We start from the raw sequence: 144,179 nt of genomic DNA, 5'->3' as shown, positions 1-144,179 counted from the left end.
TTACAGTGTCAGAGAGATAGTGTTTTTTGGTCTGTTTTTTGAGTACACCAGAGCCATTTTACAAAGGAGACTCTGCCAAAATTTATGCAGAATCTGAAGCTTTCTTGGTTCATTTGATAGGTTGATATTGGTTCAGAGGTCAGTTTACAGGGGAAACTGTGCCGAATTTTTCCCAGGAAAGTAAACCATTGTGAAGCGTAGCTATGGCTGGATCACAGGACACTGCTCTTTACAATATCAAGAAGTTGGATAGAACCAATTTCCCATTGTGGAAGCAGCAGATTTGGCACGTGTTGGTACAAAAGAAGCAGATAAAACCTATAAAGCTCAAGGGGATAAAACCACAAGATATGGACGAAGATGAATGGAGCGAAATGGATGAATTGGCACTTTCTACCATTATACTGACTTTGGCAGAAAGCGTTTACTTCAATGTAGCAGACGAGATGTCGGCTTATGAAGCATGAACAAAGCTGAGTGATGTTTATGAGAAGCAGAGTGCAGCTTCACAGGTATACTGGCTTAAGAAGCTTGTTGACTTGAAGATGAAAGAAGGGACACCTATGTCCAATCATCTGAATGAATTCAACACCATCTACAGTCAGTTGTCAGCTCAAGGTGTCAAGTTTGATGAACCTGTTAGAGCTATGTTCCTGTTGATCACATTGCCGGAAAGTTGGGACACTTTTTGCACAGCTTTGAGTAATTCTTCACCTCCAGATGGTTTGAACATAGCAGGTGTAGAAGGAAGTCTGCTTACTGAAGAAACCAATAGAAAGACAATGGACAAAGGCAAAGGAATAGCCTTAGTTGTCAGAGGAAGGACCAAAGAAAAGTACAAAGGTGGAAAGAGGAATCAGTCTTGTAGCAAGTCCCGTAGTGCTAAAGGCAAGAGTGACATAGAATGCTACCATTGTGGAAAGAAGGGTCACATGAAAAGAGACTGCAGAGAATGGAAAGCAGAAAAAGGCAAAGAGAAAGCTGAAGACCATGGTGAGAAGAACAAGTCCTCAGTGAAGATTCAAGAAATAAATGTGACAAACACTGTTGCAGAGGATGACAGTCTAGTGTCAGGAGACATCTACTTCTTGTAGAATACAATGGACTCAGCTCTTCTTACAGCATCTGATGGAAATGCATTGAGTGACTGGATTATAGACTCAGGAGCATCACTTCATGTGTCTCCAAACAAGGAGTGGTTTACCTCTTATGTGACCACTAAAGATCATGTTCGGCTAGGCAATGGGCAGACATGTGAGATCTTAGCTGTTGGAGATGTTCAATTGAAGTTTCAGAATGGCTCTTCTTTCACGCAGAAGAATGTGAGACATGTGCCCGCAATTACAAAGAGCTTGATTAGCACAGGTTTACTTGATGATGCTGGCTACGTCACCACTTTTGGACAGAACATGTGGAAGATATCCAAGGGTTCTATGACAGTAGCACATGGAGTAAAATCTGGAGGACTTTACATGATTTATGTATCAAATGTCTCTAAAAATGTAATCAATGTAACCGAGCAGCCGAACGTTTCTTTGTGGCATAGCCGGTTAGGACATATGTCCAAGAAGGGAATGGAAATCTTGTCTCGTTCTGGTTATTTGCCTGGCTTTTCATTTAATGATTTTGAATTCTGTGAACATTGTCTGTATGGTAAGCAAACACAGCAGCCACATAAGCATAGAAGCAGTAGAAGAGATACACAGTTGGCACTTGTTCATAGTGATTTGTGTGGACCTATGCCTAACCTATCTCTAGGGGGAGCCTCTTACTTTATGACATTTATAGATGATTACTCGAGGAAAGTATGGGTTTACTTTCTCAAGCACAAGGATGAAGCGTTTAGTTCTTTCAAAACGTTTGTGACACTTGTGGAGAAATAGAGTGGCAAGAAGCTTAAATGATTACGCACTGACAATGGTGGAGAGTATGTTTCAAAGGCCTTTCAGGACTTTTGTGAGTCAAAAGGTATAAAACGTGAACTTACTGCTCCTTACAATCCTCCTCAAAATGTTGTTGCTGAGAGGATGAATAGGACCATACAAGCGAAGGTCAGAAGTATGTTGTCTAATGCACAGCTGCCTAATGGGTTTTGGGCTGAAGCTGTATCAACAGTTGTTCATCTTGTAAATAGATCTCCTGGCAAGGTTTTGCAGAAGGATTCAGTGCCAGAGATGGTATGGTTAGGCAAAATGCCCTCATACAAGCATCTCAGAGTCTTTGGCTGTGAGGCATATACTCACGTTCCAAAGGAATTTAGGAACAAACTTGAGCCAAAGAGTAGAAAGTGCATCTTTCTAGGCTATGGTAATTCTGGTGAGATGGGGTACAGACTTTGGGATCGCGAATCCAGAAAGGTTGTCCGCAGCAATGATGTTCACTTTAATGAATCCAAATATCATTCTAAACCAGAGAGGGTTGAGGAGATTAGAAGAGTTGTCTTCCAAGAAGATGGACCTGCACGTGCAAGACAAAATGTCAGAGCTCAAGAGGAGCAAGGATAGGATAGAGTGGAACCACAGGTTGTGGCTGAGCCTGAGCCACCTATTGTGCGTAGATCTGGACGTGTCATGCGACCTCCTGATAGGTTTGTTCCATCTATGAACTATGTCATGTTGACTGATTGCAATGAGCCTTCATGTTACAAGGAAGCATTGCAAATGAAGGACTCCGGGAATTGGCAATTGGCCATGCAGTCAGAGATGACAGCTCTGCATAAAAACAAGACATGGAAGCTAGTTAAATTACCACGGGGCAAAAAGGATCTACCTTGTAAATGGGTTTACAGGTATAAGATCACCGCTCATGATAGTCAGCCAAAGTACAAAGCAAGGCTTGTTGCCAAGGGATTTAAGCAAGAACAAGGCATTGACTTTGATGAAGTCTTCTCTCCGGTGGTCAAGATGACTACATTGAGATGCTTTCTTGCATTGGTTGCCATATTAGATTTGGTGTTGCACCAAATGGATGTCAAGACAGCGTTCTTGCATGGTGATTTAGATGTGGAAATTTACATGCAGCAGCCAGAAGGGTTTGTTGAGAAAGGCAAGGAAGATTGAGTATGCCAGTTGTTAAAGAGTCTTTATGGCTTAAAACAATCACCGAGGGCATGGTACCATAAATTCCACAAGTTTATGCTTTCTCAAGGCTACAAACGTAGTGAGTTCGATCACTGTCTATATACAAAGAAGGCTAAGGATGGTAGTTGGCTGATCCTTATTTTGTATGTGGATGACATGTTGATTGCTGGCAAGCACTTGGAAGAAATTTCAGCTTTGAAGTCAAAGATGGCAAAATCGTTTGACATGAAAGACATGGGTGAGGCAAGTCAGATACTTGGTATGCGCATTGAGAGAGACAGATCAAAAAAGTTGATTTGGTTATCTCAAACAGAGTATATTGACAAGGTTTTGCAACGTTTCAATATGGAGAAGGGAAAGGCATTGAATGTTCCATTGCCACCATATGTGAAACTTAGCAAACAAGGTTGTCCTGTGTTTGAGGAAGAACAGGCTGAAATGGATAAGATTCCATATGCGTCTGCAGTGGGTAGTTTGATGTATGGAATGATTGCTACTCGCCCAGAAATTGCATTTGTAGTGGGAGTAGTAAGTCGATACATGTCAAACCCAGGCAAGAAACATTGGGAGGCAGTGAAAGGAATATTGAGATACCTGAAAGCTACAAAGAGTATGCGTATATGCTATGGGAGTTAGGAGCTAAGTGTAAAGGGTTTTACAGACTCAGATTATGCAGGTGACTTAAACAACCGAAGGTCTACGTCAGGGTATGTCTTTACATTGGCTGGTGGAGCAGTATCATGGCGTTCTAGATTACAAGATTGTGTTACTCAGTCTACTCTAGAGGCTGAATATGTTGCAGCATCAGAGGCATGCAAAGAATCAATTTGGCTTAATCGACTAGTAACAGATTTGGGAATCAAAGAAGAGATGCATGTGTTATATTGTGATAGTCAAAGTGCTATACAATTGGCTCGCAATCCAGTTTATCACTCAAAGAAAAAGCATGTGGATGTGAAGTATCATTTCATCAGGGAAATGCTCGAGGATAAGCAACTTCAGCTTGTCAAAGTTCACACCACAGACAATCCTGCTGATCTACTTACAAAAGGACTTCCCTCAGAGATCTTTGCGCATTTTGGCAAGCAGTTAGGTGTAGGGTAGTACATCACTTCTCTACATCTCTTGTATATTAGCTTGTATAGTAGCTTCTCTCACACTTAAAGTACCACATTGGACTTTAAGTGGGAGGTTGTTGGGGTATAAAGCCCAATGTGGTCGCCCAGGTAAGTGGGCGGGCCGCCAAGTATGTACACATATTCTTTTGTAAAAACCTAATAAGAACTCACTATGCTCTACACATTACAGTAGAGCGAGTTCACCATATCCTCGTGCTCTTCTTCTCGCACTCTCTCTCGTGTCGCACTTTCGCTCGTACTCCTTCACTCTCAACACTTGAAATAGTACTTGACCTTTCCCTTGGTGTCCACTCTCCTCATGGAATTGCTCGAGTACCAAGTTAATTTCTTCTTTATAGAGCACTCTCCTTAGCACCCCGTCTCTGCCGTAAGTCATTAGGTCTTCACCTACTAGCGTAAATTTGCGAGCTTTCTGAACTATCCTCCTCCTTTGCAGTTTAGACAAACCTTGAGGACATTGCCCGGTACTCAGAAAATCTTCCACCTCCTTTAATGACTCCCTACCTGTGTATGTGGCCGGGGTCACATATATACCTGCTACATGTACTTGCACCTTACTGCTTGCTAGCTGGTCTGCCTCTTGGTTGTGCTCTCTCTTCACATGCTTGAACTGGATTTCTCTAAAGAACTTCAACAACTTCTTGATGGCAAAGAACCAATGTTTTAAGGAATCTCGCTTTACTTGCCATTGGCCTAGCAGTTGCTTGATGACCAATAACGCATCACCTTTAACCACCAACCTGGAAATGCTGAACTCGATGCATTGTTTCAAACCTAGATGGATGGCGAGATATTCAGCTTCATTGTTGGTATGAACATCCTCCAAATCATAGGCTTTTGAGAAGATTACCTTTTCGTGTGGATCGTGTATCACCACACCTCCACCAGCTTTCTTTATCACCCTTCTATATGCACCATCAAACCACATGGTAAAAGCTCCCATCAGGTCGGGCTCCTCTTTGGCTTCATCTCGCACCACTCTTGGATAAATTGGCAAATCCACCGCCTTGCTGACCAAAATGGCCACCAAATGGGACGGACTTGTATGGTCAATCTTGAACTCAAACTCGAATTCCTCCAACTCTATCACCCACTTCATGATCGGCTTCCCTCACTTCAAGTGTAGTACTATTTCCGGCAATAGATTATTAGCCGTCAACACATAAAACTTATGCACAATGAGGTGCACTTTGAACTTTCTACAAGCAAAAACCAATGCCATGACCCACTGCTCCGCTTCAGTGTAAGCTGCCTCTCGAAGACTTATTACCGTGCTTTCAATGTAGATAGGCTTATAGCTCCTTCCTACCTTCTACAGTAACACCGCCCCAATAGCCACGGTACCTACCATCATTGACAAATAGAAATCATCCTCTTGGCTTGGAGGGCACGCAACTGGCAGCTGACACAAAATTTCTTTCACTCTGTCAAAAGCTTCTTGAGCATCTTCATCCCATTCGAAATCATGCACCTATTGAGCTCTCTTTTGGAGAGGATACACATACTGTGATAGCATCCATAAAAAACGCGACAAGTACTTTAGCTTATGTACAAAGGAGGCCAAGACTTGCACACTAGAGGGAGGCTCCATTAAGACTAGCGCCTTGACCTTTTTCGGATCTCCCTCAATTCCATTTTGTGACACCACATGTCCTAGCAATTGCACACGCGGTTGTGCTAGCTTGCACTTCTTAGGGTTTAATTGACCTCCTTCTTCATCCAGCCTTTGAAAACATAGCCGGAGCTTTGACAAATGATCCGCCCTTGAGCTATAACATCCAATGTCATCCATGAAAACTCTAATGAACCTGCCCAAGTAGGGACCAGACACCCTATTCATCCAGTCTTGGAAGGTGGAGTAGGCATTCACTAAACCAAATGGCATCCTGCGATAGACAAAGCACCCCCATGGAGAGATAAATGTCGTCTTCAACTGATCTTCAAGAGCAATCCCTATTTGAAAGTAAAATGAAATTCCATCCATAATAGAGTACCTCTCATGACCGGCCACCTGATTTAAGATTTCATCTTCGAACAGTAGCGGGTAGTGATTTCTCTTGGTTGCCGCATTCAATGGATTGTAATTGACACACACCCGCCATTTTCAATTCTTCTTAGGGGTGATAACCACTAGAGAAACCCACTCGGACTCCTTCACGGGGTATATGATAATTGCATCTAACAATTGGTTAATCTCCTGCCAAAGAGCCTCCTTCTGAATTTCCCCTAACCTCCTTAACTTCTGTGCCTTTGGTTTGCACCCTTCTTTGAGAACTATCTTGTGCTCTACACCCTTCGCTCCTCGTAAATCCTTGTACTTCGTTGCAAATAAATTCGGAAAAGAGGAACACAACTCAACATAGCCTTCTCTCTCTTTCTTGGTCAAATCTTCGCTTAGCATAACAGTTACTACCTCCACCCCTATGCCATGAACCTGTGGTAGCACCACCCCTTTTTCATGGGAGCCTTCAACAGTGACCCCAAACAAGCTGGCATCTATCTCTAGCATATCATCCTCGCTTTCCTCTTCTTCAGTATCTGTGTAGCCCTCATCATAGCCTATCTCGGTCTCATACTCATAGCTTGTCGTATCATCTTTGTCTTTTTTTGTCACAGGGTGAAAACGGCTCTCTTTGGTCTTCAAATCAAGCACCACCTGTCTCCCTCTCTCCTTGTCAGGCAAGGTGAACACTCTGCTCCCCCAATCCTGCTTAGCCCCTATTGCAAGTATCCATGGCCTACCCAAGATGATTGGATAAGCATTATCACGTGCTTTCATAACAAAGAAATCGATTAGGCACTCAATGCCCATCACTTTCACTCTTACGTCTTGAGCCACACCCAAGCACCTGGCCTTGGTATGGTTAGCCATCCTCATGGGTACATTTGATTTAGGTACTTCTTTGATCCTTGGTTCCTTCATAGAAGCCTCCGTCATGACGCAAACTTGTGCTCCACCATCTATATAAGCATGAACCTGCATCCTCTTTTCAATGACCGCATCCACTAGAGGAAGGACATCTGTCGGGCTACCCACTCTCAATGCCATGTTTTGTATTGCATGCACATTCCCCTTAGCCTTTGGCAGCCTCGTGCTGACACTTGTAGACCACTGTCTTCGTAGCTTGGGATTTAAAAGCCAACAAATGACCAAATTTTATGTTAGCCTTCTGATTTTGAACATCGCTTACCAAGTCATATTCTGGGTAGACGCGTCCTAGCTAAAAGTCTGCTTGCTTGATTTTGCGACGCCTCCTCTTCTTGCTGGTTTCCGGCTGCTCCTTGCCTTCGTACACTTTCTCCTTACCTTTACGGGCCCTCGTCTGCCGCTTGGTTTCTGTCTCTCTTTCCATCCTTGATCTTTTGTTGGCCAAAACTTCAACATCCTGCTTATCCACTCCGATGATATTCACCCTAGGGACTTCACCACCATCCTGAGGAGCTGGCTGCACCTGATTCTCGACCACCTGCTCTCTCGGGCCATTGAACTCTGCTTGGCCTCTACCTCTGCCAAACACTCGATAAATACTGCCTCTTTCTCTTAGCGGATGAGGGAAATCTGGCGCATAGTGTCCTTCTTTATCGCAATTGTAACACCGGCCAGGCAGTGGCCTTGCCCTGCCTCTTTCTCCTCTAGGTTGACCTCTATCCATCACGCTTAGCCACAATTCCTGCATTTTCTCAGAAAAATCCCAATTTTGTGGCACAACGGCTACACCTCGATTTGCCTAGTTTTCATCATGAACAACATCCCTCAGACCACCCTTAGGTTGGACCACCGTTGCGTAACCCGACACGCCTTGTTCAATCTTCTATTTTATTTTCTTGCTTCTTGCCTTTGCGATGGCCACTGTACCATTATAGTTTTCTAGGCTCTCAAAATCCACTTTCTCCCTCACTTTAGGATGCACGCATGCCATGAATTTATCGAGCTTAAAGTACTTGCCATTGGCCAATTGCATGGCACCCACTAACTTTGCCCAGCACACTTCAAAACGATGCAAAAACAAACTGAACTCTTCATATCCTGTTTGAGTGGCTTTAGCTTGGCATCCATCTCCACTGGGGACGTCTCTTTGCGGAAGTCATATAGAAAACGCGCCCGCCACAGAGCCCGCCAAGCATGCCTTGACTCACCTTCCAAAGCTTCGTACCATATCTTTGCTTTCCCGCGCATCACCAAAGGAAATGTCTGCATCTTGATGTTCTTGTTCTTCATGCGCAACGACAACATATACAGCTCAAAGTCTGCAACCCACTCATCAGGATTCTCTTCACCTGTAAAAATCGGCCCATAGCTTCGAGACGCCATGTCGACCAACACCAGAAACTGCTTTTCTTCACTTAATTGGGAGCAATGAGTGTGCTCCTCAGTGGGGGCACCAGAAGATGGAGAGGGGAAATGGGGAACACACTCGACACACAAACAGCTGCCCCTATATAGCTCAGGGTATTCACAGCACCACTGTCCTCTCGAAAACACCTTCAAAAAAGACGATTTACACTAACAAGGCCTCGCCTGCACTTCGCCCAATGCACACATGCTTTGAACAATCCTCCGAAAGCGATCACACTGATCTTGCTTGCTTCTAGCTTTTTAACAACTCGACACCTCTCTCTCTTACTCTCTCACACACACAGGGGGCACGGGGAGGCGCATACGCTCATACACATCGGCACCACACACCTTGGAGACGAGCAAAGAAGAAAGAGGGGAAAGACGACGCCAAAATCGACAATCATAGCTTCTTCTTCAAAACAAAAACACTTGTACAGGATCCATATGGTCTACTCATGGTCGCATTATAGCCATCACGGCTTCATACAGAGGGACACAGACCTCCCTCTTAGTTCGACTTCATCGGCACACGCCTCGACAAAAAATCTAACTCTCACTTCGCTTCGACAACACCTTGTCCTCTTGATCGCCTTCACTCACTACCTCTTGTGCAAGCCCTTCGCTCTTTCAAGCCGCTTTGTGGACCACGCATGCCGGCCTCGACCTTTCATCGTGAGCGCACGAAGCCTGTTTGTTTTTTTTCCTTCCCCAATTCTCTTTCTGAATGCCCCAAGCCCAAGAAAAACTCCTCCTCTTTCCTCGAAAACGGCTGCCCTTCTCTCACCTCTTTCTCTTCTTTTTTGTAAGGCCAAGAAAGAGTTTCCTTTTTTGGCAAAGGCGTCCGGTGCCACTGCCCTCTCCTCAAGCCTTCCCTTCCTTTTATTTTTTTGGCCCTCCTCCTTATGTTCTTGTGAGCTTACCCTTTTTGCCCTTTCTCCAAGTCCAGCTTTCCTTTTTTTCCCCTTGAATTTACAAACAAGGGGCTCTTAGCACCTAATTTGCGCATCATCTGTGCTCCATGCACTCGAATCCGCCAAAATGGGATTTCCTGGTCACATTTCATGGGAACTTCACTATAGCGATTCCACATTTCCGCTCTCATCCACCACTCAATGCCACTCTAGCCCCAGACAATGCGTCTGAAAATGAAAAAAAACTTTTGATCTTTTCTTATCACGATTGCCTGCCACCCGGATGTGTGTATCGTGATGCCCATGAATCTGATCGGTGATCCACAAGTTTGGACTGACGCCCCATGTTGCATGTGATTTTCTAGAACCCGATTGAGCTCAAAAATATCCTTGTCAGCATGCCTATCAACGCCGCTCGATGAGCACTTACCCGATCCCCGACAAATATTCCACAGGCCATAACTTGCCCGTTTGAGCTCCGAATGGCAAACCAAAAAGACTGGCATGATCGACAGCTTGAGCTTTACACGTGTATCCATTGATCCCAATTTTTGCCACCTGTCTGTACCTGCTTTGCACGTTGGGACCTATGAAGCCTTCTAACTTCGGAATGGCATATCTTTCACACCGAAGCCCCGTTTGACGAGCAGTCTGGACAAGCTTCTACAGCATCTGGAGCACCACATTTCGGGACACATTTTCCGCATTTTGAACACCTTGACTTTCCGTCATCATTATCTCACTTTGGAGGGCCCCCTGGCATAAAAAACCCCTTTAAGCACGCATTTCCGTTGCCACTGTCCTACTGAGGTCTCCCACACTGGCTTTAGCCCTCTACCATGCACCTGTTAGCACCCTTTGCACTACATAGCACACTTTATAGCGCGGACCAACATTGGCTACACCAACGTTGTACGAGATGTTCCTTTTATCCTTACATGTGATATTGAAAAAAATGACCAATTAAGGTCTAATTTTTTTTTTTGTTGAAAAAATGATAAATTTAGCTTTAAAATATTTTGCTCGTCAAATTCATAAATTTAGATTCATTTTCTCACCAAAAACTTGAGTAATATTTCAAGATCGGCGTCCAAAAAAAACACTACTTTTATGCCATAGCTAACTATTCTAATCATGATAATAATTTTAGGGAGGGGACGATTTTGTGCAGTATTTTTGCACATTGTTATGACTTATGAAGATTTTTTGGTTGAGCTTTCTCACGGTCTTTTTTGGGCCTGAGCTCTGAAATCTGTGTCAAGTTGTACATTCATTTTAGTTACATAGAATTTTGTACAGTATTGAGAGTTGGAATATCATAGTTTTTATGCAAAAAATTTATAGAGGCTAATTATTCAAAAAATTGGATTTTCTTGAGGTTGAAAGAGAATAGCGTTTTGGGCGGTCGTTTGGATCCACATACATGTCTCTTTTGAAAAAAATTCTGCACATTTGGTGAAGTATTGGTTTTTGGCTTTGTGCTATAAATATTGGTACTGATATATAATTAAAGTGAACTCATGATGGTATTTATGGCATATTGGTACCGATAAAATGTTTGCAGGGGGTTCTTGTGGATTGGGATGATTGGGGTTTGGAATATTGAGTCTCACTAAACAACTTGAAAAAACATATCGATTGGTTATACTTGCTATGCATAATTGTTAGCTTTAGCAATTTGAATTGAAATTTAGCTTGATGGTTTTTGACGTGAACATAACACATTTATGGCTTTTTACTTTTGAATATTTTAGCTTTCGATTGGTTGCTAGAAGCCTTAAACATCATATGAGGGTCTCAAGAGAGATGGCATCAAATGGATATTTGAGAATTTGTCCATGTTACAAAGGAAATGATGTCCAAATTTCTACTTTTTAGAGATCAGTAAACTAGACGATGTAATAAGACATAAATGTTAGTAAGTTCTTTACATATGATTGGTGTGGGGATCTTTGCTTATAAGGAAACCTCATAACATAGAAGTAAGAAGAGTTTTGTTGATTTTAAATAGAAATTGATAAACATACACAATCTTGAAAAACATCCAAACTGTGGTTCCCTTTTTCTTGTCATAAATATAATCTCTACTTGGCTGTTAGTTTCTTTGTAATTTTGGACACCGATAACAAGGGGAAGGGGTCATTTAAATCTGCTTTCCCAAGAAATGCTAGTAATGACATGCTTGTGTTCTTGGATGGTGGCAGGTAAGAGGTTCCTTCCTTGGGATTATGAATGGAACTCGAGTAATAGTTGGAGATCATCCACTATTTGGTTTTGGACTTGTAAACACTTCTTTGATAAATATATATATGCATTACATCCAATCTAAAATGTTTTCATTTGTACAATCTTGTCTCTGTCGTTTTTTGTTATAAAGACGTATTTTATGTATTCATGTAATGCTTGTTTGGTCTCTATTCCCAAATGTATGGTTCAATAGTTTGTTAAATCAAACTATTGTTAGATAATCAATCATAAACACACACACATCGACACAAAGATGACAATGAAATAAAATATTATGGTGATGTGCTCAAAATAGTAGATCCATGTAACCATAGAAATAGATAGATAGAGAGAGAGAGAGAGAGAGAGAGAGAGAGAGAGAGAGAGAGAAAGGATGTTAAAAGATGAAGATAAAAAGAAGCCAGCGAGAGAGAGAGATAGAGAAAGACTTCAAGCTTTTTTATTGTTCATTAAATAATTGAATCATTTATTCAATTCAATTTAATGGAGAGAAAGAGAGAGAGAGAGAGAGAGAGAGAGAGAGAGAGGAGAAAGGAAAGAAAAGACTTGAACTTGAATGCCATAAAAAAGTGGACACCCACACACTATACACATTGAGTCTATGAGGCTACATCCAAAAGACTCCACAAAGAAATAAGAACTGCACACACACATACACACAGAAAGAGAGAGAGAGACTTTATTATCGTCCTCGGAGGTCAAATATGACCTATGGGACCAAAGTTACATGCGATATGTGTATGCCTCATGAGTGACTCTTGATGCTTCAAAATTGTGGTGATGAGAGTCGCATTGGAGAGCCCACATTGTGGCTGGGAGAGGAAAGTGTGTAGCTCAAAGTCATGGCTGAAAATGTGAGAGAAGCAAGTTCGGATGTGACCAAAATCTGAGCACTCTAGTAGTGTGTGGTACTTAAACTCTTGAACTTGCAGTGAGCATAGTGTGCATAGCCGATTGGACTCTTCTCCATTGCCCTAATGCCTTGTCTCGCATCGAAGGGAATGGGAGCTAAGTCAAATGGATGCAATAGTGCGTATTACCAACAAGAGATAGGCTCAAGCATGTAAGTGTCAGTACGGTTTCCTTTTTTAGTGAAAGAACATGGTTTTGTAGTTGGGGGAAATATGGGTGGTGTAATGTATGAAGCGTGAACAATCATTTTTCTCCCAAGCCGTAATACATTGGCATTGTAGAAAAGATTTATTCACTTGTTGAAGCATCATGTAGCTAGTGTAATGCATCCCATCTCCCATCTTGCATCCATCCGGTGCTCAAGATCTTGCTTTTATGCGTCTTTTGAACTTTTTTGCTTTCTTCCCATGCAATTGTAGGAAGTCGATGTGAGGGGTTTTGATGCATCTTTATTATGTCAACAACCATTTCCATGCCCATAACCTCAACTAGAAGAGATCCCGACTCAAGAAGTAGGAGAATATATGGTGTTTGTGTCTTAACTTGGAGAAATTTTGTAAGAAAATGCTTTTGGAAATTGTCAAACTCTTGCCAAGTAGACTTTAAGATGCTCCCACCTCACACTTCAACTCCATAAAAAAGAACAAATTCTTCAATCCTTCTCCACAAGCTGTTACGTGGAATCATATCAAAGACTTTCTTAAAGACCACAAAACAACAATACAATTGCTTGCCTTTCAATCGACTTTCCTCCATGAGAACACGAAGAGTGACAAGATGATCAATGGTGCTATGGCATCAATGAAAACCCGCTTGTCCTTTTGCACGCTTGTCATTCTCTTCAGCCTAGTCACTCAATTTCAACTCCATTATACACCCAAACAACTTTGCCATAAGAGACCCGATCATTATAGTCCAGTAGTTGTTTAGATTCTTTATATCCCCTCCTTTATGCTACAAAGGCTTAACAATTAGTACTCCAATCATAAGGCATAATATTTTGAAGTGCAAGGTTGAAAATATCACACATCCACTCATGGGTAAAATCTCCCATCCATTTGATCATCTCCGGCTTGATACCTTGAAGATCTCCCGCTTTGCGAGTGGCCAGCTTTTCAAGCCCACCGGATACATCCTCAATAGTAAAAAAAAGAGGACATACATGGGAGTGAACCATAAAGTGGCATTTTTTTCAGCATTTGGTTGCTCATATAATTGCTTACAGTGTGTATACATATCCACAAGACTCAAGCTACCAGAATTATCAACCCGCGTGCCCCTCAAGTTTCTCCAAAGTCTTCCACATGCACGTGCCTTTTCTTGGACTTGAGAAAGTTAATGCTTTACTTCCTATCTTCTTCTCTTCTTTTGGACCAATGCCTTGTATGTATGCAAATGAATTTGATATTTCTCTTTGTCCATAGTTGCATCAAGCTTCATCAAGGACTTTCGAGCATCTTGAAATTCTTCATCAAACCACCTTTTGCATAATCTATCTTTGTTGATACGATGGAGATGCTTTATGGCAAAGCATTCTTCGGCAGAAGAACAAATATCTTTCTTGAAATCTTCCCATTTAGTTTCCAATGGTGCATCATATTGAAGCTTTTTCATCCATAACTTCTGCTCAACCATTTTAGTGTACATTGGTGCCCGTTTGAAATCCATACATAGTGATAACTTCTCTTCCCTTTGGTTGAGATTATCATGCTTAGATGATTCTCCACATGCAAGGTCAATACATAAGGTCCGATGGTCTGATTCCGGGGTCCATTGGTCAAACATAAAACTCTTTATGTGATACACGATGGCTTTGGAGAGTAGCATATAGTCAATCACACTATCCCCATTATGTTTTATACATGTAAATCCATTGGTTCCACTCCACAAAGATACACCATGGGCAATAAGTATACCCGTGCTATTACACATGTGTAAAAGTAACTTTCCATAGTGATCTAGCTCTTTCTTATCCATTGAAGTACGATCATACACGTGAACTTTCTCCAACTCCGTTGAAATTTATGGCATATCAAATTGTTGAGTATCATGTGGCAATGTTTTTGTGCGAGCATTCATATCCCCAAATACAATAACATCACCTTCGTCTTTGAAATAAGCAATGTCCTCTTCTAAATCAAAAAATCGATGATCTCTATCCATGCAAGAATAAAAGGGGGAATAATGATGAGGAATGTAGCAACAGGCTACAAAAATGGATGCTCTTTTTGGTGTCATAATTTCTCAACCATACATAACATTTGTACTTGTCATCTTTCACAATTGATACAATATCTTCCAATCCTTACTTAACCATACATGCTACCCCTCCTTGCTCTTTTTGTTTCTTGAGATTCTTTGACCACATCAATGAATGTACATTGTAGTCCTCCAAGCCGTTAATCTTTTGTGTATCATGCTCCCAAGTTTCAACAAGAAGTACAACATTGTCTTTGCCTGTTAGTCCATCAATGCCAACCCCCACATTCTATGAATATCCATTGCAATTTCAAAAGCATAATTTCAACTGTAACTCGGACTCATAGGTCCCGCATCCCTATTTGCTTGAGGGACTTTCCTGCTCCTTGGACACATTTTCTTCGCGAGAGATCTCCTTGTTTTTCTTATTCTTTTCCTCATACGCCTTGCGACCCATGTTTTGTTGCTTAATAGTGCAATAGCGATATTCACATACAAAACATTTTGTATCCCTTAAATAGATCCAACATTATCAAGGATAATCTTTTGTTTGGTCTCCTCCGGCATGGTGCATACAATTGGCCATTCTCTCAAGCGAGGAGCTCCTTGCTTACCCACTCTATGTGCTCCATAGACCATAACTCCAAACATGCCAAATTGGGTTTTGAAGAAATCTTCGATAACAATGCAAGAGAAGGAGGCGTGTCTAACTTCTCTTTGGGAATTCCACGAATAAAAATGTTCTTGGAACGTCGCTTCCGTTCCTTCAACTCCTCCACATCCACATTCTGAACATTCTTTGTTTGAGCCATAGCTTGCATGAGTGAGGAATTAGGAACCACATTGTTACCACATACATCAGCCCAAGACTTTTTTGTGCATACATTTTTCATGGCGCATACATCCCGGCTCATGGTGTCAAATTTATTCTCTTTCAATATATGGTCATGCTCTACTTTGCTCATGCACTCCTTCAAAGCATTCAAGTCCACAAGAGAGCGTGTTAGCATGCAAAAATGTATCAAAAATGTGGGGAAAGTCATAGCTTCAGAATCCAGGGATAAGATTTGCAATGCAGTAACGGTCATCAAGGAGGTAGCTATGCAGGCCAGCCTCGGTGCATTGTGTCATCGGGATGTGGTCAGATACAAGAATGCTAGAGATGTAATCAAAAATGAGGAAATAATGCAGGCCACTAAAGCTCGTTTCTTATGCAGGCAACATGCTTTGAAAGATTGTAATGACATGTCTAAAATATTCTTTCAGAAACTTAAAAGTAAGGGCAGAAGGGAATGTATGGCAGTAGTGCATACTGACAGCGGACAAAAATTGGAGCAAAGTAAGGATATTATGGAGCATGTTGTAGTCAATTTCACAAAAATTCTTCACCAAGATGCAGATAATACTGAGGCCAAAATGAAGGCAACTAGTGACATTATTGACACGGTGGACTCATGCATTGAGCAGACTAATGCAGAGAGACTGGAGCAACAATTTACTGAGGGAGAACTAAAATTTTCTCTATCCAAACTACCTAATGAAAAAAACCCAGGCATGTGTGGGCTCTCTAAGGAGTTCTTGATAGAATATTGGGATCAACTTAAGAGCATTATTGTGCCCTGGCTCAATGCCTCGTGGATTGCTCAATGCTTGGATCCATGCCTCAAATAGGGTATTAAAAACTGTTTCCCAAAATGTTATTCCCAAAGACTATGGGCAATTGGAGGCCTATTACCATGATGGGAATCATATACAAACTGTTGGCCAAGGCCATTTCATTGAGGCTTACACCCTTCTTCCAAAATCATATACACAAGGCTCAATCTGGGTTTATAGTAGGACAATCTATCTACCACAACATTCTCACTATGAATTTGGGCATTGAACATGCAATCAAAAGTGGGCAAGATGTAGTATTATTTCAGATTGATTTTGCCAAGGCTTTTGACATAGTGCTCTGGGATTTTGTGAAGATGGTGCTTAAAAAACTAGTATTTGGTCCTCGAATGTGTGCATGTATCTACTTGTTAGGACAAGATGCATGGTCCAGAATTTTTATTAATGGTATCCTCTCAGACAAAGTACCTTTCTCAAGGTCTGTTAGACAAGGGTGCCCCCTTAGCCCCCTACTATTTGCTGTGATTACACACCCATTGTTCACATACGTGGATTGACTGGTACACCAAAATAAGATATAGGGCTTGCATTTGGGCAATGAGCAACTAGTTGGTCAGGGGTTTGCTGACGACACTATCTTGTTCTTGAAAACCAATAATGTTAACATTGCTAGATGTATGGATTTTCTGTCTACCTTCTCCCTTGCAGCAGGGTTGCACATAAATCTCGCAAAATGAACACTGATAGACGTTACTGCCAGAAATTTTCATGCGCTTGTCTGGAATGGTAAGAGGCTACCAAAAGGACATATATTTCGACATCTAGGCTACCTAGTTGGAGTGGAAGTGTCCATGAAATCTCTTCAAGAATGGGTTCTTGAGAGAGTATTGATGAAGGTAGCCTCTTGGCACTACGAAGAGTGGCCATTACATGTAAGACTGCAGATTATCCAGGCTATCCTCTTGCCATGTATATTGTACTATATACCTCTCCTAGATTGGACAGAGAAATCCCTACAGCCTTTCAAATCTGGCCTGGTTCGATTCTTGTGGGGAAAGAAAAAAGTGTCTGCTACTCCTATTGCCTGGGACCGCCTCACCATGCCTATGAATCATGGAAGATGGGCATACTGAATCTTACAACACATGCACATGCTAGGAGGGGGCCTCTCATGCAACATAAGGTACAAAGAGATACCTACTAGTCCCTATGCTTATGGTACCTCATCGACTGCTCCGTGGTATATTTTCATGGGACTTGGAATGTTACATCATGGGATAAGCTTTTTACTGTAGCACCCATTAAAACTGGGTTCATTGTGTCGCAAATGCTGATTACATCTTGGAATATTATTGCCTCTAAACTCCAGTGGAATGGTTGACAACGATATACAGGGAACTCGTTAGGAGCTGAGAGTGTCTTTTGGAGCTATGTATTTCAGACACCACCAACAATGCTCATTGGAAAAAAATCCCTTTCTTTGTTCAAAAAAGGCATAGTACAAATTAGCTAGATTGTGGATGCTAGTCAAATTCCAAAAGATTTTCTTGTAGAAAGAAGGGAATTTAGACTCAACAATGGGCTTAGGATAGCTTGGAACCATTTATGCGCGTTGGTTCACCCCTTACCTCATATCGCTTTGGTCAATGCAGAGGATAGACACAAAGACTAGCAGCTACCCTCTTCGCATGCAATTTGGTGGTCATGCAAAACAGATAAGTTTTATGCTGCTCTCCATATTGAGGTTGATGTAGCCATTAGGTGCAATCAAACATGGTCTATGTCACAAACTAATGACTGGTGGATTAAAGTATTTGCAAGCTTGTGGACGCTTCAATCGCCATTTAACCTTAAGGTATTTATGTGGAGGCTAGTGATGGGAGCTATCCCCTCAGCCATGCTTATGCTAAAAAATGGAACTGGAACAGGAGCCTGCAGTGTATGTCATAGAAACAAAATAGTGAGACACATCTTTTGGGATTGCAGTCAAGTCACGGAATGGTGGCAATGGTTCAAGTTTGGGTGGAATCAAGCTTGGGGAATCAAGTTCACAAAGTTCACATGCATGTTTGGATTCTTCAAAACATAGGACTCAACAATGCTTTTTTGCCTGCATTCTTTCCGGCTTTGGTACGTATGGTACATCTGGAACATGAGGAATAAGTTTCTATGATCATGTACATGTATCGAGCACTAGGATTCCATCACAAGAAATCAAAATAGGGTGCTCGAAGATGTCATGACCCTCGGAGATTAGGAACTCCAGCAGCGATGTATGCTCATATTGAGCAAACTATAAACTGTAAACTAACATTGTAATATAAGAACCTTTCTTTCAGAGAGAGAGAGAGAGAGAGAGAGAGAGAGAGAGAGAGAGAGAGAGAGAGAGAGAGAGAGAGAGAGAGAGAGAGAGAGAGAGAGAGAGAGAGAGAGAGAGAGAGAGAGAGAGAGAGAGAGAGAGAGAGATGGGCTCCTGCACCAAGCCTCCTTAGGGTTTGGTTTTGGGCTATGCAACATCTTCTCGACCACAACCCCTAGTGAGCATCCTATTTGTAGCATCTAGGACCTGCTCTGCAACCGGAAGGGAAATAGCAGTCGGCCGTGGCTCTTCTCGACATCGGCTGTTTCCCCATATAAGAAATTTTCAAGTCCTTATTTGACTCCTTTGCACAATGACTCTCCCCACAATGTTTTGCCTCAACCCTTGTGAAGCCTCAATGTTGCATGTGGTGTCTGATACTGATGTACTGTCTGTTGGGGATCTTACTAACTGTCTCACTGATGCTTTAACTTCTGATCCACTGATTAAGGGAGCGCATAAGGTCACTATCCCTACTGGAACTATGGTGTCACAAGTGTTTGCCTTCAAGGCACGTCACTATTGTGCTCTATTTCACTTGTAAATTGCCATCTCTGAATGAAATTGCTGGCTTTTTAGATCAAGGCTTCAAAAAGGTTGTAGTAGATAAAATTTTTTTAATGGATTGAGGCTATATGATGTTTTTTTTTTTTGCTGAAGATCAAAGGGCATTTCAAACTGCCTCTACCATTATTCTTTGTGGACAGGTTGTCCATGTTTTTCCATGGCAACGTCTCAAGTAAATCAAAGAAGAGTTTCTATCCAACTGTCCTGTTTGGGTTTATTTTATTGATCTGCCTGCTTTCTTATGGCCTTGCATCAAGGATGTAGCTACTTCTCTTGGCAAAGTGTTGTTCTCCCCCACCATTAACTGCCCTAATAGAAATAGGGCTTGTGTGATGTGGAATACTGACAAGGCTATGTCAGAAACCATGGAAATAGAACTAGAATCTATTGGAAGACTGGTTATTTATCCAAGTGGGGCAATCCCTCACGATCCTGCTGCCATTGTGGACACTTGGGCCATTTGTCCAGAAATTGCCCCACTCTAGCCAAAGAAATAGTGGACCTCATCCCCTCCTATGTAGCTAGTAAGCATATGGTGCCCAAAGAGAAAATATTTGGCAAATCTTCTCCAGCTAACTTGGAAAGGTCTCCTCAACCTCCACCTCAAGGACGAACCCCTGAGTATGCTGCTCCTCCTAGGAGATATAAAGCTGCTCTCCCAAACACAAGGGGGAAAAACTGCTCCCATGAAGGGAACCAAGCATCTTCAATACCTTCTTCTTCCAAAAATGCTAAACAATCAGAAAAAGGGAAAAGGGTTGTAGATAATGAGGGATTTCAGCTCTCCAAGAGGACCTTCAGAACTTGAACAGGGAAAACTGGTTATGCTTCTCCAAATGTCTTTGATGTCATGGAGGACATCCCTTCACCAGACACCTTGGCTGTAATTGATTCAGTGATACTTCAGCACTCAGCTACAAAAGATGATGTCCCCTACATAGGGAAATCTCATGTTAACATAGAGGTGCATATGACAGATAGCACTAGTGATGAGGAGACTCAAACTGTCATGGACACCCCTGCATCCTAGATGAAGATAGCAGCCTTTAATGCTGAAGGGTTGAGCCACCCTTCAAGGCTTCTAGCTTTCCACAACTTGCTATTGTAAGATGATCTTGATATTTGCTTGGTCCAAGAACCTAAAATGCATGCTAAAGCAGGTCTAACTATGCATTTTAAGGAGTACACACTGTTCCTTGGAGGGAAACCAGGAGATTACTCAGGTACCCTGACTATGTAAGAAACTCCATGCATCCTCACTGGCTTCTGGATCATCAATCAGGTAGGTGCTCCATTATTCAGGCTACCACTGACCTTGGGCCCTTGCAAATTGCAAATGTATATACTCCTAATGACTCTGCTCAAAGGATACCTATCTGGGATTGGCTAGCTAATATTCAATGGGCCCATGGGGTTCTAGGAGGAGACTTTAACATGGTGCAACATGCTAACCAGTCCACAAATATTTCTCCTATTATGTCTGCAATAGAGGGCATTACTTGGGACTTACTTCAAAATTCTGTTGCTCTGACTGATGCTTGGACTGCTGCTACTAGACCTTCTCCTGGTTTTACTTTTCACTCTCTGTCTCATTAGGGATCCTAGTCTAGATTAGATAGAATTTAGTTTGTTGGGTCAGATCGGTTTCCCAATTCAGAGAAAATGCAGTTGGACCTCTCCACTACCCTTTTAGATTATTTCCCTGTTGTTCTGCACTTGTTCAACTCTGATTTAGATAGTATGCATGAATTTGGACACTCCAAGCCATTAATGATAAATAACTCTTTGCTTGCTCATAAAGTTCTCAGACAGCAGGTTTTGAATGTCATAAATGATGCTATTGTCACATTTGATAATCCTTTGTCTCCCTGGCTTTGCATTGTATCTGGCATGCAACAATGTATCAAGGATGTAGGGAAGTTTGTGGCTAAGCAAGGTAAGGGACAATTTCTTCACGCAACCAATATTGCCAGAGAATTAGTTCTGAAAGTTGGTAACAAATTTGTTGTCCTGAGTCAAACTGAACTACACAAACTGGCTCAAGGCAGAGGGGAAATTTTGGAATGGGAGATAGCTAAAAACAAAAAGCAGAGATACTTATTTAGACAGTGGGTGATTATTGATGGTAAGGATGTATCCAAGGGATTTAAAAAGAAATTGAAGCACTAAAAAAAAGGCAGATCCTGACAATGTTTCATCTTGGGGATGTTCCTCCAGTGTGTAAGGGATCTTACGTTATAGAAGCAACAATAAATTATTATGATGGTCTCCTGAATGTTGGGCTTGATGTATCACAAGAAAGGGCTAATGCAATTTAGACTTTGCTACAAGTGGTTGATCCATGCATTGAGAAGTCAACAGCATTGAGACTGGAGCAGCCACTCAATGAGGCTGAGATTCTATATTCACTGAAGAAGTTTCCCAATGCAAAATGCCCTGGCATATGTGGTCTCTCTAAAGAGCTCGTGGTTTCCTTCTGGCCAGATCTGAACAAAACAATCTATTCATTGCTCAATGCTATCTGGCTCTCTCAATGCATGGATCTTGCATTGAAGCAAGGCATAATTAGATTGATCCCCAAAACTATGTTCCCCAGGACCTTAACAGATTGGAGGCCCATCACTATGATGGGAATATTGTACAAGCTTATGGCCAAGGTCATTGCCATTAGGGTGGCCCCTGAATTGAGAAAATGCATACACCCAGTTCAAACTGGCTTTGTGTGTGGTAGATCTATCTATGACAACATCTTGACTATCCAATTGGGAATTGAACATGCTATCAACTCTAAAAAAGATATGGTGATGTTTCAAATAGATTTTTTGAAGGCTTTTGACACAGCACAATGGGACTTTGTTACCAGCATTCTAAAGAAAATTGGATTTGGGCTTAGAGTCAGTGGATTCATAAACTTGCTAGGCAGTGGGGCTTTCTCTAGAGTGGTGATCAATGGCAGGCTGTCTGACAAAATTCATACTGCTAGATCAGCGAGGTAGGGCTGCCCAATTAGTCCTCTTTTTTTTCGTAGTTGCTACCCACCCTTTATATGCATATTTGGATTCTCTGTCTTCATCTGGATTCTTGCAAACTCTGCAGTTAGGGTCTAAACATATTGCAGCGAAGGGTTTTGCAGATGATACTTTCCTCTTTTTGAAAGCTCACAATGTCAATATTTTGAGATGCAATAAAACCTTAGACTTGTTTTCTCTTGCTGTTGGTCTGAACATCAATTTAGCAAAATCAGACTTGATTGACATCTCTGCAAGCGAATGTGATGCCCTTATTTGGTCAGGTAAAAGGTACCCTAAAGGGTACATCTTCAGGCACTTGGGCTATACAATAAGAGTGGAAGTCACTCAAAGACAGGTCCAACAGTGGGTATTTGAGAAAGTGCAGGTTAAAATAGCAGCCTGGCATTGTACGAAATGGCCCATTCATGTTAGATTAAGATTTTTTCAATTTGTTTTTGTGCATTACATGCTTTTCTATCTGCCTCTCTTAGAGTGGTCTGACAAAATGTTGCAGAAGTGTGTGTCTTTGATGACTAAGTTTTTGTGGAATGCCTCTTCAGGTGCTACAGCTATGGTTGCCTGGCATACAATTGCACAGCCTTATTCTAAGGGGAGGCTGCACATCATGGATTTCAAGATACATGCACATGCTAGAAGGGAATGTTTGATAAAACTTATGCTTGAAGCTCACATTGATTGATCTATTTGCTTGTGGAAACTGATAGATTCTGCTATGGTTTACTTTCATGGCACTTGGCACATGTCTAGCTGGGACAAATTGTTTACTGCTGCTCCAATTAAAACTGGTTTTAATATGTCTACTATGCTTGTGAGATCTAGGAAAAAGACTTGCTCTGTTTTGTTATGGAAAGGAAGGATCAGGTACACAAGAAATTCATTAGAAGCTGAAAATGTATTTTGGAGCTTTGTTTTTAAATCTCCACCTGCCAAATTAATGGGGAAGTCTTCACTTTCCCTTCTAAAAAATTGGATAGTGCAAATCAATCAAGTGTTGGACTCTAACTTGCAGTTGAAACTGTATTCTATTGCCAGGAGACAATTTAGGCTGACCAATCATCGAAGAGGATTATGGCATCAGCTTGTAGCCCATGTATACAACTTGGAAGTGCTGGGACAACCAAATGTTCAAGACGGGCATAGGGAGTGGTTATTGCCTGGTTATGCAACTAACTGGTGGAACTCCCCATCCTCAGTATTCTATGTAGCAACCCTGCCAAGTTCATGTATATCGAAAAGATGTATTAAATAATGGTCCTTACATATGCAAGAAAAATGGTGGGACAAAGTGTTATTTGCTATTTGGTCCATTCCTAACCAATTCAAGTTTAAGTTCTTCTTATGGAGAGTCTGTATTGGGGTGCTCCCCATTGCCTTGAATCTGTCTAAGAAGGGTTTCACCAATGGTAAATGTAATGTATATAACAAAGATGAGTCGGTCAGACATGTATTTTGGCATTGCAAACTTGTATCGGAATGGTGGGAATGGTTAGCAAGTATGTGGTCAGATGCTTGGGGGGTACAGGTCACAAACTTGAAATTGATTTTCTCCAAAGTTAATAGTCACCAGGACTCTGCCTTGGAATTTTCCATCTTTGCCATCCAATCCTTCAAAGTTTGGTTTCTGTGGTTCATGGTCTATGAGAAATGCACAGGTCTTTCAGGATGTCTCTAAGTTCAATCATACATTTCCTTTGTCTGTCATCAGGGATAGGATGGCAGAGGATGTACTAGTACTCCATGACAAAAGCCTGAGAGAAAGAGTGCTTCAGATTATTGGGAAGTTGAAGGTTTAGCATTTTCAACATGATATTGTAAATATGTCATATAAAACTTCCCCGAGAGAGAGAGAGAGAGAGAGAGAGAGAGAGAGAGAGAGAGAGAGAGAGAGAGAGAGAGAGAGAGAGAGAGAGAGAGAGAGAGAGAAAGAGAGAGAGAGTTCAAGATTTTCTTTAATTGTTCAGGGAGAGAGAGGTGGGAGGAAAGATAAAAGAGAGAGAGTGGTAAAAGGAAAGAAAATATTGAAGTTGAATGCCATAAAAATGGACACCCACACACTGTACACATTGAGGCTATGAGGCTACATGCAAAAAAATCCACATAGAAATAAGAGCGCAGAGAGAGAGAGAGAGAGAGAGAGAGAGAGAGAGAGAGAGAGAGAGAGAGAGAGAGAGAGAGAGAGAGAGAGAGAGAGAGAGAGAGAGAGAGAGAGAGAGAGAGATATTGAACTAAAATTTTATATGAACATTGCGTATGGGAGCAGACCTTATAAGTTCACTTAGGGTGTTTGAGTCCTCGCACAATTTTTTTTCAAAACGTATACATATACATAGGTGTAAATTTTAGTGTCATAGAAATGGTTTTCAGAGATCTCGGGCTCAATGTAAATTCCTAGAGAAATCCTAGTAGACCTTAGAATCTTTGAGTAGTCTTGAAAATTAAGGCATGATACTCAATACGCAATCCCAAGAGAGCATTGCCTAGTAGACCTTAGAAATCTTTGAGTAGTCTTGAAAATCAAGGCATGATACTCAATACGCAATCCCAAGAGAGCATTGCCTATCAGAGAAAACCTTATAAGTTCGCTTAGGGTGTTCGAGTCTCGCACAATTACATTCCAAAATGTATACATATACATAGGCATATATTTTAATGTCATAGGAATGGTTTTCAGAGATCTTGGTCTTGATGTAAATTCCTAGAGCAATCCTAGTAGACCTTAGAAATCTTCAAGTAGTCTTGAAAATCAAGGCATAATAGTCAAAAGCCAAGAGAGCATGGTATTGAACCAAAAGGCCTTGCATATCTACTGTATGGGCCTTGAATTCAATATTTTCTTCAAGACGGTACTCAAATATTCAAAATAGCAGTACAATGTACTACAATTGGGTGCCTGTAAATTTAGTGAAAATAATAATTCAAGGAACCTAACATGGGGTTGGTAGTGTTCTCCCTAATAAGGATCTTAAAAGACCTCCTCATGCAGTAGAAAGGAAGAGGTTTTCAGTGTCCTATCTACGGAAGTATTGGAAGAACTATCTAATGATAGGGCTCGAAATCTAGCTATGCTATCCAAGTGACAATTAACATAACCAATATACCACACATACACACTCACTCGGACATGAGAAGGTATGGTTGTCTCTCTCATACGAATAGTTTCAAAAGATCCCAAGGATGTAAGAGCCATGAAGGTAGCACTAATTCCATTAGTCATGGAGGACTCTAATGAGTTTTGAAATAAAGGGATGATGCTCAAGAGAGCATTGCAATAGTCAACCTCCTATTCTTGACAATAAGCTGGCACACCTTGGTGTTCTGTCCACTTGGGATTGAAATTAAAAGCCTAAAACAATCCAATAAATCTAAAAGTTGTATTGGGTTTGATGAATTTTACCTCATGAAGAGAGTTTCAAGCTCACAAGGAGATGATACTAGCACCATAGAACTAGTCCTAAGAGACCTTGCATATCTATTTTATGAGTCTTGAACTCAACCTGTTACTCTAAAGTGTTTTGATTGTGGAATATGTCCAATAGGGACAAGACCAACAAGCTCTAGGTTGTTTTTCATAGCATGCAAAGTGAGGGCATCTCTCCAGATGCAATTACCAAAGACACATGCATTATAGTTTAAAAAAACCCGTAGGTTGATCACTAAAAGGGGACCACATGGATAGAGAACTTACAAAACCAAGAGAGAGATTTAAAAAAGGGTTAGATAGAGAGAAGAACATGTGTGATTGAAATATCTTATGTTGCTTTTGAACCCTACAAATTTCAAAAGGCCACTCTCCAAAACGCTTAGTGACATATGATGGAAAATGAAGAGAAAAAGACTCACAAATATAGATATATAAATATATAGATAGATAAATAGATAGATAGATAGATGGATAGATAGATAGAGAGAGAGAGAGAGAGAGAGAGAGAGAGAGAGAGAGAGAGAGAGAGAGAGAGAGAGAGTAGAAGCCGTGGACAATCCCACCTGGAGGGAACTATCTCTTGGAAGGACGAACAGTGGAATAGTCACACATCAACAATTACCGCAATTAGTTACTACAGTAACTCCTGGGAGCTATAAATTTGACCCATCATATTGTAATCGGGCTTCTTGCTTCTTAGTTCTCTTGGCTTAGTTGCTAATCATTTTGCCTCTAGCTTCACTTTGTAATCATTACTGTTGTAATCATTTGAGCTTCAATCCATTACACATTGTACTGGTAGTCCTTGAACTATGAATCTGAAACTGCAAATACTTTTCTAGTCGTGCAGTATGTCTCTCATCCCAGTATACTATTTCAGTTCAGTTAACTATTTCAGTCCAATCTCAGTTCTCTATTCTAGCTTCACTAATTGTACTCGACCTACCAGTAGCTTTAAATTCTAACATTGAAATCAGTCATCTGAAGAGATCAGCTCCAGTTTCATTTTGGATAGCTATCTGAAGCCGAGCCGATTTCTTCAGATAGCTGTCCAAAATGGAATTGGAGCTGATCTCTTCAGATAGCTGATTCCAGTGGTAGAATGTAAAGCTACTGGTAGGTCGCCCGTTCAATTAGTGAAGCTAGAATAGAGAACTGAGACTGGATTGAAATAGTTAACTAAACTGAAATAGTATACTGAGATGAGAGACATACTAGATGACTGGAAAAATATTTGTAGTTTCATGTTCATAGTTCAAGGACAACCAGTACAATGTGTAATGGGTTGAGGCTCAAATGATTACAACAATAATGATTATAGAGTGAAGCTAGAGGTGAACATATTGTAACTCAAAAATACTTGGAAGCTAAAGCCAAAAGATAAGCAACTAAGCCAAGAGAACTAAGAAGCAAGAAGCCCAATTACAATGTAATGGGTCCTATTTATAGTTTTCAGGGGTTATTGTAGTAACTGCCTACAGTAATTATTGATGTGTGATTGTTCCATTGTTTGGCCTTCAATAAGATAGTTCCCACCTACTGGGATTGTCTACGCCTTCTAGATCCTTCCCTCCTTTCTTGAATTTTGGTATAAATTCAATTTTTTTTGAAAAAATAAATAAAATCCACCACCTCATTCTGATTGATTGTGTTAAGGAAACCATTCGGTCTTTTGGTTAGTCAAACCCTAAACCCTAAACCCTGCCGATGACTGGTTTGGCTGATGTTTCTCGTGGTATGGCCGATGTTCCTCATGTCAATACTCTTTTGCTACTGCTAGCTTTATACCATACTTCATGGTTGTTGAGTGCTTGACACCCCTATAGTTGTAACTCCAAGGGTGCCCAACCAAAGAAATTCTAGTGCCTCACTAAGAAAATCCACCATCTGATTCTAAGATGGAACTACTCAGTATCCTTCCACTGAACCCGCTTCCTCTTGCCCTTTTTCTGCGTCGGTGCCTCAGAAGGCCTAGTGCCAACATTCAAGTCCAAGGATCAAAATTCACATAGAAAAAAACACTAAAAATAGCAAAAATTAAATAGTTTTTTCTTAACAAATATGTGCTATTTTTTGCACATTATTGACCCATTTTGACAAAATTTAGGGCAAGCCATTTTTTTTGAAAATTTATCAAAATTTTATATAGAAATTATTTTTGCACACAAAATTCTAAGAGGAGGTGGAAGAATCCAAAGTATGAAAATATGAACGTGGGGATTTGGTCTCTTTTGGGACTGTTGAAGAGGAAAATTAATGTAACAAACTCCTTGCCCACTCACTTGCCCTTCTACCCAATTTGCCTTCCATTCCTACATTCAGTAAGCCATACTATGCCGTTTTGAGCCTCGTAAAACTCTTGTTAAACCTTAGGAAAATTATTCATGAACTTCTAAGGTGGCATTCATCTTTTGGCACTTCTTTAGCCATCTCATTGTCTATTAACATATACTTTCTTGTGTTTTCTCTGTCTAGTATAGTCGTTTTGGTTTGATGAAAATGCATTTGAATCATTAGAAGATCTCCTACTCAATTAATTCTAAAGGTAATGTTAACCTTTTGGAACCACAAAGTCCTATGGTGAACCTTTTTGCCATAATTTGGACCCTAGCTCTTCCACTCAATCTTAATTTCTAGTACTAACATGAAAATTCTAGTGAGAGAATTCATTTAAGTAGATCAAAATTCAAATTTTATGGAAATCACTTATCTCCTACAAGGCATAAATGCTCCATTGTATATCCTTATACGGCCTCAAATATTCTATAGCCTCAAATATTCTATAGCCTCATCAATGTTGCACATGAAACCCTATCAAATGCTTCACTATGGAGATCTACAAAGCAATGATAAAAGCAACAATATACACTCAATGATTAACTTCAATATAAAGATAAGTTAGCATGGTGGACCATGATCTCAAACCAATCTCACCAGCTGATCTATGTCATGCATCTCTGCCCAGCTACTCAAAGGATCCTCAATGATAGAGCCATTTATTTTTCCAAGAGAGAGCCAATTATGATAGTCCTCTTGTTGCTAGGACTTATATGATTGTTGCTCTGATATAGAGGTACAATTGTATGGTATGCCACCTCATTTGAAATGTTCACAAATTGTACCACTAAAAATGCATGCCTAACTTGGTGCCAATATCTCACGTCCATGTGCAAAATGCTCCGCCACCAAACGAGGAATCACACCTTTCAAGCAAGCGAATTTACATAGATTTTAAGAAAACAAAATGAGACGAGCATTAAAAAAGCTTAAATTTGTAAGATTTATGATCTTTTCTAGACCAGGTATATTAATGGCCTATAAATTTTCCTAAGTTGCTTCAATTTATTAAGTTTTTTTGTTAATGTTCATAGTGGAGGTTTGTTAGCATGCTTACCACTTCTCTTTGCAAGTGCCTATGTTGAAAGGATCAGGTTGAAGCATTGAAAAAGTATTAAGATTTTAAGGTTTATGGATTTTCATAGTGCAGGTATGTTAGTGACAAATCCACTTCCCAAAGTGCTTCATTCTTTTTTGATCAATTTTCATAATGTTGGTCTATTACTAGCCTATCCACTGCTCTTCAAAACTACCTGTGTCAACACAGTCGGTTTGGAGCATTGAAAAAGATTTAAATTTTTAAAATTTATGAATTTTCCTAGACCAGGTCTAATAGTGGTCTATCCACTTTCCTAAGTAGCTTCAAAGTTTTCATTTTTTTGTAAATTTTCATAGTGGAGGTTTGTTAGGGTCCTTACCACTTTCTTTGAAAGTTCCCACGTCAACACGGTCAGGTTGAAGCATTGAAAAGGTATTAAATGTTTAAGATTTATGAATTTTTATAGTGTAGGCATGTTAGTGGTAGATCCGCTTTTTGAAGTGCTTCAATTTTGTTGTTTGGTCAATTTTCATAATGATGGTCTGTTATTGGCCCATCCTCTTCTCTTTGAAGCTGCCCATATCCACAATTAGTTTGAAGCATTGAAATATATTTAAATTTTTAGACTTTATGTGTCACGAGAAGGGTCCTACGGGGCAAGGCCCAACCTAGGGGGTCAGGGGCCTAGGCCAAGGGCCTGGACTAGACTAGTGCGTACTGTGGATCCTCTTAGGGCAAGAGCTAGGAGCTAGGCCTATATAAGGGGTGGTAGGGAGGAGGATCCTATGTTCAGTTACTCTAGGTCTTATATTGGTATCAGAGCTCAGGGGGGAGAAGCCATGGAGGAAGGGGGAAGGAGTTCGATGGAGTTCGATCGATTGCATAGGCATGGTTTCTTTCTCTCTCTCTCTCTCTCTCTCTCTCTCTCTCTCTCTCTCTCTCTCTCTCTCTCTCTCTCTCTCTCTCTCTCTCTCTCTCTCTCTCTCAGCAGTCTGGGAACTCATGGAAACCATGGACATGACCTCTTGAGGATACGAAGTTGAAGAGGACGAAGTCGACGTCGACACGGAGCTGTGGGAGCAATTGATTGCACACGGCTGTGGGAGGGCATGCTTGCAATAGAGTAGGAACCTGGAGATGCCAAGCAACGTGAGCATGAGCCCTTACACGTAGGAAGGAGTCGAAGTCGACCTGCACGAAATTGCACCGCTATGGGCTGGTTGGGTTCGCCTTGGGCCACGGAGGATAAGTCGTCACGTCGCCAGGGGCTGAAAAGCCCTATAACGCCCGCCATCGCCCTCAGGCTCTCGGCACAGTCGGCCCGCCATTGTTGCCGCTTCATGCCACTATTTTTGGGAGTAGGCACCCTATTTTGGGCCCCCCTACTTTATTTTAAGCCTGTACTCCCACGGAGGAAAAGGCCCGCATTGCACGTGTAAGGGTTCCCAAGGGACAAAAGGATATGAAGGCATCGTAACGGTGGTCTCCTCTTGCTTTGTCACATCGCAGTCGACCATAGCCGCTGCAGCAAAACATAAAGTCGGATGTTGGCATTGAGGAGATAGATTTTTCTCAACATAGTCAACCACATTTGGGGGTCTCAATCTCTCACACCGCGACAAAAACCAAGACCATGGCAAATCAACCTGACTATGAGTCAACATGGTAGGACCATGGCTCCAAAGAATCTTGCAATGAGAATCTTGGCATGCAGCAGGTCTATGTAGCTATAAGCATCCATATACAATTCACGAGCAAGCACGATATATTCATGAAAGCTCTCACTACCCGCAATTAGTCGACAAGGTCACAGGTATGAAACTTTCTTTACAACTTATTTGATTTTGAGTTTATTTTGTAGAACCATTCTACGAATTTGCAAAAGATAGCACAATTTGAGACTCTTCCTTATGATAGAAGGGGAGCTAGTTTCCAGGTATATTTATCACAGATAAATACCAGGCTGTTCAAGCAGGACCTATGGCATACCAGTACAGGCAAGAATCAATGCAGCAAGGCATGCATTATACAAATGATGCAAATGATAAGTATTTATTGAATGTTTGCGTTTACTATGATGCTACTGGCATACATTTTTGACATAGCGATTAGACTCACGCATGGCTTGAGTCTCTATCGCCTTGACTTGAAGCACAACTCATCAGTAGTTCAAGGTTGAAGCAGCTGTGAACCTTGATTCCAACTCGTTCGATTCTTACAACGGCCATTTCAACGGTAGGCGTACTTCATGAGGTAAGCAATTGGTATTTATTTATTGCACATATCATTTTGTTTTTCCAGCAAATCTACAAGTAGACAAGTCCAATTTTTTGTGCATGAACGACAAGGTCGTCTCCCTTTGCTATGACATCTGTCGTCAATAGCATTTGTTGGCAATGAGGCCAGATAGAGTTCTACGAAGTAAAGCTTCCATTTCTACATCTTGCATTGAAGCTGGTCCAGTTTGGCATATGCTATGAGAATACACAATGGGGAAGGAATATGCAAGGTGTTTGTAGGTGGATTCAATTTTGCAGGTTATGGCCTTATGTACTAGACGGGTGTATAGGACATACGAGGGCGTCTGTGCGATATGGCTATGGACCGTTTTGCAATGAGTTTTTCTCCCAACTTTCATTACAACTGGTTGCAACAACAGCGACCAGGTTAGCCAAGTTTAAGTTTTCTGTTTCTTCCTGTTTTCACTTTACTTGGCAATTACTATCATTGTGCAAAGCAAAGTGCTTTGGCAATTCTATAGGAAGCCGGCTTCAGGGAATTGGAAAAATAGGGGATATCAGGTCATAGAATCCCTACTAGTCTAAATTGTGCAAGGTACTTACAATTTTGGTTCTCATGGTGGAGGCCATCACTCTGCGCAAGGGCTTACCATTTTTTATGCAAGGCATGCTAGTGACGTGAATTCAATTCTGCTGCTTCATGCATTACGCTTTCGCTAACACACTCGCAACTCTGTCACGGACAGAGTACGGATGGATTGTTGGTTGCTATCAACACTCAACAATACTCAAAAGAACCTAAAATTTTGACTAGATTCACCGGCAAGGTACCACTTTCAAGTCATCCTCATACAGTCACGACCCTACACGGTAGATGGTCAAGATTTAACTTGTGTTTCCTGTTGCCTCTCTCGATGAGAGCGTCATACAGATAGATTGTGGAATGCTTATAGGATAAGCTGCCAGTCAGGCATAAGATGTCTAAGAGCACACATTCTGGGCACACTCACACTAGAAATTTAAGGAAAGTTCCTCAGCCCAGCATGCTCTTCTTTTCGTTCTCTATCTCTCTCTCTCAGAAAAAAATAAAAATCTTCTAAGAAGCTTTTGATACATGTTTTTCTCATGAGTCAGCTTGAGCCAAGTGCTCTAACTCACAGCTAGCACGTGGCTAAGATGCTACTCGAATTAGTCTTCATCAGTTTGTCGATTGAACACTATTTTGCATAAGGAATATGAGCCAAATAGGCTAAGAGCCGTTGTCAGGCCAAGGGTAAGACCCACCTATGGTCACGTATTGTAAATTCCCAACTTATTTTAATCCATTGCAATATTTTAATGTGTTACAGGCTCAATGGGAGTTCCAATTTGTAAGGAATATGTCAGTAACTGTGCTTGGGTTGCAGATTCAGTAAGTCGTGGAGCCCTAAAGGCCTTGGGCGCCCGGACATTGCATATTTTTACCCTACGTATATAAGGCAGTGTGTAAAAGAAATTAGGGTTCTCAAGCTCATTTGTTGAGAGCACTCTTTGGTGAGAGCTCTTAAGGTGTGTGGCTATGGAGTCCTTGAGCTTCTCCTTGATCATCAGACTTGATTAACACTAATCAATGATTCATTCTCTCTCACTATGCCTCTCTCTTACCTCTTATGATTGCCTATGATGCTTAGATTAACTAGATATTTACTAATTAGCGGTGAATCCCTCTCTAATCTTATGTGATTTCTCTCTTTTGCTTGTGTGTGCATGTAGGTTTGATTGGAGTGTGGTGCTCGATAGATCTATGTGTGTGTGCTTGCGATTAGTGTGCTGCATGATAGGATTAGTGTTGTGTGTGTCTTGCAATTGTAGTGTGTGTGATTGGGTTGATTAGAGGTGAAGAGAAGTGGATATGGAGGTTTCCCTTCATTGCGGCTTAGCTCCTCCATAGGTCGATAAGCTCACCTCATAGAGTTAACCATTGTGTTGCCAGGATTAGCTCACTACCCATGTGAGTGTTTCCATGCCGTAGCCGGGTAGCTCATCCCTCCCGATTGATAATTTTGTTGGTCATTGGAGCTATTGCAATGATGGGACGCCCAACAAGATTTTCTGTGTAATGATTAACTTCTGCGTTTTTGTGCTCAAAACAGTGATTTACACACTCTAATTGCAACAATTTTTGACCTAATTTTGTCGGTAATTTTTACTGGTTTAATTGCCTAGTTTTGATTTTATTGATAAAATTAATGGCAACTGAATTGATGTGATTTGTGTGATTTTTATTTGGTTGCACCATTTCCCAATGTGTGGAGAATTTGTAGAAAATTTTTGGGTATTTTTTAGATAATTTTGTAAATTTTTGGCAATTTTTTGGCTAATTTTTGCATTAATTTTCGAGTAATTTCATAAAAACTATTTTTGCAATCTTTACGAACTATTTTGTGTGTGCATAATTACGGCATCATTTTGTTCGCATTTGTGCCTTTCATGGTCAAGTTTTGAGTGTTTTGCTATTTTCGGGGCCGAGTGGATAATTTTGTCGAAATTGGCGTTTTCGATAAAAACTACTCTTTTCGGTGTGCTTTTGCGTGTTGTAAATGCTCGATTGTGAAGTCGGTGATTTTCTAAGATTCCTATATTTTTTTGGGAATTTTTTGGACTTTTCTGACAAATTTTGGGACTTTTTGGTGATTTTTTAAAAATTCGACTAATTATCGACCCATTTTTGGCATTTCTTGGAAATTTGAAAATAAAAAATAAAAAATAAATAAAAGAAAGCGGGTTTCGGGCTTCGGCACCGTGCCTTGCGGCGCATAAAATACTTCTCTTCTTCTTCTTCCCACTCCGTGTGAACCAACCCCACACCCTTACTCTCTCTCTCTCTTCGTGTCAAACTTCCCCTCGTTCTCGCTGCAGCGTGTGACCAACGTTAGAAAAAAAAAACCGAGGTTTAGTGTATTTTAACTGATCGAAATCATAAAATCTCGGTTAGATTTTGAGCTTGCCTTGAAGAAAACTGGGCAAATTTACACGTTTGTGTGTAAATATCGCAAAAGCTTCAAATTTTGACCTTAAAAAACAGGTAGAATTCTAGTTGCCCATATTTTCTTCGGTTAGAAAAATGTATTTTTCTACCCCTGCCTCTCTCTCTCTCTCTCTTCCCCTCTATCTTTAACTTTCTCTCTCTTTCTATCATACTCTTGCATTCTCTCCTCTCTACTGCCACCGCACGCATGCACCTCTCCCTCTCTCTCTCTCTCTCTAGCTTTGTCTTACACTCTCTCTCCCCTCTTGTATGCGCAGCGAGCTGTCTACCCTCCCTTGTCTTTTAGCCAGTCACGTCACCTGGGTCCTGCTCCCTTTCACGCATGCGCGCACTAAGAGGGCCCTGTTCCCCGCCTTGCTTTTGTCACGCTGTCCCGTCCTCTGTCGCATGCTGCGCGCCATAGGGTACTGCCCACGGGCGCTGCTTCTTGCCTTGCTGTTACACGCTACGACGCGCCGCCACGTCAATTGCAGTTGCTGCCTCTATCCAGGTGACCCGCAAGGTAGGTTAGCATACGTTAGGTTAGTTTTAGTTAGTTAGGGTTAGTTTAAAACAAACGTTTTAATTTAAAAATTTTAAAAAAAGAGAAATAAAAATCTAAAAATCCATAATACAATTTAAAAAATTAAAAAATAAAACAATATATATATTTTTTTAAAAAAATAAAAAAAATAAAAAAAGGGCTTTTAAAAAATCACAAAAAACATTAAAAAACCATAAAAAAATAAAAAACTCATAAAAAAACAAAATTGATAAAAAATCACAAAAAGAGTAAAAAACTCAAAAAATTCACAGAAAAATAGAAAAACATAGAAAATTCACAAAAAAAAAACCTCATAAAAAATTCAAAAAAAAAACACAGATAAATTTTTAAAAATCATAAACAATTCAAAAAAGTCACAAAAAATCCTAAACTGATCAAAATTTTAAAATAAATCACAAAAAATTCATAAAAACCATAAAAAATAGAAAATTTCACCAAGTTTTTTTATTAAAAAAATCCTAAAAATCAAATCCTTTTGAAAAAAATCCTAAAAAGACTAAAAAATTAAGAAAATTCAAAATTTCACAAATAATTAGAAAAAAAAAGAAAGTCGTCGAAAGTACCTGAAAAAGACAAAAAAGCCATAAAAAAGCCAGAAAGCGTTAGAAAAGCACAAAGCAAAGCCGGAAAGAACACCGCACACCGGGTAAACTGCTCAAAAGTGAATCAGAGATCAACAAAGAAAAAAGGAGCAAAAAGACCAACTCCAAGCAGTGGAACGTTAGGCAAATAAATTTCAAGAATTGTGCATGCTAGAAATTGACTGGTGCAAATAATTACGCTGCAAATTGAGCTTCCAATTGGGCAAACACAGACATAGCACACATGCGATTGCAGATTAGCTTAGTACGAGCAACAAAAATTCTGCTAATCAACACCAGAATCTGCTAGGAGATAGTTTTTACAGATGAAGCCAACATGGACTCAAGTCAAGCCAATAGTTCAAGTACAACAGAGCAAGCCAATAGCAGTGGCAGCACAAGTGCAACTGCAACCGACCAATTTTACAGCCATAAATACTTGGTGAGCAGTAAAAGAAACACAGGAGCCAAGATCTTGTTGATCAGAGTAAAGACAAATTTAGAGAACTCCCAGATGGTCACTGACTTTATTGGAGCCAGGTATTGCAAGCTCAAAGATGAAGTGCAAAAAATTGACCAAAGTGTTTATCTAGAAATCTGCACAAGTCCGCAAAACATCCATTTAGTGCATAAGCAATCAGGGTCATTGTACATGGATTACAGTGGTCAGATCTTTAGTCAAGAACCAGAATTTCATGATCCAACAGATCAACCAATAGAAGACAATATAATTGGAGAACCAAGCCAAAGACAATACAAAGGTCAAGATGGAGCAGTCTACAGCTTGATGCTTAGTGTTTTAAAAGAAGATGCCGACAACTTCGTCAGCATAGAAGTTGGATCGGAACTTCTCAACTAGAGCTTAACATGACAGAACCAAATGAAATACCACCAGTCATGGCGTGTTGCTCAGATTGTGGACGAAAAGGTGGACACTTTTCTGAAGATTGCCCAAGAAATCCTAACAACAGGGATACATCAATTGCCAAGCAAGGTATAGATCAAATTGGAAATGCGAATCTCGATGAAAGTGCAATTGAATTGTCCCTTTTAATCCAATTATATGATTCTGCATTACCATTATAAGCACCAGTAAAAGCATTGCGAGTTCAAAATCAGCATAAAGATGCACATGCACCTGAAAAGCTTAAGATTGATTCTTCGAACAACAAATTCTTGCATGAATTCAGTAAAGGTGTCGAGATATCAGCAAAGGTTGAAAAGACTGTTAGGTTTGCCTATGATTTTGCATCCACTGTCACAAGTGTGTAATCATTCAAGAGTCTAAGGGACACATGATATAGAATGATGTTAGCGCATTACAAGCCATTGCATAACATCCCAGTCATATAATAACATCACCATTGCTGAAGTCATGAACCATATACTTGGCATTCACAAAATGTACATGAAGACCCGAAGAGGCAATGGTAGGAACCGACAGCAAGCTCTTCTTTATGCCTGGCACATACAAGGCATTCTTGAGAGTCACAACACCCCCATTTGCAGCCATAAGCTTTATGTTCCCAACTACAATGATGGGGTAAGAGGCATTATTTGCGCATACAACATGCCCCCCCTTTGGTGCATCTTGCAAGGACACAAAAAACTTCTTACATGATGTTATGTGCTTGGAAGCACCACTATCAAAGTACCAATCAAGATCAACCTCACGCATTGTCATACATGTAGAATGTAATGAATAATCATATGTGCATGTAACAACACAAGCCCAGACATCTTGAGCAAGATTAGCTTCATCATCCTTTACATTACTCATGCTCTCAATGATAGACATGCCCGATTGCTTCTTCTTATCATTATGCTTTGCAAGCTTTCTACATTCCTCAATGGTATGTCCCGACTTACGACAATACTTGCATCTCTTCCTTTTTTGTGAATCACCATCACTAGAAGAATTAGTGGAACAGGGAGTTTGGGGCTTTGGTTTTGATGTTCCCAAAGCTGGTCCGGGTTTGATTTTACCTCTTTGAGAGATAGCAAGTGCTTGAGTTCCCTCAATCAAACCACTTCCATTCATTCTAGATTGCTCTTCTTGTAAGAGAAGTGACACAACTTCATCAAAAGCATAAATGTTGGGATTTCCTTTTGCAACCAAGCAAAGAGTAGTAGAAAAGCTTTGAAAAGAATCTAGCAACCCTTTAGGCAAAGTGGAGATGAGAGAATTGTCCGAGATAATCTCATCTATGTTTGCCAATTGCTCTTTCAAATCCTTAATCTTTGTAACATACACATCAACGGACTCACCTTCAGCCATATGCATTTCCTCAAGTTGCTTCCTTAAGTAAGCCACAGGGGCTTCATTGCGCCCGGCATACAAATAAGCAAGTACATCCCAAGATTTCTTGGATGAAGTGCAAGACCAAATGTGCAGAACAATATGACGCTTCATGGAAAGAGCAATCAAATAATATTCTTGGGCATCCTTTCCATCGTATCTAAGCTGATCCTGTGTAGGTGGAGAAGATGAAGAAACAAGTGTTGAAGAGCTACTTGCATTTGTAATAGTAGAAGTAGAAATGCCAGGTCTCTTGTCTACATCCGCCACAATGTTCCATAGTTTCTTTGAACAAGAACATATTTCATCATGTAAGACCACATTGGATAATTGGTCCCATGAAGCTTATCCTGAGCTTTAAGCATGCCAAACAAGCCATTGTTGCTTGCCATAGCACCCACGAACAATAAATTGGCGAGAAATGCACTCCCGACAAAACGTGCCGACCTATAAATGTTGTTACAGCAAAGCCTTAATGTGTCTAGAAATGCTGATTCATGGTATTGTTGCGTAGTACTCATTCTTAGCTTTGTTTTGAGTCCAAGGTTGAGCAAAACAAACACCCAGAGCACCCGTGGCGAGCAAAACGGTGACTACCTGTCCCGAGGCTACACCTCCTGCAAAACCTAATAGGAGGTATGGAGGAAGGAGAATTATTGTGGGAGCTAAAGAGCCTACTCTGATACCATTGCTGGGTGAAGAAGGGAGTGAGGGAAGCTATAGACATGCACACACACCTGTAGATACACACACACACAGCAAGAAGCTTGATAGCTTGAAGCTGCCTCACTTTGTTATGAGAAGTTCAAGTGTGAGTATGAGAGAAAGATACGAGTCTCCCTGAGTACAACGTACGACCATACATGCATATAGTGCGTATATGTGATTACACGGGGAAAAAACCTCTAGATAGCACTAGAGTAAAAAGTGCCCGTGTATAGGGAAATGGTTCACATCAAAACTACCCGAGGGGCATGTGAGTGTAACAAATATGAGATCAAAGGAAAGGGATATGGCCACCCAAAGACTAGCCAATGGCTGCCCACTATTGCAAAAAGACTGCCTATAGTAAATAGGAAGAGGCTTAAATGTGAATGAGGGGAGAAAACCAAAGGCCATGGCGTGCAAGCAGTGAACACGAGAGCAGGGGAGAGAGAATGCACTCGTAGCATGCAGTAGAGAGTTCGAATGAGTTTTGTACTAAAGCATGAAATGCTCAACATGGCAAGGCACCCCCTTTTGACACTATCTGCTAGAAAAATTGTACAACTTCCTTGCCTTGTTGCCACATCATCAAGGATCAAATTCGGCGGTCCCTAGAAAATGATGACATTGTCGTTTCTTAGGGGAGGGATGCCATTTATAGAAAACAAATTTTTTTTTGGCATGCAATAAAAGAAGAGGAATGTGAAGGGCAAGGAAATATATAGTGATGCAAGTAGGATGAGAAGGAGATATAGCAAGCTGAGAAAGAAGAAGGAATGGGAAGGGCTAAAGGTAGTTCCAATCTCTCTTTTGCTCTCTCTCTTTCTTGACTATGCTCTCTCTTCTTCTCGACTAAGCAAGGGAAAGAGTTCAGAAAAAGAATGTGAAGGCCAAGGAGCCAATCTCTCTTTTGCTCTGTGTGTGTGTGTGTGTGTGTGTGTGTGTGTGTGTGTGTGTGTGTGTGTGTGTGTGTGTGTGTATTTTAAGGCATATTTCTCTCTTTATAGGAGAGGAAATTGAGGGCAATATAGGAGGGCTTGAAGCTAATGCGTTCATGGAGTGTGACAGAGTAAACTTTGCCATCATCTTTATCATCATCAAGGAGAAGGACGAGACTAAGGGAAGAGCTTTGAGAGTTCTCGATAGCAAAGGAAGCATAGGTGAAGCTTCGCCATTGTTTTCTTCTTTGACATCATTAAAAGAATTACAATTATCAACATTGAGCATCGACGAACGCTTGTAATTAGTGCAGGCTAAATTAATTTGGTGTCGCTTTTGTAAAGGGATCTTAAACTCTTTAATCTATTATTAATTGAGTTTATGGTGCTCTCAACACAACTACTTGACAAACGTGTGTTGATTCTTGAAGGTGTTAGCCAATTTGATTGGTTTTGTATTCCATCTGCATTTCGAAGAAATAATTACTTTATTGTGCAGTGTGGTATACCCATTCTCTCTCTTTTCCCGCAGCTAGCAGCCCAACACTGATCCGGCTCACCTTTCAAACCCAACAACCCTCGACATCGTCATGCCAACTCTATGCAACCCTCCCTTTGTTACAATGGCATGCATAATAATGCTTTAAATAGGGTGCAAAAGCTTTCTAGTTTAGAGAGATCTGAGTGTAGCCACGTGGATGCATTGAGAGAGCACATTTTTTGAAATCAATTATGTGCCAACAAAGTAACGAGTCTATCTCGTGTTCATTTGACATATCAAATGAATCTACCTAGCATGTATCTATGCATCCTCTTTTGTGCTTGAAGACTCACAATCCTACCAACATTCCTCAAAGACGACTTATAATTACTAAAGAACTTGCCAACTGATTCCAAAAATTTGCTTCGCTTTTTTTGGCTCATGCCAAGCCTCTTTGAGAGTTGTTTTGACCTTTTCATAGGCCTCATCCATATTCTTCAACTTCAACGATAATATGTTTAATGTGCAAAATTGGAAAAAGTGTTGCCTCCCTTTCACAATGTTGAAAGGCGACTTGGAGTGGTTTTTGCTTTAAATTTTTTGACTTTTATTTATTTTTTTGCAAATCTCTCAATATGTGAGGTTTTATATTAAAATGAGAAAACCCATTACATCTTCACCATGCTCAATCTTGACCATGGCCACATATATTCCATTGTAGACTAATAGTCAACCCTCAAAATGTCGTGGACCTGATGCATCAAGAGTTATAGTTTTGAATGTTCTCAACGCATTAAAGTAATGGAACTCTAATATTAATTAAGTACATTGCATCACTTATGAGGGTTATGCAACATGCCTAACTTGCATTAATTTAAATAAAACCTTTTTAATTTACTCCATTCCAACTAAATCACATAAAAGCCATTGCCCTATTGCACGTTAAAGATTATCGCCAAATGAAACTTCTATAAAACAAGACCATGGAGCCGGCTATCAAGCACAAACACCCAAGAGATAGAAACTCTCTACCATTATTTATATTTGACAGATACCTTATCTATTATTGTCGGCTATGGTAGTGATGTGTGAGTGTGTGCCTGTGTACGTGCATGTGTTATCCTCATCACATTGTGCTACAAACAAAGGCACGGAAGGCCCCCTGCAACATATTGAAAAAAACAACATACTTCACGGCACACAAAATTGGATCTACATACTTGGACAACCACACAAGCACATAATCACGTATGGGACTCTAAATATGGTCCTTAGAAGTGAATTTGGATAACCCATCTATTGAATCTGGCAATAAAAAGGAATTTTTAACTACTCTCTCTCTCTCTCTCTCTCTCTCTCTCTCTCTCTCTCTCTCTAGGAGAAGATGCTTATTCGTATTACTTGAGAATCTCTAAAAATGTCCAAATGGTGACAAATTTGAGTGCAAAAAAGCAACAAGTTGGTAATGTGAGAACTAAGTACAACTAGCCACATGTGCAAATTGAAAAAACTGAAAAGTAGAAGAAAAGCCTCTCCTAACTATAGTAAAATATACCATGGTAAGGTAAAATGAAGAGAGAATGACAACCTTTGAAAGATATGCACTTTCACCAGAACCACACTTAAAAAAAACTCGTTAAGGGAGGAGTTGAGTGCACACAATTCTTTGGTGGAACTTTTCGCTTCACTAATCAGTGTTGGATTCAAGCTCTAAAGCTTCTCTATTCAAGCTTCTGCATAGTCTACAAAAGTTATATGCATTGTACAATATTTAATGTGTTGTTCACCTAAGTCTACAAGCATTATCAAGTTCTAAATCTCATGCATGCACAGGGAAGGAAGACTCCACTATATCTATGATATCACTTGTGATTGCACGTGCAATGCATGCAAAGTGCAAGTGTGGGTGAGGGATAAAACGGGTGCACACAATTCTTTGGTAGATCTATACTTGAGGATTAATCCCTCACCTCTACTTATTGCTCTATATGATCAAAAGAATAGATAAGGTTAGTACGATCAATGTGATGGATGTCCAACTAGCTGGCTTGAATGTTAACAAAGTGGACTCTGTCATTGACCGTACTTGCATCAATTGACTTTGACATTCTTTGATGAGCAATTTTTGGTAAATTTTATAATATATATTCAAAAATTATGCATCCTATTTCCCTAGGGCCATAGGTAACAAATGATATGGCCATAGGGCCATTGTGTCTGTGCTCTCTAAACACATTATGTAGTACTTTTACAAAGAGAGCTTCTATGTTAGGAAATAAGACGTAGCTAAATAGATAATTGAGTAGATTACTTAATGGAGAGAGACAGGTTTATATACACGAGATTATAGAGTAGAGAGAGAGAGAGAGAGAGTACACACGATATACGTGGTTCACCCAATGTGGGCTACGTCCACGGGAAAGCAGCCACTCAATGGCTTTAGTACTTCAAAACAAAAATTAGTTTACAAAAGGATTATACCCTTAATGGAGCTCCCGCCTTGCTTCACTCTCACCACCTCACACTCACCTTGTTGCATCAACTTCACACTATGAAATCTGTGTAGAAATGGCCTCCTTTTATAGGCCAAAAGGGCTGCCCTCTCTTATGAGAGACACCCATGTGTAACCGCCCTTGTGCGAATAAGTCCAAATCAGACCCTCCAATCCGCCCATGTGTGGCCGCCCTTGAGAAGACAAGTCCGCTTTTGAATTCGGCCACCGGCCACCGGCCATCGGCCATTGACTACCGGCCACCGGCCAACCGACCGGTTGTTTTCCGACCACTTTCCGGCCGTCGTCCGGCCATAATATTCCGGCGAAAAAGAATATTCCGGCCTTTAAAGTTGCCCCTGATTCTTGTCCGTGAAAATTTTGGTTTCCGGTGAGTGATTTTCCTTCACGCACGATGGCTTCTCCTCATAATGGGGGCCTTACAAATGTGCGCTTTTACCACAGAAAATTACAAGGGTAAATCAGGCTCCATACTTAACAATCTCCCACTTGGAGACTGATCTCCAAACCAAACCTGTGACTGCTTTCCATTCTGGCTTCTTATCCTTGAATGCCGATTGAAGATGAGCAAAAGCTCAACTTCTCCTTGCTGACCACCTTTGTAAACATGTCTACAGGATTTTCACTTGTATGCACCTTTCCTAGATTTAGTTGTCCCTCTTCCAAAAGAGTGCGTATGAAGTGATTTCTCACCTCAATGTGCTTTGTCCTTGAATGAAAGGCTGAGTTCTTTGCAAGATGGATAGCGCTTTGGCTATCTCTGTACAAGACACAATTGTCTTGTTTGAATCCAAGCTCTTCTAAGAATCTGTGAAGCCACAGAATTTCTTTGCTTGCCTCCGTCATTACTACATACTCTACTTCCGTGGTAGAAAGTGAAACCACTTTCTACAGCTTTGAAGCCCAGCTTACTGCTGTGCCTCCAACCGTGAACACATAGCCAGTAGTGCTCCTTCGAGTATCTTTGTCACCTGCCATATCTGCATCAGCATACCCTTCTAGAAAAATATCAGTTCATCCAAAATACAAAGCATTTGTTGTTGTCCCTTTTAGATACCTATGTATCCACTTCACAGCTTGCCAATGCTCTTTACCTGGGTTTTCCATGAACCTACTCACAACTCCCACTGCATGTGCAATGTCTGGCCTTGTCCAGACCATAGCATACATTAGAGAACCTACCGCTGCAGCATATGGAACTTTAGACATATAGGCTATCTCCTCTTGTGTCTTTGGACACATATCCTTCGTTAGTTTAAAATGACCAGCCAAAGGTGTAGAAACTGGTTTTGTATTTTGCATTGCAACCCTTTCTAGTACCTTCTTTATGTAATCTTCTTGAGATAGCTTTATTGTCTTCTTCGTCCTGTCCCTTGATATTTTCATACCAAGTATCCTCTTTGCAGCACCTAAATCTTTCATTGAAAAAGATTTGGACAGCTCCTCTTTTAGGTCTTTGATGTCCTGCATGTTAGCACTTGCAATCAACATGTCATCAACATACAACATTAGGATGATGAATTTCCCATCTCCCAAATTCTCCGTGTAGACGCAGTGATCCGAGTTGCATCTTGTGAATCCATGATCTAACATCCATCGATCAAACTTCAAGTACCATTGTCCTGATGCTTGCTTTAAACCATACAAGCTCTTCTTTAATCTGCAAACTATTTTCTCCTTACCTTTTACTTCATACCCCTTTGTTTGAAGCATGTAGATTTCCTCCTCTAAGTCACCGTGAGGGAATGCCGTATTTACATTCATTTGCTCAAGATTTAGATCATGAGCAGCCACAAGGCTTAAGACAAGCCTAATTGAGTTCATTTTTACAACAGGAGAAAATATTTCATTGAAGTCAATACCTTTCTTTTGAGAAAAACCTTTTACAAGAAGCCTAGACTTGTACCTTTTCTTCCCACCTTCTTCTTCCTTTAGCTTGTACACCCATTTGTTTTGAAGTGCCCGCTTACCTTTAGGCAACTCAACCAACTCCCATGTTTGGTTGCGATGTAGTGAGTCCATCTCCACTTGCATGCTCTTTGTACATTCTTCTTTGGATTCATGTTGCATAGCTTCTTCATATGATTCCGGCTGTCCAGAATCTGAGATCAAGAGATGGTTGAAGGAAGGAACAAACCTTTCTGGAGGTCTACTTGCTCTTGTAGATCTTCGGGGAATAGGTTGAGGCTCCTCATTTGGTTGACGTTGTTGCACATTGTCACCGTTTGCAGTCCTTGAGTCTTCACCGTCCTCAAGCTCCATGTACTCATCACCTGTTTCTTTTGTTTGTTTTCTTTCCAAGTAATCTTTGTACATATTTTGTTCGTTAAAAATTACATCCCTACTCCTTAAGATTTTACCATCTTCACGATTCCATAGGCGATACCCAAAGTCTCCTTCTCCATAGCCAATGAAGAAACACTTTTTGAACTTTGCATCTAACTTTGATCTTAGGCTTCTATCTATGTGCATGAAAGCCTCACACCCAAACACTTTGAGAAATGCATAATTCACCGGTTTACCTGTCCATGCCTCTTCTGGAACTCCCCCATCCAATGCCGTTGAGGGTGACCGATTGATTAAGTACACAGATGTACTTACAGCTTCCGCCCAAAGCTCAAGCGGTAGGCCTGCATGTAGCCGCATGCTTCGTGCTCGTTCCATGATTGTCCTGTTCATCCTTTCCGAAATCCCATTTTGTTGAGGTGTCCTTGGGGCTGTCCTTTGCCTTCGAATGCCATTGCTAGCACAAAAGCTTTCAAAAGCTTGGCTGCAATATTCGCCTCCATTGTCGGATCTGAGGCATTTAACCTTGGTACCTGTTTCATTCTCCACAAAGGCTTTCCACCTTTGAAATATGGAAAATACATCGGATTTATTTTTCATGACATAAAGCCATGTTTTTCTAGTCGCATCGTCTATGAATGTTACATAGTACAATGAGCCACCAAGTGATGGTGTACTTGCAAGACCCCAAACATCAGAATGAACCAACTCAAGTTTTTTATTTTTTCTTTCATTTCCTGGTTTTTGAAATTTTACCCTCTTTTGTTTACCATAAACACAATCTTCATAGAACTCTAAGTCCACTTCTTTCAAACCTGGTAGAAGCTTCTTTGTTTGAAGGATTTGCATTCCTTTGGCACTCATATGCCCAAGTCGGTAGTGCCACACCGCACTGTCAACTTCTGTAGTTGCTGCACAAGCTGAAGGTTGCGTGCTAACAGTACACAAGTAAAGTGTACCAACTTTTTCACCCTTGGCAACCACCAAAGATCCCTTTGAGATCTTCCACCGTTTGTTTCCGAATGCAATGTTGTGACATTCATCGTCCAATTGTCCTGTAGAGATCAAATTTTTGCGAAGAGAAGGAACATGCCTAACATCTTTAAGCTTCTATTCATTTCTGTTAGCAGTTTTGACAGAAAATGTACCTTTGCCGACAATCTCACAAGCTTCATCATCTCCCAAGTATACATACCCAAAATTACCTTTGGTGTAGTCTTGGAAATGTTGCTTGTGTGGTGTCACATGGAATGAAGCCCCGGAATCTACTATCCAAGAATTAGACACATTGTCTAATGAGAGAATTAGAGCATCTTGCTCTACTTTACCTGCCACATTGGCCTCCGATGTTGGCTTGTTGTCTTGAGACTCTATTTCCTTCTTCTTCTTAGACCAGCAATCCTTCTTGACGTGGCCCTTCTTGTCGCAGTTCCAACATTCAAGAACTGACTTTGTGCGTGACTTGCTCCGCCTTGAGCGATCACGACCCTTTTGGTTTTTGAACCTCTCCTTAAGCCTTCCTCTTGTTTCCATTGATAATGCAACACTTGATGATTCTCCTGTGCTTCTCCTTCGCATTTCCTCGCTTAGGAGAACACCCACAACATCATCAAACTTAAGAGTATTTGTGCCAGAGATATAATTACTTACAGCCATCACAAGGCTGTACCAACTATCCGGTAGAGATGATAGTATAAGGAGAGCTCGCACTTCGTCATCGAAATTGATTTTCACTGATCGAAGTTGACTTATGTTTGTGTTAAAGTCATTTAGGTGTTCTGCAACTGAACCATTCTCTGCCATCTTTAGATTGAACAAGCGCTTCATAAGAAATACCTTATTGGATGCCGATGGTTTCTCGTAGAAGTCGTCAAGTGACTTCATCAAGTCCTCCGTGGTCTTCATCTCCGAAACATTGAAGGCCACCGTTGACGCCAAGCTTAACCGGATTGTTCCTAGTGCCTTTCGATCAAGGACAATCCATGCTTCCTCTGCCATTGTTGCGGGCTTCTTCGCAAGACCGCCTAGTGGCAAATAGAGGTCCTTCTGGTAGAGATAGTCTTCAATCTACATCTTCCAATGTTGGTAGTTTTTGCCGTTGAACTTCTCAATCTTGAGCTTCCCTTCCTCCGCCATAACTCCCACTCAATTCAAGGAATCCATTCCTTGAGATAATTTAGCTACGAGCAAACCTTGCTCTGATACCAGTTGTTAGGAAATAAGACGTAGCTAAATAGATAATTGAGTAGATTACTTAATGGAGAGAGACAGATTTATATACACGAGATTATAGAGTAGAGAGAGAGAGAGAGAGTACACACGATATACGTGGTTCACCCAAAGTGGGCTACGTCCACGGGAAAGCAGCCACTCAATGGCTTTAGTACTTCAAAACAAGAAGTAGTTTACAAAGGGATTATACCCTTAATGGAGCTCCCGCCTTGCTTCACTCTCACCACCTCACACTCACCTTGTTGCATCAACTTCACACTATGAAATGTGTGTAGAAATGGCCTCCTTTTATAAGGGTTGCCCTCTCTTATGAGAGACAGCCATGTGTAGCCGCCGTTGTGCGAATAAGTCCAAATCGGACCCTCCAATCCGCCCATGTGTGGCCGCCCTTGAGAAGACAAGTCCGCTTTTGAATTCGGCCACCGGCCACCGGCCATCGGCCATTGACTACTGGCCACTGGCCAACCGACCGGTTGTTTTCCGACCACTTTCCAGCCGCCGTCCGGCCTTTAAAGTTGCCCCTGATTCTTGTCCGTGAAAATTTTGGTTTCCGGTGAGTGATTTTCCTTCACGCACGATGGCTTCTCCTCATAATGGGGGCCTTACAAATGTGCGCTTTTACCACAGAAAATTACAAGGGTAAATCAGGCTCCATACTTAACATTCTAATGGCCATTAGATGGCCTAGGTGTCATTCTAGAGCCTCTATATTGGCATCCTACGGCCCTAGGGAAATAGGCTACCCTCTATTAGGGCCATAAGGTGTCCAAGGGACCCTCTAAGCGTATTAGGTCGTACCTTGAGAAAACAAAGCATGTAATAGACCATGGTTATTGGGTGTCTTAGGTGGCCTTGTAGAGAATTTTTGCTAACATCATATGACCTAGATCCATAGTGTATCCACTTTTCTAGTGAGGAACCCTGTGGACTTAAGTCCATAGAGTGGTCAAGGTGCCCTCTATGGGTATTATGTAGTATCTCTATAGTAAAGCACCTAATTGTTTCAAGGACATTGGGTGGTTTAAAGGCCCATTGGAATATGTTGGCACCCTATGGGCCTAGGACCCCATGGTGATCTCTACACTAGTATGGTGGACAAGGTGCTCTTATAGGTGCCCTTGGGTTAGTTTATAGCTTCTCTTATAGGTGCCCTTGTTAAGTCTCAGTCCATCAAAACTCAGTGACATGACTTAAGCAATCATGACTTACCCATCCCATCAGAACTTGGTCACATGACTTAACTAGTCATGACTCTTCTCAAACGACTTAACCAGTCATACAATTTATTTGAAGAAAAACAACTCAATCAAATGACTTAACCAGTCAAAAATATTTTGAAGCAAAACATTACTATTCATAACTCATCAAAAATCCATAAAAAGGGTCTACAAAAGATCTCTCCATGGGAATATATAATAGAGGTTTGAATCATAACTATGATACACATCAACTGAAATATCGCAATGTCTCAGTGGGTTTTGTAATGGATATAAACAACCATACACACAATGAATCCCGATGTAGCTACTAAAGCCTTTTAACCTAAGGCTCTGATACCAATTGTGAGGTCCCCAACCCCGAGAAGATTGGGGCGACTTGATAGATGGCCTTCCTTTATTCTCCTCTTTCATTGACGACACCCTACTATGTTTCCACAAAGTAGAGATACCAGCAACAGAAGAGAGGAAGTCCTCTATCCATCGTTTATGTGGTTATAAGGTTCATACACCACAAGCCAGGTCGATAACTCTAGGATTCTAATGAAGTTGTTTCCTAACATAAAGATGAAATCCCATTGACATATTTAGAATCCATAAACAATGCCTTTTTCCTCACGTTTATGAGGTATGGACACCATCCATAAACCATAAATATGATATGAGACTTAGTCTAAATTAAATAGTAATCTTGTGTGACGTAGATTTGGGACATCTCCACTCTTGGCACAATGAGTCTCTAATTTCACATCTCTTACTAAGAGGGAGTAGAGAGTTTATGGACTAATCGAGACCACCCATCCTTGAATGGAAACCTGAGCCAGCCCCCCCCACTTTCCATCCTACACGCACACTTTTTAGCTTGTCCTCTAATTACTACCACATTGTTCCATATACACAAACAATATTCTTTTCTTAATTCCAAGCACAGGTTCTTTCATCCAGCCCTTCAAACATCACCAAAACATTTCTTTTTCAAACATGGTCTACTGAAGACAATTCTATATTTCAACAAAAATGAATTTTTTAATTGTTCTTAAGAGTTTGCCGCTACCTGTGGACTTTCTCTGTCTAGCCAACATAGCGTTTGCACAGGATTTACTTGTTTGCTAACTGCAAAATACGCATACTTTTCCAGTTGCTAACTGCAAGGGGGCATCTCGCTAACCGCAAGGCATCCTACTAACCACAAGGTATTTTGCTAACTGTAAGAGATAGAAAGAGAGCTGATAATCTCAACTTAATCTTCGCTAATCGCGGAATCACCTCACTAACTGCTAGTTTCATCTAGAAACAAGATATTCTTTCAGCAATTGTTTTCTTTATGTGATTTCTCAAACAAGATTAACTAACTTCTAATATCAAACAGAGATCGTTTATCAAACAATAATCATAAATTAAACAATTCCTTCTCTACTCTATGAAATCATATGCTTGTTTCTTGTGATATAATCACGTTTTTTGGACAGTTTAAGGGAATTCTTAGACTTGACTTATCGATAACAATGCAGAATTAAAAATTCATCTTACCGGATTAGCAACACGTTTGACTACCTCTCGTGGTTGAGGTTGGACGGCTTTAACTTTTTCGGCAACCAATACCTCCCCTTGAGCAACCTTTGGAGTAGTTGATGCCTTCCTCTACACCTTTCTCGGAGGTAGAGCAACATGAGCGTCCTTCAAGCTTCAAGTCACTCGCTTCGGGGCCATCGTATTGATGTAGAGAAGAGGGAAAGAGAGAACGAGAACTCAAGAATTCCAAAGGCAATACGACGATGGTAGAGAAAGAATTGGAGATGGAGATGGATTGAAGGTAAGAGCTCAAGGCAGAGAGGTTGGGGGAGAGAATGTAACTTCGACGTCAAGGAAAGAGAGCTTCCGCTTTGGAAAGTGTGTTTGTGTCAAAGTGGAGGGAGAGGGGTCTTTATATAGTCTCTCAAGGTCAGCTAAGAATAGAGAGAAGCAAGGAGAGATAAGCTCGTGCATGTTGGCGTCTTTTTTTTTGGGACACGGATTTCAATGTGTGATTTTGAACCTCTTAGATGAAACTTGGCTTCCAAGAAAAGAGCTCTAAACTAAGCTCCTCCTCTCTTTCTTTCCTAAAAGTACTCCTCCTACTCCTCCTCTAAAATTACTCCTCCTTTCCTAAAATTACTCTCTCTTTCGATTCAACTCTTATCTTTAGATACAATCTTGAGGCTTAAGTTTCCCATCAATCTTATTGTTTCAAGTGAATAAGGCTCATAATTAATAGTCTAAAGTCCAATTTTTAATCCTATAACTACATGCTTACCACATATGTGTATTTTTTAACAAGTCTTTGTGCATTTCATGCGAAAAGTATTTGTTCATGTTTTAGCTAGTTAAGAGTTTAAGAAGTGATATCTGAGAAGTTTGAGTAATCTATGCACACAATGGCACTATAGTTATTATGTATATCAAACTATAAGTATTAAAATTATATTGAAATAAACAAATACGATATGAGTAACTTGCAAACAAGATGAATATCATTGGATGTATTGACCACCATCTTTATTCATTCGCTGGGATTTTAGTTCACTTTAAGAATCTCGCTTGACACACGATAAGACCCCCATCAAACCATCATGATGGTGTGATCTTCCACTTTTTAGCCTTAATATAGCACGTTTCATTGTCTTCTTTGCAAAAAAGACCTAGAGATTGACAGAGAGGGCATAAGATCTTGTAAGGCTAGAGAAAGAGGCGATATAGTAAAAACAAAAAAACATGCTATGTATTGATAAATTAGGATATCTGTACATCATATAATGTGAAGGCTTTCCATGCAAGTTTTCCCATGCAAACTCCAGAGTTAGGATTAGTTCTCCTCAGATAACCAATAGGGCCCATATGGGCTAGAAAACATTGACAAGGGCTTGAACCCAATAAAGAACACCATCTTCACTCGCCGCCATCAACAGGGCCTATGTGATGAGTGCTTGTCGATTATCATTGATGGGCATTGAAGGTGTGAATAAGCTCTAGATTAAAGCCAAATGGGATCAAATAAGGCAAACAATTTAAAGCAATATGATTTTTTTTTTTATAAAAGGAGCTTTTGTAATCAACAACAATGCAGCAATGACAACACAAACGATGTTTTTCTCCATAGCGGCAAGTAGAAGCAGAATTGTAAGATGCCTCAATGTGGAAGGTTGTGTTTTAGGCCATGGAAAATCTTGTGGTGGTGGTTATGATCAAAATCATGAACATCGACAAAGGCCAGTCTCCTCTACAAGCGACAATTCCCACGAAGCTCTTCAAGCACATGACCTCGAGATTGAAACCTAAGGCTCTGATATTAGTTGTAAGGCTTGGAAGGCCATGGTGGGTGCGAGCGATGGGGAGCCATGGTGAATTGGGAGCATGCAAAAGAGAGAAGGAAACAAGAAAGAGTCGACATAGTAAAACCAAAAAAACACGCTATGTATTGATAAATTAAGAAACCTATACAACATATTATGTGAAGGCTTACCATGCAAGTTTTCCCATACAAACTCCAAACTTAGGAGTAGTTCTCCTTAGTTAACCAACAAGGCTTGATCTCATATGGGCCAAAAAACATTGACAAGGGCTTGAAGTCAACCGATCTTGGTTTGGATCATCATGAAGTATATCATTATATCCATGCCAAACATTAGGAAAGGTTGGGTCCAATAAGACCTCATCCATAACCTCTTTCTATCTCGTCCTAAAAACACTTCTAAAAAGTGTTTGGATATGTATAGCAAGTGCAACTTCACGCTACACGCATACTCTTATCTCTCTGCACAATTATTATACCAGCCATTTTGTGAGGCAATACTTCATTGTTGTGTAGTAGATGACACGATCTGTAGGAAAGTATAATCCATTGAATAATGCAATCTTATTGACTTGTTATTTGTGATCTCATCCAATGATGTTTGTAAATCTAGCCAAGTGAGCCACCCTAAGCTGTATCACACATCTGAAGTTTCCTTTGTGGATTTATATCAAGAAAATTGAGATAAATGTGACTCTCGGCAAAGCCCACATGGTAATGTGAATGTCCAAAAATCATGTTTTGTGGTTATATTTAATTTTAATGTTTGAAATATCAAACCTTAGAATCCTTGACTTCTCCTAGTTTGTATTATTTTTGTGCCTTTGTAAACTTTCCTTGTTGATGCAATCAAGTATCCTATTCTGCTCACTCCCATTTTTAGTGTTGCAGCATTTGTAACCATCTATCCATAGCTAGTTTTTATTTTTAAAAAGGGAGAATAAAGTAGTCTTCACTAAATGAGGTATAACTCGCTCATCTAAGGTCAAATTGCAACAAAAGTATTTTTATCAAATTCAGCTCTTTACAAGGTCTACAACTTGTAGAAGAAGTCAAAATCTAATTCTAAGATTACATAGGTCACTTGATGGGATTATTAGAGACTATCTGAAAAGTTTCAAGAAGCTCCAATAGTATTCTATATACTACTATGATATGGAGCTTCTTCTTATCAAGCTCATAACCAAAGTCCTAGGGATTCTACTCCTTTTCTTTGCAATTTTATTGTGTTGATTATTCATTGATGCTTTGAAGAAGAGGAGAATGATATACTATTATCAAGGAAGCTGTTAAGTTTCTTGTGTCACAGAGATCTTAGCCTCCATGGTCCTATGTATGCTCAAGCTTATCTTTGTTGCTAAGAGCTCCAAGAGCATGACTAATGGAAATCCTTTTAGGGGGGTTATAGAATTTAGTCTCAATCTTGTGTCATCTCATACTAATAATCTTATCCTTAAATTTGGCTATAAGCATGCTTGGTTATGCATTAAAAAACGTAGCATTTGTTGAGGTGATTCTATGCCTAAAGAAATCTAAATCATAATTAAAGTGTCATTACCCAAGATGGCTCGTTCTTCCATGAAGAAACCCAATCTAAGAGACTTTGGGCCATTGCAACACTAGATTCAAAAATTTCAAAGGATTGTCTCCCTCTCAATCAAGATATGATTTGAGATTATAAAGAAGAAGATTCTAAATTTTGTTTATTATACTGAAGTAAATAAAGGAAAAAGTTGCATGTTTTCACGAATCTCTTCCCAAAAAGAGCATCCATTTACCTATTTGAATGTTGTACATAAGCAATTAAAGACAAGAGTAGCAACATAAACACCAAGAGAATGAAATATGAATTATCCATAGTCACAAGATGTAATCCAAAAAACAAAAACTCTAAGCACCAACTTGAGCATCTCATGAAGGAATTTCTCACAAAGACTTGAAAGTTCTCTATCCATGAATATTAAAATCAAAGAGACAATTCAAGAAATCATATTTTCTCTTCTTTTTCAATACGGAAGAGTTTTTGAAAAATATTTTCTTCCATTAGAAAATATATGCTCTTTTTTTCAATCATGTATTTGGTTTTTCCATGTTGCTTACATTTTGGGCAAGCAAAGCTATGTAAATTATGATTTATCATCATGCACAAGGATCCAACTTATTTCAGTAACATATCTCAATGGCTACCTAATGATAATAAATCATGCTACTACTATAGTTGATACACAAGGTTTTGTGCCACATGAATGATGAGAAACAAGATTGTGCTTAAATTCCATGTTTCTCTTGCTAAAGGACACTATGGCATGTAAGCCCCATTTAATGTTATGATGACATGTTTTAAACTTACAACATTTGGGAACAAGACATATTGTCAAATATGTTTCTCAATATTTGAAGTTTCGCAAAGGAAAAACATGCTGTTGAGAGTGAATATCAATAGTATCTCTTTTCTTTGTTTCAAACACAAAAGAATCACATAATATGATAATAGGTTTATTTGGCCTTTAAATTTTTTAAGAAAGTGTTTTTTAAGGTTCATAAAAGAAGTTAATATATTTAGTAGACCAAGTATATCATTGCTATGAAGTGTTGTTTTAATTGTATATTGGGTTATCAAAAACTTTGCCCATGTTAATCTACATTGTACAAGATTTGCAGCAAAATAGTGTCGGTATTACAAAGCCTCTTCCACCACCGTGGAATCTAATACCAACTCATGTTCTAATGATGAAATGAATCGCATGTCTTTTTTTCAATCATATGCCTGATTGATTTTCTCACTCTATCCCAAGTGAACTACCTCCCTCAAGAGGGGGTGATGACCATAAGATTTAGCTAATTCTTGGATTTTCTCCTCTTAATAGACCTCTTGATTATGTTTCTCACGCACAACAAGAGGATATTCTCTCCCAAGTATTAGGAAGAGTATGGGATCTAGGAGGGCCTCTTTATTTTCCATGAGATTAAGGAGGTGCTTAGCATTTTGAAAAAAGGTGCATGCCATGTGTGCAAGAATTGTGAGTGCGTAAGAGAGGTGTAAGAGTGGTCATAGGATACACTTTTTCCCCAAAAAAAGAGGGTGGATAATTGTATGATAATTGGCATCCCATAAATCCTACATGCTATCTACAATTTGAGCGGACATTATAGATCTGTGATTTGCATCCAAAACACTTTTCATAAATATGTTACAAGATGTCATTTTGATCACCCCTAAATATTATATATCATTTTGAGGGGAAAATTGAATTCAAATAAATTAATTGGTTTTGCTAGTTTAAATTCAAATAATGTCCTTTTATCTCTTTCTTAATACTAAAGTCTTGACTCCCCTGGCCCCCATGTCTTCCTAATGTTAATAAGCTTATAGAAAATGGAATGGTACATCCTTGTCCATCTCTATTTTTCTCACCTATGCTTTTACTACCAAAGAAGAACGGGCTCTATCGTAAGTAAGTGTGGGGACTATCATGTACTAAGAGATAGCACAATTTTTTTTTCAAATTTTAGTTCTTTACAAATTTGATAAGCTAAAAGGCTCGCCCAACTACAATAGAATTGACTTTACAAGTGGATACCAAGAGATAAGGATTGAGTCTAGTGTCATAGAGAAGATCGCATTTTGTATGAAATTTGGGTTCTGCAAATATTTGGCAATGCCTTTTGGCGTTACCAATGATCTTGCAGGATTTAATAAGTTGTTGGAAAAAAAATTTAAAAGCATAGAGCATACATGGGTGTATTCTTTGATAATATAATTAACTACTCCAAAACTTTCGAATAACATAATGAGCATTTAAAGGCAATTTTATAAAACTAAGTGCTAGCAAGATCTATGTAAATGGAAATAAAAGTATATTCTTTTGCAATGAGATAAGATACTTGGGTTATATTATTTCTAGAGAATGAATCCATATGGATCCTGAAAAACATAGAGTAATAAATGACTGGCCATCTCTATTGCATGATTTACTATGCATAACAAATAATTTGTGTGAGAAGCCTATGTATGAATCACATGCACCTCCTTATGCAATGTAATTTGGAATGCAAGTCACAACTTAAGCAATAGAAACTTATTCCTATTGGCCTACTATGTGACATGACATTCAAGACTATGTAGAGCAATGCGTAGTATATCAAAAGGTCAAGTATGATAAACATAAATCCCAAGACCAAGAAAGCTATAAAGATTAACAACGAATGCAAAATATTTTTTCTAGAAAATATAGGTTCAGTGTCTAATTCAAAAAATACTATTGGGTTCGTCTTAAATTCCCAAAGCTATGTAAGGTATGATACGAACACAAGTTGGCAAAGAGAACTTATGGGTCATCATAAGTGCTATGCTAAGCTAGAAAAAATGAAATATGATCCTTCCAAGGATCAATTTAATGCTAAATTTCTTCAAGGTTTAGTAGAAAATGCTCCTTTGAGAGCAAAAGAGGAGATACCACCATGCAAACAAAAGGTTATGTGATGATAATGTTTTGTGTAAGTATTTATTTAGTTTCAAGAATTTTCTTTTCAAAGCTGCTAAAACTTTTCATAAGGTAAATCTAAAAGAAAGAATAATCTCTAGCTGAAGGAATAAATGTATTTTATTACTACTTACAATGAATTGCATAACATGTAAACATCGATGTAAATGTTTTAAATGCGTAGGCATACAAAAGAGCATGCACTTGTGGCGGCTTTCCTTCCCAAGTACTGAGTAAAGTTGTTATCTACTATAAAAATGTGTGTAGTCCAAATTCTATGGATACACAGTTGTTGAAGCTTTGCCTCCCATGTACTAAGTAGACTTTATGCCTACTTTAGAAATGTATGACATTCTTGTGGGATTCCAAACTCCAAAGCATCGAGTAGATTGGTCATCTATTGTGGAATGGTGTTGAGTGCAAAAAAAAAGGAATCCTTTGCCAAATGCCAATGGACCAAGGTTAAATCCCTCATTATAAGAATAATAATTAAAAAGGACTATGGTTATAATGATGAGGTAATTAATATTGGCCTACTTAAAGGCTTTTCTCTCTCTACACTTTGCCATCCTAAAGGGAGAAAGAAAAAGAGTGGAAGGTTCAAGGTTATGATGATGGAAAAAGGGTGCATCTTAGGACCCTAGGGCATCAACAAGGATCATGATACCATATAAAAATTCAAAGATTATTATGATTGGTTGAGTAAGATAATGGTTAGCTCTTGGTCTACTTGAATGATTTTTCCTTTGGGAATAATTAGTAGAAAGAAAGGACTAGTTATAATGATCGTAGATGATGCTATCTTCATAAGTGCATAAGAAATCCTCCACTAATAAGAAGTATATTCAAGCATTACTAGATTTTCAAAGGTGATGTAATGTCACAAAATCTAATGTTTGATATACTCAAATGAATTCTTTTACTAAAACTCTCATTCTAGTAAGACAAATTAAAATAGAGTGGCAGGGAAAGGCTAATATTATGGCAGAAAGGTGAACAATAGGACCTTGTGGTTCCAAAATGTTTATGCTACCTTTAAAAATGCTTAAGAAATCATGTAAGGGTCTGAATGTTTAAGTAATCATGTAAGGGTCTGACTGTATTTTTATGGCACTAAAACGACTATGCTAGAAAGAGAAAGCACACAAAAGCACATGTCAAAGGACAATGAGGCATGCAAGGAAATGCACTTATTATGACTAAGAAAGTGCCAAAATATGAATGCCACTATGTAGAAGAATATGAAAAATATTTTTGAGATCTCACAAAAATTTTGCAATAGTCATAGCGAAAAATACGACTTACTAAGTGCAGGAATGGAAGACAAATTGGATAGAAGAACGTGTGAATAGGCAAGGACCTAGAACATACATTGCCTCTTCAAAGTTCCAAAAGAGCCTAGTTTTGCACGCTCTTATTGTCCTAGTTTGGACTCTTCCACCTCCTCAAAAATTCAAAGTTACTATTTTTGAAAAGAGAGAAAAAAGTAGTCTTCACAATAATTCACTCATTTGAGATCGGATTACCAGTGTTTTTATCAAAATTTTCTCTTGGTAAACTCTACAACTTTGTAGAAGAAGTCAAAATCTACTTCTAACACTATAAGAGACTGAGGTCTTTGCCACGCATGATAGACACGCCAGGATGAGAAAGAGTAGAGAGAAGAGGCGTGGGGAAGAGAGAGAGAGAGAACAAATTATGTTTTGTCCTAGTTATTTCCTCCCTAATTGCCACATAGATAGTTTCAGTCATTGCCATGCAGATAGCATTGTTTTTTGTCCTAGTTATAGCATCGTTGATAATCTCGAATGAATATAATAGATTCCTATTGATATAACCAACCATATCTCTCCTTTACATATAATACAAAATATATAATAAAAAGTACTTTCATTTTGTATCCTCTCTATATACTATAGTTGCTTACTAGTTCTCCTCAAAAGAAATCCATTAAATTTTAGGATTCCCTTGGAATATTCTATCCTCCCTCCCCCCCTCCTACCCAAAAAAATTCACATCAACAGAGACTACCCCCCTTGTCGTCCTCACTAGCTACCTACCGCACATTCCCTTCCAACCCTCTATGGTAGCTTAGTCCTTTATGAGCCCCCTCCCCCCACCCTCCATCTCCTCCCTCGTCTCGCCCACACGTACGTCCTAGTGAATTCATCCCTCTGCAAAGGCCACCTCACCTTAGCTTGCCTTGTTGTTGCTCGTCACGTCTATAAACGAATGAATCATAGAGAGAAGAAGAAGAAGAGTATTTTAACGTCGTAGGAACTATCCCAACATACCTTAAAGATCTATCAGATGCGGGGAGAGTTGAACTCAAGACTTGTTATTCAAGAGGGAAATCGCATAACCAGTCTACCACACTTGGGTGATAGAAAGGTTATACTATTTTCCTCGTTTGAATAGCGTGCACACCCCCCCTCCCCCCCCCCCCCCCCCCCCCCCCCCCCCCCCAAAAAAAAAGAGAGTATTTGAACGTCATACGAACTATCCTAAGAGACCTTAAAGATCTATTGGACGGAGAGAGAGAGAGAGAGAGAGAGAGAGAGAGAGAGAGAGAGAGAGAGAGAGAGAGAGAGAGAGAGAGAGAGAGAGAGAGAGAGAGAAATGTGTTGCAATGTATGCTAGCAAAAGATCATTAACAATCATTCATAAAAAAAAGTGATTGACATTAGCTACAACATCCTCATTACAATGCATTAAAACATGGCCTTAATTAATCATCAAAATCAGCAATATAGGGATTGAAACAATCATTCTCATCATCAATCTCTTCTTCTAGCTCTTCATCCTCTTCTTCATTGACATCATTCTCATTCGCTTTGGCAAGTGGTCGTGCTAGAAATTCTTCACCTTCTACGTCTGCTTCATCATCATCGTTGTGTTTGTCTACAATGGTTCCTATGTTCATTGTGTCATCTAGTAAGCATCTTGCTCTTGGAGTGACTTGTATGACAAATGAAAAGCTTCGTTTGTAAATAATTGGAAGATAGATTACTATCTCATAACTTTCTAGAGAGATGTCGGATATCACTTGTACCTGTATGGAATCTCCTAGAGTCCACCATGTAGATATTGCTTGCATGTCTAGACGAGATGCTTACAAACCACTTCACATTGAATACATCCTTTTGAAAAGTTCAAAAATCTACTCGGTATATATTTTGGATAACTCCACAATATCTATTTTCCATATTGTTTTGAGTTTGCACATCAGAATTTCCCATCACTCCACTATCATTTGTCATTCGTTTTTTCTCTGTATTATCAGTTCAAAAGTGCCTTCCTTCATGCCACATCAAGTTGAACATGGTTGCCTGTTAAAAGTTGAAAAAATTTGAGTATAGGTAGCTATATACTAATACTTTGTATTGTGCATAACGAGTTTTATTAGCACTTACCTTTGGTAGACAACATCGTGCATACTCCCACTCCTCATCGCTAACATGCTCACCATCAGCTTTAGCTTTAGTCATTTGTTCATGCAACCAATCGGGCCTTATAAGTTTAGAAAACATGGCAAGATACGGTGGGCAAACCACATTGCAATTTCTTCTACAAGAGTGTATTTCCCTATATGCTTCTGAATCTTCTTCACGCTTTCTTTTCAATTTTGTATATAGATCTACCCACTTTTGCATCTTCGATACATTAAGGACAAGGTAGTTGTTTATTGCATCACATATGTGCCTTTCCATGAGCTTTATCTTTCCCTTCCCATTCAGCATATGAAAGTGCCTCCTTGGGTCTTCTTTATCAGTCCATAAATGTAGTATCATTTCATCCACTATAGCTAGGTACTCAGAGATGCACACAAATGACTCTTGAACAATCCATCCTTCAGCCATGCTAGCCTCTGATTGTAAATGTAGCCTCACGAAGTCCTTGAGTGTCTTAAGAAAACTCTCAAGGAAGAAAATCCAAGGGGAATAGACCACTCTACAAATCTCTACCTCATCCACAAAATGCAGTATAAGATGGAGTTGGCTCACTAGTATGGACTTGGGAAAACTCTCTTGAATGAGAACAATTGCTTCTTTTGCTAATGATCTTGCAGCTAGTGAGGCGGTCCGGGGCAAGTAGCAAGGAAGTGGCCTCTAAGCACCACCTAGGCTCCCGTGTCACTCAAAAAAAAAAATGGATGGACAAAAGACCAAATCAAACCCACACAAAACCAAGACAAAGGGCACCACCTAGCTATAATGGGTTAGGACATATCAAAACATGAACATCACACTTGATCTTACACACATCTTTGTACGATCATCCCCATCATACATCCTAACATACCAAATGGAGAGACTTACCTGCGACAATTCATGAAACAAACTCATAAAGGCACTAACACTTGAGCATAAATAGATGCTTGCACATACAAAATCACAAGCCAATTGATGATTTTCTTACTCTAGTGAGGGATCTCCAATCCAACCTCAACTTAGACCAACAAAGTACCACCAATGCTCAACACCATCATCAACAAAAACTCTCCAAGGAAAATACACAAGTGTTACCACAAGTAGAAGTTTTCAATTGTTGCGCCAAGGTAAAGAAGATTCCAAAATGAGCACCAATTTGTGAATTGTCAAGAGATTTAGGAGATAATGAGAATATGTGTGCCAAAATCCAATTGTCATAGATAGATAAGTAGACCATACAAGTGGAGAGCCTAGCTCTGGCGATTATCTTGACATAAGGACTTGACACGAGGGCTTCCTCACACACTTAAGTAGCTAAAGCTCTTCTTCTCTCAATTGATAAGCCCCCCGAAAGTGACGTAGAAGTGCTCTATTTATAGCATTTTCCAAGTGGATTATCTCTAGGCATAAGTATGCTTATTTGTGTGGCTAATTAGATTTAGGGTTTTTTGAATTGTTTATATGGTGGGACTACTTTGTCTTCTCTATTTACATTTAGTGAGAATAGGGAGAAGAGAAATAAATTATAGGGTTGAATGGAGGTGTTTCTATCTACATGGGGTCTCCATTTTTTTAAAGGTGAAACTGGATGGGCAAATTGCTGGTTATTGAGTTACTAGTTATAATATTTACAAGTGAGGCAGAAACGTGCCAAATGGATAATTTACAAAGGGAATGCTCAAATGAGAATAATAGGAAAAGTGAATTTATGGAATGGTTATATACAAGGATGAGTTTGAAAGGATAAGAAACCTGTTACTGCTCGCAATGCCTTGTCGTTTGCCGCTCCAATGCTTGATCCGTGGCGAGGTTTTGTTGGCTTGCATAATTAGGGTGCTTGCAGGAGATTAAGTTGATGAAGAAGATGCACACAATCAGTTTTTTACTGATTTTTTAGATTTTTTGGAAGAAGAGATCAATCATATTTCTTCATTGATAATTACTAGGTAGGTAGTTAGGGTAGATGAGTGTTTAAAGCTTTCATGGAAGGTATGTAAGAGTGGAGGTGATAAGGATTAGTTGTACTTAGAGGGGGGAGAGAGTGTTTGCAGGTTTGAATAGAATTGAGATGGAAATGAGAGTTTGTGTGGGTGAAGAGGAGAGTGAGGGTGAAGCATTTTGGACCAAGACAGCAAAACTGGGGTCCACCAAAATGCTCATAAAAAAACACTCATAGCTTGAAAAAATGCAAAATAAATTTCCCAAAAACCTCAGCTCACGAGCTACAACTTTGTAGTTTTGTGCAAAGTCCAACTCAGAGTGGAATCATGCATGAAAATTCGCCCAAAAACATGTGTCTTTTCTCCCTCTCAAAGTCTTCCAAGTGGGGTCCTTGGTTGTTGAACTTGCATATATTCCAATCGGTGAGGCATGAGGGCATCACATGGACCCTTAATAGTGCTCCGTTGAGTCCATGAAAAATTATTATTGAATTTGGTGACGATATGCATGATAACAAGTGTACAAGCTAAGGTGCATGATTATAGGAATAAAATATAAATAATATGTATATAAAATATAAAAGTAAAATAAAATAAGATAAGATAATATACAAAAGAGGTATGCTAAAATATATTTTGTTAAATTTTCTTATAATTGGTGGAGTGAAAAAATAATATTTACAATTTTACACAATGTGAAAGGAAAAAGTACATTGTAGTTAACTAGCGTGAAATTCTTTTTGGAATCTCATGGATAAGTAAAATAGAAATATATAAATGAATAAATACACTCTCTTGAGATGTAAATAAATATAAAATTTACAAAAATCACTATAGCGTAAAAAAAACATGACACACACCTAGTGAATTAGTAGGTGGGTAGGGAAAAAAATAATCACACCTAGTTACATAAAAGGAGATGGGAAAAAATATGTGTGAAAATAATTTTTTTGTTTTTATAATATCACACTCTTAATATTTATGCCCTTTAAAACAAAGGAAAGAAATATTTTCATAAATACTAAGGGCAGTAATAATTTTTTGGATCCAACCCTACTTAGGTAATTAGTAAAGGTGGAGTTTTATGGTTAGGACACACTTTAGAGAAATATACACATTTATGAGCACACCATATCCACCATAGCGTGGTATCACACACAGGAAGAAAAATAAGGTATGTACAATCTTTGAGTTAGCACGTGGGTAGAGTTAAAAGGTTAGTAGTGATGGAGTGAGGCTAAAAATGTGAAAGTTTTAATAGAGGAAAGCAGCTATCATTAGTATGGATGCGACTTCAATCTCCTTAGAGCTCACCTACCTAACAATCTCTCCCATCTTATATACAGCATCACGTACTTTCTTACTTCCGCATCCACTGATGCACAATGGTAAGATGTAGTTCATAGTATTTTCAAAAGTAATAACATTAGAGTAGCATTCAAGTAAGGTAAAATGTAAAGGATGGATCATCATGTGGATCATGTTGTGCCAATTGTGGGATTTCAACACGTGTAATAGCGGTACATCACCTTTCTTTGTCTTCGAGAATGCTCCCTTTAAATATCGCATGTAACCTGTAGGTGTTCTGATAGAAGCAAAAACTTCTTTCACTTTGATTTGGTCAGTGTTTGATAGGATCCATGTTGCCTTTGGAAGACGATACTTCCCATTGTCTTCCATCATCGGCATTGTTATATTAGAAATCTGCATTGATGTTTCATGTCCTCTCTAATGCCAACACTGTCGCTCTTGCCTATGATGTGGTCCCAGATCATCTAGCCTACATTTTTTATTATGTGCATTGGATATAGCAAATGTTGGACCTTCATTCGGTAAGGCAATTCAAAAAACACAGAACATCGTCTGATACCCTTGGGTAGCTGTTGGTGAAGGGGGTCCATTGAGCAATGCCTATCCCATTCTCTTTTCCAACCTCTCATTGTCCATCTACATGGGGCCTTTCCATTCAAAGTTTCTTTATATTCTTCATGTGTTTGTGGTAGAAAACGATGACTATTAGGATAAATGACCTTTTTGAGGTGTGATGACGCTCCATGACGAGGAGGGACCACAAATAGGGCACATTGCATGTCTAGATGTAGACAAACCTATTGGTAGTACATTATATTCATAATTAGTATGGTTACCTTGGTAGACAATAACCGATAATTGAGGGCTACATGTATGGTTACCTGAGACCTCTCCAAGACCTAGAAAGTCATGCATAGTCCACATAAGTATGCCTCAAGTATGGGTTTGACGCTCCGTTGGTGGTAGAGACACATCATGGACAGGGATACCGGTCCATAGCTCCTTTAACTCATCAATAAGAGGGGCTAGATACACATAGAAGTTTTTCACTTTTTACTTTCGAGGGATCAATAAACATAGCATGATGTAGTTGTCTTGGTGCTGTTCCAAGGAGGGATGTTGTAATTGATTAAGACAACTGGCCATGTGCTCCATGACGTACTGTTGGTGCCGAAAGGATTGACCCCGTCACTTGCAAGGCCCAAAAAAAGATATCGTGGGTCTCCTTTTCTCATTGCAAGGCCCAAACAAAGACGATCAATGCTCGTATTTCTCATTGCGTACGTGACCTATCGATTAAAAATCCACTATTGGAAGAGCTACAACAATTGTGGATTGGCATAGAAGTGGTGGATATGAGCCGACACACATGTCGACGGAATGCTTTGATAAGAGGCATTCTAATGTGGACCTTGCATGACTATCTCGGACTAGCAGAATGCTCAGGTGATTTACACTCAAACTCAAAAAACTGTAAATCTTGGTTTTTCTCAAGCTTATCTATTGTCATGTGTATACATGCAGGGCTTCAAACAAGCGAATACAGAGCATGTGTCACATGTGGACCTAGACTTAATGCATGCTGGGTGCCCTCATTGAAGAAGCAAATCTATGAAGTTCATCAAGCATATCTTCCATAGAATTATGTGTTACACGACGGCTTTTTGGGAAGAGAGCCACCGAAGATGTCTACAGAAGCATGGCTAGACCAGAAGGAGATGTGTGATAATGGTTTTCCCCCAAGAATAAAGAGACTCTCTCTATGGTACGAGTTACCATATTGGCCTAGACTCATGATCAATCAATTTCTCGATCCAATGCACATATTCAAGAATGTGGGTAATTTGTTGTGGGACCATTTGATTGGCAAGAAAGATACTTTGGGAGCCAGGGTTGACTTTAGAAATGTGGATCGTATGGAGCAATATTGGCCGAAGACAGCATCCGATGGATCGATAAATCTCCCTAAAGCGCCATGGATTTTGACAAGAGCCCAAGAACGCAAAGTAAAAGAAACCATTGAATCTGTGCAGACCCCCACAGGTGTAATGCATTGGATTTGAATGTGTTTCACTAAACAAGGAAAGCTTACCGGTTTGAAGTCACACAACTAGCATAAAATGTGCCATGTATGTTTGAAGTGGAATATATCATAGTGGGAATTGTGTAACAAATTTGTGTGTGGACTTTAATATCATTGCTAGATGTCTTTTGCAGTTTATTTTACCAGTGGCCATTCAGGGATGTTTGTCTCTTGACATCCGTAACACAATTTTCAAACTTCCAAAGTTGGTTCAATGGATCTCACAAAAGGAGATCAATGTAGACTCCATACCATTTGCCAAAATAAACACTGTGGAGGTTATGTGCATGTTTGATAAACACTTTCTTACTACCATGCTAACCATTCAGGTGCATCTTCTTGTTCACATAGTTGATAAGCCTTTTGGAGGGGGCACCGTCTCCATGCAAATCCGGTACTCAATTGTTGTCAATTGATTAATTTCTCTCTCTTTTGAAGTATTTTTCATGCTATGTAACTATGTGTTATACTTTTTGTTGCTCTCTCCACCCAAGCACTCTCGTTATTCTCATAAGGAACCTATTCTAATGAAATGCTCGGTATGTTCATGCTATTTTTTGCTACACACAAGTTACTAGATCATTAAATGTTAGATTGGTATCAAAGAACACAATTTCTCTTTTCTTGCTGAAGAAGGGAGGTCCTCAAGCTAGCTATAAATGGTTGGTATGATTAATTGCATGTGAGGAAGTAGAATAGGGATTTTTCAGCCTTGTAGTGTGTGTGCCTTTAACGGGAATCACCGTCGAAAGCTATGGTCTTAATAGTGGAGTCATACGGGGCTTGCCTATGGCTTAACCACTATTGAGCTACTAGAAGCTTGAAAGGAGCCAGTGCTGTTTTGGTGATGAACGACCCTCTCTTCTATTCCTTGCATTTATGGTATTTGAGCAATGGGTACAATAGCTTGAGTGATCTTTCTAAAGCCTCGGAAGAGATGCCGGTATCGTAGCATCGGTATGACCCTCAGTATAGCGGGCGTCAAAATACATCTTTAAACAGGCGTCACAATACACAACGTAATTAGAACCGGTATCTATATAGTAAATTCCAACGCTCATATCGTTGCCCATCCCGACGGTGATACTGTCACCTATACAGATGACCAAAATTTGCAACTTTTTTTTTGGGAAAAGAGGGCTGGGAACTAATGTTGCATGTACTACAAAAAAAGAAAACAACACTCTCTGCCGAAAGGAAGAGTGCACAAGCAACCGCCTCCACCTACAAGATGACGCTAAAGAGCGAGTGTATGGAAATTAGCAAAATTGTAAGAATAACATAACTTGTTAGCATAATTAGAACATGAGTTGAAAAGTTTTAAACCATAAACATAACCTATTTGCCATACCATAACCATTACCATAACTTGCTTGTCATAACATAAACATAACAGCCATACCATCATTGTACAACCATAACCAAAACATACCCATCACATGATTTCTATACCATCATAGCAAAACCATAGCCATCACCTGATTGCCATACCATCATTGCACAATCATAACCATAACCATCAGATGATTGTCATACCATCATAGCAAAACCATAATCTTAAGTTGATTGTCAAACCTTAACCATAGCATTTGTGCCATACCCTAAACATAACCTATTTGGGAAAAGAGGGCTGGGAACTAATGTTGCATGTACTACAACAAAAGAAAACAACACTCTCTGCCCAAAGGAAGAGTGCACAAGCAACCGCCTCCACCTACAAGCTGACGCTAAAGAGCGAGTGTATGGAAATTAGCAAAATTGTAAGAATAACATAAATTGTTAGCATAATTAGAACATGAGTTGAAAAATTTTAAACCATAAACATAACCTATTTGCCATACCATAACCATTACCATAACTTGCTTGTCATAACATGAACATAACAGCCATACCATCATTGTACAACCATAACCAAAGTCATACCCATCACATGATTTCTATACCATCATAGCAAAACCATAGCCATCACCTGATTGCCATACCATCATTGCACAACCATAACCATAACCATCAGATGATTGTCATACCATCATAGCAAAACCATAATCTTAAGTTGATTGTCAAACCTTAACCATAGCATTTGTGCCATACCCTAAACATAACCATAAACCATAAACATAAGCACTACAAAACTGTACATATGCAAGCAATCACTAAGTGAGAAGACCCTCATGGTAATGACTCCCAATAGACATCCTCTCCCTCCTCCTGCAGCTGGGTGAAAAGGGCCACAAGTCCATGCTTGTACCCATACTTCTCCTCTTGGCATGCCAGAAGGCGCTTCACAACAACTTCCTACAAAATTATGGTTTAATCATTACATAAATCTTCAAATAACATAAATATTATCAATAATTTAAAGCATACATATAATACCTACAAACTCATGTCGAAGCGTGTCGTAGCCTCCACTCCCAAGATGTGACGGTCCAGCAGACTCCAAATGTACTCTGGCTGCATCTCTCTGCTCCTGAGATCTATCGGGATTATCTTTTGTCTCTCGTGCAATCCCCGTCCACTCCTCTGCATCCAGCCATGCCGGCTTGGTATTGTTGTCATTGTACCTGTCTCTCGCCTCAGACCGATGGTGTGACATTGTGGACTTTGCCACACTCAAAATCCAGTTGTTTGAGACTTGGTCGTACCTGTTTGTCGGCATATACTCTCTCTGAATGGCGTCGATGATGTAATTTTTTTTCTTAGCATCGAAGTTTTCCCAAATATCCATCACACAGTGACCAAACTGAATCATACAGAGCTGTCCAATCCTCTGGCGCATGGCCTTTCCGACTCTATCTGCCACAATAGCCCCATCCCTACTCTTGTACACCTTGCTAGGATCATGATCATGTGATCCCCAAGGTGTATGTGGTGTGCCCATTGGTGAACTATATACTGAAGAGAATGGTGGATGCTCTCTGGGTGGTGTGGACGCATCAATAGAAACACTACCACAGCAACCACCACGTCCAGAACGATGCCTATGTCGTGTCGAGGATGAACCACCTGTCGGTGTAGGGGGCACACGAGTCCTAGGCATAGGGGGCACACTAGACTGATGTGTGGGGCTGCTCGGTGTAGCGGCCACACTAGTCCTGCATGTAGGGTCGGCTATAGTAGGTCTAGAGGGACCTGCACCCCAAAGGTGTTGTGCCATCACGATCTGATTTGGTTTGAACTGAGACAAAAACGAGTCCATCTGCTCGGGTGACATGCCGGATGGAGTGATAGGAAAACTAAAACTAGGAGAGTATGGCTCATCGTCATCGGCCATGGCTAATCATACACAAACAACACCCACAAAATATGTTAGTTTACGTACGAAATGCTTAATCAATAAAATAACAAATCACCAAAACTGCTACACAAATGACAACATCTAAAGTGTACTGTAGACTAATAAAAAAAGCTTTACAAAAGGTTTCCTAGCAAAATTCATTAGTTAATCTCTCATCCTCTATGAGATATGATGCACCAAAAATGTCTATCTCAATGTGTACTTCTGTATCTTTGTCATCGAACTCTACTTCTTCTTCGCTCTCCGCATCAGCTTCACTATTTGACACCTCATCTTTAGGTTCAGACAATTGCTCAATGCTGACATCCACCTCAAAATATAAACTTAAAGTTGGAGTTGGTACTGCGCTTTGTTCACAAATCACCTCTTTGAGCTCAACATCCAATCCTTCACACACTTGCTTGCTATGTGGTTCTAATTAAAGAAATAGTTGGAAGAAGGAACGGCAAGTACGAAATTCGGTAATAGTCCCCGATAAAGGCTTGTACGATTCGGCTCCGCACTCTGCTTATTTGGATTTGGTTGTGTCGTATCTTCAAGGCTCACAAAAAATTATCTCTGAATGAATTGCATAGCTGGTATAGACCCTAGGGAGAAACTTGAATGACATAGAGCCAGAAGGGTTTAGACATATCATTCTTATCATTTTCTATCCGTAGTGGATCGTGTATGAACACAACTTGTTCACAATGCTGCGAGAGTACAAATTTATCCCGCACATCTGTCCACACCCGCCTAGAGTTCACTTGAATCAATCCACTCTTGTCTTTGCGTACAGTTGCATTAGGGCGCTCGTAATAACATTGAACCACTTGAAAGCAAAGATAAACATTATATCAAAATTTCTAAAGCTAATCTTCAATATGTCTTGGATGTAGCCAAAGTATTCAAGCTGGCTAGCCTCTATATTCTCATCCCTAGCACTACTCTTGCTTTCTTGGACAAAGCTTTCCCTAACACCACTATCAAAAGTGACCCTTTGTTCGTCAATCCATTGCACTCTAAAGTGCTTCCCATGAGACCACAAAGCTCCATATTTGTGATACTGCAGCCACAAAATTGAAACAGACAAAAAGTTATTAAAGCAAACTAATTTTCATGTGGAGCTCAAAAAGGAGGTTGTGAAATGTACATGCCAATTGCAACCCCTTGACACCTCCTCTTCCTCTTCAGTAATCAACACTCCACTCCTCTTTGCCTCTGAGAGTGTCGCATCTAACCACCACCAAGTACATGCATTTGGATGGTAAGAATGTTTGCTAGAAAGTACTTCTCCACCATGCACACTGCTTCAATAGCATTTAAGCGTGCTGCATCGATGTTGTCTTATCTTATCTCTTTTGAACTGATCCAGTGTACCAACTCACGGATTTTGTAGATTGTTCTTCTAATGTCATCTGTCAAACAACCTTTTATGGAAATTGGTAAGATGAATTGTATAAATTTTTGCCAATCGTGGGACTAAAGACCATTGAGATTCTCATCTCTAGTAAAAGCCATTTTCAAACATCACATGCACCCTGTGTGAGTCTTGAATGAAGGTATAGTCTTCTTCACTTGTTGCTCTTCTCCGCGATTCAGAACCCATGGAACTTCTGGTATAGACCACTTTACATTCGTTTTAAGTCAAGGCCACATCTTTGGCATTCGACCCACAGCTTGCAGGTCATCTCTTTGGGCCTTGCTCTCCCTTTTTCCAGTGAATCAATGGTCTTCCATATGATTTTTCCCACATTCTTGAAGATGTGCATCGGGTCGAGCAAATGATTAATTAGCAGGTCACTCGAGTACGGGAGATCATGGAAAATAGAAAGTCTTTTCTTTCTAGGTGGTATCCAATCTCCCCTCTCCAGCCACATGTTTTTCCAATCGCTTGCTTTCAGTGGATGCATGTCATGTTTGCATATGTTTGGTCCATGTAGCTCACATCCTTCAAGCAAAAATCTACCATGCTCCTTGTAAACTATCTTGCTCAAATGCTCAGAGCGTCAGAAGCCAAGTCGAGGACCACATTTCAAACATCCATGATTGCCCAAGTAAATCAATCCTGAAACATCACATATTAATATTTAAAAGCGTTGACAAAGCCATGAATCACATGTGTGTGAGGGTTTTCAAGGCACTTATCTGAGCATTCATCGAAGCCTGCGCAATCATGCATGGTCTACATGAGAATTCCTTGCACATGTACATTCCCTCGTCCGATTGATTGGGACATATCAACCACATTGATTCCTGTCCACAAGATTTGGAGCTCTTCTATAAGTGGTGCCAGATAGACGTCCATGTTCTTTGCTTTGTACTTTTCTGGGATGATCAATGACAACAACAAATGGACCTTCTTAATAGCCAGCCATGGTGAAATATTATAATTAACCAAACAAATAGGCCATGTGCTCCATGACGAACTCCGTAATCCGAATGGGTTTACTCCATCCATTTCCAGACCAAAGCGATACATCGAGGCTCGTTCTTAAATGTAGGCCAACCTTCCTCTATGTGCTTCCATGCACGAGAATCAGCAAGTACCCACATAACATCATCTGTTAATCTAGTATTTGAGTGCCATGTCATCAAAGCGGCTATGGACTTGCACCTGAACGTGCTCTTTATCCTTGGAATGATAGGAAAGTGTCAAAGGACCTTTGCAAGGATAAATTTTCCTTGTGTGTCCTCCATGTACTTGTTTGATCCACAATTGGGACATTGTTCCAGGTTTGCATACTCATTGCAAAAAAGTACATAATCATTAGGACATGCATGTATTTTTGATAATCCAAGCCCAAATTAGTAAGAAGCTTTTTAGCGGCGGCTAGACGGGTAGGAGGCATGTGATTCCCTTCTGGCAAGATTTGCTCATTCAACAACCTCACGTTACATGAACAAGTTAGCCCTTTGATCACTTTATATGAATTGTAATTTTCACTTTACCATGCTTAGGATAAATATGTTTACCTGAAAATCTCTGTGACTGAGGCGTCAGACCAATCGTAGACAAACTGCAAATTAAGCATTGCCAATGCAGTACGGAGAACTGAGATTTTAGCACTACTGTAGAGTGGTATGCTCACAAGACTTTGCATCATCTCACCCTCCTCATCGTTGCTATCATGCCATTGATATGAATGGGATGGCTGAGGTTGGTCCACAGTATTGCGTTCAATGTTGTCGCCTTCTATGTTAGAATCCATATCAAAGAACACGTCCAACATCTTCTCCATCTCTACTTCTTGAAATACCACTTCAAGTATTAGTTTGGAGGACTCAGTCGATGGCTGCTCATTTGAAAATTTTCTTCTCTGGGATGAAGTTGAAGCAATATCTACTCGCGGACTTTGACCTTCAATCTCTAGACCATGAGATTGATAACGCAGGTCTTATACTTGCTCTATCGGAAAGATACCGTGATTGCGTATGTGTTGGTCGCAGATTTTTAGTTTTTCAAAGATCTGATGCTTGCAGTGCACAGAAGGATATGCCATCCTATCGTCCATACTTTATCTATTAATGATGAAACAAATAACTAAAACACTCTAGTTGGTATAACTACACACTACTAAGTACATGAAAAGCTTTAACAGCCTCACATTCTGTAGCCAGGCCCGATCCCCGCACATTCTCAATGACTATATATTAAAGTTCTTGAAGTCTATCTGCACTTTTGAAGACCGATTGCATTATTTCAACTATTTTTTGCTAGCTCTAACAACCTCACATTCTCTAGCCAGGCCCGATCCCCACACACCTCAGTCTAGAGGTGCATGGAGATTAGGATCATAGGGTAATAATCTCGTCTTTATTGGTCAATGACTATATATTATGGATCTTGAAGTTTGTGTGTACTTTTGAAGTCCGATTGTGTTTTTTCTATTATTAATTTGACTCTAGCTCTAACCTAGCCTATAATCTAACCTAACCTATAACATAACCCTAACCTAACTTATAACCGAAACCTAACCTAACCGAAGTCTGTTTGCGTTTTTAGAAGTACACAAGTCATCTTCGAAGTTTGATTGCGTTTTTTCTACTATTAATGTGACGCTAGCTCTAACCTAACCTATTATGCCTAACCTATAATCTAACCTAACGTAAAACCTATACCTAGACTAGCTTATAACATCTACCTAACCGAAGTCCGTTTGCATTTTTAGAAGTACACGAGTCATCTTCGAAGTCCAATTTCATTTTTTCTACTATTAATTTGACGCTAGCTCTAACCTAACCTATAATCGTTATGCCTAACCTATAATCTAACCTCACGTAAAAGCTATACCTAACCTAACTTATAACATCTACCTAACGTATAACCTAACCTAACCAAAATCTGTTTGCGTTTCTAGAAGCACATGAGTCATATTCGAAGTCTGTTTGATTTTTTTGACTATTATGCTATCGATAGCTCTAGCCTAACCTATAATCTCACCTAACCTATAACCTAAACCTAACCTAACATAAAAACAACACAATGGTGAGGCGTTTAGAAAAACGACAAGCCATAAAGCTTTCCCACAATGCATATGCGATGTGGGCAAGCTCTATGGCTTGCCAATTTGGTAAATGGCTCACCGCTGTGTTGTTTTTAGAGTTGCAAAGCGATTTTATGGCCTAACCTAACCTAATATATAGACAACACAATGGCAAGCCGTTGACAATATGGCAAGTCATACAGCTTGCCCACAACGCATATGCATTATGGGCAAGCTTTATGGATTGCCGTATTGCCAAACGGATCGCCATTGTGTTGTTTTTAGGGGCACAAGGCAATTTTAGCGCTTGAAAATTGCTCGGAAACATATAGACAACACAATGGCTAGCCGTTGGCATACGGCAGGCCATAGAGCTTGCCCACAATGCATATGCATTGTGGGCAAGCTCTATGGATTTCCATTTTGCCAAACCGATCTCCATTGTGTTGTTTTTAGGGCTGCTTAGCTCTATGGCTTGCCGTATTTTTGAACATAGCTTAACCTAACTTAACCTAATAATACCATTTTAGATGAAATGGGGAAATCCCACAACTATGGGACTTATTTAACTGCCTATGGATTCCTATTTCCCATTAAATTTGGAAAAATTTCATTTAATTTGGGAATATGACAAAGAGATAGATTCTCAAGAAAATGGTGGTGTTGAGAAACACCTTTTAAAATTTTTATTTTTATGTGGGTGTTTCAAAACACTTCATAAAAGAGATAGATTCTCAAGAAAATGGTGGTGTTGAGAAACACCTTTTAAATTTTTTATTTTTATGTGGGTGTTTCAAAACACTTCATAAAAGAGATAAATTCCCAAGAAAATGGTGGTGTTGAGAAACACCTTTTAGAATTTTTATTTTTATGTGGGTGTTTAAAAATACTTCATAAAATCATACATAAGTTGGGGAAATAAAACAATGATATGAAATGCTATTCAATTTCTCCTATTAAGCTAGCTTGTGCCTTCTCCATGACATTTGATGGGATCTTGATTGTTTCCGCAATTCTTCCACCCCTTGGAGTCCATGACCATACAATTGTATCAACACACTCCCAGCGCTTTGGGTCAGCAAGATTGCAGCACCAACTCTTTTTCCAACAATCCTCATACTGTTCTTGGATTGTGGGATTTCTTTTTCGATGTTTTGGTGCCCAATACTGAATCAGAACTTTCTTGTAGTTAGGAGATGATTTGTCTACATCAACGTTTGACTCTGCCACTCCTAGCCACATCGGATATTCAGGATCTGCGGGTCTCACAAGAACACGATCCCCTTTTCTTACATCAATTTGAGGCCTAAAGGCCTCTTGTGGCCTTGCACTTTGAGGACCAACATAGTGATCATTCAATTCTTCATATTCTTGAAACTCATCTTTGTCTTCCTCTATCTCCTGCATTCGATGACTCCCTATAGTCTTTGGCCAAAATGTTGTATATTCACCAATGTGTTTATCGGTTAGTTGTTCAAGCTCATTGATTATGTTTTGCCAATAAGTGATAATAGGCTCCATGTATTTTGTGGAGTCATGGTCCTTTCCTTTTAATAGAGAACATCTTTTCCAAAATTCAAGATACGACTTAATCCCGTGAATAACAAGCGGACTATCTCTCACATAGTCTGCTACAGGTACCACATCTGGACAGCCTGTTGGTAATTTTGGTTTTCCCTGGTCATCTTTTTTCCACAACTCAATTCCCCACTCCCTTTGGCATCTAATCGGGTGATTTGGGATGAATTTTATACTGCATTACTGGGACTTCACCTTGCATATAGAAACGAAATTGAAGTGGCTTAGAGTGTCCGACTAGAGCATCTTGTCCGTCACACATGTACCCTTGCACAAAGGATTTAATGTCGGGAACTTGTGTCAACAAAAATGGTACTGGAGTTGAGCTTTCACATTTTTGAAAATGTTTCATCAGATGTGGAAAAGTGAATGTCATTCCTGTTGATGAGGGCTTTTCACAAGCCAAGCTCCCATACCCCTCTTCTCTCGTCCCCACCCCATGAAAACCCCCTCTTAGGGAGGGAGTGATAAAAGACATTGGAAAAAATTAAGAAAAAATAAAGTATGATTATGTAAATATATGAGAAAGGTAAAATAGGCCACCTCATGCCTGCGGGGCAGCCCATCCCCACCTTGCCTCCTTTTTCTTCAATGTTGCCCCGCCATGTGTCCCTTTTCCTCTCCTCCACTCAAAAGGTCAACCCCTCTCTCTTCTCCTTGTCCTTTCTCCTTTCTCTCTCCCCTCAAGATACCCCACCTCTCACCAATAATGCATTCTAACTTACCAATAATGCACCCTAACTCACATGCAACTTACCCTATCTTCCAAAATAGTATACCCCACACCCCCTTTCTCTCTCCTATCATATCCCACGACCTAAATACCCCCCCCTCTCTCTAAAGAGCGCCATGTCTCTTGTCTTGTAGCTAAATAACCTCCTCCATACTCACACACACTCAGTTTCACTAAAAAAGGTGCCCACAGACCCATCCCCACCAGGTGGTTACCTGATTTTTCTTGTGTTCACACACATCTGCACACAAATTCACCTCTGAACACACTCCTCTCTCTCCCCTCTTGTAATTACTTTATTCTCCATGTCACCTCTCCCTTTTTTTCATCAACCCATCTCTCTCTCTTAGTCTCTCTCTCATGAGACTGCTGTTCTGGCACATATACACACAGCCAGACAAGTGGGGCCCACAGTCACATGGCCTATGTAGATAATGATTTCTTCATTTCTAAATTCTATAATTTCTCCCCCCCCTCCTCCCCTATATAAAGAGGGGTCATCATCACACAAACACACACACCATCACCAAAGAGTACACTATGCACTGTGTGTGCCTAGTGCACACACACACACACACACCCACACCATCACCATCACGGCAATCACCATGCTCGTCTTAAGCATGACCTCTACACCCTTGGGCTATGGAAGATGAAGAGAAACTAAATGAAGGATGATGGCCGTAAACCTCGTGCGAGTCTTCGCCATCAACTCCCACCTATCCGCCATGTGCTCTACCACGCTCTCCCTTCTCATTCCGCTTGAGGTTTTGTGAGTATGTTTTCTTGCAATGTTTTGCCCATGTGAGGTGTGCGGAATCGCCACCTAGTCTTGTGTTTGGAGTGAGCTGCTGTATGTGTGAAGGGTGTGCGGATTCGCCATCCTTTTGTGGTGCCTAAGTACTAAGCTGCTATACCCCCTCCCTCACTCTCTCTCTCTCTCTCTCTCTCTCTCTCTCACTTGATCTCTTTCCCTTTCCTTTTCATCATTACTCCCAAGCATCCATCTCTCTTGGATGAAAACTTTGTTATGGTGGTGTGTTGTTTGCGTCCTAGCCGCTGAAGCTAGGTGGTGCCCCCCGTTTGCTTTACCATGACAGGCTCGAGGCGCGCCATTCGGTCCCTGGTGTTTTAGAGGCTGTCGGGGTTCGGGGTTCGCTTTGCTCCCGTCATTTGGTGCCCCCACGGAGGATCTTTTCATGAAACCCTTCAGTTTACAAGACTGAAACCCTTAAACTATTTTGAATGGATGAATGGCTAGTAGGATTTGCTAATTGGACGACAGAAGAAGAAGAGCTCCCAGCACAACTAGACGAACTCCGCATCTCCATCGAAGCTCGAGTGCCAGGCGTAACGGTAATTGATTTGCAGTGGGAGAGTCAACCAACACGCCAAACCCAGTGGATATACATAGGCCAAGTGCCAAGAAGAAGAAGGAGAAGGTCGAAACCATGTCCGCAACCTACAACCAACCCACAACAACAAAATGGAAGGAGCTCTACACAATAGAGAATCAACACTATTCTACTTTGAGAATCGGGTAACTCAAGTCACCGAGGTAATTATCACAGTCAGTTTTCAAGTCGCACCTGATGCTGCAGCACAGATAACGGTATCATTGGCTCACACTCTCACTAGAGAAACTAGGGATCTATTGAGTTTGTTTAAGGAAAGAACACCACCCTCTCCCACAAGCTTGGACAGTGACTAAGCACCTCTAAGCTTCACATGAATCAGTACAACCTACCTCAAGACAGATCACACATACCAACACGTGTACGCTCAATCAAGGTAATACTGGATTTGAAGGCTCACTACCAGCACGTCATTGACACCATGCCGGGTGGGGAGCGGTTTCTGGAGGTTCTGGCATCAGATCAACCATTTGTCTTACCTTTGGTACAAGGCAATGTACCGTTTGAAGTTTTAATCTATGTCCTAGTATAAGAGGGTATACACGCCTCCTTGTAAAGAAGAAAAAAACTTTTGCAAGTTAAGCAGTGTGTCTTTCTAGCTCTCTCCCAGTAATCATGGCAAGTGTAGCATTTCCAACATTTAAAGGAAAGAAGGGGGAGGATTTGGTAAAAGACTTCCTAGATGACTTTGAAGTAGCATGTGTAGTGAGCAACAAAGATACGGATGAATCCCGGGTTAGAATCTTTAAGCATCTCATGAAGCTAGAAGCTAGATCATGGTACAATGCACTTCCACAAGCAACCAACGATGACTGGGAACCCTTAAAAACCGCTTTTAAGAGGCGCTTTGGGGGAGGTACCACTTCAGAAAAGTTGTGGGACAAGTTGAGAGACTTGAAGCAGGAGGGTCTTTTAGTATATGCCACTGACGAAGGAAATTTGGAATGGAGGCCTCTACACCAAAACAAACTCCATTGCGCCACAAGGGAAATGAGATGAGGGCACCACCTAGTCTTGGAAGCGTGGACTAGGACCGCTACACTAAGAGAGAGAGAGAGAGAGAGAGAGAGAGAGAGAGAGAGAGAGAGAGATCACTATGAATGAAGCATTAACCGTAGTGTGTGTACAAGGAATGGATGACTTCAAACACTCCCAACACAAATAGCATATAGATTACCAAAAAATCACTCAAGGATTAGCCAAGATCACATCAAGCACTCTCACACGCATATAAAACATTTCTCTTAATTAACATAAGTAAGAGGAGGAGAGGTTACTAGCATGAAACAATTTGCACTCTAGGATGTGCAAGAATAGAGTGAATGAATGAGCTTATGGGCTCATGGTGAGTGATACAAAGGCTCAATGGGGCTGAGGGAGGCTTGAAATTACAAAGGGGAAGGACTCTTTATATAGGAAAGAGAGTGATTAGGAGTGAGGTTAAGATCCAAGTGTAATTTGTACAAATGAAGCTTGATTAGGGACATTCAACCAATGAAGAAGCTCCTTCCAAGTGATTTGTTGACCAATTAGCTCCATCATCACTTGTGTTGTCTTCACTCCTTCCTCCATAGCTTGAGTCCAAGAGCTTCCTTATTTTAAAATGTAAAGAATCTACATAAAATCAATACATATCTAGTAATAATAGAAAGGGGTTGAATGAGAACTTATGAATTACAACAAGATTAAGCATGACTTGAGAGGTGATTAGAAGAGGAACTTTGATGGGTTTTTGAGCCTGAGAGAGAGGAGGAAGGAGAGGAGGGTGAGAAGACTAATGGCTGATTTTAGAGAAGGTCTCAATGTGGAAAAGGAAGGGTGTGTGTGTGTAAAGGTAGAGGGGGTGGTCTCCACCACAGTTGAAAAAATTGGCATCCACCATTTTGGCCATATCTCCTAGACCGTAGATGCAACAATTATAAAACAAATATGGCTAGAATCTCCAGCTCATCAGCTACAACTTTGATGAAGACAACTTTTCTTGGATCGGAGTGGAAGTATTTTTTAAAAATTCAGCAAAATCATGTGTCTGGTTTCTTCCTTTACCAAGTCTTCCACTTGGGTCCCATTTGTTTGAATCATCATATGGCTCCAAAGCCATGATGATATGAGCAACTCATGACCCTTGAATCATGGGTGCATGGCTCCACAACCACATCATATCTTTTCTTTTCACATTTACATATTTTCCCTTCCCTTTACCACTAGGTTCTCCCTCTACCTTTCACCTCCGGTGAACTAGTCAAGAAAAAATCATTTTTTTTTAATTTTTCCAAGAGGTTGTTCTCACTCTTTCTTTTATTGTAAACCTCTAGAAGCAAGGAAAACCAACAAAATATGATAAACAAAAATTTGTGATAGGCTCGGATCATAGCCCCCCCAAACTTGGCTAGGGGTATTTATGCCTCTAGCCTACTTTCTTTGATCTTGAGCTGACCTTATCCTGATGTGATAAGGCTTTAGACGCCATCCATTTGTCCTGGTCTTGTGCACTTTACCATCAATGTCTTGAAGTCTGTAAGAGCCATTTTTGAACTTTTTGGTGACCAAGAACGGGCCTTCCCATCGGAAAAGAAACTTTCCATCCTTACGAGTGTCGAAGAGATTGTCATATCGAAGCACCAGAGATCCCTTTTTGATGTCTTTAGATGCTAGCTTTTTGTTGAACTTTTCTCTGCGCTTCTCTGCTTCTTGAGAATAGTGGTTGATGGCTTCTTCACGATCCAATTGGAGCCTCTCTAGATCCATGATCCTTTGATGTACTTTCTCCTTTTGAGAGCCTACCTGGCTACCCAACATTCGAAGACTTGTTAACTTCAATTCAATGGGCAAAAGCGCCTCCTTTCCATAAACCAAATGAAAGGGTGTGTACCCTAATCTGGTTTTGAAGGAGGTTCTATAGGCCCATAGAGCTCCATTCAGGTGTTTGTCCCAATCTTGGCGCCTGGCATGTACCTGTTTGGTGAGAATTTTGCAAATGATTCCATTTACCTTTTCCACCAAACCATTGCACTGAGGGTAGTAAGGAGTAGAGTGTTGATGCTGAATATTTAGCTTCTTCATGAGTTCTCCTACCAAGTCTGCTCTAAACCCTGGTCCTCTATCAGATAGTATTTCAAGAGGGATGCCAAACCGGCAACAGATGTGGTCAAAGATGAACTGACTCACATCCTTAGCAGTAATTCTATTGGTCGGCATAGCCTCAACCCATCTAGTCATGTAGTCTACTCCCATGATGATGTACTCTTTACCTGACTGAGTGCGTGGTAGAGGCCCTATGGCATCAATTCCCCACTTCTCAAAGGGCCCATATACCTTTATTGGGTTCTGAGGTTCAGCTATGAGCCGTCGTGGTCCTGCTTTCTGACATTCATCACATGTTTGACAGCAGTATTTGACATCACGATGAAGACTTGGCCAAGTAAACCCAGCTTGTAGAACCTTTCTACTAGTGACGTCATGTGCAAAGTGTCCTCCGCACATATCATCGTGACAAGCTTTTAAAATCTCTTCAATTTCACTCTTCAAAGGAACTCTCCTAAGCACACCATCCTTACCAAGACAATACAAGTCATCATTTACTATGCGATACCTGGTAGCCTTCCTAGCTAACCATCGCCTTTCCCCTGCATTCAAGTGTTTAGGAGCCTCTCCTTGCTCCAGAATGTGCATAATATCTTCCAAGTCCTCCTTGCCTTGCTGAAGTGGAAGTTTGATGGCCATTGCTCCCACTATTGACTCATTTAACTTTGATGATGCTAGGTGGTCTGCATCCTTGTTCTGGTCTCTTGGCACATGATGTACTTGTGCCTCCCTAAATCTCCTCATAAGAGCTTTTGCTTCTCTCATTTTAGTAGAGAGACGGGCATTTTTGCAAGCCCATGTACCTTGCATTTGCCTTACCAAAAGCATGGAGTCACCAAAAGCGTTTAATCTTTTAATTGAATTATCGAGGCACCAACAAAGGCCATGAATTAGAGCATGATATTCTGCTTCATTGTTGGAGTGGACATCTTCTAGAGTGATCCCTTCACCATGGATCCTCTCTCCCAATGGGGATAAGACCACGATGCCTGCAGCTGCCTTATCCTTGGTTCTCTTGTATGCTCCATCAAAGTAGAGGCTACAAGCATTGACCAAAGCCTCTAGAGCTGGAGGTGGTGGAAGTTCCTTTCTCTTCAAATGGAAAACTTTTTCATAGCACTTGTTTGTTAAAATGTCGGCTAAGCATGCTCGAGTTGTTCTTTCAACCTGTATTGTATAATCAAACTCTTGAAGTCGCACCACCCACTTTGCTATTTTGTCAGAGATTTCCATATGTTGTAGTGCATAGGGAAACATATCCTCCACAGTGATAATTACAAACCTCTTCGGCAGCAAGTATGGCCGAAATTTGGTTACCGCAAACATGAGAGCTAACACTAGCTGTTCCATCAGGGTGTAGGCCTTCTCTGTGTTTTCCATGAGGCGGCTAGCAAAATACATAGGCCTCATAAAGGAGGTTTTTGGATCTTTTTGTAGGAGGGCAGCACCAATGGCTTCTTCTCCCACACTAGGGTTTACAAAGAATGTTTCTTCCTAACAAGGTTGGAGGATTACAGGGAGTGACCCTAACATTTTTTTAATCTCTCTAAAATGCCCTTCACTTTCTTCACTCCAAACAAGCGTCTCTTGACGAGTTAGCTGTTGTAGAGGAAATATCACTTGGGAGAGTAAGTGTATGAATCTACTCAAATATCTTAGCTTTTGCAAGAAGGAGATTAATTGTTTGATGGAAGTTGGGGAAGGTAGATTTAGCAATGTTTCTATCTTTTCAGGATCTACCTCGATTCCATCAATGGACACTACATGCCCTAATAGTGTAACCTTGCTTTCCCCAATGTGACATTTGTCCTTGTTTAGTTGTCCACCCAGCTTAGCTAAACGAGTAAATCCTTCATCAATCTTGCCGAGATGCATACGTTTGGAGCTGTAAATACAAAAGTCATCTATGAAAACCCTTATGGACTTACCAAAGTAAGGTTGGAAGACCATGTTCATGAATCGTTGAAGGGTGGCTGGAGCGTTGGTGAGACCAAAAGGCATGACTCGAAATGCAAAACATCCCCATGGTGTGATGAAAGTAGTCTTTTTCTGGTCCTCCTCTGCAATGCGTATTTGAAAGTAGCCAGAGTAGCCATCACACACTGTGTATCTCTCATGGCCTGCTACTTCATTTGGAATCTCATCTTGAAATGGGAGAGGGAAGTGGTCCCTCTTTGTTGCAGCATTTAGTGGCTTGTAATCCACGCACACTCGCCATTTACCATTCTTCTTTGGCCTCACCACTACTGGGGAGACCCATTCTGAATCTTCTACTGGGTATATGAATCCTGCTTCTAAGAGTCTCTTCACCTCAGACAACAGTGCATTTTGTTGCACAACTCCTAATCTTCTTAGTTTTTGTACTACTGGCTTGCTCCCTTCTTTTAGATGGATATGATGCTTCACTATAGTGACACCTGTAATGTGAGTGTAATTAGAAATAAACAATGATGCATGCTTCTTGAGAACATTTACATAACCCTCCTTTTCTTCTTCCTTTATATCCTTGGATAACATCTCCTCTAGGCTGGCATCCCACACATTCTCCATTTGGATCCTTGGGTTGTCTTCTGATGAGGTAGTTTCCTTTATGGTGACGCCCATGACTTCGAGAGTGCTATCACTCTCTTCACTTGAACTCTCTTCCTCGTCCATGGATGAGGAGCATCCACTTGAGCTCCACTCATCAGCTGACGTCTCTAGTTCAAGGTTCTCTTGTCGCCCATTCTTTAGGTTATAAACCACCTTCCGACTATGGCCACCCATGCGAGGCCTCAACTCCAAGTCTCTTGTTGCCCAATCTTGCCTAGCTCCTATACCCATGAGCCAAGGTCGTCCTAAAATAAGGGGGTATCCTTCTCCCTTTACTGGCATCACATAAGCATCAACCTCTGTAGTGATTCCAAAAACAGAAACTCTCAAAGCTTTCACTACACCCACACAAGTGACAGAGACATTATTGGCCATTTTTGCCCTAAAGTTTGATGATTCCATTACCTCTAAACCCAATTGATGCATTAGCTTTTCTGTCATGACACAAACCTCTGCTCCACTGTCAATGTAAGTTTTTGGAATCCGTTGTCCCTTGATTTGAGCCTCCACCAAAGGCGCTATATCCTTGAGACCATATGCTTTGATTACACTTACTAGCTTACTTCGCTTTGCCCTCGTGCTCACCATTTTTGACCATTGTCGTCGAAGCTTTGGGGAGATATGAAGTAGTTGTGGCCAAGTAATCTTTGGTCCTTGAGAACTCACATCAGCTGTCAAGTCATAAGGTTGTGTCCGAGATCCCATAGGGAAATCAGAGATGTCAATTTGAGACCTAGTACGGGTCTTTCTCTTCTTGGCTTCATCTTTAGTTGCCCGAGATGTACTTGCTTCATTGCTTGCATCCTTGCTTGTTTCTTTACCTACTTCATCTTGGACACGCACACGTTTGATAGGCATTGTAGCCACTTCATCTATCTTCATCTTCCCTTTAGCTATTTCTTCCTGGTTGCTTCTGCCCTTGAGGACCTCCTCCATCCTTATGATGCTCACATTTGGTTGAGTAGCAGGGGCTTGAGCTTGAGCACGAGGTGGCTGCAAAATTTGAGGTTGCGGTTGCTCTTGTGCTTGAGCTCTAGCACGGAGTGGACTTACTTGTTGTCGAGGACCTCTGACAGGGTAGTCATATCTTCTGGGATGAGGGCAATTATACATGTCGTGGCCAATTTCCCCACAATTGTAACACAACATTTCCCTTGCTTGACGTCGCATTGGTGGCCGATTCCCACCATTTCCCTCAATAGGCCTTCTTGCACCCTGCACAAGATTTACTCTCAACCCCTCTAGCTGGTTTGTGAGATTGTTTATTTGTTGGAGCATATCTTCTTGTTGACCTCTATTGAGGTCTGGTGCATTAGGCACATTTGGAGGTATGTGAGAAGCTTCCATAGTTGTGATATTGCCTCCCAAAGCTAGCTGGCCAGCTTGGGCTTGATAGAGAATCTTTCTATTCTTTTCCCTAGCAATTCTTAAGGTATCTTCAAAAGCATTTGGAAATTTGCTCTTTACCTTCTCCCTTAGCAAGGGGTACAAACCTGAGATAAATCGATCCTTTTGGAGGCAATTGGGAGCTCGCTCACCAGGGTTTAGTGAGTCTGACCATTGCCCCCAAAGTTTCAGAAAACCTTCCTCATAGGTTGCATAACCATGAGGGTCAACTTGATGAAGGGACAGAAGCCGTTGCCATAGTTATTCTGCCGAATTGGCTCGTTGAAATCTTCGTAGGAAAGCCACCTTCAATCCCTCCCAATCAATTCTTTGGTTTGGATCTAGAGCCTGGAACCATACCCTAGCTTCTTCTTTGAGCACCAAAGGAAAAGCTCTCAATTTCAATGCTTTGTCATCCCTCCCGGAGACAAGGAAAGCCATCTCCAAGTTATCCAAAAAATCCCCAGCACTTTCCCCACTACGCCCAAAAAAATTTGGGAAAGCCATCATAAAAGTGGGTTGCCTTCCTCTCAATACAGCACAAAGATGAAAACGTTTAGGCCCAAATCATATCTTATTAAGGGTAGAATAAATGGATTGATAGATGCATTAATCTCAGCTAGACGACGAGGGCCTAGTAAGTCCCTTATGATGTTTTGGAACCTAAGCTTTGTGCTAGCTATTATATGCACAGTTTGTCTAGCAAGAGGTTGGAAAGGTCCATATAAATCCCTATGATTCATGGAGTATGCTTAAAGCAAGATGAAGATGTGAACATCAAAAGATACATTATACTCCAAAATAGGAAATATTATAGGGTCAGGGGACAGCAATATCTCTCTCAACCTCTCAGCTCCAAAATAGAAGACCAATCTTTGTTGGAAAAAAATCTTTCTATCAATGTGCACATTCACCCTAATATTCTGAACTGATTGAAAGTTGTAGAAAATGGGATTATTCATTGGTGCATTAATTACAAACTTCCATGAAGCACTTCATTGAAGTTGAGCTCTCTTGGATCCCACCATTTGAGAGATGCGAAGAATTTGCTCACCAGTGATTAGCCTAGCTTTGGTGTGACCATCTTCAGCTTTGTAGAGTTCATAGGGTTCGATGGCTACCCTCTCAACCACCTTGAGCCTTCTTGCTAGTAGTAGTTGGAGTGCATCACCATATGTAGCCTCTTGCCAATACCGCACCCCATTGATGTGTAGCTCCCACTCCAAAAACTTGTTAATACCCAAGATTGAGAGTGCTTTCACCACCTGAAGTCGAGGCTTCAAAGGAAGTGTCTTCACACTAGCCACAAAGCACTCAACACAATTTTTTAACCTAGGGACTTGATGACTACAAGATTTTCCTTGAAGCAAAGAAGGGTGTGTGTAGTTAACTCTCTTTACCCGCATACGTACCGTTTGTCGATAAAGACGCTTCTTTTCTCGAGCTTCTTGGGGAGACCATAGTGGAAGTCTCGGAGATTTTGATGGATCTTCCTTCATAGGATTGATAGAGTGCTACTTGAGAACTCCTCAGTGGGGGCACCAATTTATGATGAAGGAAATATGGAATGGCGTCCTCTACACCAAAACAAACTCCATTGCGCCACAAGGGAAATGAGATGAGGGCACCACCTAGTCTTGGAAGCGTGGACTAGGACCGCTACACAGAGAGAGAGAGAGAGAGAGAGAGAGAGAGAGAGAGAGAGAGAGAGAGAGAGAGAGAGAGAGAGAGATCACTATGAATGAAGCATTAACCGTAGTGTGTGTACAAGGAATGGATGACTTCAAACACTCCCAACACAAATAGCATATAGATTACCAAAAAATCACTCAAGGATTAGCCAAGATCACATCAAGCACTCTCACACGCATATAAAACATTTCTCTTAATTAACATAAGTAAGAGGAGGAGAGGTTACTAGCATGAAACAATTTGCACTCTAGGATGTGCAAGAATAGAGTGAATGAATGAGCTTATGGGCTCATGGTGAGTGATACAAAGGCTCAATGGGGCTGAGGGAGGCTTGAAATTACAAAGGGGAAGGCCTCTTTATATAGGAAAGAGAGTGATTAGGAGTGAGGTTAAGATCCAAGTGTAATTTGTACAAATGAAGCTTGATTAGGGACATTCAACCAATGAAGAAGCTCCTTCCAAGTGATTTGTTGACCAATTAGCTCCATCATCACTTGTGTTGTCTTCACTCCTTCCTCCATAGCTTGAGTCCAAGAGCTTCCTTATTTTAAAATGTAAAGAATCTACATAAAATCAATACATATCTAGTAATAATAGAAAGGGGTTGAATGAGAACTTATGAATTACAACAAGATTAAGCATGACTTGAGAGGTGATTAGAAGAGGAACTTTGATGGGTTTTTGAGCCTGAGAGAGAGGAGGAAGGAGAGGAGCGTGAGAAGACTAATGGCTGATTTTAGAGAACGTCTCAATGTGGAAAAGGAAGGGTGTGTGTGTGTAAAGGTAGAGGGGGTGGTCTCCACCACAGTTGAAAAAACTGGCGTCCACCATTTTGGCCATATCTCCTAGACCGTAGATGCAAAAATTATAAAACAAATATGGCTAGAATCTCCAGCTCATCAGCTACAACTTTGATGAAGACAACTTTTCTTGGATCGGAGTGGAAGTATTTTTTAAAAATTCAGCAAAATCATGTGTCTGGTTTCTTCCTTTACCAAGTCTTCCACTTGGGTCCCATTTGTTTGAATCATCATATGGCTCCAAAGCCATGATGATATGAGCCACTCATGACCCTTGAATCATGGGTGCATGGCTCCACAACCACATCATATCTTTTCTTTTCACATTTACATATTTTCCCTTCCCTTTACCACTAGGTTCTCCCTCTACCTTTCACCTCCGGTGAACTAGTCAAGAAAAAATCATTTTTTTTAAATTTTTCCAAGAGGTTGTTCTCACTCTTTCTTTTATTGTAAACCTCTAGAAGCAAGGAAAACCAACAAAATATGATAAACAAAAATTTGTGATAGGCTCGGATCACCACCTATGAGTCCAAATTTGTGGATTTGTGGGAACGGTGGGTTGAGTCACTGGCAAGGGGGGAAGCTGCACCCGATTTCCTAAAAAAAGATCGGTTCACGCATGGCTTATGGCCGCTTCTCAAGGAGAAGGTGAAAGGTAGATTCCCAGCTATGTACGAGTTAGCCGTTGAGATTGCTCGCCTTAAGGACAAGAAGTTGTGCATGAAAGCCAAAGAAACCGAGTCAACAGAAGCAGAAACATCACGTCGACCAGCAGCTACGACGACCATCATACCACCACCACCGGCTCTTGGGGTAAGAGATGACCAACAAGATATGTTGGCCCATATTACTGACCAACTGCAGAATTTGTCTGTCCACTTAATACAGCAAGGGAGGAGTCAAGAAAGAGATCAAGATCCTGGAAGAGCATGACGACAAAACAGGGAGTATCATTGCTACAACTGCGGAGAAGACGGTCACGGTATGTACTACTGTCCCAAACCACGACAAAACTATAATAGAGGAGGTAGGAGGAACCAATTGTCACCCCCTAGAGAAAGAACACCCCCCCCCCCCCAAGCACCACCCCCACCAACACAAATTCTACGTCCACCCCAGACACCACTACAAGCATCCATCCCACCTCTTCCACCAGCCCCACCACCTGATCGCCCTGTAAACATCATAAGGCTAGAAGAGAAAGGAAAAGCCATAGTAGGGGATCCACCCAGAGCAAAGGAGAGGGACAAGGGTAAGGAGAAGGTAACCTTTTTAGAACCACTTGAAGCCATGACTGTGAAAAGATCTAGGAGGGAGAAAGCTACACAATCAGATGATGAGAGAAGCATGAGAGGAGAAACTAGCAAAAGGCCATCCAGGCCACGACGGAAATTGGGCATCACCGACTTCCAGCTAGGGGAAAGTTCTAAGCCCTATGATCTAACATTGGATGTGGCAGAGCAAGGACCTAAGATTACATGGCCACAGCCGCCACATCTTGCACCAAAAGTAAGGCGACAATGGTCTAAAATGGTAAGTACCAGACGCTCCAAAACAAAGGTAGCCGGAGCAATTTCGGGATGCAACATGGATGACATCCTTCCAATTGTCGACGTAAACATAAAAGGAAAGAGGGTTGGAAACACCTACATTGATGGAGGTGCACAAATCTGTGTAATGAGTGAAGCTATGATGCTTCGATTAGGGCTCGAGGTTGATAGACCTTCTCCATGCAAGGCAAAGATGGCAAACAACGCAAAAGTAAAGTGTGTGGGTGTGGTAAGTGCCGTGAAAATCAAAGCTTTCAACACTGAGGTAGAGGTAGATGTTTTTGTAATGCCTACTAAGGGGGAGGGCTATCCACTAATTTTGGGAAGGCCATGGTTGATGGCCATGAAGGCAAAACAAGACTGGGGTACTGGCCTTCTACGAATGACCGGTAAGAAAGGGGAGACAATCTACTACGACATGAGGATTGGCAAGTAGAAGCAAATGAATCTGGAAACATCGGCAGATGAAACCACTAGCAAATCTTCCAGTTCTGAGGAGGAGACCACATCCACCGACGAAAGTGACAGTTCCATTGATGTGATGGGTATCATTATGAAGGATCCACAAAGGGTAAGCACAACTGGTGATCCATCACCAAAAGGGAAACCCAATGAAGAGGAGAGAAAATCACCTGGCCTAGGAGGAAGTAGGTTGAAGGGTATGTTGTCTACGGAATTAACACTTGAGGAGAAAGATAGTTTTTTGCAAATGTTGATGGGATTTCCTAACCTGTTCATTGACAACTATGAAAGAATCACAGGCATTACAGTGGTGGAACATCATATTAAGCTGAAGGAAGGGGTAAAACCAGTTGTGTAAAAGCTACGACGATTGGGGGTCATACAAGAAAAGGCACTCTTGGCCGAGGTAAGGAAACTGTTGGAGGCGGTATTCATCTATCCTGTAGAAAACTCAGAATGGGTGTCACCCGTAGTGGTGACGCCTAAAAATAATGGTAAGTGGAGGGTCCATGTTGACTACAAACCACTAAATGCAACTACAAAGAAAGACCACTTTCCTCTTCCTTTCTTGGATGAAGTTCTGAATGAAGTAGCGGGTTTTGAATGCTATACCGTCTGTGATGGTTATTCTGGATACTTTCAAATACGCATAGCCTTGGAAGATCAGCTAAAAACCACTTTTATCACGCCATGGGGTTGTTTTGCATACAGGGTTATGCCATTTGGTCTCACAAATGCACCTGCCACATTCCAAAGATATGTCACATATGTTTTTCAACCGTTCTTTGGAACATCCATAAGAGTATTCATTGATGATTTTTGTATATATAGCTCCCGTATTTCACATTTAGAAAAGGTAACTGAAGGTTTGGCCAGGTTGCAGATCCTAGGTGGGCAATTAAATGTGGATAAATGCCACATTGGGGAGAGTAAAGTCATTCTACTAGGCCATGAAATTTCAGCAAAAGGTATCAACGCCGACCCAAGTAAGGTGTTCGCACTCAAAGCCCTACCTTCACCAACGACCGCACGTCAACTGGTCTCTTTTCTACAGAAGGTGAGGTACTTAAGTAGATTCATACATCTACTATCACAACTTGTTCTTCCACTGCAACAACTCACTCAAAGATCAACTTTCACTTGGGACGAGGAAAGCGAACATCACTACAACAAGGTAAAGGAGGTCTTAGCCACTCTGCCAACTATCTCACCACCTAAGTGGGATGAAAAATTCTATGTCACCTCAAGTGTTGGTGATGACTCATTGGGGGCTGTGCTACTCCAAAACGATACGACGACATCTTTCATGAGGCCAATCTACTTCTCTAGTCGATTGATGAGAGCAGGAGAGAAAGGTTTCACCCATGTGGAACACTTAGTCCTAGCTCTTAGATTTGCAACTACAAAGTTTAGGTCATATTTGCTTCCTTAGCAATTTGTGATTCTAACCACGGATGAAATATTTCCCTATGTTGTACAACACATGGATGTGTCTGCTAGGATTACTAAATGGCTAGTTCGTCTGCAAGAGTTTGACTACACGGTACAGGTAGAAAGCACGACAAGTGCAAGTTTGGGGGGACTCATGACCTACCAAGTCTTTGAAGGGAAGGAGAAGCAATCTAAGGAAGGAGAAGTCCGATTACCTCCAGTACCACCGATGGTAGAAGGCGCATACTCTCTCTACTTTGATGGAGCCTACAAGCGAGCGTCCGACAAAGCAGCTGCAAGCATAGTGGTCTCTGATGACAAAGGGACAAAGGTATTTTCGTTGGGCCAATTGTTAGATTCACATTCTAACAATGAAGCTGAGTATGCAAAACTAACCAAGGGTCTACAATGGTGCGTCTCACAAGATGTACAACGCCTTAATGTATTTGGGGATGCTCTACTTCTGGTAAGGCAAGTAAATGGAGCATGGACATGCAAGAATCCTAGTTTAAGGACTCACTTAAGTGGTGTAAAAACCTTGTTGGGTAAGTTTAAAGAAGTTCAAATACACCATATCCCAAGGGCTCAAAACCAAGAAGCAGATGCCCTAGCAAGTGAAAGACTACAGGAAGTGGTGGTTGGAGCAATAAAACTAAAGCTCCCTCTATTTCAAGGCAGTGATGCCTTGCCTGACATCATGCATGTTTTGGAAACAGGGGAATGCCCATCAGATTTAACAAAGGGACAGAAGCAATGGCTAACGCGGAAGGCCACAAGGTATCGACTCATCAATGATGGTTTGTACTGTAAGGGTAAGGACCAAATACTCAGGAAGGTCCCTCTCTCTCAGGAAATCACGGGAGTAATTGCTAGCTGTCACGACGGGGTTTGTGGTGGTCACTTTGCCCTAGACATAACAAGTAGGAAAATCTTACAGGCAAGCTTCATATGGCCTAGCCTCAACCGTGATGTACACCACTGGTGCAAAACATGTAAGTTGTGTCAAAAGGTCGGCACTAGGTCACTTATGCCTGAACCACAGACACCTATTCTCTCATATGGCCCATTTGAAAAATGGGGTATCGATGCCATTGGGCCATTACCTAGGGCCAACTCAGGAAAATTCTACATTATCATGGGGGTCGACTACATGACTAGATGGGCAGAGGCAACAGCCACCACTAGAATCACAGCGGTAGAGGTAGCTAAATTTATCTACGAGCACATATGCTGTAGGTTTGGCACACCTTTAGAGATCATCTCTGATAGAGGGCCAGGTTTCAGAGCAGATTTGGTAGGAGAATTAATACAGAAACTGGGCATTACAAGGAGGCACTCTTCACCATATTACCCTCAATGTAATGGCCTAGGTGAAAAGGTAAATGGAATGGTTTCTAAAATTATTACCAAGCAGGTAAACAATCATCCTGGAGACTGGGATAAGTATCTACTACCAGATTTATGGGCATACATAACTTCATTTCGTACATCCTTGGGATTCACACCGTATCATCTAGTATTTGGTAAGGAAGCAATCTTGCCCATTGAAGTGAAACTACAAAGTCTTAGAGTAATGGCAAGCCAGCTTCAACAGCCCAACATGCAGTTGAGAGATCACATCATCAACTTGGAAAGACTGCAACTGGACAGAGAAGAGGCAATAAATTATTATGCAGCACAATCAGAGCATAGACGGCTTAGCTTTAACGAGCATCTCCGGAAAAAAGAATTGAAGAAAGGAATGTTGGTGCTCCGCTACGACAATCGCTTCGACACGGGCAAGGATAAGAAACTCCTACTCCGATGGGAAGGTCCTTTCATCGTCAGGAAAAGTATGCCAATGGAAGCTACCAGCTTATGGATGCTGATGGAAAACTTCATAAAACCAGGGTAAATGGTTGGCGACTTAAACCTTATTTTCTTCGATTTGACCAGGCTCCACCAATTGACATTCTAGATGAGGACACACCATCAGCCACCACCTCCGACGATAATGATCAAACAGATGAGCTAGAGACATGAATGCCTCTAGCCAAAAGGGGAGGGCTAATGATGGGGGCTTTTCACAAGCCAAGCTCCCATACCCCTCTTCTCTCGTCCCCACCCCATGAAAACCCTCTCTTAGGGAGGGAGTGATAAAAGACATTGGAAAAAAGTAAGAAAAAATAAATTATGATTATGTAAATATATGAGAAAGGTAAAATAGGCCACCTCATGCCTGCGGGGCAGCCCATCCCCACCTTGCCTCCTTTTTCTTCATTGTTGCCCCGCCGTGTGTCCCTTTTTCTCTCCTCCACTCAAAAGGTCAACCCCCTCTCTCTTCCCCTTGTCCTTTCTCCTTTCTCTCTCCCCTCAAGCTACCCCACCTCTCACCAATAATGCATTCTAACTCACCAATAATGCACCCTAACTCACATGCAACTTACCCTATCTTCCAAAATAGTATACCCCACCCCCCCTTTCTCTCTCCTATCATATCGCATGACCCAAATACCCCCCCCTCTCTCTAAAGGGCGCCATGTCTCTTGTCTTGTAGCTAAACAAACTCCTCCACACTCACACACTCAGTTTCACTAAAAAAGGTGCCCACAGACCCATCCCCACCCGGTGGTTACCTCATTTTTCTTGTGTTCACACACATATGCACACAGATTCACGTCTGAACACACTCCTCTCTCTCCCCTCTTGTAATTACTTTATTCTCCATGTCACCTCTCACTTTTTTTCATCAACCCATCTCTCTCTCTTAGTCTCTCTCTCATGAGACTGTTGTTCTGGCACATATACACATAGCCAGACAAGTGGGGCCCACAGTCACATGGCCTATGTAGATAATGATTTCTTCATTTCTAAATTCTATAATTTCTCCCCCTCCTCCTCCCCTATATAAAGAGGGGTCATCATCACACAAACACACACACCATCACCAAAGAGTACACTATGCACTGTGTGTGCCTAGTGCACACACACACACCCACACCATCACCATCACCGCAATCACCATGCTCATCTTAAGCATGACCTCTACACCCTTGGGCTATGGAAGATGAAGAGAAACTAAATGAAGGATGATGGCTGTAACCCTCGTGCGAGTCTTCGCCATCAACTCTCACCTATCCGCCATGTGCTCTACCACACTCTCCCTTCTCATTCCCCTACCCTATGCTCCCCACTTCATCGCCTTATTCTCTAAATAAAGCTTGAGGTTTTGTGAGTATGTTTTCTTGCAATGTTTTGCCCATGTGAGGTGTGCGGAATCGCCACTTAGTCTTGTGTTTGGAGTGAGCTTGTGTATGTGTGAAGCGTGTGCGGATTCGCCATCCTTTTGTGGTGCCTAAGTACTAAGCTGCTATACCCCCTCCCTCACTCTCTCTCTCTCTCTCTCTCTCTCTCACTTGATCTCATTCCCTTTCCTCTTCATCATTGCTTTCAAGCATCCATCTCTCTTGGATGAAAACTTTGTTATGGTGGTGTGTTGTTTGCGTCCTAGCCGCTGAAGCTAGGTGGTGCCCCCTATTTGCTTTACCATGACAGGCTCGAGGCGCGCCATTCGGTCCCCGGTGTTTTAGAGGCCGTCGAGGTTCGGGGTTCGCTTTGCTCCCGTCACTGTTTGCAATCTTTCTGAGAACCTACTAAACATTGCATCTATGTCCTCATGTGTATGACCCACCATTAAGAATCCCAAATGCACGGTTTTGAAAACTCCTTTTGCTACTACCAAGGATAAGTATGCAAACAAATATCGATTTTTATTCTCTCCTGCACAATTATCTAATTGTAGCAAAAGATTCTCAGGCAATTTTTGAAATACAGGAGTGGATATGGTATCCACAACACATTGAGAGGAAGTTGATTGTATGTGTACAATCTCTTCATTACATCCTTGGATGGCCAACGGTGGTGTCATTGTTGATGCATGCCTCTCATGCTCTTGCTTCATTTTGTTTTGGAGGTCTAGAGCTCTCCTTGAGTTCAATGAATTGAAGAACGTTACATTGCTGCGTGGCACACCGTCATGGCATAAAGCTCCTAGTCCATGGTTTTCTGTTCTTTCCAGATTCTGTAAGCAGAATGCAAGGGAACCAATTGTAGCATTGGGATCTGAAGGCCATAGAACATTAAGTGAGAAGTGACCATACATTCCATGACCATGTCCATGTGTTATCATACCTGTTAATGATACTTGCAATTGATATGCATTTGCATAATATTTTGAGTTCACACGCAACCTAGGTATTGCTGTCTTTTTTTGATCCATTTTATCATGTATAATGCATAAATACTTATCCTTTTGCAACTGGGAGAACTTACGCCAGGTGTAGTACACATTCCTACAACTTTGTTGTTGCAACGTGTGAATTCGACGTTCATCCTTCAAACGTGCAATCATCTCGTCATCCTTTGTTGACTCTAGTTGAGACTTTATCCGACTACACACAATACATTTGGAGAACTCACTTGTTTTTTACAATGTCACATTAGCAAAATCTGTATTCCAAATCCTATTGAATGTCGTGCTAGACATTGGCTTGAGACTCATACTGTCAAGTGTTTTATTGACATCATGTAAAATGTCTACTTGCTTGTACGTGTTTGGTATTGCAAGCAAAGTTTCCCTAGTACCATCTTCCATGGTTCTACTCTTATGTGGCATTCTCTCCGAGTTTTCATCAACAAAAAAGCACATCAATGTCCTTCCCATTTCTGTATGGTCTCTTCCTTTTCTCATGACACCATCATTACCATGCACTGAGCATCTAACACCATTCTCAAAATGTTCACGGTAACGATAAAATGAAGTTTTTGGAATGCCATGAATTTCGTACCAAGCTCTACTGCAAACCACACTTCCATTAAAAGAAAACACATAGCATGTCTTTGTAGTTGTTTTGTTCTCACCCCATGCAGTCAACATTGTATCATACACATAGTTTGTTCTATTTTGCAAACTCTGTCCCCAAAATTCATTGCACATAGCATTGACCTTATCTCGATTGGCATATTGACAACAACTTTTGGAACAACAATCTATGGTTGAAACAAGCTGGACAGATGCTAGAGATGCTTGATTGGATCTCTTAGAAGCTTTCACTAACATTTTTGGCTTCCTATTTACAAAGCAATATTTCCGCTTTTTTGAAATAGGCTCTACCAAATAAACTGATTCAATGCATGTGTCTTGTAATGCATGCATAGTACGTAGATCCTCATAGCATAACAATTCTTTTCCATCCATAGTTGTCACTCTCTTGATAGGCCAACAAAATAGAATAATGCTGTATACACTAGCTTCTGCAGAAATAGTAGCCTCATCTGCATAGGATGTTTCGATACCAATACCAATGTTATCTTCACCTAGCTCACCAAAGTTTACAGATTCAAACGGACACACATACATGACAACCCCTTCGGCTACTACCTGTGTTTTACTTTCATCCCAAAGTTGAACTCTCTTATCCTTCCAAACCTCTCTGTAGCTCATTCCATTACATTGTGCATCCAATGCTCCTTCTGCTTTGTCAGCATCATGCATAGAATCCCCTTTGTACTGCATCTCATTTATATGTTGCAACAACCGACTACTCCATTTCACAATACTATGAAAAGCATCTCCCACTGTCAATGCATCCATTGTTGGAAAAGGGATGAGTGCTTTCTTTTCAAAACACAAATCAACTGACACCGATGCATTGCCTTCCCCAATTAGCATGCCAAAAAAATATGCACTTGGATTTATTTCAAATACAGTCCCAATGGCAACCTTTTGTGTCGCTACAAACATGCACACTCTATCACCATGATTGAAATTAGCCATACCCGCAAGAATATTTGCAAGAATATTTGTTAAACAAACCGCTTTCAGAGTATATTGATTCACGTAGCATAACGAAGCATAACAAGTATGTATGTAGGTGTTTCATGAGAAGCACTTTGTGGGCTGAAGGTCATAGAGTTCCATCTATGCTACTAAGAATCTCTTTGTTCTCTATGCTCTATCGTCTATGCTCTATGATCTATATTGACATCCTATGGCCCCTAGACCACAAGGTGCCCTCATTGTTTCCAAAAAACCCTCATTGTTTTGCTATGGCCCCAGGGCCATAGCTCTCTATGCCGGTATAAAGCACTATTTGCTCTATATTAGCTCCCTAAGGCCTGAAGGCCATAGGGTTGTCCTCAAGATCACCTCTCGGAGTTTCATGTCAAGTATATATACATCCTATGTCTCCCCATGACCCTAGGGCCATAAGATCTCCAAATGAAACATACGACAATGTATGGACCTTGAGCTTATACATTGCAACCCCATGACCCTAGGGCCATAGGATCGGCATATGAAACATACGGCAACGTATGGCCCTTGAGCTTATACATTGCAACCCCATGACCCTAGCACTATAGGATTTCCAAATGGAACATAGGGCAACGTATGGCCCTTGAGTTTATACATTGCCACCCTATGGCCCTACGGCCACAAGACTTCAAAACATACAAAAATACAACGTGTGGCCCTAAGCCCAAGGGTGTGAGTTCAAGGGTGGCCAAGATGTCAATGCAACCCCATGGCCCTGTGGCCATAGGATTTCCAAAGGGAGCATAGGGCAACGTATGGCCCTTGAGTTTATACATTGCCACCCTATGGCCCTAGGGCCACAAGACTTCAAAAAATACAAAAAGACAACCTATGGACCTAAGCCCAAGAGTGTGAGTTCAAGGGTGGCCAAGATGTCAATGCATCCCCATGGCCCTATGGCCATAGGATTTCCAAATGGAACATAGGATAACGTATGGCCCTTGAGCTTATACATTTACAACCTATGGCCTTAGGGCCACAAGATCTCACAACATACAAAAAGACAACCTATGGCCAAGATGTCAAAGGTGGACAAAATATCAATGCAGCCCCATGGCCCTAGGGCCATAGGATCTCTATATGGAACATGTGGCACCCTATGGACCTTGAGCATATACATTGCCACCCCATGACCCTAGGGCCATAGGATTTCCAAATGGAACATAGGCAATGTATGGCCCTTGAGCTTATACATTGCCACCCTATGGCCCTAGGGCCACAAGATCTCACAACATACAATAAAACAACCTAATGCCCCTAAGCTCAAGGATGCGGGTTCAAGGGTGGCCAAGATATCAATGCAGCCCCATGGCCCTAGGGCCATAGGGTCTCTATATGGGACATGTGGCACCCTATGGCCGTTGAGCTTATACATTGCCACCCCATTACCCTAGGGCCATAGGATTTCCAAATGGAACATAGGCAATGTATGGCCCTTGAGCTTATACATTGCCACCCCATTACTATAGGGCCATAGGATTTCCGAATGGAACATAGGCAATGTATGGCCATTGAGCTTATACATTGCCACCCCATGACCCTAGGGCCATAGGATCTCCAACTAGAAAGTAGGGCAACGTATGGCTCTTGAGCTTATACATTGTTGTGGACCTAGGGCCATAGGATCTCCAACTGGAACATAGGGCTATGTATTGGAGCTTATCCATTGTCACCCCTAAACCCTAGGGCCATAGGATTTCCGAATGGAATATAGGGAAACTTATGGCTCTTGAGCTTATACATTGCCACCCTATGGCCCTAGGTCCACAAGCTTTCACATTGCCACCGCAGGGCCACAAGGATCTGACAAGATAGAAGAAGAAAACCCTAGGACATAGGATTTTCAAATGGAACTGGGTACACGCTTTGATCCTTGACCTCCAACATTGCCGCCCTATGGTGTGAGAGCCCGGGGGTGGTTGAGGTGTCTTCATAATAATTTCGGCCATTCAAGGGATATCTGCAAGTGGCATAAATTAAAAAAATAATTTAAAAACAATTAAAAATTATTTTAATAATTATTTATTTTTTTTAAATAAAAAAAAATTACGCTACCACAAACTTTGTCATAATGGGTTTTCAAATACACTTATTGATATCGAACAAAAAAATAGCGCACAATTTTTGGGATATTTTTTTAAAAATTTAGCTATTTTTAGTGTATTTTTTACTATGTAGATTTTGATTCTGGAGTCAAATTTTGCCTCATGGGTGTCGTTCCACTCATACTACAAAGATATGGACATTGACAAAGCCTTGCGCCAACTTTTTTTTTCCATACTCTTTTTTTTTTGTTTCCTGAAAAGCTCTTTCAATTTCGGAGCCGATGAGCTATGTCTCATTTTCGCACAAAGCCTAGAACTCTAGTAATCTCGACTGCAACGCCGTAAGAACAGCCCCTAAATTCAAAATTCAAATTTTGAATTTCTAACCTAACCTAACTAACCTTATCTCTCTCTTTCTCTCTCTACCACAATTTTTTTTGTGCTGTCGCTCTCTTTCTCTCTCTCGTTTCTTGCTCGAAACCTACACAGAAACCTACAGAGAGCTTGTCTTTATCTGTCTCTCTCTGTCTCTCTCCCTCTCTCCCAACGCATACAGTTCTACACCATTGTTGCGACGCGCACAGATCTAGGCGAAGCCATCGCCATAACATTCAACAGAAGGACTGCTGTCGCGACCTCCCAAACACAGATTTGTTACCATCATCATCGCGGCCTCAACACACCTAAGTGACTGCTTGCTACTGCTGCAGCCTCTCTTCATCAAACACAGAATTACTCAGAGGTAACCTGTAGAAACCCTAATCTTTTTGCTTAATTTGGTTTTAATTGTTCTCAATCTAATTACGTTTTAGCTAAGTTGTGAATCACCTCTCTCTAAAACAATAAACAAAAATCATTAATTACATCTCTAAAACTGTAAAACTGTAGACTGTAGAACTATAAAACCAAAAAATCATTAATTAGAGATCTAAAACTCTAATACAGAATACTTTAATTAGAGACCTAAAAATATAAAATAGAAGACACTAATTAGGGACCTAAATTTGTAAAACAAAAAACTCTTATTAAGGACCTAAATCTGTAAAACAGGAAACTCCTCATAAGTGACCTAATACTGTAAAACTCTAACTGCAAAAATCTCTAATTACAAAAAAATTATAAACCTGCAAATACAAAAAACAATAACTACAGAAAATGCTGAAACTATGGATACCTGTAATTGGGTTGTGGGGAGTTGGGCACACGTTGTAAGAGGACGAGTAGAGCGCGCTACTGTATGAGGATGGATTAGGGTTCAATTGCAAGAGGATGGGAAAAAAAAAGAGGCAAAAAGGTGGGAAAGAAAATGTACACTATATGTGTTTGTAAGATATGGTGTAATGTAGTTTCTTTAAATTCATTTGTAGTCACTAAAATAAAACTAGACATAGAATCTTTAGAAGGGCAGATAGGGTGTGGCTACATAGGGTTTCACCTCATACTAAAGATAACATATGTCCCTAAGGCACCCTATGACCATAAGGCCATAGGGTGGTCTCACATTGTACTATAGGGTGACCAATGTCCCATCTGGCAATAGGGTGCCAATGTACAATCTCAAGGGTCATAGGGTTCCCTATGTTCCTATTGAAGGGCCATAGGATCTCCAAAACATATATATGGCACTATGGCCATAGGATCACATGGTGCTCTATGTCCGATCCACAGACCTTGTGGACCAAGGACCTTAGGGTGGCAATGCAAAATCTCAAGGGCCATAGGGTTCCCTATGTTCCTTTTGGAGATAGGGTGGCACTAGGGTCATAGAATCTCCAAAAGCAACATAAAGAACCTAAGGCCATTGGATCAAAGGGTGACCTATTGGAGACCTTGTGGCCCAAGGGCCATAGTGTGGGAATGTACAATCTCAAGGGCCATAGGGTTCCCTATGTTCCTTTTGGAGATCCTATGGTCCTCGGGCCATAGGATCTCCAAAATGAACATATGGCCCTAGGGACATAGGATCACAAGGTTCCCTATGGTCCTCGGGCCATAGGATCTCCAAAATGAACATATGGCCCTATGGACATAGGGTCACACAATGCCCTATGTCCCATCAAGAGACCATGTGTCCCAAGGGCCATAGGATGGCAATGTACAATCTCAAGGGCCATATGGTTCCCTATGTTCCTTTTGAAGATCCTATGGACCTAGCGCCATAGAATCTCAAAAAGAAACATAAGGAACCTATGGCCATAGGATCAAAAGGTGCCCTATGTTCCATCTTGAGACCTTGTGGCCCAATGGCCATAGGGTGGCAATGTACAATCTCAAGGGCCATAGGGTTCCATATGTTTTTTTTGGAGATCCTATGGCCCTATATCCATAGGATCACAGGGTGCCCTACATCCCATGTAGAGACCTTGTGGCCCAAGGTCCATAGGGTGACAATCTACAATCTGAAGGGCCATAGGATTCCCTATGTTCCCTAGGGTCACAAGGTGCCCTAGGTTCCATCTGAAGACCCTATGGCCCAAGTTCCATAGGGTGGCAACGTACAATCGCAAGGGCCATATGATTCCGTATGTTCCTTTTGGAGATCCTATGGCCCTAGATCCCTAGATGCATGGGGCTGCCATGGTGACCGTTAATATGCACCATGGTGTACCCTATGTACGTAGGCCACCCTTGGGCCCTTGGATGCCCTCTGTCCCATCTAAAGACCTTGTGGTACAAGGGTCATCGGGTGACAATAGACAATCTCAACGGCCATAGGATTCCCTATGTTCCCTAGGGTGCCAATATAGAGCATAGATCAGTTCTTACTAACATAGAGAGACCAAATAGTGCGTTATGCATGTGGCCATAGGGTGCCTAAACAATGAAGGTTTTTTTGAAACAATGAGGGCACCTTGTGGCCTTGGGGCCATAGGATGTCAATATAGAGCATAGAGCATAGAGAGATTATTACTATCATAGAAGGAACCCTATGGACTTCAAGCCACAGGGTGTCAACGTAGAGAAAACAGAGGTTCTTACTAGCATAGAGGGGACCCTATGGCCTTCAGCCTGCAAGGTCTCCTTAATGTCATAGAGAGAATCCTATGGCCCTAGGTCCATAGGTTGCCAAAAAACCCTCATGAAGGGTTTCTTCAAAACATATAGGATGTGTAGAACATAGAGAGTTACTTACTAGCATAGGGGGGAACCTATGGACTTCAGGCCATAGGGTGCCAATATAGAGCATAGATCGGTTCTTACTAACATAGAGAGAACAAAAAGTGCTTTATACATGTGTCCATAGGGTACGAAAACAATGAGGGTTTTTTTGAAACAATGAGGGCACCTTGTGGCCTTTGGGCCATAGGATATCAATATACAGCATAGAGCATAGAGCATAGAGATCTTCTTACTATCATAGAGGGAACCCTATGGCCTTCAGACCACAGGGTGTCAACGTAGAGACCCTATGGACTTCAGCCCACAAGGTCTCCTCAATGGCATAGAGAGAATCCTATGGCCCTGGGTCCATAGGTAGCCATGTCTTGAAATAAAGTTAATTTTCTTTTCTTTATTTTGAAGGCCTTTGTAAATGTGGCGAACATCGTGTTCAACCATAAATCATATGCCAACAAAGAAGCACACATGGTCTTGTACGATGATGAAATCTATGATCAGTGGATAAACATCTTGGAGAAGCATCAGACATCAACTGCTCGTGGGTGACAACCAAGCATAACAACCTTTGGATGCCTAAATGGTTTAGAAGATAATGATGTCAAGCTACTACAACAAGAGCTGGCAGATAAGAAGATCTGCTTAGTGAAGCAACCACGTCAAGCGGGCATGCTCGACCTCACTGCACGTGCAACGGTCTTAAAGAAGACCAGGGTTTTTGAGCCTCAAATGTTGATGAACTTTAAAGAGATAGATCCATCAACAATAGCCGTTACTTCATGGGATAAATATAAGTCTCATTATAACATTACAAATGAGATTTACAAATCTCTATTCACGATTTGTGCGCAATGGATAAATCTCCTACTACAAAAACGAAAGGAGAAAGAGCCAATTCCTCAGATCACTAAGGGATATGTGCAGTGGATCATTGCACAAAATAATGGCACTTCTAGTTTGCAATTCATTTTACCATGGACAATCAAGTGTGTTGGAAAGAATTTGGAAGGCATTGAGTTTCTCTGCAATGAGAATAGCTCTAAAATTCGTGTTGGTGTTTGCATCATAGACACAACACACAAAAGTCTTACATCTAGTGGTTGGAGTGCTGCCCACTTTGGTAAAGTAATTGATGGAGTATGTGGGGTAGCACATCAACCATCCAAGTTTTTAATTGCTGGCTTAGTCAAGTATCAGCATACTGCTTCCCTAGAGAAGGCAATTTCTGAAAAAGCTAAATGGTATGAAATGCACGTTCTACCTTTGAGCTCCTTAATGGGATGAGGGACCATCCAAACATGTGCTATTCGCGAAGTAATTTTTGGGGTTTGGGCATTTTTCAGTCAAGGAGAGCAGTACACCAACTACTCTAGTGTTAAAGAGTCACTGTTGGAGCCAATGCATACTCTCTGCATCAATGACGACGAGTATGATGCTGTGACCACGGCCAAATCCTTGTTTGTATGTCGTGCAATCAAATGCATCTGTCTCAAAGAAGATGATCAAGTGATAGACATCTTCTCATTAGGCTATGGGACTAAAGAGGCACTACAACAACAGAGAAAGGTGATATCAGTTGCATGTAGTAGTGATCAAATGACGCAATTGGAATCTCTTTGCCATTCCATAGTGGAAGAAGACCTTGATCTTAGAAGGTGGGAAGGTGTGGATAACACAGAGAAAGTCAATGCCAAGGATTCACGGAAAGAAAAAATTGAAGAACCATTGGATGCAAGTGCTAAGGCCATTCTAGAAATTCTACAGGAAACAGGTTAAGCTAGCCACCCATGATATTACATTATTGATATTTAGATTATTATTGTTGTCATTTTATTTTATTTGTCCCATCTCAAATCTGCCCATGATGTTAAAAACATTGATGTTTGGCTCGTTATTTTTCTCAATTAATTTTCTTTGAAAAAATGTGAACTTGTGAGTTTGAGGTTTTGACAATAAATGAATTAGACTTAAGTGTATGATATTATATGGACATGTTGTGGTAAATAGAATTCTACACTTATATATGGTCATAAGATATATGTTATGTAATACTTTAAAGTAAATTGATCATATGAGGTTTGGGAAGAATACCCTATGACTTGAGGATCATAGAGTTCATTGTAGACTTGAGGATCATAGAGTTCTTTATAGACATGACACCCTATGGCCCTAGGGCCATAGAATCCCCCAAAATAAAATGGGATACCCTACAACCTTACAGACGTAGGGTGATTACACCGAGTCTCTAAAAGGGCACATAAGCATTTGGGTTTCTCTATAGCCTTAGGCCCATAGGGTGTCAACATAGAATCCCCCAAAAGCATTTGGCTACCCTACAATCTTATGGATATAGGGTGATTACATAGAGTCTTTAAAAGGGCACATAAGAATTTGGGCTAGTCTACAGCCTTAAGGCCATAGGGTGTCAACACAGCTATCCTACAATCTTATGTATATAGAGTGATTACATAAAGTCTCTAAACGGGCACATGAGTATTTGGGCTATTCTAGAAGGAAACATAAGTTATCCAAGAGCATTTGGGATACCCTAAGGCCTTACGGCCATAGGGTGGTGACATAGAATCTCCACAGGGGCACTTAAATCACCCCATGGATGCAAATCACCTAGCTCTTATGGACACATCTTATAAAACATCACATGACACTCTATGGCCTTTAGACCATAGGTTGGTTATTCTAGGTCACCTAAAGACTCTTTAAATGTTTCAAGAACATTTTTCTTTCGCCTTATATCTTGTGTCCATATACATTAGGGACATATATTTCTTGTCTTGTGATTAAGGTTTAATATTCTATTTAGTCCTCAAAATTCCAAAATGCGAGTTTGAACAATTGATGTATGATCATTTTTTGTTGGGTGTAAGTTCTTCTATTGTGAATTGATGTTGTAAGCGTTTGAAATAATTATCTTTGTATTGCAACTAACTAGATTAAACATATTCGATTTGAAATAATTATCTTTGTATTGCAACTAACTAGATTAAACATATTCGCTTTGAAATAATTATCTTTGTATTGCAACTAACTAGATTAAACATATATTAAACATTTGTTGTAAATGCCAATTATTTTCTTAGATAGTAAACATCGAGTATAAATGGTTATTGAAGCATTTGTCCTTTGGATTATGTGAAGATCTAGTTCTTTGATTGTAACAAGATTTTATTCAAAGATATAAAGTGCGAGTATTTTGTTCCAAACTATGATTTTGTTTCTCTTCTAGATGATGCAGAGAATTGGAATTTATATCTTGAATTTTTTTCAATAGAGGGAAGCTAGGACTAGTAGAATTTTTTAGCTTGTCATGTAGTAATCGGAACATTGTATCAAGGTTTATTGCAAAGAAATGATTGTATAATGTATAACCATTTTTTAAGTTTGTAAATTGGAAGTAGAAGGCAATGCAAGTTCCAAAACATGTGTAATGTCATAAGGAGAATCCAGCACAAATACTTTTGCCCCTTAGGATTTGTAAATCAAAGTGCATGGTGAACCGGACCTTCCATCCACCAACAGATCAATGCATTTGTGAATTAAAGTACTTGCAAATTTGATTTAAATGTTTGAATGTTATGATGATATTTGAAGGCAAAGACCCCTTCAACTGTGTGGCAAAGCAACAAACATATGATGTATAATAATGATTCAATTTTGTATATTGGATTGCATATTTATTGCAGTATTAACTTACACATTTTGCTACCATAGAGGGCACCCTATGGCCATATTTATTGCAGTATTAACGTACACATTTTGCTACCATAGAGGACATCTTATGGATCTAGGGTCATAAGACGCCAACATAGTGTATAAATGGCTTCTTATAAGTATACACGTAAACATAGTGCATAGAGAGAATTTTACTAGCATAAAGACTGTGCTATGGCCTTGGGGCCATAGGGTGCCAACATAGAGCATAGAGGGCTTTTTATTAGCACCTTGTTGCCCTTGGGACGCCATAGTGACATAAAGTGGTTTTTGTATATATAGTAGAGAATTCTCACACACATGATACCTTGGTCACTATCTGGCCCTTGGACCATATGATAGTAGCATAGAGGACACCCTATAGCCCAAGGGTTTCCTTCTATCCTTAGGGCCATACACTGCCAACATATAGTATACATGGTTTATTCGTAGAGCAAACCTTTTAGCCCTACACAAAAGAGTGGAAACCTAGACCATATAATGTATCTTACTATCATAGAAGGCACCCTATGACCCTGAGGCCACAGAGTACCAATTTAGGGCATACAGGGTCTCTTCGTACGTTGAAGGGCACCTTGTGTCCCTAGGGAGCACCCTATGGCCCAGAGGCCATAGGGTGTCAACATAGTCAAATGGGGTGTAAACTTAAAGCATAGAGGGTTTCTTACTATCATGGAGGACACCCTGTGTCCTTGGTGCCATAGAGTGCCAACATATAGCATGGAGGGTTTCTTGCTAGCATAGAGAGCACACTATGGCCTTGGGGCCATATGATTCCAACAAAAAGCATAAACGGTTTTTTGATAGCATAGAGGATATCTTGTTTCCCTGGGGCCATATGATACAAAACTAAAAGAGTCTTAAGAAGGGCACCTAGGCCACTAAATCACCATGGGGCCATAAGGCGGTCTTTGTGGGGAATGCTCCTAAAGGGTTCCTTGACGATGCTATGGCCTTTGGGACATAGGTTACCAACATAGAGTTTAGATGATTTCTTACTAACATAGAGCTCACCTTGTCGCCTACGGTCTTTAGATGCTAATATAGAGTTTCAATGGTTTCATACTAGGAGTAAGGGGCACCCTATGGCCTTGGGGCCATAGAGTGTCAATGTAGAGCACAGAGGTTTCCTTTCTAGCATAGAGGGAACCATGTGGCCTAGGAGCCGTTTGATGCACCCCATGGCCCGAGGGCTGTAGGTTGCCAAAGTAGACCGGACAGGTTTTCTTTCTAGCATAGAGGGAACCTTGTGGCCTAGGGGCTATTTGGTGCTCCCCTAGAGAAAACAAGGTTTCTTAGTAGCATTATAAAGGGTACCTTGTGGCCCTCAAGTCTCCATAGGGTGCCAACATAGAGCGTAGAGGGTTTTTCTTACTAGCATAGAGGACATCCTATGGCCTTGGGGCCATAGGGTTTCAATATTGAGCATAGATGATTTGTTACTAGCATAGAGGACATCCTATGGCCTTGGGGCCATAGGGTTTCAATATTGAGCATAGATGATTTGTTACTAGCATAGAGGGTACCTTGTGGCCCTAGGTCCATAGGGTGCAAACATAGAGAATAGAGGATTTCTTACTATCATAGAGGGTACCTTCTCACCCTAGGTCCATAGGGTGCAAACATAGAGCATAAAGGATTTGTTACTAGCACAAAGGTCACCCTATGGCCCAAAGGCCATAGAGTGACAACATGTAGCATAAAGGGTTTCTTACTAGCATAAGAGGTAGACCTTGTGGCCCTCTTGTCATAGAGTGCCAACATAAAGCATATATTGTTTCTTACTAGTGCTCATAGAGGGCATCTTGTGGCCCTATGACAACCCATGCCCTTAGGGCCATAGGGTGACACATAAATAAAGTACCATATATCTATTTATATGTTGAGACCTCCCAACAATCCTAAGTCTATGGCCCTGAGGCCATTAAGAGACATATTTTGGATTATCTTAAATTCATAGAGATATCTACAAAGAGAATCATATGGCCTGAAGGCCATAAGAAACTTAGTCAAGGAAATCATCCAATGCAAGAAGATCATGGCAATAGAAAATGAGACTTGTGCTCTAGAGCTTAAAGGCATAAATGTTTCTCCAAGTATACTTCTAGGCACCACCATCATGGACAAAGAACTAATGTAGCTAGATAAAGATTAGGAAGTTAGTAAATTTGCTATTTGCGATTAGTTTTTTCTAAGAGTGTGACAAAAAAGAGCTATCAAAATGTAGATACTTTGGAATCTAAAATTAGGTGTTCTTTAAACTTGCAGTCCTTCAACAAGATATTGCGGCTGACAAAGTTTTACTCGAGATGGTTGGTATAGAGGATGCTAATGCCATTGACCCTACTGAGAAAGATTCTATCAATCTCCATGTCAACCAAAGAGTTTCTGACGAAGATGACAAGAATTTACAAGTCTTTGAAGGTCACTACAAGAGGCTATTAATATTAGCGACGCTCACACAGCGACGCTCAAAAAAAATAATTCCCGGCGTCGCTATGAGCATCGCTATGAGTGTCGCAAATTTACTTGTAAATTTGCGACGCTCATAGCGACGCCGGCTGGGCTAAAAAAAAAAACAGAGAGCGCCCAAAAACTCAAATCTCAGATCTGAGTTTTTCGGCGCCCTCAAGCAAGGAGCAGGTAACGCTCTCCCTCTCTCTCTCTCTCTCTCTCTTTCTTCTCCACACACACACACACACACACACGAGGAGAGGAAGGAGAGCCAGGTATGCTCCTTCCCTCTCCTCACTCTCATGTTCCCTTCCCCTCTTTCTCTCTCCCTCTCTCTCTCTCTCTCTCTCACACACACACACACACACATAGTGTTTTTGAGAGAGAGAGAGAGAGAGAGAGAGAGAGAGAGAGAGAGAGAGAGAAAGAGTACAAACATAAACAAAAACGCACACACGTTGATGGGGGCTTTTCACAAGCCAAGCTCCCATACCCCTCTTCTCTCATCCCCACCCCATGAAAACCCCCTCTTAGGGAGGGAGTGATAAAAGGCATTGGAAAAAGTAAGAAAAAAAATAAAGTATGATTATGTAAATATATAAGAAAGGTAAAATAGGCCACCTCATGCCTGCGGGGTAGCCCATCCCCACCTTGCGTCTTTTTTCTCCATTGTTGCCCCGTCGTGTGTCCCTTTTCCTCTCCTCCACTCAAAAGGTCAACCCCCTCTCTCTTCCCCTTCTCCTTTCTCCTTTCTCTCTCCCCTCAAGCTACCCCACCTCTCACCAATAATGCATTATAACTCACCAATAATGCACCAACTCACATACAACTTACCCTATCTTCCAAAATAGTATACCCCACCCCCTCTTTCTCTCTCCTATCATATCCCATGACCCAAATACCCCCCCCTCTCTCTAAAGGGCGCCATGTCTCTTGTCTTGTAGCTAAATAACCTCCCCCACACTCACACACACACACAGTTTCACTGAAAAAAGTGTCCACAGACCCATCCCCACCCGGTGGTTACTTGATTTTTCTTGTGTTCACACACATCTGCACACAGATTCACCTCTGAACACACTCCCCTCTCTCCCCTCTTGTAATTACTTTATTCTCCATGTCACCTCTCACTTTTTTTCATCAACCCATCTCTCTCTCTTAGTCTCTCTCTCATGAGACTGCTGTTCTGGCACATATACACACAGCCAGACAAGTGGGGCCCACAGTCACATGGCCTATGTAGATAATGATTTCTTCATTTCTAAATTCTAGAATTTCTCCCCCCTCCTCCCCTATATAAAGAGGGGTCACCATCACACAAAAACACACAACATCACCAAAGAACACACTATGCACTGTGTGTGCCTAGTGCACACCCACACACCCACACCATCACCATCACCATCCCCGCAATCACCATGCTGGTCTTGAGCATGACCTCTATACCCTTGGCTATGGAAGATGAAGGGCAACTAAATGAAGGATGATGGCCATAACCCTCATGCGAGTCTTCGCCATCAACTCCCACCTTTGGGCCATAGGTTACCAACATAGAATTTAGATGGTTTCTTACTAACATAGAGCTCACCTTGTGGCCTACGGTCTTTAGAAGCTAATATAGAGTTTCGATGGTTTCATACTAGGTGTAAGGGGCACCCTATGGCCTTGGGGCCATAGAGTGTCAATGTAGAGCGCAAAGGTTTCCTTTCTAGCATAGAGGGCACCATGTGGCCTAGGAGCCATTTGATGCACCCTATGGCCCAAGGGCTGTAGGTTGCCAATGTAGACCGTAGAGGTTTTCTTTCTAGCATAGAGGGAACCTTGTGGCTTAGGGGCTATTTGGTGCTCCCCTAGAGAAAACAAGGTTTCTTAGTAGCATTATAAAGGGTACCTTGTGTCCCTCAGGTCTCCATAGGGTGCCAACATAGAGCATAGAGGGTTTTTCTTACTAGCATAGAGGACATCCTATGGCCTTGGGGCCATAGGGTTTCAATATTGAGCATAGATGATTTCTTACTAGCATAGAGGGTACCTTGTGGCCCTAGGTCCATAGGGTGCAAACATAGAGAATAGAGGATTTCTTACTATCATAGAGGGTACCTTCTCGCCCTAGGTCCATAGGGTGCAAACATAGAGCATAGAGGATTTGTTACTAGCAAAGAGGGAACCCTATGGCCCAAAGGCCATAGAGTGACAACATGTAGCATAAAGGGTTTCTTACTATCATAAGAGGCAGACCTTGTGGCCCTCAGGTCATAGGGTGCCAACATAAAGCATATATGGTTCCTTACTAGTGCTCATAGAGGGCATCTTGTGGCCCTATGACAACCCTGGCCTTAGGGCTATAGGGTGACACATAGATAAAGTACTATATGGATTTGAAGCCATATATGTATTTATATGTTGAGACCTCCCAAAAATCCTAACCCCATGGCCTTGAGGCCATAAAGAGACATATTTTGGATTATCTTAAAGTCATAGAGACATCTATAAAGAGAACCATATGGCCTAAAGGCCATAAGAAACTTATTCAAGGAAATCATCCAATGCAAGAAGATCATGGCAATAGAAAATGAGACTTGTGCTCTAGAGCTTATAGGCATAAATGTTTCTCGAAGTATACTTCTAGGCACCACCATCATGGACAAAGAACTAATGTAGCTAGTGAGGCGGTCCGGGGCGGGCAACAAGAAGAGAAACCTCTAGACACCCTTCAAGGCTCCCGTACTGCTCAATGGGGCTGGGGCACAACACAACACAAACCAAAACAACAAACCCACAGCCAAATCCCAACTACACAAGGGGCACCACCTAGTTTAAGAGCGAACTAGGACGAAAAAGAGGAGAATCGTTAGAGCAACCCACAAACAAGCAAGGAATTTACACTAACCCTAACACCAATGGAACACTCTCACACACTAAAACACGAGAGAGAGAGAGAGAGAGAGAGAGAGAGAGAGAGAGAGAGAGAGAGAGAGAGAGAGAGAGAGAGAGAGAGAGAGAGGGAGAGAGAGATAGTGCTCGGGCTGCTTTGAAACGTATCGGCAATGATCAAGCAAACACAACTATATATTTAAGAAAGAGAGAGAAAGGGGGAGGGGGTGCTTGTTGCATTAACACCTTCTTACAAATCTGTCATGACAAATCAAAGTGAGATTAGTATTTGTTCAACATAGCTTGCATAAATTTCACCACAACACATCACAAGAAAAGCCACCCCAATCACTGTCTTAAAGCCAGGGGAGTCCTCTCCACCCTGTCGCCCTCTTACAGTATGTGGGATTTATGGTTAGATTGATGACAACACCAGAAACAAGCTATCAAGAACTTAACAAAAAACACCAAGACACTTACGCATCATTGTTGTCCATTACTTCACGTTGAAAGGGAGACAAAGTATCCAAGCTTAGTCCAAATCCACCCTCCTTGATTCAGTAAATGTTGGGCTTACACTAGTAGGAGAAATGATAGATTTCCTACTCTCAATTGAATGATCACTCTCTCTCTTACAATGGCATAGAGTTCCCTTGCTAATCCCCTATTACAACACATGCACATGCATAAGACAATGAGCTTCCACTCAAGAGCTCCTTCTAGAGAGGTTGAGCTTGGCTTCTCAAGCTATAGCATAGTGCTCTTGCTTATGGCTCCCCCCTTTTGTGCTAGCTACACCCTCCTTTTATAGCAATTTTGAAGGCTAGGGTTACTCCTCTAACCATGGTTGGGTTAGATTTTCAGCAATTTATCTAATTTCTTTTGCTTGGAATTATCAAGAAGTTGGTGGGGAAAGAGAGAGGAGAGAAATGGAGGTGATAGGACTTTTCATAGTGGGTTAGTGTTAGTAGAGTTAGTATTAATTTACAAATGGAATTGGATATTTACAATGGGAGTATCCATGTAGGATACAAATAAGGAAGAAAAACTCTTAAGAGGTAAGAAAAGGTGGATTTCTTACAAGGTTGATGCTCCAAGTGTCTTGAGTAGGGCCGATTTTGACGCTTGTTGACGGTCCACTAGCTTTGACGGTACATTTTTTCTCCACTCTTGACCTTCCTTGAGAGACAAGGTAATTGAAGCGGAGTAATCAACCACCATGATGCTGTCTTTTAAGAGAAGAGGCTGAATTTTGTGGTTTTTTTGATAGATATGGGTAAATTGGAGGAGGAAAAATGAGACTAGGTGGTCAATTTTGGAATGGAATTGTGTGTGGGAGGTATGAGTTCACCATGGTTTCTCTTATTCTTCAAGGTTGAGGAGAAGGTGAGTAGGGTGCAGGGAGGAGGGGTGAGAGAGGTGGGGATGATGAGTGGAGAAGTGTGTGTGAAAGAGGAAAATGATAAAGTGGAAGAGAGAGTGTGGCTGCATAACATGGGAAAATTGGGGTCCACTAATAAAATCATAGCTCACAGCTCGTAGCTCAAAAAAATATGAAAAAAGTTGAGGCAAAAGTTCAGCCCACGAGCTACAACTTTTGTTTGTATTACCTTTTCAAATTCGGAGAGCAAGTGAACTTTAAAAATTCAGCAAAACCGACCGTTTTTTTCCACTGCAAAGGTCCTTGTGGGGTCCTTCTTTGGATGATTCTTTTGAATACCTCCAAGAGTGAGCCCTCCATAGTGCATGTATGCATGCCACCTACCCTTGACCTTATTTGGTAGGTCTATAATTGAAGATATTGTTGAGATTAGGATATAAGTGAATAGTACAACTAAGAAAATCAAATATTGAGGGGTCTAAAAAATATGTACATGTCAAATATAAATAATATAAGTGGAAAAAATATAAAGGGGTCAAAAGAAATCTCTCTCATTATGAGGCTACCATAAAAAGGTAAATATTTTTGGTGTTCTAATTTTTTAGAAAAAACAAAATAGATATAGGAAGAAAAAAATCACAATAGTGAAAAAATATACACATAAATAAAACTAGTTTTTTTGGATTTTTGTTGGGGTGGAGTTACACCAAATATAAGAGAAGCTTACATGAAAATATTTCTATATGGAATAAAGAGTATGAAAAATGGTAAGAAAAATTGTGGTAATGGTGAGGCAATGTACAGAGCATAAATAACACACACCTAGGTAGAAATATTTAAATAAATATCAAAATAATTATGAAAAAATCTTTAATTTAGGCCCTATATACAAAGAAATATTTACATACGCATGGGCCATAATATACTTATTTTTTAATTTTATTTTTTAATTTTTTATTGGCTCAACTAGCCCAATGACTAGCTAATTGAGGGTTTTTTAAGAAGATATGGGAAAAGTCCCGTGACTCACGCACGCTATGTACAGTGAAATGGTAGGGATAGCCACAGTGTTTGGGTGATTTTGGTAGGGTGAGGTAACTCACTATGGCAATTACAAAGAGCTGAAAAAACGGCTATCACTAGATAAAGATTAGGAATCTCTAGACAATAAGGAGCATAAAAATAAATTCATTGTAGATGTGTTGTTAGTCAGTAAATTTGCTATTTGCAATAAGTTTTTTCTAAGAGTGTGACAAAAAAGAGTTATCAATGTAGATACTTTGGAATCTGAAATTAGGTGTTCTTTCAACTTGCAGTCCTTCAACAAGATATTGCGGGTGACAAAGTGTTACTTGAGATTGTTGGTATAGAGGATGCTAATGCCATTGACCCTACTGAGAAAGATTCTATCAATCTCCATGTCAACCAAAGAGTTTCTGACAAAGATGACAAAGATGACAAGAATCTACAAGTCTTTGAAGGTCAACTTCTACAACGACTGGAGATAAATTTAAAGAGTAATCCAATGGAAGAAGACAGTGAAAGTTCCAGAACATGTGCAAGGGAAGAAGAAGAGTCCAATGAAATTATTCTAGTAGCCCAAGAGTTGGGAATTGGATTGCATGACACCACAATGGAAGTAGAAGGCAATGGAAGTTCCAGAACATGTGCAACGCCAGAAGGAGAATCCAACACAAATATTTTAGCACCCCATGATTTGGAAATCAAAGTGCATGGTGAGTCAGACCTTCCATCCACCAACAAACCAATGCTCACTATAATAGTGAGCTTGTGTGGATTGTTCCTGAGGAATGCTGGCAAAAGTCCAAGAAAATTAAGAGCTTAAAGTTTGGACATGAGCATATTGTTCTTCGTCCAGGATGCATTGAGTTTTTAAAGGCTCTACTTAGCAATTTCGATGTAGGGATATGGTCAGCTGCTAATGACATGCAAGTTGTGGACATAATCAAGATTTTAGAAAAGGAAACTAAAGAAAAATTTCCATTATTTATGATTTGGGGGCAAAGCCAATGTCAACCATGCGTAGAATCAAGGATCACTCGCTTAGATAACCCAGGAGTAGAAGCACTTTTCAAACCATTGGCTATTGCGTCATCAAAATTTGGGCTTGATGCAAGAAGATCTTTTCTTGTAGATGATGAACCATTAAAGGGATGTGTGAATCCTGCATTGAATTGTATTTTTCCACCATCATTTAATTTTGATGATGAGGAGGATAATATCCTCCTTGGGGAGCTGCTACCATATATAAAAGCTCTCAATCATGTTAATGACATTGGCACAGTTACATGGTCTCATTTATATGGACAAGCACCCATTGCTCAAGGTCATGAGCTTTATAACCGTATACACAAGGTTGTTGCAGAATGGGAGGAGAGAAATCTATTTTTTCTAGGAAAAACCTACTCCACGCGAAGGCTACCAGAAGTTTCTCGTCCTCTTCATGATGAGAAAGTTACAACATCTAGCACTTGTGGAATGTCCACTCGAAGTCAAGATAAGAAACTTTCAGCACGTGATCGAGAAAAAGTAAGGGTCTTAAAGAATATTAAATCATTATCAACCTTGAAAGGTACAAAAGCAACCATGCTTGCCCAAAAATTGGGATACAAGGAGCCTGTGATCAAAGTACATGAAGCCAGGAATTATATAAAGCATCTAAAGATTCAGTATGATCTCAAATAACCCTATATCAAGAAGTGATGGAGAAATTTTTTGTAACATTTTGTCATTTACAAAGATCTTTATGTACTTAGAGACTTTGTTAGAGTGATTAGGGTTTCAAGATATATGAAGATGTAAATGATTAATAGTTTTTTAAATTGTCTTTCAATACTATAAGTAACTTCTGAGTTTCATGTGCCAAATACTATTTTTTTACAAAGCTTTTATAGCTATTTGCTTTGAAATTTGAGTTCACTGTGCCATCAAGGACAATCTACATGCTCATAAGGTCAAATCTTGCTCTATAATCTTGGGGGAATTTCACTTTATGGTCTCAACACCCTGAATTTAAGGCCATAGGGTCATAGCTTGGCATGTGTTCTTGCATAAGACTTACTAAGTGTAACCACAAATTAGCACCCTATGTCCCTAAGGTCTTCAACACACTTAAGATCTCTATATTAACTTTTTTTTTATAATCATTTCAGGGCTTCTAAGAAAAAATGTTTTGCTATTAGATTATCACAAAATACAGGAGCTCCCTTTCATATTACATCAAATATCACATTCAAACCAAGAGCAATGGTTTCATTATCTACCAACATCTTTTAAACAGGAAAAAAGAATTCTTATCTTGGATTTAGAGGGTATGCTTCTTGCAACATTTGAGTTTCAATCAAGGCCAACCTGGACCAAGTACATGTGCATTGTAGAAGATAACAATGAGGTGTATGCAGTGCGTCCAGATGCAGAGTATTTCTTAAGATTTTGCTTTGAGTTCTTTGAGGTTTGGATTTGGAGCTGCCATCGTTTACAAAAAGCTCAACACATAATCAAGACCTGTTTTCCTACACAAAGTCACAAATTCAAGATGATTATGGATAACCGGTGCTGCCAAAATTCAAATTTCATGATCGGCTACAAAAGAACCTATCACAAAAATATTTCGACCATATGGAAGCTATTTGATTATTTAGATGGGTGCAACACTATAATATTTGATGATAGTCCATATCGAGTGATGTGGAATATGCAAGGAACTTATATGATTTTTCCAAAGTTTTGGAACCAACCTACTCAATTTCTTCAAAGTTTTTTAAAAGATGAAATTGTTCCATGGCTATGTGGATGGTTGTATGCTAAAGACAAGAGAGACTATACCATAAGAAATTTTGTAATGTTCCATCCTGATCCTGCGACTCACTAAATGCAATGTTATATGTCTCAAAGGACTCAAAATCTCAAGATAAGGATGCCATTTTAAGTGTACTAGTTTAGTATTCTAAATAGCATCTACCAAGTATTTGGCATTGTGTACTTTTCAAAATTTAAACTTGATGGAATGTTGTCGGATATCTTGAAACATCTTTAAACTATTTCTCTAATAAAGTGCATCCTATTGTGAGGAGACTTCTCTCATTCAAGTTCTTTGGTTTCATTGTTTGATGCTTCTATGGTATTGTTAACTTTTTCTTCTTATTAATTGTCTTTATTAAGTGATCCAAACAATCAGAATGTTCTTGACATTTGGTAGTGTTACAAAACGGTGTTTTTTGAACACCCTCAATCTTGGAGATATCATACTCTTTCATGTTAGTACTTTATTGTACATGAGATGAAGACCATCATTTTTTTGAAACTTTCAAGTTGGTGGTAATCTTTATGTTTATACTTTATTCTATTTTGACATAATCAATGTATACAATTCGTATTATTCACATCAAATGGTGTTTTTAAACACCTCCTTTTTTTGAGACACCATCTTTAAAACCTTTGAGTGAAGTTTTAAAGCATGTACTTGATGTAAAAAATCTTCATCTTAACATTGATTCTTTGGCACAAACTTATATTAGGAGTTTTTATATTGTAGTTTTATGTTAAGAAATAATTTGAAAGTTAGAATTATGATAGTTTATCTAAGTAAGTGCCTCATTTAACTTTGTATAGTTAAATAAAATACCAAATGAAATTATAGGTGCAATAGATGACATCTTATGGTCTTAGGTCCATAGGATACTCTATAGTATTGTTTAGATTTTTTAATTGTTTGTGAACATAGATTATAGAGGGTTTTTCTCACTACCATAGAGGATATCCTATGGCTTTGGGGCCACATGGTCTCAATATTGAGCGTAGAGGATTTCTTACTAGCACATAGAGGGTACCTTGTGGCCCTAGGTCCATAGGGTGCAAACACAGAGTATAGAGGATTTCTTACTAGCATAGAGGGCACCCTATGGTCTAAGGCCATATGGTGACAACATATAGAATAAAGGGTTCTAACTAGCATACGAGGCACACCTTGTGCGCCTGGGGACATAGAGTGCCAACATAGAGCATAGAAGGGTCTCTTATTGGCATAAACAACATCTTGTGGCCCTAAGACAACCTACAGCCTTAGGGACATAGGGTGGCACATAAATAAAGTCCCATATGGCTTTGAAGGACTTGATCTCTTTATACGTTGGGACTAGCTAACAATCCTAACCCTATGGCCTTGAGGTCATAAAGAGACATATTAAATTCATAGACATGTCTACAAAGAGCACCATATGGCCTTAAGGCCATATGTGGAATAGATGGCATCTCATGGTATTATAGCCATAGGATACTATATAGTATTGTTTTGAATTTTTAAGTGTGAAATATTAGTTTGAATGTTGTTTACATTATCGTGTATTTAAAACTTGATAGCATGCTACAAAACCATGACCAAGTATTTTGTTATACATGGATTAAGGTCACCAAATTATGACAACAGTGTTTAATAGTATTTGCCTTTACATATTATTTTTTTTAATTGCTCTAATCAATCTATATGCTGCTTTAAAATCATATCAATTGGTTTTTTGACACCTCATTTTTTGAGAAGCTACTTCTAGAAGCATTTGTTGAATTTTGAAAAGCACTGATGTCATACAAATCCTCTTTCCAAAAACTATATTGGAGGTTTATTCTTAAATTTTATAGTAGAGAAATTAAAATAGACTCATACAATTATAATAATTTATCTAAATTAAAGGCAGCTAGAGCTTAGAAATCATAAAATAACACAATCCTAGCATACACATTTAGAATTTGGGAAATGGGATTTTCCCAAATTATCTAAAATGGTGTTTAATGTAGCTTTACCTAACCTAACCTAACATAACCTAACATAGCTAGACCTAACGTAGGTTAACTTAACCTAACTTAACATATAAGATAACTTAACCTAACTTAACCTAATATAACTTAACCTAACATAGCTTAATTTAATCTAACCTAACGTATAAGATAACTTTACCTAACCTAACGTATAACCTAACCTAACAATGTACATTAACCTAATGTAATCTAACCTAATCTAACTTAACAAATAACCTAAACTTAACCTAGAACATAAACCCGATCAATTGCATGATTTGAAAAACGATATAATTCAATAATAAATTTCTTCAAAACAGGATTTTTTCATAAACTTAAACAATATTTTTTCATAATTTAAAATGAAATTTCACATAATAAGTCTTGGAACCTGCAAAAACTCACACACAAACACAAAGTTGAACCCTAAACCCTAAATCTACAAGTAAACATGAAACCCATCTTACCTTAGTGTTATGCTCTAGCCCACAAGCAAGATTAGCACCTTCGGCGGTGTGTATCGCAGCAGATGTGTGAGAGATGGGGAAGAGGAGAGCTTGAGAAAACACGTAAGAACTAAGAGAAATGTGCAGAGAAATCCCGCATTTTTTATTTTTGCAACTGCCATTGGTACAACTATTGGTAGAGCGGTCGAAACAGGCGTCGGTAGGTGCATTCACGTTGCCATCGCAATAGACACCCGAAGCAGCCTCGAAAATTTGAAATTCAGTTTTTTAGAAAAATTTAAGCTTCCTTCATAAATACACACACATACACGGACGCCTGCCAATGACGCCGGTAATGTGGAGCCGGAATTCAAGTGACCTCTTGTAGTGGCACATTTGTGTTGTTGTCAGGCATGGTAAATGTTGCACCTGATGTGAAAACTGCCCGAAAAGAAGAGAAACAAAGCGGGAACATCACGTGCTATATAGCACAAAGCGTAGAAGACTATAAGTGACCTGTTATGCAAAAAATAGCACTGACAAAAATTTTACACAAAATGACAAAATAGCCTGCGCAATATTGCTTGAAGTGGAAACGAAGGCCGAAATGAAACCGAATCAGAAATCTCTGCAAACTAAGCTGTTTGATTGTACCCAAAAAAAAATTCGACCCGCGAATGCTCACCAAAGATCCTTTAAATTGGAGAAAGTGAGCAGGAGTGTGCTTGAGTTGCACACAACTAAGCTCGGGAGGAGGCAACCTGCTTTGATACCACTTGTTGGAATTAAGATTGCTGGAAAATACACACATCTTGGAGAAGACGTAGGAAGCTCAAGGCACACAACAGAGAGTGTATTGATCTTAGTGTTAAATAGAAAGATAGATAGCCTTCGAATGATGGACGTATTTATAATGCACGAGGGAAAAAACCTCCTAGAGAGTGAAAAAACACCCCGGTGGTCCTAAGTGTGTTCACACACATCACTACCACAAATATATGGTAACAGTAGAACCACTGATGAGAGCCAAAAGCATCAATAACATCATATGATGGACCTAAGAATGCAAAGAAGATACATTTGGTAGAACTAGGAGAAAACCAAAACCGGCTTACATAGCTACATATTGCTACCCTTGAACAATACAAAGAGGCATTTGCGTGATTATACAATGATTTTAAAGGGGTGGACGCTAGTATTTTCCAACACATGATACCTTTGAAAAGCGATGCAAAACCACGCCAAAAAGGTCCATACACTTACAATAAAACTATTGCAATGAAAATTAAGGAATAGATAGACAAATTGAAAGAGGCAAAGTTCATCTATGAGATTAAACACACGAAGTGGGTGTCATCAATTGTCATGGTGCCTAAAAAGAATGGTAAGTTATGAGTGTGTGTAAATATAAAGAAAGTCAACACTGCTACAATCAAAGACAACTATCCCTTACCCATCACAAATCATGTGATTGAAAGAGTTGCTAGAAAAGAAGCATATAGCTTTCTAGATGGCTTTTTAGCCGATAACTGACTCGCATAGTTCCATGACGAGCATGTAAAAAACAAAGAATTTCAAAAAGGTGACTACGTGTTAGTCTATAGCCTTAAGCAGCATTCCAAGAAACTTGAGAAGCAAGGTAACCGCCCCTCTGTGATCAATGACAAATAGACAAGTGGATCCGTCCAACCAGCCACATTAGAGGGAGAGGTGATGTCTAACTGGATAAGTGGTTACAAATTAAAAAATTATCACCAACCTCTCACATTGGACATAATGGAAAGGATAGATTCAGGTAAGCAGGGGCAAAAGAAATTTCAATCTCTCAAAGATCAAGAATATGAGGAAGAAAATTTATGGAGTTTGAAGAGAAAGAATAAACAACACCCACCACCTCCTATCGCAGCAGTTCGAGTCAAACAAACTTGGCTTGGTGGAATGGATGTTTGATATAATGTTAGTCTAGTTGATGGCACAATAGAAAGCAAGCTTGTGGATATTGGAGCACGTGTCAATGCTATGCAATATTTGACATACCTCAAACTATCCAAGTCCATGATGAAAATAACAAAGAATGAACTAAATGTGGCCAACAGGGAAACCATGGCTAGTTTGGGACCATCGAGTGTCTCAACTAATGTTGATGGAAACCAATGCCCACACAGGTTATGTCATGGATGACATAGATCTCAACGAGCGTATAATCTTGGGAGTTTTGAGGCTGTGAGCTTACAAAGCTGTCCTAGATTGAAAGGATGATTCACTTCATTGTTATCTCAATGATAAGTCTTTTGTCACGCCATTTGTGAAAACGGACCATGTCTGGAATGAACAAAAATATTCAAGTGACACTGAAACACAGCAAGGATAGCTTGCTTCTACAACAACCCTACGTGACAATAAATACCAAGAACGGGTACATAAAGTTTGGATCCAAAAATCAGCTTTGGAATCAAAATATAAATAGATTCTCAAAACAATGTTGGCTAAACAATCTTAAAACACAAATTACAACAAATTTCCCAGTGATACAGCTAGTAAAGCTTCAAGGTAGTACCGAAAGCATTTCAAGCAATGAATTAACACTACAGGTGGACCACAAGATTACAAATGGTGACAGCATCAACAAGAAAAACAAGCCAAAGAAAGTCACATGGAAATAGAGACCAAAACCATCAATTACACAAACCATGCCACAGGCTATCTCCAAAACAAAAACATAAGTAGATCCCTAGAGTATGACATATTATAGAGTAGATAGTGTGCCCATGCACAAACAACCAAACAGGCTAACCATTTTGAAATAGATAGCTCATCTTCAACTACTATTGTTCGGACAATGTGAAAAGCAGGAAACCTTGGCATCAAAAACCATTGAACAGTTCGTTTAGAACCCATATCTTGCACAGAATGGTGTCTCCCATTGCATCTCTTTGCAAAGCATGATAGGGCCACATTACACGGTCATGCATAGACACATTGTTGTCGTCCATGCACATCGCAAAAACCTTCGTCTGGGACGACTCAAAATGGGAAGGGGGAAGTAACAATAGTGGCTACAATAGCCAACGCAATACATTACAACATAACAGGCTGCAAGATGATGAGATCATATGTGTACAATGTTTAAAGTGTGTTTGATGGTTTAAATTATGATTTTTGACAGTTTTAAGCAAAATTTTACTCTTATTTGGAAAAGCATTTAGCCATATCGACAAATCTTGACGGGCGAGATATCTAGAGTGACAATGTGTACATACAAGTGTGAGGAATAATTTTGGCCATTTTTTAGTCAAGTAATAATAACTTTTGATAATTTTATTTCCTTTTTAACCTAATAATGATAAAAATATAATAAACATAGCTAGAAACCTCGGATTCAAGGTCTAAAACAGAACGCAAATCTACAAAGCAAGAGCTTTGAGTATGTCAAATATGGAAGGATTCTAGAAAAACCAAATTTTGGGCTAACTTCAAACTGTCTAGAATTGCAAAATTGGGACCAAATGATGACCAGATGTCCAACTAATCACCCGTCAAAGTTGCACGTGGTATGACATGAAAAATGTGGGCAAGTAAGGTAAGTATGAAAATTGCATTCAGGACAAGCCACGCACATATAGGCAAATAGGGCAAGGTAGACCTCATTGTTAGCAAGACATTAGAGAGAGAGAGAGAGAGAGAGAGAGAGAGAGAGAGAGAGAGAGAGAGAGAGAGAGAGAGAGAGAGAGAGAGAGAGAGAGAGAGAGAGAGAGAGATGTGACCTAGAGCTTTGTGTCGGATTTTTTCATGCTATAGTCGCTCGGGACACTCATACTACAGATGATTTCACAGGTATGCTTCTTATTAATACTATGACAATTTTGTATGATCCAAAATGTACAAACAATCACAAAAATTAAATCAATCAAAACTAAGTCGGAAATTGAGGGAAGTATCAAGGGGCTTTTGGGAAGTCAATGAGGTTCAAATTTGAAAGAAAATTCACCCAGGGACTCCACTCATTAGGTAAATCAAGATATACAATCACAATTGACAAGGGTGGTCGAACATGGGTTGTGATCCATGACCCCCACCCTAGTTTTGTAAAAATAAGTGATGCCAGATATTTCTAATGAAAGTGCTTCAACACTATGGTGATTACATATAAAAAATGTTGTTGACCATGGATCACAATCCATGACCCCAACATGCCCTAAACTAAAATTTCAAAAAAGAAAGCTTGACCATGCCTTGGAAACTTACAATAAAATAGTCATGGGAATCACCAAAATCCAATAAAAATTGGGATTCATGTTCACCCATAGTTGGGTAATTTGATCTAAAATCAACGAAAAGTGGACGATGACCTTATGAAACATGTCAAGAAGCTAGCCCCAAAATTAGGTCCAAAATGGTGTCAGTTCATGGATCACAATCCATGACCCCTTGGAACGGGTTGAGAAAAGATTGGATTTAGAATGTATGTAGTGGTCAATGATTTATAAAAGTGGCAACTTTTTAGTTTCTAGACATGTCAATTGGTTCAATTGTTAGAATTACTGATTTCAGAGTTTCAAGTGCAAAAATTGTGGTCTTGAACATAGTTTTGAAATTTAGTGGATTCATGAACTTGTTCTAGAGGGACCACACACGCTTTAATTAAGATGAAATCCAATAGAGAACTTGTATTTGAAAACTTCTTCAACCCCAAATCATCACATGGGAAAATTGTCAAACAAATTGATCATCATCAGGATCAAAGATGCCAACCAAACACACTTATAGCAAAGTGAGACCAAATCAGGCCATAACTTAGGAAAGTGGGAAAACAAGAGATAAAATTGTCCAAATTTGACAAGAACTTTACTAGTGTGTTAGGAAACAAGTGCTTAAAATTTCATCCAATAATGCCCCCTAAAGGTTGACCAAGCTCAAACCAAGTCTCCTGATCCCAAATATCAAGGATAACCTAACCCTAGAGTTTTAAGTCATTTGGATTTCAAAATCCTTCCAAAAATGCCAAAAATCTCTAAGTCAAATAAAAATTCCAAAATTTTACATAAATATCCCAAACTAGTGATCCAAATTCATAAAGAAGTTAACCATAGCATCCCCAATTTATGCTCAATCAGATGGTTTTACAAGAAATCCAAAATGTTGTCTAACATGGATTGCAATCCATGACCCCTAGAGCGAGATGTTACCTATAGAAATCTTACCTAGTGCCTATAGCTAGCCTAGATGCACTGGTGAAGTTTGGATAGTCTTGTTTTGATCAATTTATACTCATTTTTCAGTTTATGGTCAAAGTTTGCATTGTTTACTTTTCTCAACAACTTGTTGGCCAATTTTTGGAGCTAACTTTTTGAATGTTTGATCACATAACACCTTCAAACAACCCAAGAAGCGAGTGGAAATACCCACCCTAACAAGTTATAGAGATTGCATCAAATGAGAAGGCACACATATCAAATGAGGAGCTAGCCCAAATCCCAGCAAACATCTTTAATGGAAGGTTTAAAACAGTTAACAATACTAAGGTAAAAACAATCATATTCCCTAAGGAACTCGTGAATATCCATAGATGGCAAGAAGTGATCAAGGATCAAGATGTCTTCAGATGGACACCTTTTTTTTACTACAACCATGGGGAACGAACTTCTAGAGATCCCATGAGTTGATGTTTTCAATCCAATACAACGGAGAGGCAATACTGAGAAAAAAAGATGGATCCAAAGTCAAGGTCCAAATCACTTCGGATATGATAAATAGGGCTATCACATCAAAGGGTGATTAAAGCACATATCTTGAAAATCTAGTGGAGGTAAACCTAAATAACAATGATAGGAAAAAAACTTACATGAGTGGTGGACCATTTTGGACAAAGATCGCCTATTAAGCATTAGGCATGATCGATGAGGTACCACCTATAGAGATTCAACTATAGTTGATCCATAAATTCAAATGAGCGGTTAAACTAGTGAAAAGACCCTGTGCAGAACAACCTCCATAGAAGAAATCAATTGCAAGAAGCTTAAGGTGAACGAAGTCCAACAACAAAGAAACTAAGTTAGATGTAAAGCTGAGTAAGGATACACCTTCTGAATACAACTCATCAAACAACAAGGAAAAGGAGGAGGAAGAAAAATAAGACTATACAATGCACAAGGTTTGAGTCAAAAGAAGATCAGGTGAGCATACAAATCCCACTCCGATCTCTCAAGTGCAAAGGTCCATGGAAAAAGCTCAAGAACTAAAGAGAAGCTCCACAAAAAGGCAGCAGAAGAAAAGAGGGAGCTAGGAGCTGATGCAGACGATGAAGAAGAAAGTGATCAAGATAAGACGCTTGATAAAAGAAAAGGAGAACAACTATAGAAAGTTAAGCAATACAAAAGACAAGCGGCTAAAGCAAATTTAGAAGTTGCCACCACCAACCATAACAAAAACATCCCAGCAAATATATTGACCAAACAACTCTCCTCCTACTCAATAATCAATTGACCAGGAAGTTGATAGAGAGAAGGTTGAGAGGACAACAGAGGTGCCAAGGCAAATAGCAAAGCAAGCTGAAGACATTTCCCACAAATCAGGAGGCGGATGAAACAAAAAGCAAAGAGACAGAGCAAGCTCCACTAACACCTCAAGAACAAAGTGATCAGGACAAGGAAGCGGTGCCCAAAGACAAGGCAAAAGCCGGCACCTCTAGCCAACCTCAAAGGAAAAAACCAAAGATAAGGTCGTCATGCTCACATGCGATAATAGAAAAAGGAAGGCAAATGATAGACTCTTTGGACATTGATAACCATCAGGAGCAAATCCAGATACAATTCCAATTCAAAGAGCACTTCACAACCTACAAGGAGTAGAGCTAGAAGATACCAATGGAGAAGTAGTTACAACACTTAAAGTCAATCAAGAGCTACAACAAATGATTGAAAATTCACAAGGTAACCAATGAGAGCTTCAAGTTGAGCTACAAAGGGAGCAAACAAATGCTACTCATTACTACCAAGAGGCTCAAGACTTCAACAAGTGATTGAAGATTTACAAGGTAACCAACGAGAGCTTCAAGCTAAGCTGCAAAGGGAGCATGCAATCAAGATCTACAACAAATGATTGAAAGATTTACAAGGGAATCAACAAGAGCTTAAAACTGAGCTACAAAGGGAGAGAGAAAATGCTTCTCATTACTACCAAGAGGCTCAAGCCTTAAAGTCTATCAAGAGCTACAACAAATGATTGGATATTTACAAGGTAACTAGCAAGATCTTCAAGATGATCTACAAAGGGAGCAGGCAAATGCTCCTCATTACTACAAAGAGTCTCAAGCCTTCAACAAGGCTAACACAAATTTATAGTTAAATTAACAACATTTAGAAGAAGAGGTAGAAGAAGAAAGGCAAAAGAATGCAAAACTAAGGGAATCCTATGGGATTGTCTGAAAAACACTTAGACAACTCCTAGCAATGCAAGACACCCCAGCCCCTGCTTCCACTTCAACGACGCGGCCTCAATTATACAAGAGTTGAAGGATCTCAAGGTGGCCCCATGTCAAGAACAATACGACAAGAAAATCATGACAACAGGGCATAATTCCATTCAAAAGAAAAAAGAAGATGAGATTGCAAATGACAAAGACAAATGACAAATAAGTTCAATCATATGCTCGAGAGAAAATTTCAAAGATGATCATCACATGTATCACAGCATTTCAATACATAGAAGTGGCGGAAAATCCTTGGCGAGTATTCCCAAAAGCAAGCATAGGGTTGTTTGGAATCTAGAGACAAAGATTCAAATCTAGAACATTATCATGGGGTTGAATGCCCACATCATGTTTCTACCCTCTCACTACAAGAAAACATTTGAAGAGGAAACCATGACTAGGTTCTTTGAAGTAGATTCATCCATCTTCAACCACATGAAAAATAGTTTGCATGCTCCTCACATTGAATATCAAAGAATCTTGAGAAAAAATCCATTCAGGGAGCTGGCAGCAACAAAAATATAGATAGAAGCAAGGGCGAAGAGCTTCAAATAGCTCACACAAACTCTTCAAAAGCGATAACTGGCCTATTAAAGAAAATACATCGAACAGACCAACAACTATCCAAGCAAAGCAAAGTACTTAGAAGCACGCCAAGGTAGTTTGCACGAGGGCGTGCAAAGACTAGGAAGGGGGGAATGTTAGTTGTCAATCCAGACGAGCACCCTCAAGTCGACCCCTTCTTCCGTGAGGCAAACATTTTGATGTATTCCCATTCTTTTTTGAAAGCCTTGTAATTATTCTAGCCATCTTTTATTAAACATGGACAAGCTCTAATAATCTGAGTTATAAAGTCTGTAATGAGTTTAAGTCCTATATGGTCAATCACTCACCAAGAGAGCCCTAGGTATAAATCCTCAATTGTAAAGTGTGAAAACACATTATTATTATTATCAAGTTTGAAGAGTTTCAAGCGTACGGTGTCAAGAAGTTTGTGGTCTTGACAAGAAAGCACTAGGCTTTTGGTTGTGAGAGTTTGTGAGAGAACTTCAATAAATCCACTCTTTCTCTCTTGCACTCACACACACAAAGAAAGAACACAAAATAGCATATCAAATAACACAAACATGAAAGCATCAAGGCTATGGTCGTGTCATATAATGGGTAATATGAAAGGTTTAATAGATGAGTTAATGACATTCAATATTTTTCGACTAAACAAGCTACAAATTGTTCTTTCGAATTGTAAATTTTTTCTTGCCATAATATATATGTTTTTTCTAGTGATTGGGATTAATTGTGTGTATAAATCCTCTTGGTTCAAAGCAAGATAACTACACGTATGTCAGAAGAAAAGTTGTAGTCTATAAGGGGTAGTATGATGGGATCCAGTGAAAGAGGTATTTTGTTGAGCCTTTTTGGGACAAAGAGAAATATTATATGTTGTTGGAAGTGTATTTTTTGACTAATCCATATGTTAATTGTAATAGCTCACGCAGAGTGAAAGCGATAGAAAAATGGATTACTCATCTAGGATATTTCTAGTATGTGCAAAATGTAGATAAGACAGAAGTGAAGAAAAGAGAATTCTCCCTCCCAAGCCCTATTCTTATCCGTAGGCAATAAGGATACTGTGGGGAGAGATGTGCATGTAGCAAGGAGAACCTAGAGTTTGTAGACAGAGAAGAACTTTCTTAGAGTGAGAGAGATAGGTTCGGTTATAGAGAGAGATGAAATTAGAGATATATGTTGGATTAGAGTTGAAAATAAAACAACAAGGAACCAACAAAATATCAAAGTAAAACACATCTTACTTGACAAACTCTTCGAGAGTTATTTACCATTTTGATGGTGAAATAAGAAGAGGGAAGACTTCAATTCTTGATTTATGCACAAAGTTCAAGTCCTTCTTTGATTAGAGTTGATCTTCGAAGGATTGATTGGCTAGTCTTCCTCTAGGAGCACGTGTAGGCTTATTCTTATGTTTATGGCTAAGTACATTTAAACATTAATCCTCTCTCTCTCTCTCTCTCTCTCTAATGAATGGATTTTAAGGAATAGGAGGCCCCAAGGGTTACACAAGAAAGAGAAGAGCTAGTGTGAACATGACTGACAAAGCTTGAAACGGATTGTCCCTACATGATTTGGACAGACTCTGGTCCACCATTTTGATCATATCTCATCAACCGTGGCTCCAAGTAAAAAATAAAAAACAGAGGAAAAACAATCAACTCATGATCTCTGACTTCCATTTTATATACTTTTTTCAATTTGGATTGGAACCTTGTGTAAACAATTCACCAAAGTAGGGTATCTTTCTAGCAGCAAAAGTCTTCTTGTGGTCTCCTAAGCTTAGAGTTCCACTTGATTGGACACCTCATGCAATATCAAAGCATGAAATTGCTCCTTCAATACCAATTTTTGCAAGCATCCTTTTATAATAATGCATTAAAAAGAGTGCATCTTTGAGAACAATGCAAGCTAGTGCCCCACTAGGATTTGATTCCTTCCTAGTAGCTATTAAACAAAAATATATAAAATATCTAACAAGCATATTTACTGAACATCACAATAGATTAAGGATCTAGCTAGAGTGTGGGGTGATAATGGGACAGTAGAAAGAAAAGCACCAATTCTTTTTTCTCACAATACTTTGTAATTGTAAAGTAAGAATATGTTACCCTTGAGGGATGAAAGCATGTTAACCTGTCGCGCTTTTTGTGCTAGTTAGCAGTTTCAAGTTAGCACATCTTCGAAAAGTTGGGCGTCCGGTAAATTTTTTACAAATAATATCAAAATTTGTCGGAGGTTGTACATTTGGATTCCTTGTTTCAAGTGCTTTCTATTGATATATCATATGTCATAGATCTTGGAGATATAGTTCAAGTTATTGTACTAGTTAGCATATGTCAAAATTGTGCTAGTTAGCATTATCCGGGACATGAAAAAGCATGACAAATTAACATGCTTTCACCCTGAGATAAATAATAGGAGGAGATAGAAACCTTATTGTTATACTAGATATGCATATGTACACTATAGGAAATATACTTAAGTATCTAAATTTTTTCGAGATAGATATTGTAGCATTTGTTTCCACTATGTATATGTCACATCATGACATCCACCCCCTCTACACATTCACATCCTCTCGTATGTGCCACATGATTTTTTTGCAATTTCAATTCCCTTGTAGATGTTCCATGATTTCATCTTCATTGATAGCTTCCAACACTTCGTATTTTCTTTGATCATCACTTGTGTTTTTCTCTTCCTCCTTCTCAACATTTTTTGGGCCATTGTCTCCTCTTCTCTTGAAGACTTTGATCCCTTTTCTTGCAATGGAAGCCTTTACTTCTATACCATCTAGTTCAGATGTAAGTAGCATCTTCATGCACATGTCTTACAACATACGGTCCAAACCATCTTTTTGATAGCTTACGCATGATTGTGTGTTGGTTATCAAGGCTACTATCATACACTAAAACCCAGTCACCTTTGTCAATTGCTTTGCTCCTGAGCCGATTTCGCTTATCAAAGTAGTCCTTGTTTCTCAACCTTGCATCTTTGAGGTGCTCTTTTGCAGCCTCAATGTCTCCACGTCTTCTCTCTAGTAGCCTTATATGCAATGCAAGGAGATTTTCCCTGCTAAGCCCGTCTTGCCAAGGTAGTACATTCCATGTGTGAATTGTATCTTCAGTTGGGATCACTGGATTTTGACCATACATCAATTTGGCATGCATATAGCCAGTTATTGAGTTATGTGTGTTGTACGATCATCCCATAAAGCATAAGGCAACAATTTTGGCCACTCATCAGCTCTCCCTTCGCAAGCCTTGGCCAAAGCTTTGATGATAGGAGGATGCCCTCTTTCACTCTTTCCATTTCCTTCACGGTTGTAAGTTGTAGTAAGAGAAATCTTGATTCTTAATCTAGAAAAGAACTTCCTTAGCTCTTGTGTTAGAAACTCCTCGCAACCAATCTGCAACTCTTGAAAAGACTCCTTTGTGAAGGTGTACCCAATGTTTTTTAGAATTCCTCAAACTAGGTTGTAAAGAAGCATGCTCCTTATTTTCCCTGTTGTTTCATGGCAAGGGTGAAGCTACTAGTTTCACCTTCTCTGCTACACTCTTGTACTTAGTTTCAACATGCACTCCTCGGCCAAGTGTTTGCCTAAAACATTGGTTTTTGTTGAAGGAATTTATGACTTGATACATTTCAACAGATCCCACTTCCAAAACTTCATTCCCAAGATGAAAACTTTATAGCATAAGATCACACATAGTATCTACAAATGAAACTTTCTCACACTAACCCAAAACATTTCCAGTAGGCTCTAGCAACTCACTCTCTTTCATGCCTATTTGTACATTATGTACATATATTCTCTCACATATCTTCAAATCTTCAAGTTTTGTTAAACATACTGATTCATTCCTTGTTACCAAGGAGTTTGTTGAGAAAGTTTCACTCATTTTGGGATCAAGTGATACCCTTTTTCTTTATGTACCACTACAATCCTGCTTTACAATGGTACTTGGCCAAAACCCATCATTTCCATATGGTCGTGAAACTCTTTGCTCAACTTTGGTAGAGGATGATCTCTAAGATTGTCACGAATTCTTTCATGCTTTACACGAAAAAAACAGCATGTTTACAATCTTTTCTTTGTATCCTGGCATAAGCTAAACCATCATCCGAAACCATCATCCGATGAATTGGTTGCTACTCTAACCATCCAATCATGTTTTGTGTCCAATGGCCATTTACATTTGTTTAAAGACTTTTGGACATTATATTTATTTCAGAACTATGGTCAAATAATGCAACATGTGGTTCTTCAAGGTCACCTACCTTGATCAATGTCTTTGTAGTAGCCCGTGCCCAATGGCTTCTAGAATAGTGACTCTTAGTAATACTTTGAGATTCTTTCCCATCATCAAAAAATTTCACTTTCCCTACATTAGAAGAAGACTGGTAGTATCCCACCATAGCTCCATCAACTTCTTTAGCATGCACCTATACTCCTTGTGTCTTCATAGTATCGCCGTCAGCTTGTGGGAGAATAGGATCTCCAAGTGTTTGCTTCTTTCTCTTAATGATGTCAATAATATCTTCATGAATTTCATGCTTGGTTATTCCAAGCACCTCCCCCAAACTAAACTCAACCTTTCTATTCAAAATACTCTCCTCTAGAACTTTTTTCAAGTCTTTACGCCTTACCTTTTGTTGGCTCCTTTTTCTTCCCTGTTGTAGATTCTACCATGGTCACTTATGGTGAAGGTGCCTCTTGTGTTGGTGGAGTTTGCAAAGGTGCTGCATCATTCCTACCTCCACTTCTTGTAGCTCTTTCTAAAGGCCCTTCATCACCATTTTCACACCTACAATTTTCTTCTACAATGGATTCATGGCTTTGGCAGTTTGTAATATAGGCATGCATAAGCTAACTCCATGACATTTGGCCAAAGTTGACCACGATGATCACTCACCTCTTTATCACTAAGATGCTCAATTTTTACTCCATAAGTAGTTGCCTCAACTCAAGAGGTGGCATTGTTAGTTCCCAAATCTTCAACTAAGGTCTGCATTCCCCCCTTCGCAAAGTTAGTTCGCAAGGGTAGACCTGTCTCTCTTACCATCCTTAGAAAAGACAACATATTTTGTCAAAGCATCACTTAAACTATCACAATCCCTTCTTACATGGTAAGTACTATCACACCAAATACATATATTAACAAATCCACCCTTGTTTGAGCTATTATCTTTGCCTAGTAACTGGCCCTGATGGTTGGCCTTTTTCTTAAAGCTTTGTAAGCTTCACCTTCAAGTCACGCATTACGTCCACAAGATCATCTAGCATGACCTCATCAAACTTAGGAGCTATAAAAGTAGGCTTTACCATTTTGTCAAAAGTTGAGGTGGAAGGACTTGTAGTATTTACTACCATCTTGTCCTTTCTTCTTTCTCATTTGGCAAGCACTGAGACAACACCTTCAACCTCATTCCAGTCGGTCTTTAGTCCTTTCTTAGCATCTTTGTCTTCAAGAATAAGCTCCAAATTTTCTTGAAAACTCTTCATCTACAGCTTGTAAGAAAAGATCTATCTTCTTTGCATCTAGTGTAGCCTTTTCTATCCTGGTGAGTTGTGCATAGTGACGCTCAAATTCCCTAAGTAGCTATATTATTGATAGTCCTTGATTTGTCTTGAGTACCCACTCTAAGAATTTCCGTTTGTTCACTCTCTTAGAGTCCTCCATGAAATGTTCCTCCTTTAAAGCTACTTTGAGTTATCCGAGTTTCTCCATGCCCATCTTTAATTTCCCTAACATGCTCCCTAATTTCTAGAGAAACAACTAGCTCAAAGACTTGAATCATCTCACCTTCTGACACACGATGTAGCTCCATCTTCTTCACATACGCGCGCAAGTACTTGGCTACATCTTTTATATTGAACTGATCCATTTTGTTGACAACCGCTTGTATGGCATTGGTTGCTAAAATATCCCTTCTTTCAATGGCATGTTGTTGTTGCATGAACATTGCAAACGCTTGAAACATTTGCATTGTTGTTGGGTCAAAATGTAAACCATGTTGTTCCACATGATCATCCATGGTTTCCTACAAACTCTCACGCTGAAAGATTTGTGTCGGGCACACCAAAATTATGTCGAGAAGTTTGCAGTCTTGCCAGGAAAGCACCAGGCTTTTGACTGTGAGAGTTTGTGAGAGAACTCCAAAAAACTATATGATGGATTTATACCGTAGATTCCATGAAATCTAGGGTTTGGAAGGAAGTTCAATCAAAGAAGCCCACTCTTTCTCTCTTGCAATCATACAAACAAAGAAAGAACACAAAAGATCATATTAAAACATCACAAATATTAAAAAATCAAGGCTATGGTTGTATCGTATCATGGGTAATAGGAAAGGGTGAATAAATGAGGGCGTTCAATCTTTGCCAAACAAACAAGCTACGAATTGTTATTTGGAATTGTAACTTTTTGTTGACCATAATATATATCTTTTGTCTAGTGACTGGGATTAATTGTGTATACAAATCCTCTTGGTTCATAGCAAGATAACTACACTTATGTCAAACAAAAAGTTATAGTCTATAAGAGGTAGTATGAGACTTTTTGGGCCAAAGATAAATACTATATGTTATTGGAAGTATATTTTTTGGCTAATCTGTACGTTAATTGAAATAGATCGCATAGAGTGGAAGGGATAGATATTCACATATTGTGGATTATTCATCTAGTATTTTTCTACTATGTGCAAAATGTAGATGTGAGAGAAGTGAAGAAAAGAGAATTTTTACTCCCAATCCCTATTCTTATCCATAGACAATAAGGATACCACGGGGAGAGATGTACACGTAGCAACGAGAACCTAGAATTTGTAGAGATAATGACTTCCTAAGAGTGAGAAAGATAGATTTTTTTAGGGAGGGAGATGCAATTAGAGATGTATGTTGGATTAGAGATAAAAAAGAAAACAAAAAATCAATATAAAACACATCTTACTTGACAAACCCTTCGGGAGTTATTCACTGTTTTGATGGAGAGAGAAGAAGAGGGAAGACTTCAAGCCTTGATTGATGCACAAAGTTCAACTCTTTCTTTGATTAGAGTTGATCTTCCAAGGATAGCTTACAAGGTTGGCTGGAGCAAGTGTAGGCTTAGGTTTATCTTTATGGCTAAGCACATTTGGACATTAGTCCTCCCCCTCTCTAACAAATGGTTTTCAAGGAATAAGAGGTTCCTTTTTATAGGTAGAGGAAACCCCCAAGGGTTACACAAGAAAGAGAAGAGCCAGTGTGAGCATGAACTGGCAAAGCTTAAAATGGGTTTTCCCTGCATGATGTAGGCAGACTGGGGTCCACCATTTTTCTCACATCTCCTCAGTTGTGGCCCATGAGCTACGCCTTCCATTTTATTTACTTTTTCCAATTCTGATTGGAACTTTGTGTAAAAAATTCAGCAAAATAGTGTATCTTTTTTGTCAGTCTTCTTATGATCCCCTTAGCTTAAACTTCCACTTGATTCCAATGGACACCTCATGCAATATGAAAGCATGAGATTGCTCCTTGACAAATGTTTGTAAGCATCCTCTTGATAATGCATTAAAATGAGTGTATCTTTGAAAATCATGAAAGCTAGTGTCCCACTAGGATTTGATTCCTTCCTAGTAGATATTAAAAAGAAATATAAGAAAAGTATCTTAAAAATTTATTTACTGAAAATTACACTAGCGATTGGATCTAGCTAGAGTGTGCGGTGATTATAGGATAGTAGAAAGAAAAGAACCAATGTTTTTTTTTTCATAATACTCTGTAACGGTAAAGTACGAATATGTTAGCCTTGGCATAAATAATAGGATGAGATTAAAAGCTTATTATTATACTTAGATATGCTTATGTACATTATAGGAAATATACTTTTGTGTGTAAAAATTTGCAAGATAGATCTTGTAGTATTCTTTCCCACTATGTAGTGTCACATCACGACAACGGTTAAGAGTGGCTTATTTCCTACAACTTGAAACCCTCATATCTTGAGCTCTAGTAATGTCATTTCAATTCTGAAACTTGCAATGTGTTTCTTGTTTGATACTCTTTCATTCAAGTAAGCTCATTGTCGATTCTGTTGTGATTTCTGGCTACACATTGTCTGGCATTTTTGGATGTGCACAAAGCCAATAGATCATGCAAAAAATCTTGCTTACTAGCCTCGTGTATATATGTGTACATAGTGCTTTGAGTCTTAGAAGCAACCATGTAGAAATTAATGTACAATGTTTGGTTTTTCTAGGATTTTGTACTGATGTTTTGGGTTGTTTGAGTCCCGAAAACATGGTTTTCAATAAGTATTTTCAATCGTGTTTTATAGCTTGTGAATCGCACTTGTACATCTTGAGTTATGTGCATCCAAATTGGGCGGTCTGGACATAGAAAGTGGTTGCAGATGCATGGAACAAAGGCAACGAGGCCAACTTGATTATTTAAACTAGAAATGCTAAGATTTTTAAATTTCTCAAAATAGCCAAGGTGATGGGCTCTGAGCCATGCTTTATGGTGCTGCATTTGGTGGCCGGAGTGGTGCACCATACTCTTCGGAAGTTGGTCCTAAAATGGGGTTGGGCTGAGAATTTCTTGTGGGGAGAGGAGGAAGTTGGAGAAGGGTAGGAGGAGGCTCTAAAGGGGGGAATGGGTGCCCATCCGAGGTGTATCAAAGGAGAGAGGAACTCTCTCAAGCCTTAGCTATGGGCGCTCGTGGGATTCATGGGGGAGAAGTTGGTGTAATTTTGAGTTCCCACTGCCTGCTGCCTACAGACCTGTCCAGTTTTTTGGTCCCCTTGAAACTAGCCCCACCCCTTCCCTTGGCCATCGGTTGGCCCATCTCCTACCCAAACGAGGCAAACTATGGACCAATTAAATGGAGCCTTGCAAGAGAGACTTGTTGGTTGAGGAGAGAGAGGAAACATCTTGAAATTTAAGATCAAAATGGCCCCATTTTATAGTTGTAACACCTGCAAACTTTCTAGAGAGCTCATTTTTTAGCAAGAGAGATTACACCCCCAACTAAGAATGGCCATATCTCTCTCATATTCTATATGTTCTTAGCCTATGGATACTCTACGGACATATACTCAAGACAAGCTACATCATTATGTCCTTGGTTTCCAAGTGTGCTTCATGCTAGAAGGGTTCTTCATAGATCTGTATAAGTGCTTATCACAGGTGGTTTCGATGGTGCAATAGTTCTTCCTTCCGATGGTGTGACTCATGCAAGTCTATAAAGGAACTCTTTTCCCTTGTCGTTTGCATGCTAACATTTTTTTAGTGCCACCATGAAGGAGCAAGTGCTCATGTGCTCCATTTCTTGTGAAATATGTCTATTCTACATGCAGTGGATGTAAAGGGGATGTGGGTCCTTGTGGACAACCGCCTATGTATGTGAAAATTTTGGACAACACTTGAGGAGGTCATATAATTGGATTGCTTCCTTTGGAGGGTGATGAGGTTGTGTGAAGCGAAGCACTAGGGGCGAGGTTATTCAGTGTGAGGTGGATTAGGTAATAGAAAGATCCATAAAATTTCCTTGAACTTATGAATGATCACATGTAGGTGTTTTTGTTGCAATTGAGCATGGAAGACAAGTTTCCATGGTTTCATGGATTGCCTAATGAGAATGCACGGACTTTTATTGAGAAATTGGAAGCTAGTTGCTTACTACAAAATATACTAGATCAAGCTATATTATTGAGGTTGCTGCCATACAGTTTACAAAATGAGGCCAAATTTTGGTTACAATATTATGAAGATGTGGTACAAGCACAAATGCCAATGGTGGTTTTGGACTACAATTGTGTGAAGCAAGATTTTTTGGCACAAGAAAAATCCATTGAAGTACCTGATGAAGTCTAGCATGAAATTTTGGGGTACACTCAGAAGGCTTATCAAAGTGTTGATGATTTTGTCATGTAGTCTACCCGTTTATGAGATATATGGGCCCAAGATTTAGGAAATGAAATCCCTCCAGCCATGTTAAAGAAGGACCATTTCGTGGAAAACTCAAAGGAAATTCTGAAGTTCAAAGTTGAGCTGAAAAAGCCCGCTACTTTTGAGGAAGTAGTCACCATCACCAAGGAGAGAGAATCAAAAGCTCAAAGACTCAATGAGTATGGGAAAGCAGTCCATGTGCAAGGTAATGGTGGCCAAAATGAGGGAAAGCAGGCAGAGGCTGAAGCCCAACCTGTTCAAAGGGCTGCAAGCATTGAACAGCTACAACAAAATATGCAAAAGACATGATGACCATGATGCAAGAATTGCGGCTCAGTGTTCTTGGAGGTGGTCGTGGTTGTGGTCCTAGTAGAGGAATGGTCCAAACATTTGAAGCTGAACCTAATTCTAATGTGGTTCATAGACAAGGTGTCTTTGAGCCACAAAGGAGGTTCATCCCTACCTATTATAATTGTGGTGAAATTGGTCATTATCAGCACTCATTGTTCAAGGCCAGCAAGGATGGGGGGGGATATGTTTTCACTTCCTCAGCAAATTCCTAACAAGGATAATGATTATGCATTGGATATACAGGGATATCAAGGTATTGAATAGAAAAATCAGGCATCAACCTCTAATGGTCAAGTGGGTATTGTGTGGGTTGAAAAGAAAGAAGCGGATATGATGCCCGTTGGGAAAAGAGAGAGGGCAGGCTATGTTGCTCGAGGTCTCAGTAAGAATAAAGGGAAAGAGAAAGAGGGTGAAGATGCAAAATCTAAGAGAAAAAGAAAACCTTGTAGACTGTTTGAAGTAGCAGATTTACCTTTGGGAGAAGGCCAAACAGCTTACAGTTTAAAGGAAGACATCATAGGGAGGAAAGTAGATTGTACTTTTGGATAGCCTTCCAGTTAGTTGAGCTCGTGGTTCCCCAGAGTTCAGTTCAGTGAACTGATCTGGAAATTGCTTCTTTTGTTTTCAAATCGATATTTGTCCAATAATACTGTGTTTAGATCTATTTTGGCTATTGAAAAAATATTTATTGCTGCTAGCATCCTCTCAATTTTCTTCACCTTATACTTCTGGCAAAGCTCTCCTGGTCGCAGCTCCTTTCTCCAACTCTTAGTGTTGTTTTTCTAGATCTGAATTTTTCTACGGGCACCTTGTATTTTCAGAGTTTGATTCGCATATTCGTGAACAGCCTTTGTTGTTTGCAACCATGGGTGCCCTAGTAGCATTCCATATGCGCCTTGCACATATTGTACTAGGAATTTGGTCTTAAACTTTTCCTTGCCCACCCTTATCTACATACTCTCTATCATACCAGTTTCCTACACAACTCGATGATCCATCATTCAAACTTTGAAAGGTGTTGGCTTCAAGTTTATGATACCCATTCTTTGTTGAAGGTGTGCCCCCATGATATTTACTCCTGCTCCTCCATCTAGTATGACACCAGATAGTGGCTCCCACTGTTTCCTAACATTGTAGTCTATCTAGATCACCCACACTTCATCATCTCTGATAGCAACCAAGTCAACTGCTCTAGCCTTCGCTTTAGCCTTCCTTTGCTATCTGATGAGCTTCGCTACTTCAGGTAAATTTTCTCTAATATCATCTAGCTCAATGCAAGTTTCTGAATTCTATCACAAATCTTAACAAGAATTTCTTTGCTCTCTTGATCACAGTTATTATCAGAATTTGAAGAATTGAGACAATTTGCAGAGTGCCATTCCTCTGTTCTGGTACCTATGGTGCCTCTTTTAGTTTCCTGTTGCACTTGTGTCTAATTTATCGTTCGCTAGTTCTTCTATTAGTCCTTGAACTTGGTCTCAAGAACTCCAGACCCTGACTGATCTGGCTGTGTTTTCTTGAAAGACTGGGCTGGTATCTTTTGAATGACCCGTGCATTAGAAGATCTGGCTATGCTTTCTCAAAAAACTGGGCTAGTATCTTGTGAATGACTCGGCCTAGCCAAATCTTATGTGATCTTAGCCGCTAGTTCTCGCTGCTCTCGCCATTCATCAACTATCTTTTCTTTACCCTTTCCCTCCCACACCTCTCTCTGCTGAGCCCATTTGCTACTTTTAGGACTGACTGGTTTTGCCAGCTCATGTGGAATTTCCTCAATGACCACCCCTTTGCTGTGTGTAACTACTCGTACAGGAACTGGCTCTAGGGCTTGCGCCTCAGTAGCCATACTAGTAGGTGTCTCTCGACACTGAGCCGCAAAAATTTAATGCCCATACTTACCACAAGTATAATGATTCAGACTTTGTTTTGAAAATTACCACGACCCTAGCCTAAGCCAGTACCTCCCTGATACCTGCCACGCCCAGTACCAGTACCACTAGTACCTAATTTCTCCTCTTGGGGTAAACTGGTTGTCTCCACTCTCACTACTTCAGCATTGGTAAATGGCACTACACACAAATCTTTTCCCTTCTTGAAGTGATGAATGAAAATGCCACAATTATTCCATAAATGACAATATGATTAGCAGTAGGTACACTATGGACATCCATTGAAAACATGATCTTTAGATTTACGATTTGAACACCAAGTTTCCATTATTCTAATTGGTTGTCTGATCTGGCGGATTTCAGCAATCTGTTGGGCCATCTCATCAATCTTTCTGGACCACGACCCCTTCTTAGCCTTGTCTTTTCTCTTTTCACCTAAGCTGCTTTTAGAGATACTAGAGGTCTTATTGGAATCATAATTCTCAGTGGAAGAGCTGCTTCTACTGGACCTCCTCTTCTTGTGACTCCTCTCCTTCTTTTCCTGTTGTTCAAGCTTCAGGGCGTGCTGCATCAAATCATTGAGTTTCTTTGTTGGTGTGGGTACCTCTTGTTCCCTAAGCTTTTTACTGCAGAACCCATTTAATAACCATGCTTGTAACCTCTTTTCTGATAGTGACTCCTGCAACTGCTTGGTTAGCGCCTTGGTTTTCTCAACATAGATTCTGGCTGATAATTTTTCTTATTTTGTCTTATTTAGTTCACAGAGGAGGATGTCCTCATCACCTTTGCTGTCTGAATATTCCAATCTAAAAGCCTTGAGAAATTTGTTGTATGATCTGAGTTGGAAAGCTTGGTAATGGTAGTACCATTTCCTTGCTACATCCTTTAGTGTCTGAGGAAAGTATTCCCCCCAATCATCTTCATCAATATTCTTCAACTCAGCATACTGTTCAAAAGATTGGATATGAACATCTGGATCATCTTTCTTCCCACCTTTGAACACTAGAAAAGAAATTTCCAATGAAGATGTATAATCATGCTGGTCAGCATTATCTTTGTCTCTTCTAACCTTAGGAACCTGAATCCATCTTGAAGACTTCTTGTAATGGTTTGTATTAGCATCCCAATCAATTTCTTCTTCAGTCTCATTTTTTGTCTCTTCTTTAGCTTTTCTAGTGGACCTGTGATGACTACCCTTGCTGCCTTTGGCCCCGACATCCCTTTGTGTGATCTGAGAACTCCTAGCTTTGCGTTCTTCCCACTCAACCCTTCTCCTTCTAGACTAACTGGAGTGTTGAGAGTCCTTGGCCTCATCAACATGACTGTGCTCCTCCTGAGCCTCAGTCTTATCCACCGGTTCCTTCTTAGGAGCAGAGTCTCTTTGTGATTCCTCAGGAAGAGGATCAACGTGGTGTGATGGTTTACGGCCACAACTCGATTTGGGAGCCATCACTACAGCGAAAAATTATAGCTAGGAGAGAAGAGTTTTCTGGTCAACAAACAAACAAACCTAGCCATCGTGATCACCAAAATGGAATTGGAGTTGATCTCTTCAAATAGCTGATTCCAATGTTAGAATTTAGAGCTACTGGTAAGTTGTCAGTTCAGTTAGTAAAACTGGAATAGAGAGTGGGGACTGGACTTAAATATATATCTGAACTGAAATAGTATACTGAGATGAGAGATAAACTGGACAAATGGAAAATTATTTGCAGTTTCAGATTCATAGTTTGAGAACAACTAGTACAAGGTGTAACTGATTGAAGCTCAAATGATTATAGCAATAATGATTACAAGTGAAGTTGAAGGCGAAGAGATTTTAGCTTGGAAATACTTCAAAGCTAAAGTCAAGAGAACTAAGAAGTAAACAACCCGATTACCATGTAATGGGTCCTATTTGTAGCCTTCTAGAAGTTACTATAGTAATTGCCATGGTAATTATTGATGTGTGGCTGATCCATTGTTCCGATTCCCAAGAGGTAGTTCCTGCCTAACACGATTGTCTTCGCCTTCTATAATGTAATCTATGGCGTGCTCTCCTTTAAGCCTCACTTAGCTCTCACACACTTTCACCCAAACATAATCAAAACATTGTTATAGTGGATAAGGTTTGCAAACTTATTAGTAGCTTAATTTAAAAATCATCTTTGGTTTAGTTTTTAATTTCTATTTCACCCATCAAGCAACAAAGGTCTACTGAGCTATTTAAAACCACATTGTACCATGTTGTAGTTCCCAATCCCATATGTATAGTCACGATGGACTTGAATACCTTGTGTAGTCATGGTGAAGTCTAATGTTGATCCTGTAAGCCTTCTTTTCACTCATGCTCCATTGAAAAAACAATGCCAAGTAATTTTTGTATCACGTACTCAAAAGATGTTCAAGAGTCAAGAATTGTATGTATGCTATTATGGTTCGATCTCCTCACTGTTAGCGGGTCACCGCAATAGACGTCTATAACATAGCTTTTTGGTACTAACACAATGTCAATACTCGGGGAAGTGACTCGGATGGGTCACAGAGACTCTTCAAGTGTGTCAACCTCAAAAAGATAACAGACATAACTCTAACTCTAACACATGCAACACGCTCGTTCTCGGATCTGGCAATTTTCCTATGTTCTACGTCACTACACTAAATCATCAACCCGTTTTAGCACTCAAACTCAGTCCAAGGCTACAATACTTTAGAAGGAGGTCAATGACACTTAGGGACACTAACCTACCAAGTCTGCTTTCATTTTGAGGAGGTACCAAAAGCACAATCCATCATAATATAGGTCTCAAGAACTGCAGCAAAACACATTAGAAAGGTCGCCCTAGGTTCTAGGAACTCTTCTACACTTTAAATATAAAAAACCACTCATTAATGCACTTAGATCAGTGGTTTTAGTCTACTAACAATATTAGCATGCAAACAAGAAGGAAAATGAGTGCCTCTATACCCTTGCATGAGTCACACCGTTGGAAGGAAGAACTATTGCACCGCTGAAACCACCTGTGATAGGCACGTGTAAAGATTTATGAAGAACCCTTATAGAATGAATCACACTTGTAATTGGGAGAAATAAAGGACATAATGATGTAGCTCGTCTCAAGTAGATGTCCGTAGAGTATCCATAGGCTAAAAACAAATAAAAGATGAGAGAGATATGGCTATTCGAAGTTGGGGGTGTACTCTCTCTTGCTAAAAAATGAGCTCTCTAGAAAGTTTGTAGGTGTTGCAGCTATAAAATGGAGCCCTTTTGATCTTTTATTTCAAGATATTTATTCTCTCTCCTCAATCGACAAGGCTATCTTGCAAGGCTCCATTTAATTGGTCCACTTTTGTCCTCATTTGGGTAGGAAATGGGCCACCCGATGACTTTTGGGCCAAGGGAAGGGGTGGAGCTAGTGTCGAGGGTACCAAAAACATGGATATGTGCTTGGGCATGTAGTGGTAGCTGAAAATGGCATCATATTCTCCCCCATGAAGCCCACGATCCTCCATAGCCAAGGCTTGAGAGAGTTCCTCTCTCCTTTGATACACCCCAAATGGGTATAAAGGGGAGAATGGGCACCCATTCCCCCCCTTATACCCTTTGCCTTGAGCCCACTTTCCCCTATGTGGGATAAAATGATTGACACAATGCTCCCTCCTCCTACATTTCTCTAAATTCCTCCTCTCCCCATAGGAAACTCTCATGCCACAACCTCCTTTCAGGACCAACTTCCCAGGAGTATGGTGCACCGCTCCGGCCACCAAATGCGACACCATAAAGCACGGCTCGGAGCCCATCAATTTGGATATTTTGAGAAATTTAAATCTCAGCATTTATAATTTAAATAATCAAGTTGTCCTAGTTTCCTTTGTCGCATGCATCTACAACCACTTTCTAAGTCAAGAGTGCCCACTTTGGACGCACATAGCTCAAGATGTACAAGTTTGATTCACAAGCTATAAAGCATGGCTGAAAATGATTATTGAAAACCATGTTTTGGGGACTTGAACAGCCCAAAACATCAGTACACAAGCCCAAAAAAACCAAACCTTTGTACATGAAAAGTTTTACATGGTCTCTCCCAAGACTCGAAGCACTATGTACACATATATATGTGAGGCTAGTTGGCCAGATTTTTGGCATGATCTACTGGCTTTATGCTCATCCAAAATATGCTTGAAATAGCTTGCCAACACCCCCCCCCCCCCCCCCCCCCCCCCAAACCTGCTTGATCATTCATGACAAGAAGAGGTTCCTAGGGTGAACAATTGTTGTAGCTCATTCCGAGAAACCTCATTTACATCCTTGAATATCTTCGGATTTTCTTCTTCCATTGATAGCATCTCATCTGTCACAATTTTCATCAAACTTGAAAGATACTTCTTCAACATGTAACCATTAACAAGGTATTCATGTTGTACACCACCCAAATCTGCCAACTGATATATCTAACTGTCAAACTTCTTCACAACAGTAAAAGGACCTTCCCACTTAGTTTGAATTTTTTTCTGAGAGGTATTGTCCAACTTACTATTATATCGCAACACAAGATCACCCTTTTTAATTCCCTTATCCTTTACACACTCATTAGATTTTACCTAAGCTTTCTTTGACACTTCCTCATAGTAGCTCAAAGGCAAAACTCTGTCCAATTGAAAACATTGTAAATCCAACAACCTTCTTTGCCAAGTATATCTTTGTTCTTCATCTTCCAATGACAACAATTTGAATGCAGGAATCTCCACTTCAATCGGCAATAAATCTTCTTTTCCATAAACCAAGTGGAAAGGAGAAAACCATGTGCTTGTTTGATAGCATTTCAATAGGCCCATAATGCACAAGGCAACTTTGAATCCCAAGTTTTCCCATGTGTCTGGGTCATCTTTTTCAATATTCTCGCCAGCTTTCCATTGAACCTTTCATTGAGACCATTGCATTGTGGATAATAAGGAGAATGTACATGTGCTATATATTGAGATTTTCAGAGAGGAAATCAAATAGTTCTCCTCTACATCCCGATCCTCTATCAGAAAGTAGTTCTAATGGCACACCAAATTTGCAGCAAATATGTTCATGTACAAACTTTCCCATTTTCTTACTGGTAATCTATGTGACAGCTTTAGCTTCTGCCCAATGTGACAAATAATCCACTGCTATCAAAATGTAAGCATGTCTTTTACTAGTCATGGGTAAGGGTCCTATGGCATCAAGACCCCATTTTTCAAACACATCGAAAGCTAGAATTGTCTTCCATAATTCAGGCGTTAAAATTCTCTTCCTCATTTTTTGACAAGGTAAACAAGATTTTCACCAATGGTTAACATCTCGCTGAATACTTGGCCACACATAGCCTTCTTGCAAAAATTTATGCAACATGACCTTTATGGAAAAACGGCCTCCACAAGATCCCTCATGATTTTCTTCCAAAATTTTGTAGATAGATTCCTCTTTCTAGGGCACATGATGCAATACTAAATCACTTCCTTTCATGTAAAGTAGATCATTAAGCATTTTATACTTTCTATCTTTTCTTATAAAAGCATACTTTTGGGATGATGGTAGATCCTCAGGTAAAACACTTGTCAAAGAGTAGCTAAATCTCATATTTCTCCTTGTAATGTAGATGTCAAACGAGAGACCATCTAGTGGGGAGTAGCCATTTGATTCTTCTTTTGATTGGTTCACATCGAGGTGGGATCCTCCTTTGATAACACTTCTCTACCATGATATAAAGGGGTATTATCCCTCAACAAAAACACACAAGTGATCATTTCTTGGGCAGTATCATGAGCTTCTTCATTTTGAGACCTTTCAATATGCTGCAAAATCCATGCTTCAAAATTTTTGAGTATGGATTTCACCTTGAAGCATAGATTTTTTAATTTAGGATTCTTATTCTTCCATACTCTTAGCACTTGCTTCACAACTAACAAGGCATCTCCTTTGATTTGTAGGCGTTTAATTCCCAACTGTAAATAGATATGCAAGCCACCTTCAAGAGCGATGTACTCTTCTTCATTGTTAGTTTTTGCATCAAGTTTCAGCCCTTGTTTCCTTACAAGTTTTCCTTGTGCATCATAAATGGCAATGCCTCCCAAAGCAGCATCATGACTTCTTCAATAAGAGTCATCAAAATATAATAGTGAAGCATTGGATATGGCAAGGGTTATGACCTTCTTCCTTTGCACCACCTCTTCCTTAACCAAAGTAGGAGTATCTTTATAAGTGAGTAAATCTGCCAGGGTAGCCCAAGTACTTTCTTCCACCAAGAAGGTGAACTGAAACTCCTGCAATTCAATAACCCATTTCATCATCATCTTTGATATATTTGAGTTATCAAACAACTAAGGAAGCAAAGAATAGCTGTTGAGGAAAGTGAACGTCTTTTCTAGCAAGTAATGTCTGGATTGTCTGCAAGCATAAACCATACTGGTCATTACCAATTCAATTTTTAAGTAATCTTTTTCATGAGAAGTCTTCACTCTGCTAGCATAATGAACAGGTTTTATATACTGAGATTCCTTCCCCCTTTGCAACAACATAGCCCCAATGGAATCATGTCCCACTGATGGGTTAACATAAAAGTTTTTTTCTCAGTTAGGAGCTTGCATAGTGGGTAATGTACTCAAAACTTCTTTGACTCTATCAAAAACATCTTCACAATCACATTAGAGAGGGAGAAAGGGGAACACACCCAGTAGACAACACAATGCCTCACTATAGGCCAGGGTTTACACAACGCCCCAATCCACAAGAGTTCATCTTCAAAACTCAACACTATCTGTGATCAAACCACCTTCTACACACGAACATATGCACACACACATTGCAATGCATAAAACAGACCCGATCATTCTGACATACTTCACATCCTTCCACATGCATGCAGCCTCTCTCTATCTCTCTTTGCACGACAAACCTCGAGGGGGCACACAGGTGGACA

General features: G+C 40.1%; 1 pseudogene; it reads left to right on the top strand.

Moving 5' to 3' along the window:
- Positions 1 to 17,295: 17,295 nt before the first annotated feature.
- Positions 17,296 to 20,400, top strand: LOC147439486 (uncharacterized; annotated as a pseudogene).
- The last annotated feature ends 123,779 nt before the right edge of the window (positions 20,401 to 144,179 follow it).

This window comes from Adiantum capillus-veneris, chromosome 16 (assembly GCF_014529385.1).
Source record: "Adiantum capillus-veneris isolate H3 chromosome 16, ASM1452938v2, whole genome shotgun sequence".
NCBI lineage: Eukaryota > Viridiplantae > Streptophyta > Polypodiopsida > Polypodiales > Pteridaceae > Adiantum > Adiantum capillus-veneris.
The sequence above is the reverse complement of the archived record's forward strand: the minus strand, read 5'-3'. Positions and strand labels throughout refer to the sequence as shown.